We start from the raw sequence: 144,179 nt of genomic DNA, 5'->3' as shown, positions 1-144,179 counted from the left end.
TCCACCATGTCCAACATTTCTGTCTCTCTCCCACTGTCCACCATCTCTGTCTCCCCCTCCCTTGTGCCCCAGGTCCAATATCTCTTTCTCCTCCTCCCATACAGCATCTCTCCCTTCTTCCCATCCACTGTCATGCCCCACATTTCTCCCTCTCTTCTCCGTGCACCATCTCTCCCTCCCCTCCACCCCCATATACAAGATTTCTCCCTTTCTTGCCCCCCTCTACCCCTTTGTCTCTCTCTCTCTTCCTTCCCTCCACCCTCATGCACCAGCTCTCCCTCCTCTTCACCTGTGTCCAACATTTCTCCCTGTGTTCTCCCTCCCCCTCTATGCAACATTTCTCCTTCTCCATCCACCCCATATCTCTTGTCCCTATCCCCCTCTCCCTCCAGGCAGCATTTATCCCTCTCCTCCCACTATACAAGATTTCTCCCTCTGCTCCGCTGCCTACCCGGTACCTTGGCTGAGTGAGCACCAAATGTAGCTATGCGCATCTCTCCCCAGGCTCTGCTTCGCCGCATGATCGTCGCTCCCTGCACTCTTCCTCTCGCCCGCCACGCTGCACGCTGTGCCGCCATTCACACAGGCAGCCGCTCTCCCCCCCCCCACCCCCCCTCCCCCGCTGCTTCCATCCGGTCCTCTGATGCACTTCCTGTTAGGAGTGGATAGAGGCGGCGGGGGAGAGCACAGCCGCCTGCATGAATGGAAGCACCGCGCGACAGGCGAGAAGAAGAATGCAGAGCGATACAGCGAAGCGGAGCCTGGGGAGAAGCAGCGAGCGAAGGATGTGAATGGGCGCCTGGGCGGGCCTGGAGGGAAAGTGGGTGGGCCTGGGCCCATCCAGGCCCACCCGTGGCTACGCCCCTGAAATAGACACGTGTCAATTTTTATTTCACAAAAAGCAAGAAGGCAGAAGATCCTCAAAATCCAACGTGGAGACAAACAGAGCAGATCAATCAGTGGTATAGTTGAAACCTTTATTATAAAATAATCGCCCGACATAGACTGTGCTTCATCCACAAGGGCTGCATCAGGGGCTCTAAAATAGCAAGTAATAATAAAACAAATTAAAAACATGTATAAAACACAAATATACAGTGCAATCTGCTTAAGTGCAAGGGTCTGCGACCAAAGAAATGCATGCAGTTAACCGGAGCGTGCACTTAACCGTTGTGATCCAAAGAAGCTTGACATCTGATAAACATATAGTAGATGACGGCAGAAAAGGACCTGCTCGGTCCATCCAGTCTGCCCAACAAGATAACTCATATGTGCTACTTTTTGTGTATATCTTACCTTGATTTGTATCTGTCTTTTTCAGGGTACAGACCGTATAAGTCTGCCCAACACTATCCCCGCCTCCCACCACCAGCTCTGGAAACCATATAAGTCTGCCCAGCATTATCCCCGCCTCCCAACCACCAGTCCCGCCTCCCCACCATCGGCTCTGGCACAGACCATATAAGTCTGCCCAGCACTATCCCTGCCTCCCAACCACCAGCCCCGCCTCCCACCACCGGCTCTGCCACCCAATCTCGGCTAAGCTCCTGAGGATCCATTCCTTCTGAACAGGATTCCTTTATGTTTATCCCACGCATGTTTGAATTCCGTTACCATTTTCGTTTCCACCACCTCTCCGTGAAAAAATACTTCCTGACATTTTTCTTGATTCTGCCCCCCTTCAATATCATTTCATGTCCTCTCGTTCTACTGCCTTCGCATCTCCGAAAAAGGTTCGTTTGCGGATTAATACCTTTCAAATATTTGAACATCTGTATCGTATCACCCCTGTTTCTCCTTTCCTCCAGAGTGTACATGTTCAGGTCTGCAAGTCTCTCCTCATACTTCTTGAAACGCAAATCCCAAACAATTCTCGTAGCTTTTCTTTGCACCGCTTCAATTCTTTTTACATCCTTAGCAAGATGCGGCCTCCAAAACTGAACACAATACTCCAGGTGGGGCCTCACCAACGACTTATACAGGGGCATCAACACCCCCTTTCTTCTGCTGGTCACACCTCTCTCTATACAGCCTAACAACCTTCTAGCTACGGCCACCGCCTTATCACACTGTTTCGTCGCCTTCAAATCCTCAGATACTATCACCCCAAGATCCCTCTCCCCGTCCATATCTATCAGACTCTCACCGCCTAACACATACGTCTCCCGTGGATTTCTATTACCTAAGTGCATCACTTTGCATTTCTTCGCATTGAATTTTAATTGCCAAACCTTAGACCATTCTTCTAGCTTCCTCAGATCCTTTTTCATGTTTTCCACTCCCTCCCGGGTGTCCACTCTGTTACAGATCTTAGTATCATCTGCAAATAGACAAACTTTACCTTCTAACCCTTCGGCAATGTCACTCACAAATATATTGAACAGAATCGGCCCCAGCACCGATCCTTGAGGCACTCCACTACTCACCTTTCCCTCCTCCGAGCGAATTCCATTCACCACCACCCTCTGGCGTCTGTCCGTCAACCAGTTCCTAATCCAGTTCACCACTTCGATTCCTATCTTCAGCCCATCCAGTTTATTTAAGAGCCTCCTGTGGGGAACCGTGTCAAAAGCTTTGCTGAAATCTAAGTAGATTACGTCTATAGCTCGTCCCTGATTCAATTCTCCTGTCACCCAATCAAAGAATTCAATGAGATTCGTTTGGCACGATTTCCCTTTGGTAAAACCATGTTGTCTCAGATCTTGCAACTTATTGGCTTCCAGGAAATTCACTATCCTTTCCTTCAGCATCGCTTCCATTACTTTTCCAATAACCGAAGTGAGGCTTACCGGCCTGTAGTTTCCAGCTTCTTCCCTATCATCACTATTGAGAAGAGGGACCACATCCGCCGTTCTCCAATCCCTTGGAACCTCTCCCGTCTGCAAGGATATATTAAACAAATCTTTAAGAGGACCCGCCAGAACCTCTCTGAGCTCCCTCAATATCCTGGGGTGGATCCCATCTGGTCCCATGGCTTTGTCCACCTTTAGCTTTTCAAGTTGTTCATACACACTCTCTTCCGTGAACAGTGCTCTATCCATTTCATCCTCATTTGTACTTTTTCCAGTCCATTGTGGTCCTTCTCCAGGATTTTCTTCTGTGAAAACAGAACAAAAGTATCTGATTAGCAAATTTGCTTTTTCTTCATCATTATCCACATAGCGGTTTGCAGTATCTTTTAGTCTCACAATTCCCTTTTTAGTCATTCTCCTTTCACTAATATACCTGAAGTAATTTTTGCCACCCCTCCTTACATTTCTAGCCATTTGTTCTTCTGCTTGCGCTTTCGCCAGACTTCCCTCTCTCTTGGTTTCTTTAAGTTTCATCCGGTATTCCTCCCCTTGTTCCTTTTCTTGAGTTTTTCTGTATTTCTGGAACGCCAACTCTTTAGTCTTTATTTTCTCAGCCACTTGCTTGGAGAACCATATCGGTTTCTTTTTTCTCTTGCTTTTATTTACTTTTCTTACATAAAGGCTCGTGGCCTTATTTATAGCTTCTTTCAGCCTGGACCACTGTCCTTCCACTTCTTGTACTTCCTCCCAGCCCATCATCTCCTTCCTCAGGTATTCCCCCAATTTATTAAAGTCAGCACGTTTGAAATCCAGGACTTTGAGTTTTGAGTGGCCGCTCTCCAGTTTAGCTGTTATATCAAACCAAACTGTTTGATGGTCACTGCTGCCCAGGTGGGCACCCACTCGGATATTTGACACGCTAGCCGCATTTGTGAGCACCAGATCCAGCGTCGCTCCCTCCCGCGTGGTTTCCATCACCATTTCTCTGAGCAAAACACTTTGAAAAGCATCCACGATCTCGCTACTTCTTTCCAATTCCGCAGACGGAACCATCCAATCTACATCCGGCAGATTGAAATCTCCCAGCAACAGCACCTCTCTCTTGTTTCCCAACTTTTGAATATCTGCGATCAGGTCTTTATCTAATTTCTCCAATTGTGTCGGAGGTCTGTAGACAACACCCACGTGTATAGAGGTTCTATCCTCTCTTTTTAAGGTGATCCATATCGCTTCTTCCTTTCCCCAGGTCCCTGTCATTTCAGTCGCCTTGATATCATTTCTCACATATAGAGCTACTCCTCCACCTTTACGACCTTCTCTATCCTTCCTAAATAGATTATAGCCTGGTATGTTTGCATCCCATTCATGGGAACCATTAAGCCATGTCTCCATGATTGCAACAACGTCTAAGTCTGCCTCCAACATCAGGGCTTGAAGGTCATGAACTTTATTGCTTAGACTGCGAGCATTTGTGGCCATCGCTTTCCATGTACATTTCCTGGAAGTAATCAGTTGTAGTCCTCTGTACACTATTGGGTCTGTGAGTTCCATAAACTACATCTGCCAGACGGTAAAAACTGTCATAGCACTGACCTCCAGTGGCCTCCAGATAGGCTCGCACAGTGTTGAGACTCTCCAGCGCTGTTGCAAAAGTGACAGGAGGTTGTTGAATTTCGTCAGCATGTGCCTCACTGCTCATTTCATCATCTGTTTCATCATCAGCCGTTGCCTGCATGTAGGCGCATATCTGGACATCAGTGCTGTCTTCAGCTGTTTGTAGATCTTAATCAACAGCTATGTAGTGATGAAACTCCTCTTCAGTAACACCGGCTGGGATGTCAATAGCCTGTTCATCTGATGCGTTTGAAACAGCTGCATCTGTTTCGTCCCTCTCCACATCCTTAAAAAAGCTTGCCCGCTTGTAGCAGTTCACAATGGTTGCCTGTGTAACATGATTCCAGGCTTCTTTCTGCATATGTAGGGAATCCAACAGTGATAGATTACGAGCCAGTTCAACAGCACGTTTATCCTTGCCAGTCTGGTCATCCATAACGCTCATCAGACGACGTAGCACAAGAGCCCGATAATGTTTTTTTAAATTGGCTATTATGCCCTGATCCATAGGTTGGATCAGAGAGATAGTGTTTGGTGGCAGGAAGACCACCTTGACGTTAGACAGCCTGACATCATCCCTGTGTGCAGCACAATTATCACAAAGCAACAAAATATGACGCTTTTATGCCTGCATTCCAGTGGCTAACTTCTTTAGCCACTGCTTCTAAATTTTCCCAGTCAACCATGAATTTGCGTTAGCCTCGTATGACACAGGAAGTCACTTAACTTTCTTGAAGCAATGGGGCTGTGCTCTTTCCAATGACGAGGGGTTCCAACTTCTCACTCCCATCCATATTGCAGCAAAGGAGGATCATCAGTCGGTCCTTCAACGTTTTACCTCCAGTAGTTTTGGCATGTTTGAATGCAAGTGTTCCATCAGGAATCGCTCGCCAGTAGAGACCATTTTCATCAGCATTGAATATGTCACGAGGTGGAAACTCGTTCAAGATGGCAGGAAGAACTGAAACAACCCAATTTTCAGCACCAAAGTCATCAGCATCTTGTTTCTCACGATGCTGTTTCTTAAATTTTATGTTTCCTCTCCTTCCATCTTTCCAACCATCCAACAGTGGTTTTGAATTCAGTTAGTCCAAGACTTTCAGCTAGCTGGTTAGCTTTCTCCATAAGCAGTGGACCACTGACAGGAAACTGTCTGCTCCTGACTCGAGAAAACCACTGAAGAAGAGCATCTTCTACCTCCTCAGCTTTTCCCGCCCTTTTACGTTTCCTGTGTGGATTTGTATTGTTTTGCCAGTCTTTCAGAAGCTGATCTTTCTGCTTCAAGACACGTGAAATTTGACTAGGATTGACACCATATTCTTTAGCAATAGATGCTTGACTTTGTTTTCTAATTTTTTAAGAACTTCTATTCGTTCAGCCAGTGTTAAAGTCTTACAGTTCCGCCGCGACGACGACGACTCCAGTGTACACTCTAACAAAATTCTTTCGCTTATTCTGCCTGTGGCAGTTACAGGGGCAGTAAATTTGAAATCTCGGTTGTCATGCGCCAATCGGCTTCCATATTCCGTGTGCACACTTATGCGGAGTCTTTCCTGCAGTAGAGTGGTCTTGAACCATGCATTTAAGCAAATCTTGCACTTATCAGTGGTGCGCAAAACCGAAGTTTGTCCCCATAGAAATTGATGGCGCCAAAAATGGGACCGAAGTACGGCATGCAGTTAAACAGAGCATGCGCTTATCCGACGAGCACTTAAATGGCGTGCACTGTACATAGAAACATATGTTAATTAAATAAATAAATATGATGCTTGGAAGGGAAAAAGGGGAAAATGGGATACTTTTGAATCTGTGACAACATATATGGCAATATTTTTTGCACTTTTGATTCTGTGGCATTCTGATTATTAAGTGTGGTTATTAGCTATGGTTGTCATTATGACATCCCATTTTTCCCTTCCAAGCATCATATATATTTATTTATTTATCATAATATGTTTCTATGTATATTATTTGTGGTTTTATACATGTTTTTAATTTGTTTTATTATTACTTGTTATTTTAGAGCCCCTGACGCAGTTATTTTATAATAAAGGTTTCAACTATACCACTGATTGATCTGTTCTGTCTCCAAATGTTTATTTCACTGCATGTCCATTTTTGGCCAAAAACAGGCCTTTTTGTGCAGGCGTGCTGAAAAATGGACCTGTGCGCATCCAATACATTCGCCTACAACAGTGCAGGCCATTTTTTGGCGCACTGTCAATTGAAACAGCTTTAGGGGGTCATTTTATTAAAAAGGACCCCCTAAAGCTGTTTCAATTGGCAGTGCTTATCTGACAGCTTTTTATTTTATTTGAAAGCTTCTCATATGTAGATATAAATATCATGACGTAATTGAATATCACTAAAACTGCTTAAAAATGATTATAGCTGGTAGAATCAGCAATTTTAAACTCTGTATTTTGTACTCATTTTTCTACATTAAAATCTAAATAAATAAATACACTGTATACAATACAGATGGCCAGATTTCAGTGAGGCTATCCTGTTTCCTGATGGGTTCATCTTAACTGTTGTAATCTGCCTTGGGAAGCCTGGTGTTATAAAGATGATGCAATATATTCAATGTAAATAGAAACAAAATTAAACTCTCCTTTCATTGGGACACATGGATTCACATCTTCATCTATTTTTATAGAAGTTTACCTTTTAGATACACAAATGGATTATTCTGTTTTGAACATGTTTCAGAGGCAAGTGGTTTTATAAGTCAAAATAAAAATAAATATTTTGTTTCATGCAGATCTCTTTTGCTTAAACATAACTAAATGGGCTATAAGACCCTAATGAAGTCTTGTGATAACTTATACTGTGCCAAAACTGAAAACTCTTATCTCTATTTGGTCAATAATAAAAGGAGCTCATTGTGAACCCTATTCACCCTAAAAAGTTGTTTTGTGGCTATACATGAGGAATTGTGATATTGAATAAATAAGTGTATGTTTGTGTTCCTAGTCATGCATCCAAAGTTTATATAATCCTTTCAAGAAAGCCATATTGGTATGGTACGGTCACATTTTCAATATGACCATACTAGGGCCCAGCTAAGGAGCAGGTTATTTTGAGTTAGTCTTCATTGGATCAAACTTTCTTTCATTGTGCCATCATCATCCAGCTGGATAGGCAGTGTCTTAAAAGGTGGAGGATAAAGGATTTTTTTTTCTTTTACATTTAAATCACACATTATCCCAAGCATAGCCTGGTTCAGCGTGACAGAGGGAAGGCCTCAGAGCAGGACGTCACATCTGTGTGTTGTTGCTGCCAGGCAGCGCCAATATCAAAGTGAAAGCACTGCGGCAGGGCTAGGAGAGGGTGAGGAAGATACAGAAGTGCTGGAAGGATGGTGAATCTTACATGGCTGTACTTCTGGGTGGGCCTGTTGCAAAACTGGACGGGCTTGGGCCCACCCAGTTCCACCCGTAGCTGTGCCCCTGGTATGGAGGGGTTAGGGAAGAGAGTGATCTGCTCTGTTCCCTCCTGGTGGTCCAGCTTAAGTTGACTAGGTGATTGAGTGGGAGAGTGTTGAGGGGAAGAGCTGGGAATTATGGATGAGAGAGACAGAGTAAGAATTTCAAGGGGATAGTGAGGACCTGGTAATTGGTAGATATTAGTAGGGGTGAGTTGATCAGTTAGGAGAAGGAATGAGGGTGCGAAATGGATGTAAGAGAAAAGACATGACATGTGGGTAAAGGACGAGACATAATTTGAATAACCTGTTAGAATGGATAGCGAGAGAATGAGAAGCATTGAAAAGGGATGGAGGTAATAGGTATGAGAGAAAGGGTGGGTAGAATTAGGATAGAAGGGGCTAAAAAGATGGTGAAAGAGGCAATAGGAGATGGGCTAGATGTTATGAGACAGAAGAATGGCCTGGAGGCAAGAGAAGGAAGGAGAGATGGAGCTGAGACAATGGAGAGTAGGGGAGGGCTAAGAAGATGAATACAGAAGATAGAAATGCGGGGCTAGGGAGTGAGTGAAGGAGAGAGACAGAGGGGCAATGGGGTTCTGGAGAGAGGATGAGATGGAGATGGAAAGAGCTGGTAAGTAGATGAGGTGAAAAGGAGACTAAGGACTAGAAGGCGAGAAAAAGGGAGAATGAGGATAAAATCAAATGGGCAGATATAAAGACAGGAAACAAAAAAGTAAAAAAAATATAATAAAGGGACGGAGAAAGGGAGTCTGGTTTGATATTCTGTCTTTCTGTGGTTACAATCAAAGCTGTTTACGTATTATATATAGGTACTAATTTTGTACCTGAGACAATGGAGGGTTAAGTGACTTGCCCAGAGTCACAAGAACTAATCAAAAGATAGATTAGTGCCATGTAGATGTAGGAAAGGAAGGAAAGAGAAGAAATAGTTAAGCTCTGGAACTCTTTTCCAGAGAATATAGTAACAGTGGTTAGTGTATCTGGGTTTAGAAAAAGGTTTGGACAAGTTCCTGGAGGAAACGTTTGAGCACTGTGTGCAATTCTGGTGACCACACCTACAGAAGGATATAAAGAGGATAGAGTCGGTCCAGAGGGTGGCTATAAAACTGGAAGCAGTCTTGGTCATAAAACATATAGGGACAGGATCAGGAACCTCAACATGTATACGCTGGGAGAGAGGAGATTCGATAGAGACATTTAAATGTCTCAGGGGCATTAATAATGTACAGGAAGTGAGCCTTTTTCAAAAGAAGGAAAACCCTGGAATAAGGGGACATATGATGAAGTTAAGAGGAAATAGGCTTAGGAAGAATCTAAGAAAGTATTTGTTCACGGAAAGGGTGGTGGAAGCGTGGAATGGCATCCCGGTAGAGGTCGTGGAGACGAGGACTGTGTCAGAATTTAAGAAAGCGTGGGACAAGCACGTGGGATCCCTCAGGATAAGGAAGAGTTAGAGGTTACAGAGGATGGGCAGACTGGATGTGCCATTTGGCCTTTAACTGCTGTCATGTTTCTATGTTTGCTTCTGAGACAGCCATGGGGAAGCAACTGCTTGCCCTGTGAGTGGTAGCATGGAATGTTGCCACAATTTGGGTTTCTGCCAGGTACTCATGACCTGGTTTGGACACTGTTGGAAACAGGATCTGGGCTAGATGGACCACTGGTCTGACCCAATATGGCTATTCTTATGTTCTTATTTAAAGCAAACCTATAAAATAATTTAGAAGACTGATACATGGAACCAGCCCAATTCTTTATAATAATTCTCACCTCCAACGTTCTGACTTGCTGCCTGGGACCGTGGCTCATTCCAAGTTGGTCTGCTAGGCTCCGTAGATCAGGCTGACATCACCGTAGCCATTATGATGTCAACTTCAGAACCCGGAGGGGGGGGGGGAAACATGCCTCACAGCTGATCCATGTCCAGAGGAGGGTCGCTGGACATGGGTGGCTGGAGGGGGGGCAGGGGAGAGAGGAGGGTTGCTGGACATGGGTGGCTTCAGGGGCGTAGGGGGTCACTGGACATGGGTGGCTGGAGGGGGGCAGGGGAGAGAGGAGGGTCGCTGGACATGGGAGGCAGGAGGGGGGGCAGGGGAGAGAGGAGGTTCGCTGGACATGGGTGGCTGCAGTGGGAGCAGGGGGAAAGGAGGGTCGCTGGACATGGGTGGCTGCAGGGGGAGAGGAGAGTCGCTGGACATGGGTGGCTGCAGGGGAGCAGAGGAAAACCTTGCGCCCATTTCATTTGTGTCAGAAATGGGCCTTTTTTACTAGTTAGAAAAATAAAATGCCCAGATAACAAAGGTAAAAGTTTTAAGGATTGGGATGTGTCTGCTTTGGGAAATGAACTTTGACAGTCCAATAGATCTAAAGGTGGTGGTAATTATTTCTGATAATCACACAAAGAACCCAGCATCTAATAAACATGAATTACGGTGTTCTGAACCAGACCTCAACAGTGGCGGCAGGCCGAAACGTGAACCATGTCTATTAGATTGTAAGCTCTTTGAGAAGGGACTGTCTTCTTCTATGTTTGTGCAGCGCTGCGTACGCCTTGCAGCGCTATAGAAATGCTAAATAGTAGTAGTAGTAGTAATGTTGGTGAGGGTCCTGTAACAGTTTAGAACATATTGAATAAGCTAAGCTGCTTTATAATTTTCTACTAAGTAATGCAATATATTTTATTAATTCATTAAAGATACATAATTAAATTTTTAAACTTTTGAATAAAAATTATCAAAGGGTGACTAATGAAGATGTCAGTGAATCGCTGGGCTACTTTGGGAAATGTATATCTTTATTTTTGTATTTTGCAGAGTACAAGTGAAAATGCATTTCTGTGTCTTTTTTTTTTAACCAGTACTTTCACTGCTTATAGAGTCTGTCTTTTCTGGGGAGGGGGTGTCTCCATTTCAGGTTTTGTCTACGTGATTATTTCGGTTACCCCCATCTTGTATCAGGTGAGGGTCTGTTCATTCTCTGCACATGTGAGTGAGGTGAAGGATTCTGCAGGCACGTACTGTCTCTGTAACAGTACAGCTTGTATTGGTGCTGTTGTCTTTTCATAGGTAGGTTAGGGCTGTTATGGTTTGGTAAGTTTCCTCTATAAGTTTGGAGAGTCTCTTTGCAGGGTTTTGTGTTATTTCATGTGTCTGGCCCTGTTTGAAAGCAAGCCCTGGTCACCTAAAGTAGAGCCACCACATAGACAAAAAGCCATCTGATTTGAACTGTGCTTAGCAGTGGAAGGAGAGTGTGCTGGTCCTGAGATGATGATAATTTGAATACTTTTTGTGTGATGTCTTGTAAGGTAGAAAGCTCCATTGTTGGAAATATCAGGTTTGTGATAAGGAACAGTAGGTGCAGATTCTGTTCAATGCTATGGAAAATCCAGATTTCACTCCCACACAGAAGAATTTATTGAATGATGATATCAATTATGATGGTGATTTTACCCGGTAGCCCAACTAGCTGGAGGGAATGCCCTGGTATCTTATATTTTTAATTTAAGAGTGAACATGTGGGTGGGGATTGGGGGGTGATGTATAGAAGTGTTGCTCTGGCTTGCCCTGCTATTGCCACGCCAAATATTTCTGTCTAGAGATGCTACTGCTATACCTGTATTCAAGGCCCAACAGGTGTTGGCTTGTAGCAACAACCAAAACACCAATGTGGGCAGGAGCGCCTTCCAGCTCAGATGCTGGCAGCTTGTGAATACCCTGCTGGTCCTCCCTCTAGAAGGTTCTCCTGCACATATTGGTGTGTTGCTTGCTTCTGTGAGTTGATGGGGCCTGGAAACCTGGCATTTGGAGGAAAAGTAACCATAGTGGCATCAGCAGAAGGGAGGGAGGAAGGAGGTTTGAAGGAAAATGCTATATGGGTGGATGGAAGGGAGCGAGTGAAGAAAGTAAGGGAAATGTTGGACTGGGGGAGGGGAGAGAGTGGGTTCCGCTGGATGGGAGGCAGGGGAGAGAAGGGGCAATGCTGGACAGGGAGAGAAAAGAAGAGAAAAATAGATGCTGCACTTGCAGGGGTTGTGTGCCAATTCATAGGTTGCAAGGGGGGGGGGCACCAGAAACTCTAGCATCAGCCCTGTGATGGAATGTAAAATAAGGGAGAGAGAAATTAAATGAGAAAAAGGAATATAAAAGAGATGAGGGAGCAACATAGTAGAATTAAAAGGAAGAAGGCCATGTTTGGGGGGGGGGGGAGAGATAAGTAAAGAGCACATGGGAGCAAGCTGTATTTGTGAAAGTGTATGTACGAGGGGGAGGTAGAGGGAAGTGTGAAGTAAATATCACAGAGAAGGGGAAAGTTAAAAATACACAAACACACACAGATACCACACACACAAATAAGAAGAAAATATCTAGAAACAGTCTTAGATTGGAGAGAAGAGACCAGATGAAGGATGAGCCCAGAGGGCATGGGCAGGATCAAAGATGAGACTGGTGACTCAGGAAGGTTAGGGAGCAGCAGAGACTGGAAGACTGGAAGACTGTGGATTGGTGGGATGGGGGAAGCAAGGAAAGAACTGGGATATGGTAATTTGGGAAGACAGCAGGGACTTAAGATTGGGTGCAAAATTGGGGACATGGATATAGAGTTGGGGGCACAGAATAAGGAATTTGTACATAAGACGTGATAGTTGGCTAGGTATAAGTGAGGGTGTGAGAGAAGAGGGATTTGGAAGGGGAAGAGTTGACCTGCAATATGACTTGGGGGTTGCAAGGGTGTTGTGGAGAGAGATGAGAGAGGAGAAAGTCTTCTCTAAAGGAGGTGAGAGAGGGTGAAAGAGGAATAATAGGCTGGATGGAGGTCAGAGACAGAATTATGGGCTTCAAATCAGGGTGTGAATGATTGACGGAGAAGGAGTGAGGCTGGTGGGGAAATGAAAGGTAGAGGAAGGTAGTGAGAGCTGAGGAGCTTAGTACAGAGAGTGGAAATTAAGGATTAGTATAGAGAGTGGGTGAAATATAAAGGAGGTTGGGAACAGAGAGACAGGGGCAATTGGAGCTCTGTTGAACGGGTGGAAAACTGGTAGGTGAATGAAAATGAGACCAGATTGAAAAGCAGGAAAATGAGTAGTAAAATTGATATGAGTGACTAGACAGATAAGAGAAAATGGAGAAAAATATTCTATTATGTTCTATATTTTGTATACTGGTCTCATTCAAGGCCTTAGCTCACAGGGCAAAGCATTCCAGATTCTTGCACCTTGAAATGGGAACAAATGATCATAAACAGACTTTACTTATAAACTTTTTTATTGAGAATAAACAAGTGATAAACAACAATACACAGAATAGATGTGTACCCAGAAATACAATCATAAACTTGATTTCCCCTCCCCATCTGCAACCACCCCCCTAATACATGAACCATCAGAAATATAAGTAACAAATCTCCAAACCCCCCTCATCCCCCCTAACCTCCCTCATCCCCCCTAACCTTCCCTCCATTAGACCAATCTAATATGACATCCAAAACTACAGAGGACCTGTGGTCTGATGGCCCCCCTAAGCAACATTCAACATTCTAAGTGAAGGGTATCTATTTATTTATTACATTTGTACCCCGCGCTTTCCCACACACAGCAGATTCAATGCGGCTTACATAGTAAAAAAAAAAAGCATTACAAGGTCCTGTAAGAAGAATATTACAAACTGTAATAAACATAAGGTTTTTAGAATATATGAATTGGATATGGGAAGGATAGGATAGGCAAAAGGAAAGGAGATTGGGAGGGGTATGGCATAGAAAGATGGAGAAGAAAAGATTGTAGGATGAGTATGATGAGATTGGGAGATAAGGTCAAAGGTATAATCGGTGTCAGAGTCAGTGTCAGAGCAGCAGGAGTAGTGTAGGTGGGCTGATAGGATTAAGTTGGGTCGTTAGGGTAAGCTTGCTTATAAAATTTGCAAAAATCAAGAAGTATGACTGAATTTTGGCCATACATTGATTTAAAAACTAAACAAGCCAATTTAAACCTAATAAGTTTATTAACAGGTAACCAAAAAAGGTCTGACAGAAGTGGAGCAACACTGTCAAACTTGCATTTCCTAAAAACTAGTCTGGTAGTGCTTTGTGTAACAAATAAAACCTTTTCTGAAGTTTGGTCATAATATTGTAATATAATGAGTTGCAATAGTCTAGCTGTGGAAAGAGAATTGCCTGCGTTATAATTCTAAAGCTTTGTAAATGTACCCTCCCCCCCCTTTTTCAAAACCGTGCAGGCGGCGGACGGTGCGGTAATGCCAACACGATTGTGCAGCTTGAAGTTGGCTTAGCCTGAAAATATTTGTTAGTTAATGCATTGATTTGTCTCGCAAAGGACAAATTATAGTTTAAAATGATCCAAAGAACTTTAGAATGGTCTTCTATTTTTAAATTCTCACCAGAAGACAGTACAAGCTCATTTTGTCAGAATATTTTCAAAGTCTCCAAACCAAATTATTTTGGGTTTTTAATTTTAAGAAGTGTCCAATTATCTATAAGTGAAATATGATATTTTAAAGTATCTTCACAGTTTTGTAAAACTGGACTTAGCAAAAAAATGTCATCTGCATAAGGTAAAACTTTAACACCCAACTCTGAAACTAATTCTCCCAAATAGCTACGATAGATGTGAAATAAAAGCAGCAAGAGCACTGAGCCCTGTGACACCCCACAACCTGGGTTCCATCAAAATTACATCAAATTCTTTATTATTACATTTGTACCCCATGCTTTCCCACTCATGGCAGGCTCAATGCAGCAGGCAACGGAGGGTTAAGTGACTTGCCCAGAGTCACAAGGAGCTGCCTGTGCCAGGAATTGAACTCAGTTCCCCAGGACCAAAGTCCACCACCCTAACCACTAGGCCACTCCTCCACACTTTTACTTTGTAATTGTTTGAACCAAGTCATTGAACAAAGTTGTGCGGCAATGCCAACACAGCCCAGCTGACCTGTTATTCCTAATTCACGGAGTCTGAGCAACACCAAAAAGTGATTGCATCAAACACTGCAGAAATATCAACCTGGAGCAGAATGACCTGTTCCCCTCTACTCAAAATAGATTTAACTTTTGAAAAGGAAAACAATGATAGAGACATATAGAGAAGGAACGGAAGATGAGAGAAGAAATGAAAAGGAGAGCCTAGAAAAGAACCTACAAGACTGACAAGAAAAATGGAAAACAGTGACTTGAACCAATTCAGTTAGAGAAATAAACTGTGACAGACATGAACCTCACTCCTAAACCAGGGCATGTGGAGCATAATCTAAGTCTGTTAAATTTATTTCTAATGTTCACCATAAAACTCGCATTGTGCCAAAGAAAGCTTCCCTATGGAGGTCCTAAGATGTAATATGTGCAGACTGCCTGTCCAGGAGATGTTTTGGATGTTCAAGGGCCTGGTGCAATATTTGCAGTGTTGTTTTTCACACTTAGGGTTGTTGCCTTTGAATTGTGGAAGTTAGTGCTATTTTGTCATTCAATCACTTTTTTTTTCAGAGTTTTGTGTTGTTTTTCAAAGTGTTCCAGTGGAAGACGAGTGTGTTCCCAATGTGACACTACAGTTTTAATATATATTTTTGTATGCTGAACTATAAAGGTAAACATCCTACTTTCATTGTTGGGGAATGTGGAATGTGTTATAGAACTGAGAGTGATGGGTTTGTACTAAGATTCTTTCCCATCCTCCATAGTCTCCAGACTTCACTCCCATATGGATGAATTAATTGAATGATGCTATCAGATACATAAGAATAGCCATACTGGGTCAGATCAATGGTCCATCTAGCCCAGTGGCTGAAAACTGGTTAAATGAGTTACTAAAGCCTTTGAGACTTTTTATAGTATCTTGTTTAGACAGAAGGTGGGAGGAGAGCTGTAGTGTGCAGAAATGTCACTTTAGGTTGACTCCCTTGTGCCCTCCCAAATACTTTTGTCTAGTGAGAGACGGAAAGCTGTAGATTGAAGGAGCTTGAAGACTGGATGGTAAAGAAGCATGAAATTTGAGTGGATTGAGAGAAAAATAAGTAGAAGAAAGGTAAATATGAAAGATCAATGGTGAAGATTAATGTAGAGGAGGAAGTGTAGAAGACAGGAAGGAGAGAAGGTAGACCAAATCAACAAAGATGATAGAGGAAAGAAGAACTAGAGGCTGGGGTCTTAGATAGTGCTGGGGAGGAGCCGGCAGTCTTGGAAAATGTGGAAAGGAGGTTCTGGAAGCCAAATGTAGACACTTAGGTAGAAACCTGATCCTACTGGGTAGCATTTTCAGAAATGCTCCCTGTTCCAAGCACAGGACCCAAAAGGCAGGCACAACTCCAAAGTCTCAATGCGTGTTTGAGACAATGGTGCAGGGATGAGGGATTTAGATTTTTTTTGGGAACTGCGCAACATTCTGAGAAAGGGTGAAACTGTTCTGAAAGGATGGACTCCACCTTAACCGGTATGGAACCAGGCTGCTGGCCCTAACTTTTAAAAAGGAGATAGAGCAGCATTTAAACTAGAAGGGGGGGGGGGGTAGCCAACAGTCGCCCAGGAGCGCATGGTTTGGTGTGGAGTATCCTTGAAGGATACTATTGAAACAGGACATTCAGGGAATCCCAGTAGAGAGGTTTCAACAATGCTGAAAGAAATCTAGAGAGCAGGGTAAAAGATCCACATTGTCCCCCGTCAACTTCTAAGCAGTTGACGGGCAGTAGAGGGGCAAGGAAAAAACACAATTTGAAGTGCCTGTATACAATTGCCTAAAAATAAAGATGGGAGAGTTAGAGTATATAGCACTAGGGATTCCTTTTACCAAGCTGCAGCAAAAGGGGGCTGCGCTGGCGTTGGCATGTGTTTTTGATTCGCACAGAGGCCCCATTTTATCGCAGGTAGTAAAATGTAGGTCTTGTTTTTTTTTTTAATAAATAGCTGTGTGTCAAGTGAAACACTTGCCGCATGGCCATTTCAGGGGCAGCCCTTACCACCTTCTATTGAGGTTGCACTGTGTTAACATAGTATAAATTATATTGCAATGATAGAAAGGATCAAATTGCAGGGGAGGTAGAGGGAATTGACTCAAATAAAATTAACATTCTATGTATTCTTGTAGGACTGCCAGGACAGAATGAATAGACGGATGAAGAAATGTTTACAGAAATTAGGAAAGCTGGCAAATTGGGCAACAGTATAATAATGGATGATTTCAATTACCCCAAAATTGACTGGATAAATGTTAACTCAGGGAGCGTCATGGAGATAAAATTCCTAGATATAACAGATGACTTGTCATGCCCCCTACCTCAACGCAGGCGGCGTCCTCGAGCTGCGCGAGGTCCCATCAACATTCACACTTGACTGGCACTGCCCTGAGCCATATGTGTAGTTCTTCTCTGGGTTTGTTCAGAAAGCGGTGGTTGCAGGCTCCTTAATTGCTATGCTTCCATGCACCTGTATCTGCTCTCCCTCTCCTTGGCTTCCTTTGCTTCTCTCCTATTGGTATTCCGGTTCCTCCTTCCCCTGCTCTTGTCTTATGGCTGAGTTCCTTCTCCCTGCTGGTTCTTGCTGATGGCAGATGCCAGTACTATCAGCTGAGCTCTTCCTGGACTCCATGCTTCGGCTTCTACTTTGGTAGGTATTACTTGCTCAGTAGTTTGCGTCTTATCTACTTGTCTCTCGTTGCTGACTTTGCCTGTACCTGGATCACTCTCTTGCCTGCTGCCTGCCTACTGACTTTGCCTGTGCCTGGATTACTCCCTCGGGGCCAGCTCTACACCCTTTCTCGGGAGGAATATAATACCATGTGGGAATATATTCAAGAAAACCTCTGTAAGGGCTTCATCAGACCCTCTTCATCTCCGGCGAGGGCAGGGTTCTTTTTTGTTTCCAAGAAAGATGGCTCGTTGCTACCCTGCATTGGCTACCGAGGTCTGAATGAAATAACCATCAAAAATCGGTATCTTCTTCCTCTCATTCCAGAACTTTTTGATTGTCTGCAAGGGGCATCTATCTTCACCAAGTTAGATCTCCGAGGGGCATACAACCTAGTCCAAATTCACCATGGGGACGAATGGAAGACCACTTTTAATACCCATGAGTATTTAGTTATGCCGTTTGGCCTTTGCAACGCACCTGCGATGTTTAAGGAATTCATCAATTTTATTTTTCAAGATCTGTACTCCTTCGATGACATCCTGGTTTTCTCTACTTCTGTTAAGGACCATGTCCATCATGTGCGTATAGTCCTTCAGTGGCTCCAGAGCCACCGCCTATTCGCCAAGCTGGAGAAGTGCTCATTTCATCAACAGTCTATCCCATTCTTGGGATATATCGTCGCCTCGAATGGCCTCCAAACGGACCCTGCTAAACTCCGGGCGTTGCAACGATTTTTGGGCTTTGCTAACTACTATTGGCATCGATATTCCATCATCACTGCCCCTCTCACCATGCTGACCAGGAAGGGGGCAGACGTGAAGAACTGGACACCGGAAGCCCAAGACGCCTTTACCACCCTTAAATGAGCCTTTCTGTCCGTCCTCTGTACTTCAAAGTCCTGATGTCAAAAGACCGTTCGTTATGGAGGTTGATGCCTCTTCCCTCGGGGCAGGGGCTCTTCTCAAGCCTCAGAGTCTGACAAATGTCACCCCTGTTTTTTTCTTTTCTAAAAACCTTTTTCCAGCCGAACAAAATTATACCATCAGAGACCGGGAACTGTTGGCCCTTAAATTGGCCTTTCAAGAATGGCGCTACCTCCTGAAAAGGGCCCTGCACCCCATCACGGTAATCACAGATCACAAGAATCTCCTATACCTTCAGGAAGCCAAAAGGTTGAACCCATGGCAGGCACGCTGGTCATTATTCTTTGCCCATTTTAACATCCACCTAGTGTTCCGACCGGCCGAAACAAATATGTAAGCTGATACCCTCTCCAGGGCCTTCAACCCTTCTGAAGAACCCAAGGAGTGTTACCTTATGCTCAATCCTGCTTGCATTGCCTCCATGACCTTGGTCTTGCCCAAATCTACGAGAACTTCCGTGCCACCTCAATCCAGGAAGGTCCTCAAATGGGGACACTCCTCCACTTTTGCTGGTCACCCCGGTTTCCGTAAGATTTTTCATTTAATACCTCAGCATTATTGGTGGCCCCGCATGGCTCAAGATATCTTACATTTTGTTTCTACTTGTCCCATGGGGACTCCTGCAGCCTTTACCAGTTCCGCAACTCCCATGGCACGAAAGATCATTGGATTTTGTTACTGAGCTCCCTGAATCCCAATGGCACACAGTCATTTGGGTAGTGGTGGACCGATTTTCCTGAACGGCCCATTTTATCCCCATGAAGGCCCTTCCTTCTGCTGCCACCCTTGCCATGGCCTTTATCCAACACATTTTCTGCTTACATGGTCTCCCTCTGCGGATCATAAGGGATCGGGGCTCTCAATTCACTTCAAGGTTCTGGATAGCACTATGCATTACCTTTAAGATTACCACTCATTTCTTGTCTGCCTATCACCCACAGACCAATGACCTCGTGGAACGAGTCAATCAAACTCTCAAGGCCTTCCTATGGATGTAGACTAACAGTCGACAGGATGACTGGTCCGCATTGTTCCCCTGGGCAGAATTTGCCTATAACAACAGTTTTCATACTGCCTCTCAAACCTCGCCATTTTTTTTTATAGTGTATGGATGCCATCCTCATCTGCCGCTTCCAGTCCCTCAGACACAAGCCTCGCCTCTGCTCCACCGGACTCTCAATGACATTCAGGATATCTGGGCCAAGGTCCAGCAGCATCTCCAGCGAGCCTTGGCTAAGTACAAGCTCTTCGCGGATCGGAAAAGAAGAACTGCGCCAGTTTTTCAACCTGGACAGAAGGTGTGGCTCAGCACCAAATACTTGAGGCTTCGCCTACCCTCCTTCAAATTTGCTCCCCGATTTATAGGGCCATTTCCAGTACAATCTTGGGTGGGGGCAGTCACTTATCTCCAGTTACCAGCTAGTCTCAAGGTTCACAACGTCTTCCATGTAACGCTGCTTAAACCATTTTTAACTTCCAAATGGCATCCGGAACCCAAGAAAATCATCATCCCTGATTCTGAGCCTTATCCGGACAATTCCTGGGAGCCCGCTGCTAACGTCCACGCTCCTGACCTGATTCTAGATTTCCATGACCGCTACCCACTGATACCTGGACCTAGGCAAAGGGGGGTACCCTGTCATGTAGCCTACCTCAACGCAAGCGACACGCACACTTGACTGACACTGCCCTGAGTCATGTGTGTGTAGTTCTTTTCTGGGTTTGTTCAGAGAGCAGTGGTTGCAGGCTCCTTAATTGCTTTGCTTCCATGCACCTGTGTCTCTCTGCCGGGCTTCCAGGCTCCTTGATTGCTTTGCTTGCACCCACCTGTGTCTGCTCTCCCTCTGCCTGGCTTCCCTTGCTTCTCTCCTATTGGTCTTCCGGTTCCTCCTTCCCCTGCTCTTGTCCTATGGCTGTGCTCCTTCTCCATGCTGGTTCCTGCTGATGTCAGACGCCAGCTGATAAGCTGAGCTCTTCCTGGACTCCATGCTTCGACTTCTACTTTGGTAGGTGTTACTTGCTCAGTAGTTTGCTTCTTAACTACTTGCCCCTTGTTGCCCCTCTCTTGCCTGCTGCCTGCACCTGGATTACTCTCTTGCCTGCCTATTGACTTTACTTGTGCCTGGATTACTCTCTTGCCTGCTGCCTGCCTACTGACTTTGCCTGTACCTGGATTACTCTCTTGACCTGCTGCCTGCCTACTGATTTTACCTGTGCCTGGATTACTCTCTAGCCTGTTGCCTGCCTGGCTGATACATTCACCACCCCGCTTCCAGCTCCGTCTCGTAAGTCCTGCTGGCCGTCCGCACCTAGGGGCTCAAGCTCTGGGGAACGGAGGTCAGCGCAGGTGAAACCCTTGGGTGTACGGCCGTTAAGCAGAACCTGGTCTGAGCACCGGGCTCAGCAGCGCTCTACTTGGTACAAGAACTCACATGTCTGACACGACTGCTTCTTGGAGCAACTGGTCCACGAACCACCAAGAGGGGGAGTCATTTTAGATCTAGTGCTTGGTGGCATGCAGGGCATAGAATGAGCAGCAACAGTGTTGGGATCCCTGGGAAACAGTGATCATAACATGATCAAGTTTGAGCTACTATCTGGAATTAAGCCACAAAGGAAACCTACTCTATCTGCATTTAATTTTCAAAAGGGCAACTATAATAAAATGAAGCTCAATTGATCGACTGAAAAGGTTAGGAGACTAAATCAGGCATGGACGTTGTTCAAAAATACCACCTTGGAAGCCCAGACCACATATCTACAAAGGTGGAAAGAAGAGAAAACAACAGCCAGCATGGTTAAAAGGCAAAGTGCAAGAGACTATTACAGCCAAAATTTTGTCCTTCAAAGAATGGAAAAAAGACCCAAATTAAGAAAATAAAAACCAACATAAGCACTAGCATATCAGATGGAAAGCATTGATAAAGAAGGCTAAAAGAGAATATGAAGAAAAACTTGCCGCAGTCTAAAACTCACAATAACAACTTTTGCAGGTACATCAGAAGCAGAAATCCTGCGAGGGAATCCATGAAACTTAGATCGCAAAGGAGCAAAAGGGGTGCTCAGGGAGGACAAGGCCATAGACTCTTTGCTTCAGTCTTTACAGAAAAAGATGTAAGAGATCTGCCTGTACCGTAAATGATTTTCAAGAGTGATGATGCAGAGGAACTGAAAGAAATCTCTGTGCTGAGCTAAATGCCCCTATCGGACCGACCGTTCACTTGTCTATTAGATTGTAAGCTCTTTGAGCAGGGACTGTCTCTCTTTGTTAAATTGTACAGCGCTGCGTAACCTTAGTAGCGCTCTAGAAATGTTAAGTAGTAGTAGCCATCCGGCATACTTCCAAGGGTACTCAAAGAACTCAAACATGAAATTGCTGATCTGCTGTTAGTAATATGTAACCTGTCGTTAAAATCGTTCATAGTACCTGAAGATTGGAGGGTGGCCAATGTAATGCCGATTTTTAAAAAGGGTTCCAGGGGTGATCCCGGAAATTACAGACCGGTAAGCCACTATTTTACAGTGCTTGGTAAAATAGTGGAAACTCTTATTAAGAGTAAAATTATGGAACACATAAATAAACGTAGTTTAATGGGACACAGTCGGCATGGGTTCAGCCAAGGGAAGTCTTGCCTCACCAATTTGCTTCCTTTCTTTGAAGGCATGAATAAACATGTGGATAAAGGTGAGCTGATTGATGCAGTGTATCTAGATTTTCAGAAAGCTTTTGAAAATTTCCTCATGAGAGACTCCTAAGAAAATTAGAGTCATGGGATAGGAGGCAAGGTTCTGGTGTGGATTAGGCACTGGTTATTGGTCAGAAAACAGAGGTTAGACTTAAATGGTCATTATTCTCAATGGAGGAGGATGAACAGTGGAGTGCTGCAGGGATCAGTACTTGGATCGGTGCTATTTAACATATTTATAAATGATATGGAAATTGGAACGATGAGTGAAGTGATTAAATTTGCAGATGACACAAAAGGCTGTTAAAACACATATGGACTGTGAAAAATTGCAGGAAGACTTTGGAAATTGGAAGACTGGGCATCCACATGACAGATGAAATTTAATGTGGACAAGTGCAAAGTGATGCACATTGGGAAGAATAATCCGAATTATAGTTACCTGATGCTGGGGTCCACTTTGGGGATCAGTTCCCAAGAAAAAGATTTAGATGTCGTGGTAAATAATACGCCCAGGGTGCGGCAACCAAAGTAGCAAGCAGGATGATAGGAATTATTAGGAAAGGGATGGTAAATAATACTGAAAATTCTATAATGCCTCATGGTGCGACCTCACCTTAAGTATTGTGTTCAGTTCTAGTTACCATATCTCAAAAAAGATTTAGCAGAATTAGAAATGGTTCAAAGAAGAGCAACCAAAATGGCCATTGGGATGGAACACCTCTCATATGAGAAAAGGCTAAAGGGCTCTTCAGCTTGGAAAAGAGACAGTCTACAAAATCCTGAGTAGTGTAGAATGAGTAGAAGTGAATCGATTTTTTTACTCGTTCCAAAAGTACAAAGATTAGGGGACACAATGAAGTTAGTTGGAAATACTTTTAAAACAAATAGGAGGAAATATTTTTTTTACTCAAGGAATAGTTAAGCTCTGGAACTCTTTGCTAGAGGATGTAGTAACAGCAGTTAGCATATCTGGGTTTAAAAAAGGTGTGGACAAGTTCCTGGAGGAAAAGTCCATAGTCTGCTATTGAGACAGACATTTTATTTATTTGGATCTTGCTCACACCTTTTTCAGTATTAGCTCAAGGTGAGTTACATTCAGGTACACTGGATATTTCTATGTCCCAGGAGGACTGACAATCTAAGTTTGTACCTGAGGCAATGGAGGGTTAAGTGATTTGCCCAAGATTACAAGAAGCAGCAGTGGGATTTGAACTGGCCACCTCTAGATTTCAAGACTGGTGCTCTAACCACTAGGCCACTCCTCCACTGATATGGGGAAACTACTGCTTGCCCCAGGATTGATAGCATGGAATGTTACCACTTTTCTGCCAGGTACTTGTGACCTGGCTTGGCCACTGTTGGAAACAGGATACTGGGCTAGATGGACCTTATTCTGACCCACTAAGGCTATTCTTATGTTCTTATGATCAGAAAAATAAAATCACCAGACAACAAAGGTAGAAAAAATAAATAAGTAGCCTAATGGTTAGTGAGAACCAGGTTTGATTCCCACTTCAGCTCCTTGTGACTCTGAGCAAGTATCTTAACCCCCATTGAACATAAGAAAATTCAATTCTGTTTAAGAGTATATGGACACCTTTTTTAAATTTTGTATAAAATATTATTGATATACATTTCTAATTTTAATGGTGAGTTTAAATAGATTGACAGCTTCCTGTTTAGATATTTTCTCCTCTTGTGTGTGTGTCTTTAGTTGTATAGCTAAAGCTACATGTGTTGTCCTATTCCCCAACCCCTGAGAACACCTCCACTGTATGTGGATAAAGGTATGTTGGTGAAAACAGCTTGCGATTTTACTTGAATACAAGGTCGGTGTAGATCAAAGTCCTTTTTGTGGGCGAAATTGCTTTATTATTGTCCTCTAACTTAGATGTGGTAGAAGGGGTTAGTTTCTAACTCTAATGTTCTTTGTTTTCATATCATTATCATCTGATGTGTTCAGATACATGTAGCCCAAGAGCCTAGTTTATTCATACACGTATGGTAATGCTGAAATTCAAAGCAATTTGTGGTCATTGAGATGTGGACAGCAGATCCTCCTCTTTATCTATGGTGGTCTTTCTGCCTTCACTCAGATGCAGAACTCAAAACCACTGACCCATTAAAAATAGGTTATAAAAAATGTTCACTTATTTATATAGATCACAAACTCATTTACACAAAGAGCTGCTTTTCTTATACTATCATACACGTATCACATAGAAAATTATATTGGAAATATTGATTACATATTTATCTTTTCAATTTTACAGAAGGCTCCTGAAACACCTTTAGACCATTATAGTTTCATGTTGTGCAGATAAGGAAGCAGGAAGCAATGCCTATAATATTTATAGAATTAAGAGGCAGGTAGACCTTAGGTTGTCCAGAGTTCTCTAAAGTTCACCTATGTTAGCTTGAGAGGCTTTAGGCATCCCATGCTCACTAGATCACACCATATGTATGGAGGAGCTGGTCTGAAAATGTCCTCCTTTATCATAGGAATTTCAGCTTAGAACAATGGCTGAGTTTTGACATCATAAGCATTCATCTGCAACTGTGTTATCTCTTACTTTTGTACTCCCAACTCATTTAGCCTAGTTCAGTGGTCACCAATCTTCCTGTGTTCTATACAGTGCCCAGCCAAGTCTCAACCCTAAACACAAGGTCATGACCCACAGTTTGGGAAGCTCTGACTTTTCATTGCAATGACAGTCCTTTGCCGATGGAAGGGGTGAACTTGCCAGTAGGCAAAGCAGGTAAATACCTACGAATAACTGCCTCAGTGAGGATACCACCCTTCTCTCTGAGTGACTTATTTTACATCATCAGCAGGGTGCCATACTATCTTGAGTGGATGGAAGTGTCAACTAGCTGCCCACCTGCCAAAGGGCAGTTGGTGATCTAAATCTGCCACTAGCTAGGGGCCATATGCACCAATGTTCCTTCCATAACCCTGCATTCATGGAGCCCAAATCTGGGCACTAGGTGATGCCATTGCATGAAGACTGTCTCTCCCCCTCCCCCTCTTAGGGGTTGTGAACACTACCTCTGTAGCTTCCCTAACCCTCTGCCGGGCTGGGGAGCAAAAGACCTAATTTGAGAATCAAACCTAGGTCATCTGACAGCAGTGTTCGTCCTATGACTCAGCCTTCCTGTTATGACTGTTTAGAATCTTGCATGGGATGAGCTAATGGGATTTAGCTCAGTTGTCAATAATACTGTCACACTCCTACCAGTTATGCAACGTGTTTGAGGGACATTTTTAATAAAACAACAAAAAAGAAACAAAAAAGTGGAGAAAAAAAGACCTCAGGTCACTCGGCTGATCCTCGTTCTTAAAGGACAAGCCTTTTGTATAATGAGGAGGCCTTATCAGTCATGGATCTCAAAAAAAACTCCACTTAAGCTCAGTTGTCCCATCCTTCATGGCAAGCTGCTTATTGAGTGCTGATGCACAGTTCTCCCTTAATGATTGGTCTCTCTTGAGCATTGGTAAGGTCCATGCAGGTCTTCATTTACACAGTTCAACTGTATGCTTAAATTGAAGTATTTCAGGTTCTTGAGGCTTTTGTATTAAAGGGTTTCTCCCATTTCGTGTTTCTGAAAAATGCTTAGTACAAGTAATCCCTTTGTGTGCTGGCCCCTACAAGATACCCAAGCAACATGTCTGTAGCCCAAGCTTTTTTTCCTGTTTTCCAAGAAGCAAAAATTGATGACTGCCTGATACTGGTGCCAAAATAGCAGGGAAATAATCAAACACGGTAGTAGATGATGGCAGATAAAGACCTGTACGGTCCATCCAGTCTGCCCAACAAGATAAACTCATATACTACTTTATATATATACCTGATCTTGATTTATCCTTGCCATTTTCGGGGCATAGACCGTACTTGCCCCGCCTCCCAACCACCGGTGCTGCCACCCAATCTTTGCTAAGCTTCTGAGGATCCATTCCTTCTGAACAGGATTCCTTTATGTTTACCCCAAGCATTTTTGAATTCTGTTATTCCAAGTATCCACTACTCTTCTCTATGAAAAAATACTTCCTGACATTTTTCACGAGTCTGCCCCCCTTCAACCGCCTTCCCATCTCCTGAAAAGATTTGTTTGTGGATTAATACCTTTCAAATATTTGAACATCTGTATCATTTCACCCGTTTCTCCTTACTTCGACTGAGTTTTGAGTGGCTGCCCTCCACTTCAGCTGTTATATCAAACCAAACTGTTTGATGGTCGCTGCTGCCCAGGTGGGCACCCATTCGGACATTTGACACACTTTCCCCATCTGTACATATCAGACTCTCACCGCCTAACACATACGCCTCCCGTGGATTTCTACTTTGCATTGAATTTTAATTGCCAAACATTAGACCATTCTTCTAACTTCTGCAGATCCTTTTTCATGTTTTTCACTCCGTCCAGGATGTCCACTCTGTTACAAATCTTGGTATCATCCGCAAAAAGGCAAACTAACCCTTCGGCAATGTTGCTCACAAATATATTAAACAGAATTGGCCCCAGCACTGATCCCTGAGGCACTTTCCCTCATCCAAGTAGAGGAGTGTGGTAGCCGTGTTAGTCCACTCTTAAGGTTATCAATAGAAATCAAACAAAATAAAACATGGAAAAGAAAATAAGATGATACCTTTTTTATTGGACATAACTTAATGTATTAAGTTATGTCCAATAAAAAAGGTATCATCTTATTTTCTTTTCCATGTTTTATTTTGTTTGATTTCTATTGATAACCTCATCCAAGTGAATTCCATTAACCACTACCCTCTGGCGTCTGTCCGTCAACCAGTTCCTAATCCAGTTCACCATGTTGGGTCCTATCTTCAGCCTGTCGAGTTTATTCAAGAGCCTATTGTGAGGAACCGTGTCAAAAGCTTTGCTGAAATCTAAGTAGATTACATCTATCGTCAAAGAATTCAATGAGATTTGTTTGGCATGATTTACCTTTGGTAAAACCATGTTGTCTCGTATCTTGCAACTTATTGGATTCCAGTAAATTCACTATCCTTTCCTTCAGCATCACTTCCATTAACCAAAGTGAGGCTTACCAGCCTGTAGTTTCCAGCTTCTTCTCTATCACCACTTTTGTGAAGAGGGACCACATCCGCTGTTCTCCAATCCCACGGAACCTCCCCCGTCTCCAAGAATTTAATAAACAAGTCTTTAAGAGGGCCTGCCAGAACCTGTCTGAGCTCCCTCAATATTCTGGGATGGATCCCCTTCGGTCCCATGGCTTTGTCCACCTTTAGATTTTCAGGTTGTTCATGCTCTCTTCCGTGAATGGTGCTATATCCGCTCTGTTCTCATATGTACTTTTGCCAGTCAATCCTGGTCCAGAATTTTCTTCAGTGAAAACAGAACAGAAGTATTTGTTTAGCACATTTGCTTTTTCTTCATCATTATCCACATAGCGATTCGCATCATCTTTCAGTCTCACAATTCCATTTTTAGTCTTCCTCCTTTCACTAATATACCTAAAGAAATTTTTGTCGCCTCTTTACATTTCTAGCCATTTGTTCCTCTGCTTGCGCTTTTGCTTGGCTTCTTTCAGTTTCATACAGTATTCCTCTTCTTCTTGAGTTTTTCTGTATTTCATGAATGCCAACTCTTTAGCCTTTATTTTCTCAGCCACTTACTTGGAGAACCATATCGGTTTCCTTTTTCTCTTGTAGCCAAATTTATAGCTTCTTTCAGCCTGAACCACTTCTCCCAACCCATCAGCTCCTTCCTCAGCATGCTTGAAATCCAGGACTTTTGAGTTTTCAGTGGCTGCCCTCCAGCTTTTATATTAAACCAAACTGTTTGATGGTCGCTGCTGCCCAGGTGGGCACCCACTCGGACATTTGACACACTTTCCCCATTTGTGAGCACCAGATCCAGCGTCACTCCCTCTCTCCATCACCATTTGTCTGAGTAGAGCACTTTCAAAAGCATTCACGATCTCGCTACTTCTTTCCGATTCCACAGATGGAACTTTCCAATCCACATCTAGCAGATTGAAATCTCCCAGCAACAGCACCTCTCTTTTCTTTCCCAACTTATGGGACCAGATCTTTATCTAGTCCCTCCGATTGTGTTGGAGGTCTGTAGAAAACACCCATGTGGACAGAGGTTCCATCATCTCTTCTTAAGGTGATCCATATCGCTTCTTCCTTTCCCCAGGCCCCTGTCATTTTTGTTGCTGTGATATTGTTTCTCCCATACAGAGCTACTCCTCCACCTTTACGACCATCTCTATCCTTCCTAAATAGATTATAGACTGGTATGTTTGCATCCCATTCATGGGAATCATTGAGCCATGTCTCCATGATTGCAACAACGTGTAAGTCTGCCTCTAACATCAGGGCTTGTAGGTCATGAACTTTGCTGCTTAGACTGTGGGCATTTGTGGCATCGCTTTCCATCTACATTTCAGTGGCATTTTTGTCGTCTGTTTAGTTTTATGTTTTGTCTCACCTTCTGCTGTGTTGATAAGAAGTGATTTGCTAAGATTGTTATTTTCATTGCTTTCTTTTCTACTGTCACATCTTGTCTTTAGCTAGGGGTGATCACTTGAAGTGATCTGACTCCATATGCCATCCCCGCCATCTTCATTCATGGATTTGGCTTCCCCTGGTACATAATCCCAGACTGACTTTTTTTTATATATCGCACCCATGATTAACATGTAGTCCTGGCTTTCTTAATACCAAATGCAAGACTGGAAATCCCAGAATGCTTAGAAAACTTGCATTTAGCATTAGCAGTCAAGTGATGGATGGCTTGTAGTTAGGTGGCAGCACTGTGGAACCATCTAGTTACCATCCCTCTCCCTCCCCCCCCCCCCCCAATCCTTTTAGAACTGTGGTTCACAGCTGGTCAGCCTTCGGGCTTTCCCGCGCCGAGCCACATTGGTGGTGAAAAAGAATATTTTGAGCTTGTGGCTCCAACCAGAAGCACCTACCCGATCTCACTAGCATGTAGCTATGATCTAATTGAGTGCTCTGGCCACATCAGCAGGGCATGAGTTTTTGAGCGCCTGGTCTACCATTTGGGATTCCCTAACCCCAGTGGCCCGTAGTCATATTTTGAATGTTTGATGGAGTGATTAAGGAGTGAACTTTGTTGAGGGTGAGGGGATGGGGGTGGGGGGGTGGGGTTGAACAGTTGCAATTCTTATGTGCCATAAAACATTATGTGCTTGTGTTTGTTCATTTTAAAAGTCAATAAATATGATGGAAAAAAATATTCATTCGTGATAAGTACAAGGTGCAGCAGACAGACTCCCTGTGCAGAGTGCAAGTTTTATAAATATAAAATATAAATTAGCTTACAGGCTATATATTCACTTTGAATAGCCTGTAAGCTAATTTATGCTCACTAAGGCCTTTCCAAAGTGCAGTGTGCTAGAAATTCTTTTGCAGTGGGAGATATCAGCTACTGGAAAAACTGTCCTCAGAGATGAGGGATTTAGGATGGAGGTGAGATCAGACCTTTCTGGATGAGTCATAAAGTAAAAACTCTTCATCAGTTGAAGCTCTATCTAACTGTATACCCTCTTTAGGTTAGCACCTCAGCTACCGTATGTGTCCTTCCTATTTCGGATTATTGTAATGCTTCTGTATGTGAGATTGACCAGACACCTCCTATGGTGGTTGCAGGCAGCCCACTATAAGGCTGCTAGATTAATCTTCTCTGTACTGCATTGGGCTTTAGTACATCCAATACTGAATTTGTTGCATTGGTTATCTGTGCAAACCAGATCACAATTCAAGATCCTCTGCATGACATTTAGCCCCTAGATATCTGGCCCAAAAATGAGTGCCCTATGCTCCAAAATGCAATCTGCAGTGTAGTCAGAGGGGCTTATTAGAAATTCCATCATTGCAAATTACGTGGTGCACTTGATGGAGGTCTACAGCATTCTCAACGGCAGCACCCACAAAATACTTCCTGATTTATGCCTGCTGGACCATTATAGGTCTTTTTGTAAACTTCCAAAATGGTAGAATAATGGGGTAGGTGTACGGTTTTTATTTGATAGTACTAGGAGATTAGGTCAAGAATTATGGAAAATGTTTGTAGCCAGAAAATGTATACATATTGAGGTTCCTAAGCTTGTCCCTATATGTTTTACAAATCAATAATCCCAGGAAACCTTAAAACTTTTTTTTTAACTTTTTTTCTTGCTGTGCTATCACTATGTAATACTATTAATTTTGTGTTAAATACTATACGTTTTATGATAGACACCGCTTACTAATTTTGTAGCCGCTCTCTGGACCGACTCCATCCTGTTTATATCTTTCCGTAGGGGCGGTCTCCAGAATTGCACACAGTACTCTAAATGGGACCTCACCAGAGGGCACTATCACCTCTTTTTTTTCTCCTGCTGGTCATCCCTCTACTTATGCACCCAAGCATCCTTCTGAATCTGATCGTCACCTTTTCTACCTAGTGCATTGTTCAGCTTTCTCTAATGTTACCTGCTGATTATTGGTTTCAATTTATTTATTTATTTAGAACATTTGTATCCCACAAATTCCCACCAAGGCGGGCTCTATGTGGCTAACAACTTTTATGATTAAAAAAAAAAAATATATATATATATATATATAGTAAGTCAGGGTTAGAACAGAAAGAAAGAACATCTTGGGTGGGGAGCAAACAACAGGAGAGACAAACAAGGAACGGCAGGAAGTTAAGTGACAGAGGATAATGTTTTACCACATAGATAAGTCTTAAGGGATTTTTTGAACAGAATGTGGTCGGTAGTCTCCTTAAATGTAGATGGTAGAGCATTCCAGTAACGAGGACTCACAAAGCAGAAGGAGGAGGCGAAGAGTAATTTGTATTTCAGATTCCTGAGTTAGGATAGTGGAGATTGAGATAGGTACGAGAAGGTTTTTTGGAATTTCTATAAGGGAGGTCAATCAGGCTGAGCATATAAGCTGGAGCTTCCCCATATATAATCTTGTGGGTAAAAGCACAGATTTTGAATTCAATACGCTCTTTGATCGGTAGCAAATGGAGCTTCTCTCTAAGGGGTTTTGCTGATTCAAACCGAGATTTACCCAAAATTAATCTCACTGCTGTATTTTGCGCCGACTGAAACTTCTTGAGGGTGTGTTCTTTGCAGCCGGTGTAAATCCCATTGCAGTAGTCGAAATGGCTCAAGACTAGAGAGTGAATTAGAGTCCGGAAAAGGTCACATGGTAGGAACTGCTTAATGCATTTAAATGACCTCATGGAGAGGAACATTCTCTTCACAACAAATGTAACTTGAAGGTCGAGTGACAGGTGGAAATCCAGGATGACACCAAGCAGCTTCAAGCTATCTGCGATAGGGAGGGAGTAGTCGAGCCCGGGATAGATTTAGTATACTGTGAGGAGAGAATGAGGCATTGGGTTTTTTCCTTGTTAAGCTTGAACTTAAATGCGGTTGCCAATTGACCATGATAGCAAAACTGTTCTGTATTATGTCTGAGATTTCTGTTAAGGATGATCTGAAGGGAATGTAAATAGTTACATCATCAGCATAGATGTAAGGGTTGAGGCCATGGTTAAATAGGGCCGCAGCAAGCGGAGTCAACATAATGTTAAATAGGGTTGGTGATAGGAGGGAGCCTTGCGGAACGCCGCAGTAAGATCTCCATGGTGGCGAAATAGAGGAATGGACTTTAACCTGATAGGAGCGAAAGGAGAGAAATCCTAATTAATTTAGTGTTTAAACTTCAATTGTTTTCATTAATATGTAGGTGGTATATAAAAACTTATATGTATAAATACATTTCTAGCAAACTACTGTAGGATTCCTTCAGTAATGGTAAGGAAAGAGACCAGCACCAAATCCCCATCTGTCTGGTGGGTGCAAGAAAAGTTCATAGTTTGTTAATGAGATGGACATGGGGGAAGCCACTGTTTGCCTCAGGATTGGTAGCATGGAATGTTGCTACTAATTGGTTTTCTGCCTGGTACTTATGACCTAGATTGACCACTGTTGGAAGAAGGATACTGGGCTAGATGGGCCATTGGTCTGATCTAGTATGGCTATTCGTATGTCTTATGATGGTCTAACATCCTCTTGTTCTCTCTCTTTTCAAAACGTTGTTCACCTTTCTCAAATGTTACCTGTTGAATAAGAGTTGTTAGGGGACTAAGGAAAAGTTAAAGAGAAGGGGAGAAAGAAGATTGGCCCTTGTGGGACTCCACAACTGAGAGAGTGAAATGAAGAGGAGGAGGAGGAGGATGGCATTTGCATCTGAAGAAAGCGGTTTGTAAGAAAGGAAGTGAAACATTTGAGAACCGTGCCTGACACACCCAGAGAGAAGAAAGTAGATGGGAGTGATTGACCAAATCAAAAACTGCTGAAAGGTCACTAAGAAGATTAGTTAGAACTGTTTCCATGCTAAAATGGGACCGGAAATCCAGACTTTTTTTTTAAAGAAATGGCAATTAAAATTGAACACACCATGGAGTGATACAGAAGCATTATAATATGCTTGGTCTTATTTTGAATTCCTTTCCTAATCATTCCTAGCATCCGGTTTGCTTTTTTGGCCACCATCATACAGTGTATTTGTCTACAATGACACCTAGATCTTTTTCTTGAGTGCTGACTCCTAAGGTGCACCCCAGCATCAGAAATGGTTACAGATCACTATACAACTCTGGGAGACTGGGGCTCATTGCCTCATTGCCCTCTAAAGTTTCCTCATCTGCACATTCAGAAGTTGGCAGCTTTTTGTTTTTTCAGTACAAATATGGACTTCTAGTTAGTCTTGGTTCTCTTACAAAAGTAAGAACTTGTCTCATGTACAATGCAACAAAGCCAAGACTGGATTCTGCTGTCTTTGAAGACCTGGAAGACTTTATCCCTTCCAGATATCATTGTTAAGATAGAGATATACCCTATACTGATCTATACTATCCTCAGGAAAGGTCATGACTTCTCTGACAAAAGTTGCATTGTCAATACAAAGTTAACAGGTACAAATACTTCTCACGTTTTCAGTTGGGTCATATAGTATCTAGAAACAATACATCTTTTTTATTGAAAGCCCATTATTTGTCAGCTATAGAAGATCTCATGAACCTTAGAAGCAAAACTCTACAATTTATATTACAGGTTGTTTTAGCTTAACCATTACTATTAAACAATATACTTTGAGGCCTTATACTCTATTACAGCAGGAACCACCCACACAGATTATCTGCCAAGATCTGGCCACATGACTAACATCATGTCTCATTTATGTCGCTCACCTCCATCCAGACCTTCCCCATTTGAGGGAGTTTTTTATGAAAGTGATTTGAGCTGTGCTCACACCTGGAAGAGTCCATTTTGGTGTGTGGACTTCCTCTTTTGTTAAATACTGAAATTGTTACTGTCTGCGCACAAACACCTCAGTAATGGAGGGTCACATATATAGGCAGTGGATTGGAGTAGGTCACTGGGGCCATGGCCCAAACAATACTTTGCCCAAGAGCTTGGGCCAGAGATTCGTGGTTTGGCCTGTTCAGTCAAAAAAACTGTTCTGCTACCCCTAGTCACACATAAAAGGAGGGCTGCTACTTAATTACTTTAGAGAGAGCTGTTCATATCTGAGGACAGATGCCTGGAATAATCATTTGTAATCTCTGTACTCAAAGACCCTCTAGGTGGAACTTCTCGCATCTCTCAGGATGCTGAGAGTTTTGGTTTATTTCTCCAGAAGAGAAAGGGGATCAGGAAACCTGAGACTTATTAGACATTATTTTTTTTATTTTTATTACATTTGTACCCCGCACTTTCCCACTTATAGCATGTTCAATGCAGCTTACATATTATATACAGGTACTTATTTGTACCTAGGGAAATGGAGAGTTAAGTGACTTGCCCAGAGTCACAAGGAGCTGCCTGTGCCTACAGTGGGAATTGAACCCAGTTCCCCAGGACCAAAGTCCACCACTCTAACCACTAGGCCACACCTCCACTCATATTTCACCCTGCAGCATCCCTCTTACTTCACACATGAACATTATATGAAAGGGGAGAAGTAGTCTAATGGTTAGAGTAGCAGGTTAAGAATCAGGGAAGACAAGTTCAAATCCATCTTCTTCCACTGATGCTTCTTGTGACTTTGGGCACCCTATATTGCCTCAGGTACTGAGTTAGATTGTAAGCTCTGTAGGGAAGAAACTTATCTAATTGTACCTGAATTGTAATTTCATATTGTGCATGGGTTTAGGAAGGCAAGTAATTAAATCCAAAGGATTAGACCTGGACCATCCTTGTGATGGAAGTTGAGGTCTAAGCAATTTAATTGTTCTCTTCGGTTCTGTCCCATTTTCCCACTTCTCCTGGCTGTTGCTCTCACTTCCAACCATGCCCTTGCTTCTGGGATTCTCCATCCATGCATGAAGTACAGGCAGTCAATTGTAGGTGATCCTTTGCCATCACACTCAAGTACTCCTTTGTTTGCATGAAGAACAGACACAGGAAGGAAATCTTGTGCTTGTGATAAATGTCTCTTCTTCCCTCGGAAGAACTTTGCTAGCCAATGAGTGAAAAAGATCATCAGCCAATAGGCACCAACTATTGCCAGAAGAGCCCAGAGAAAAGGAAGTAGGAGGGAGAAGATACACATATCTTTACCAGACGGGATCTTGTGCTGAGAAGTTTTGAGTTCATAGGTCAGGAGCTGGAGATCTGCTTCATAAGGACGAAGTGGTGGAGTCCACAACCTCACGCCCATTGCACACTGTAGGGACATACTGAGAAGCAGAGCCTGTGAAGGAATAAATAAAGTCAGGATAGAAATACAAGGATGGCAAAGAGTCATCTAGTCCTGCCTCTCTTTTAATGAGGAACTTCATCCTAGGCTACTCAAGATGTTTTTGTCGTGTCAATATGCCAACTTCAGAAGGCAAAAAACAACTTGCAAATTAAAATTTATATTTAAAAAACCCAAAGTTGCATTAAAGAAAGCAGTAATGACTTTTAGCATAGCTCTTATGTGGAAGAAATGTTTTGGTTGTCCCTCCCAAACTTTAGCTTATGTCCATGTATTCAGAATGGATAGATGCAAAGGCAAGTCCAAGTATTCTTACCCAAAATGTCCATCAAAAAACTAACTTATTAAGGCTCACTTCTTGTCTCTAAATGCTTACATGAACCTCTACTAAACAAGAAGGTTATGACAACATACAGATATAGTACCAATTTATGATTTAATCCATCATTGTACTAGAAGGTCAACATAAACTATGGGAGGAAAAAGACTTCAGAAGCTCAGTTTTATTAGTTTTTTTTTAGTTCGAGGACCTCAGTCCACTCATTGAGCAGCTTCGTCATAAGTCATAAAAAAAACTCCCAATTTTTATTCTTAATCTCAAAAACTTTTTTCCCAATATTTCTAACTATTTTAAAAATCTTCTTTGTTAATTACAAAAATTCTTCTCAACATCATTAAATGTTTAAAGAAACAATAACTTAGCTAAGCCTCTTGGTGCCGGTTTAAACATGTAATCTTCACTGAACCTTGAAGAGGAACAAATACATTAGTATACATTTTCTTTCACTGATTTTTAAAGAAGGCTTGCTATGATTTAGCACAATTTAACTAAACAAATCTCATTACCTGGCAGCTTAACGTCTTCCACTTGCCAGCAAGTAAAACAACAAACAAGGTGGCACCCACTATTTGACAAAAACGCCATCATGCAAACAGTCTGTCATATTCAACTAAAAGACAGTTTTCTTTGATTGGATCGTTCGCGATACATTGACAAAGTAAATCTTTAAAGAAATACTTTCCATTCCATCCCAATGTTTAAGCCTTTAGGGACTAAAGATCATAATTTAGAAATCCATCTCTGTTCTCTTCGGATTAAAGTTTTACCCCGATCCCCTCCCCTTATGTCGGCCTCCGATACATCTTTGACAATAGATTTTAGATCTTCAAATTTATGGCTAAAATCAATGCAATGCTGAACAATTGGTGCTTCTTAAATCTGATATAACAAAAAGATGTTAATTTAAGCTTACTTTTAACTGTCTTGTAGTTTTACCCACCTAACCTTTGTGACATGGGCAAATCAAATATATATTACAATTGCACTGTTATAGTCTTGTTTTATAGTTTAGCTTATATATCCTTTTATCTACAGGACTTTGAAATTCTGATGCCTGTATCATAATAGAATAAGATTTGTATCTCTCACATTTAAAATGACCTGAGTATGCTGTTCAGAGCTACCTGCATCTTGTAATAATTCTTTAAGATTTTTACCTCTAGAAAATCTAAGGTCTGTCTAGCTTGTTGAACAATAATCTTATCCCGGCTGTTTAGTCATCCAACAAAGTCCTCTAGTTGTTTAAAGTCACCCTTCCATAAAAATATGTCAGCAAAAATCTTCAAAGTGCACCATATATAAACATGCCACAGATGGGGCGAATGTGCCCTCATAGCGACCCCCCCCCCCCCTTTTTTGTAAATAAAATGTATCTTTAAATAAGAAAATTTTTTCCTTAAGAGCTATTTCAGCAAAAGATTTTTAAAACTGGTAGGGACCAAATGGGGTCTAGGTCTTTGTTCCAATGATGAAAAAATTATATCTAAACTGCCATCCAAAATATTCAAAAAATGTGTGGTATCATGTATGTAAAAACTACCTTGGGCTACCAGAGGTTTGAGAAACCAATCTGTAAATTTGAATAATGGTTCCAAAATTAAATTGCACGAAGCCACAATTGGATGACCTGGAGGTTTACGGAGATTATTATGTATTTTATGTACAATGATCATTCTCCGAGGACAAGCAGGCTGCTTGTTCTCACTGATGGGTGACGTCCTCGGCAGCCCCTCCAATCGGAATCTTCCTAGCAAAGTCCTTTGCTAGCTCTCGCGCGCCCACGCGCACCGCGCATGCGCGGCCATCTTCCCGCCCGAAACCGGCTCGAGCCGGCCAGTCTTCTTTCGTCCGCACTCGGTACGGCTGTGTTTTTTGTCTTGTCGAGCCCCGGAGAGTCGACCTCGCGCGTCCGTTTTATATTGACGTGTTTTTCTTCGGAAAAGTTCTGTAAATTTGTCGGGAAGTGCTCCGAAAACCCCCTTGGGTCTCGTTTTCCCTTCCCGTATTTCCAGTTTTTGCCCCGGTAAGTTTTCTTTCATCGTCGGGGTAGGCCTTCTTTCGGCCTCGGTCGAGATTTTTTCTCCCTTAAAGTTTTGGTGCTCCAAATTCGTCATTTCGGATTTTGACTTCGCCGGCGTGATTTTTCCGCCCATGACATCGAAGCCTTCCAGCGGCTTCAAGAAGTGCACCCAGTGCGCCCGGGTAATCTCGCTCACTGATAGGCACTCTTCGTGTCTTCAGTGTCTGGGGGCCGAGCACCGTCCCCAGAACTGTAGTCTGTGTTCCCTGTTACAAAGGCGGACTCAAGTAGCGAGATTAGCCCAGTGGAATGTTTTGTTCTCGGGCTCTTCGTCGGCATCGGCACCGGGGTCATCGTGTGCATCGACGTCATCAGCGTCCAGACCTTCACCCTTGGCTGCCAGTGCATCGAGTGCATCGAGGCATCGGCCCTCTGCATCGGCGCCGAGACATCGGATAGCTGCATCGACGTCGGTGGTACCGGGACCTCGTCTCCTGATGTCGTCGGACGGTGGTGCATCGAGTGGAGTGCAGGTGAGGGCTGTCCATTCCCCTGCTGGTGGCGGTGAGCCCTCGGGTGGGTCTCCTCCTACCCTGAGGGCTCCTGCGGTACAGCCCCCCCGAGATCGACCCTCTTCGGTCTCGGCCCCGAGGAAGCGACGGATGGATTCTACGTCCTCCTCGTCGGTGCCGGGGAGCTCCGGTGACATGCTTCGGAAGAAGTCGAAGAAGCATCGACACCGGTCCCCTCCCCGTGTCGGCACCGAGAGCTCTGGGTCGCCGAGGGAGTCGGCACCCAGCAGGCATCGGCACCGAGAGGACCGCTCACCCTCTGTTCAGGAGGTGTCGATGCGCTCCACTCTGGACAGCCCGGAACAGCCTCCACGCCCGGAACAGGTTCTGACGTCGACGCCTGCATCGACCTCCATGCCTTTCTCTGCAGCCGCTCTGAGCGAGAGCCTCCGGGCCGTTCTCCCAGAGATTCTGGGGGAGCTGTTGCGCCCTACCCCTCCGGTACCGGCGGTGCTTGCGCCTCCGGTACCGTCGAGCGTGGCGCTGGCTGGCCCATCGCCCGGGGTGAGGTCCCCGACGTCGGTACCGCGTGCGGTGCCGACTGCGGCCACCTCCCAGGAGGGCTCCCCGACTACGTCGGCGGAGGGAGCTTCGCCGATGCAGGCGAGGGAGTCTACCTCTCGACGCCCCCATTGTGGACGTGGCTCCACAGAGTCGAGCCGGGCGCGGTTGCAGACGCAGGTCCGTGAACTTGTGTCTGACACCGAGGGTGAGGCCTCGTGGGAAGAAGAAGAAGACCCCAGATATTTCTCTGACGAGGAGTCTGAGGGTCTTCCTTCTGATCCCACTCCCTCTCCTGAAAGACAGCTTTCTCCTCCCGAGAGTCTGTCTTTTGCTTCCTTTGTCCGGGAGATGTCTACGGCCATCCCCTTCCCGGTGGTTGTGGAGGACGAGCCCAGGGCTGAAATGTTTGAGCTCCTGGACTATCCTTCTCCACCTAAGGAAGCGTCCACTGTTCCCTTGCACCATGTCCTGAAAAAGACATTGCTTGCGAACTGGACCAAGCCACTAAGTAATCCCCACATCCCCAAGAAGATCGAGTCCCAGTACCGGATCCATGGGGACCCAGAGCTGATGCGCACCCAGTTGCCTCACGACTCTGGAGTTGTGGATCTGGCCCTAAAGAAGGCTAAGAGTTCTAGGGAGCATGCTTCGGCGCCCCCGGGCAAAGACTCTAGAACCTTAGACTCCTTTGGGAGGAAGGCCTACCATTCTTCTATGCTCGTGGCCAAGATTCAGTCTTACCAGCTCTACACGAGCATACACATGCGGAATAATGTGCGGCAGTTGGCGGGCTTGGTTGATGCTCTTCCCCCCGAGCAAGCCAAGCCTTTTCAGGAGGTGGTCAGGCAGCTGAAGGCGTGCAGAAAATTCCTGGCCAGAGGAGTGTATGACACTTTTGATGTTGCGTCCAGGGCCGCTGCTCAAGGTGTGGTGATGCGCAGGCTCTCATGGCTGCGTGCCGCCGACCTGGAGAATAGACTCCAGCAGCGGATTGCGGACTCGCCTTGCCGTGCGGACAATATTTTGGAGAGAAAGTCGAACAGGTGGTAGAGTCTCTCCACCAGCGGGACACCGCATTCGACAAGTTCTCCCGCCGGCAGCCTTCAGCTTCTACCTCTACAGGTAGACGATTTTTCGGGGGAAGGAAGACTGCTCCCTATACTTCTGGTAAGCGTAGGTACAATCCTCCTTCCCGACAGCCTGCGGCCCAGGCTAAGCCCCAGCGCGCTCGCTCTCGTCAGCAGCGTGCGACTCAGCAAGGCCCCGCGGCTCCCCAGCAAAAGCAAGGGGCGAGCTTTTGACTGGCTCCAGCAGAGCATAGCCGACATCCAAGTGTCAGTGCCGGGCGACCTGCCAGTCGGAGGGAGGTTGAAAGCTTTTCACCAAAGGTGGCCTCTCATAACCTCCGATCAGTGGGTTCTGCAAATAGTCCAGCAAGGATACACCCTCAATTTGGCCTCCAAACCTCCAAATTGTCCACCGGGAGCTCAGTCTTACAGCTTCCAGCACAAGCAGGTACTTGCAGAGGAACTCTCCGCCCTTCTCAGCGCCAATGCGGTCGAGCCCGTGCCATCCGGGCAAGAAGGGCTGGGATTCTATTCCAGGTACTTCCTTGTGGAAAAGAAAACAGGGGGGATGCGTCCCATCCTAGACCTAAGGGCCCTGAACAAATATCTCGTAAAAGAAAAGTTCAGGATGCTTTCCCTGGGCACCCTTCTCCCCATGATTCAGCAAAACGATTGGCTATGCTCTCTGGACTTGAAGGATGCCTACACACACATCCCGATACTGCCAGCTCACAGACAGTATCTGCGATTTCAGTTGGGCACACGCCACTTCCAGTACTGTGTGCTACCCTTTGGGCTCGCCTCTGCGCCCAGAGTGTTCACAAAGTGCCTAGCTGTAGTAGCAGCGGCACTTCGCAGGCTGGGGGTGCATGTGTTCCCATATCTCGACGATTGGCTGGTGAAGAACACATCCGAGGCAGGAGCCCTGCAGTCCATGCAGATGACTATTCGCCTCCTGGAGCTACTGGGGTTTGTGATAAATTATCCAAAGTCCCATCTTCTCCCAGTGCAGAAACTCGAATTCATAGGAGCTCTGCTGGATTCTCGGACGGCTCGCGCCTATCTCCCAGAGGCGAGGGCCAACAACTTGTTGTCCCTCGTCTCGCGGATGCGAGCGTCCCAGCAGATCACAGCTCGGCAGATGTTGAGATTGCTGGGCCACATGGCCTCCACAGTTCATGTGACTCCCATGGCCCGTCTTCACATGAGATCTGCTCAATGGACCCTAGCCTCCCAGTGGTATCAGGCTGCTGGGGGTCTAGAAGACGTGATCCACCTGTCCACGAGTTTTCTCGAATCCCTCTATTGGTGGACAATCCGGTCCAATTTGACTCTGGGACGTCCTTTCCAAATTCCTCAGCCACAAAAAGTGCTGACAACGGATGCGTCTCTCCTGGGATGGGGAGCTCATGTCGATGGGCTTCACACCCAAGGAAGCTGGTCCCTCCAGGAACGCGGTCTACAGATCAATCTCCTGGAGTTGCGAGCGATCTGGAACGCTCTGAAGGCTTTCAGAGATCGGCTGTCCCATCAAATTATCCAAATTCAGACAGACAACCAGGTTGCCATGTACTATGTCAACAAGCAGGGGGGCACCGGATCCCGCCCCCTGTGTCAGGAAGCCGTCAGCATGTGGCTCTGGGCTCGCCGTCTCGGCATGGTGCTCCAAGCCACATATCTGGCAGGCGTAAACAACAGTCTGGCCGACAGACTGAGCAGGATTATGCAACCTCACGAGTGGTCGCTCAACTCCAGAGTGGTGCGCCAGATCTTCCAAGCGTGGGGCACCCCCTTGGTGGATCTCTTCGCATCTCGAGTGAACCACAAAGTCCCTCAGTTCTGTTCCAGGCTTCAGGCCCACGGCAGACTGGCATCGGATGCCTTCCTCCTGGATTGGGGGGAGGGCCTGCTGTATGCTTATCCTCCCATTCCTCTGGTGGGGAAGACTTTGTTGAAACTCAAGCAAGACCGAGGCACCATGATTCTGATTGCTCCTTTTTGGCCGCGTCAGATCTGGTTCCCTCTTCTTCTGGAGTTATCCTCCGAAGAACCGTGGAGATTGGAGTGTTTTCCGACCCTCATCACGCAGGACGAAGGGGCTCTTCTGCAACCCAGCCTCCGGTCCCTGGCTCTCACGGCCTGGATGTTGAGAGCGTAGACTTTGCCTCTTTGGGTCTGTCAGAGGGTGTCTCCCGCGTCTTGCTTGCTTCCAGGAAAGATTCCACTAAGAGGAGTTACTTCTTTCTGTGGAGGAGGTTTGCCGTCTGGTGTGACAGCAAGGCCCTAGCTCCTCGCTCTTGTCCTACACAGACCCTGCTTGAATACCTTCTGCACTTGTCTGAGTCTGGTCTCAAGACCAACTCTGTAAGAGTTCACCTTAGCGCAATCAGTGCATACCATTACCATGTGGAAGGTAAGCCGATCTCAGGACAGCCTTTAGTTGTTCGCTTCATGAGAGGTTTGCTTTTGTCAAAGCCCCCTGTCAAGCCTCCTACAGTGTCATGGGATCTCAATGTCATTCTCACCCAGCTGATGAAACCTCCTTTTGAGCCACTGAATTCCTGCCATCTGAAGTACTTGACCTGGAAGGTCATTTTCTTGGTGGCAGTTACTTCAGCTCGTAGAGTCAGTGAGCTTCAGGCCCTGGTAGCCCAGGCCCCTTACACCAAATTTCATCACAACAGAGTAGTCCTCCGCACTCACCCTAAGTTTCTGCCAAAGGTCGTGTCGGAGTTCCATCTGAACCAGTCAATTGTCTTGCCAACATTTTTTCCCCGTCCTCATTCCTGCCCTGCTGAACGTCAGCTGCACACATTGGACTGCAAAAGAGCATTGGCCTTCTATCTGGAGCGGACACAGCCCAACAGACAGTCCGCCCAATTGTTTGTTTCTTTTGACCCCAATAGGAGGGGAGTGGCTGTAGGGAAACGCACCATATCCAATTGGCTAGCAGATTGCATTTCCTTCACTTACGCCCAGGCGGGGCTGGCTCTTGAGGGTCATGTCACGGCTCATAATGTTAGAGCCATGGCTGCGTCGGTAGCCCACTTGAAGTCAGCCTCCATTGATGAAATTTGCAAAGCTGCGACGTGGTCATCTGTCCACACATTCACATCTCATTACTGCCTGCAGCAGGATACCCGACGCGACAGTCGGTTCGGGCAGTCAGTTCTTCAGAACCTGTTTGGGCTTTAGGATCCAACTCCACCCCCCGAGGGCCCTGTTTGTTCTGTTCCAGGCTGCACTCTCAGTTAGTTGGTAAATTTTTTAGGTCAATCTCAGTTATGTCCTCGCCGTTGCGAGGCCCAATTGACCATGGTTGTTGTTTTGAGTGAGCCTGGGGGCTAGGGATACCCCATCAGTGAGAACAAGCAGCCTGCTTGTCCTCGGAGAAAGCGAATGCTACATACCTGTAGAAGGTATTCTCCGAGGACAGCAGGCTGATTGTTCTCACAAACCCGCCCGCCTCCCCTTTGGAGTTGTGTCTTCCCTTGAAGTGTATTGTCTTGCTACATACTGGACTGGCCGGCTCGAGCCGGTTTCGGGCGGGAAGACGGCCGCGCATGCGCGGTGCGCGTGGGCGCGCGAGAGCTAGCAAAGGACTTTGCTAGGAAGATTCCGATTGGAGGGGCTGCCGAGGACGTCACCCATCAGTGAGAACAATCAGCCTGCTGTCCTCGGAGAATACCTTCTACAGGTATGTAGCATTCGCTATATTCAAAAAGTGAAAATCTGCCTTTGTGAGGAAACTCTCTTCAAAACTCTTTGTGGTAATATCTTTGATGACTCTCTTTAACCTAGGGATTTGATCTTCTTCTAGTGGTTGATATGTGGCATTATCATTGAGTTGACTAATTTCTTCTTCATAATACTTCCTATCCATAATCACCACCGCCCCACCTTTATCCGTATGTCTTGATGATTATGGAATCATCTTTACGTAAATTCTTTAAAGCAGATTGTTCTTCTCTAGTTAAATTGTATTTCTTCTTATAAGATACACTTTCTTTGGACACATCCAGTAGTACTAGTTGTCTAAACGCTGATATCAATGGGTCTAAAGGACCCAGAGGTGTCCGAGTGGATTTTTCCCTAAAGATAGAATGGTCTGCTTCAGTTTGTTATCATCAAACAAAAAATTATATTTCAATTTTAAATTAATTTAGAAAGATTTGTAAGGAATTTATCCCTGATATCAAAGAAACAATTGGGAAGAAAAGACGGTCCTTTTGATAACAATTGATAATGCACTGAATTTAAATTTCTGGAAGACAGATTAAATACTATTTCTTCTTGGTGCCCGCGATCTTGTGTTCAGATGAGAATCTTATGATTTCTGTAAAACTTTCCTCTGAGGACCTGCTCCTTTCCAAAAACTTCTGTCTGGATATATCTTCTTCTGATGATCTTGAAGATGAGGATGAGCCATTTGAATCCGTCTTTTTCCATGATGTGTGATTGTCATCTGAGATATACACCCAGCGATAGACTTGATTACTCTTGTGATCCTTTTCATCTCTTATAAATTTTTTTGGTTTTTGCTTCTTAAGATATTCCCTGAATTATTCCACATTCGTTGAAGTTTCTTGAAATTGATTATCGAAAGCCTCTGTTCCTAAACTAAATTTCAAATGTGCTAATTTTTCATCCATTTTCAACTTTTGTTTTTGTAATTCCTTCTTACTTTTCTCTATGATTAGCAACATTAAATCCCGAGAGCGGGGTTTTAAAATTATGTTCCATTTAGATTTAAATATCTGGGGTCCCACAAAGGCCTCGTGATATTCATTCATTACTGCTGTAGTCAATCAGTGTAGCTCCATTTAACTCAAGGTTCACTAAATACTTCATAGGTTGTAACAAAGTAGCACAATCAACTGGTGCGGATATAGGACCCTGTTTACAAAGGCACAGTGGCGTAGGAAGGGGGAGGTGGGGCGGTCCGCCCCGGGTGCACGCCGCTGGGGGGATGTCGGCTCCGCTGGTTCACTGCTCTCTCTGCCCCGGAACAGGTTGCTTCCTGTTTCGGGGCAGAGAGAGCAGGGAACCAGTGGAGCCGACGCAGCTCCCAGCGATGTGCACTCAGGGCGGAGCGGCCCTCCCGCCTGCCCCCTTTGGTAAGAATGCACTCCGGGAGGGGGTGTGCGTACGCCATGGGGGAGTGCGCCGTTCTGCACCCGGGGGGGGATGCGCAGCGGCAAACCGCCCCGGGTGTCGCTACGTCACTGCAAAGGCATGCTAGCTAACCGTATAGATGCCCATAATTACTATGGGTATCTACACAGTTAGCGTGTGCTAATATTTAGCATGTGTTAAAAATGCTAGTTTGCCTTTGTAAGCAAGGCATAGTATTTTCAGTAGCACCAAAGGCTGTATGATCTTTCAGTAAGTTGGACTGTTTAGATATAACTTTTTCATCATTGGAACAAAGAGCCCATTTGGTCTCTACCAGTTTTTTAAAATCTTTAGCTAAAATAGCTCATGGAAATTTTTTTCTTACAAAAAAAGGGAGTCGCTATGGGGGCAATATTCGCCCTATCTGTGGCATGTTTACATATGGTACACTTTGAAGATTTTTGGTTACCCATTGATATACCAATGGCATAGATATACAGAAAACATATTCTTTTTATAGAAGGGTGACTTAAAAACAACTACAGGGCTTTGTTAGATGGCTAAACACCCTGGATACAAATATTAAATTCACAATGCAGTTTTCACATTTACAGTTGAATTTTTGGATTGTGACTGTTCAGCAAGCTAGGGACAAGTTCATGATGACAGTGTTTACAAAAGAGACTGATAGGAATTCACTACTTCAATTTGAGAGTTGTCACCCCAGATCCCTTAGAGCTAGTCTTCCTTTTTCTCAATATTTTGATTTGCCTATGTCACAAACTTTATATGGGTAAAACTACAAGACAGTTAAAAGTAAGCTTAAATGAACATAGGTCTTTTTGTTGTATCAGAACAAAAAAGCACCAATTGTTCAGGATTGTATTGATTTTAGCCATAAATCTGAAGATCTACAACCTATTCTTCTACTAAGTTCTGAAGCTAACGTCGAAGCCCCTTAAAATTTACACTCCAGCCCATCCCTATCTATTTAGTCATGATCACGGCATAGACCGTAGAAGTCTGCCTAGCTCCCATTTTGTTTCCCCAATTACCGGCATCACCACCCAATCTCCGCTAAGATTCTGCGGAACCATTCCTACTAAGCAGGATTCTTTTGTGTTTATCCCACGCATGTTTGAATTCCATTATCATTTTCACCTTCACCACCTCCCGCAGGAGGGCATTCCACATATCCACCACCCTCACCTCCCACAAGAGGGCATTCCACATATCCACCACCCTCTCCGTGAAAAAATACTTCCTGACATTAGTCCTGCCCCCCTTCAACCTCAGTTCTACCGCCTTCCCATCTCCAAAAAAGGTTCATTTGCGGATTAATACCTTTCAAATATTTGAATGTCTGTATCACATCACCCCTGTTTCTCCTTTCCTGTAAGGTATACAGCAAGTCTCTGCTCGTAAGGTTTGCAACACAAATCCCATACCATTTTTGTAGCTTTTCTTGGCTCCACTTCCAGTCTTTTTACATCTTTAGCAAGATACAGCCTCCAAATCTGAACACAATACTCCAAGTGGGTCCTCACCAACGACTTGTAGAGGGGTATCTACACCTCCTTTGTTCTGCTGGTTATGCCCCTCTCTATGCAGCCTAACATCCTTCTGGCCACGGCTGTCGCCTTGTCACATTGTTTCTTCACCTTTAGATCCAAAGACATCCACCAAGGTCCCTCTCCTGAGTCGAGCTTACTAATCTCTCCCCTCCTATTCCTCTTTTGGGTTTCTGCACCCCAAGTGCATCACTCTTACACTTCTTGGAATTAAATTTTAACTGCCAGACCCTCGGCCATTCTTCTAAGGTCTGAAGATCCCTTCTCATCGTTTCTTCTTCCTCCAGAGTATCCACTTTATTGGCTATTTTTGTGTCCACAAAAAGGCACACCTTTCCGTCCAACCCTTCAGCAATATGTCCCACAAATATATTAAACAGAATAGGCCCCAGCTCACCTTTCTTTCATCCGAGCGGATTCTATTTACAACCACCCTCTGCCACCTGTCAGTCAACCAGTTTCTTATCCAGTTCACCACTTTCGGTCCTAAGTTCAACCCTTTCAGCTTATTCATGAGTCTTCTGTGGGAGACTCGTGAATAAGCTGAAGTCTTTGCTTTGCTGAAGTCCAAGTAGAATACATCTAGCGCACAACTAGTTCTTTGGTCACCCAGTCAAATAATTCAATAAGATTCGTTTGGCAGGATTTTCCTTTGGTAAAGTGAAAGTTAACTATCCTTTCTTTCAGCAGCGACTCCATTATTTTTCCTATCACCGACGTGAGACAAGTTCCATCTTCTTCCTTTCCCCTGGTTCCCCGCATTTCAGCCGCTCTGATATTGTCACTTACATACAGAACCACTCCTCCAGAACCTCTAATAGCCTGGTACAGTCGCATCCCATTCACGTGTCCATAATTGTGTATCTAGATTTTCAGAAGGTGTTTGATAAGGTCCCTCATGAAAGACTACAGAGGAAATTAGAGGGATATGGGATCAGAGGTAGTGTCTTACTGTGGATTAAAAACTGGTTGAAAGATAGGAAATGGAGAGTAGGATTAAAAGGTCAATATTCGCAATGGAGAGGGGTAGTTAGCGGGGTCCCTCAGGGATTGGTGCTGGGACCTCTGCTTTTTAACATATTCATACATGACCTAGAGATGGGGTAACTAGTAAGGTAATCAAATTTGCTGATGACACAAAGTTATTCAAAGTAGTCGAATCGCGGGAAGATTGTGAAAAACTACAAGAGGACCTTAAGAGACTGGGAGACTGGGCGTCTAAATGGCAGTTTAGGTGGTTTACTATTTACATGACCTTTCCCTCTGGGGGTGACTTTCTGAAATCCCTTGTTTCCTTTTGTCACCCCCACCCTCTAGTTTAAATGTCTAGAAACATATTGTCTGAATTTCTCCCCAAGGATCATTTTTTCCATCACAGAAAGATGTAGCCCATCATTACAGTACAGCCTTTTTTTTCCACGTATTACCCCTCCCCATGTAGGAATTACTTCAGAAAAAGCCACAGTCCAAACCAAAGATTTCAGTCCCTCCCCAAGCTTCTGGAACGCTCTCTGTGCTGTAAACTTGCTATTGTTGGCCAGGTCATTTGTCCCCAGGTGAATTACAACATCAGCATTTGAAGCTTCGCTCTCTTCTCGGATCACTTTCACTATTTGGTCTGTACATCTTGTAGCTGAAGGGGGCCAGCAAAGATCGGCGACGGCGGGTTGGCAGCAGGAGGGGGGTGGAGAGAGTCATCGGTATGGGGGTCCAGGCCAAAATCTACGGGGGCCCAGGCCCCTGTGGCCCCACGCAGATACGACCCTGGCACGTCAGACCTTACCACTAAATGGGTGGCGGTAAGGTCTTGGGCCAAAAATGGGCGCGCACTGGTTTTCCTTTTGCTGCACGTCCATTTTCTGGCACATTAAAAAAAACCCAGCACTGTCCACTTTTGGGCATCTATTTGCATGATGGCATTTTTGTCACATAGCGGGTAGCCACTTTGTTCTTTTAAATGCCGGCAAGTTAAGAAGTTAAGTGGCCAGGTAATAGGATTTGTTTAATTAGGTGTAGAACTAAATTGTGCTAAATCATAGCAAACCTTCTTTAAAACTCTGTGAAAAAAATGTATACTGATGTATTTGTATCTCTTCAAGGTTCAGTGAAGATTAAATGTTTGAACTGGCACTGAGAGGCTTAGAAAAGTTATTGTTTCTTTAAATGTTTAATGTGAGAATAAGAATAAAAATTGGGAGTTTTTTTTATGGCTTAGGACAAAGCTGCTCAGTGAGTGTGGACTGTGGTCTTTTAACTCATAAGAACAGAAGAGTAGCCATACTGGTTCAGACCAATGGTCCATCTAGCCCAGTATCCTGTTTCCAATAGTGGCCAAGCCAGGTCACAAGTATCTGGCAGAAACCCAAACTGTGGCAACACTCCATGCTACAAATCCCAGGGCAAGCAGGTGCATCTCATGTCTGTCTCAATAGCAGGAATTTGTCCAAACCTTTTTAAAACCCAGATACGCTAACCGCTGTTACCACATCTTCCAGCAAAGAGTTCCCCAGCTTAACTATTCGTTGAGTGAAAAAAATATTTCCTCCTATTTGTTTTAAAAGTATTTCCATTTAACTTCCTCAAGTCTTTGTACTTTTAGAATGAGTAAAAAAAAATCAATTTACTTCTATTCCTTCTACACCACTCAGGATTTTGTAGACCTCAATTCCTATCTCTCCTCATCCGTCTCTTTTCCAAGGTGAAGAGCCCTAACCTCCTCAGCCTTTCCTCATACAAGAAGAATTTCATCCCCTTTATCATTTTGGTCACTCAAAGAAACTGAGATAAAAACCAAGCTTCTGAAGTCTTCCTCCCATGATGATGGATTAAATTATAAATTAGTACTATATCATTATCTTGTCAAAACTTTCTTGTTTAGTAGAGGTTCATTAAAAAAAAAAAACCATAGTAACATAGTAGATGACGGCAGAAAATGACCTGCATGGTCCATCTAGTCTGCCCAACAAGATAAACTCATATGTGCTACTTCTTGTGTATACCTTACCTTGATTTGTATCTGCCATTTTCAGGACACAGACCGTAGCCCAGCACTAGCCCCACCTCCCAAACACCAGCCCAGCCTCCCAATCTCAGCTAAGCTTCTGAGGATCCATTCCTTCAAACAAACCTTTCCATCCTACCAATTCAATAATCACACTGACAACTTGTGTAATTTCCCTGACAGCCAGAAGAAATTCCAGAGCATTAATACATAGTAACATAGTAGATGACGGCAGAAAAAGACCTGCACAGTCCATCCAGTCTGCCCAACAAGATAAACTCATATGTGCTACTTTTTGTGTATACCCTACCTTGATTTGTACCTGTCCTCTTCAGGGCACAGACCGTACAAGTCTGCCCAGCACTATCCCCGCCTCCCAACCACCAGCCCCGCCTCCCACCACCAGCTCTGGCACAGACCGTATAAGTCTGCCCAGCATTTTCCCAGCCTCCATCTGATACATTAGTAACTCCTGAAGCCTATGCATTCTGTGATTGGCCATAAAATAAAGTGATTACTATGGAACCTTTCAAATTTTGCCAGGTCTTCACACACAAAGGATACCCACCAGACACTCTCAACACTGGTGTCGGTGAGGCACAAAGTCAAAAGCAGAGCCACAAAACCACCTGAACAACATCCTAAAGGGTCTTATTGCTTCAGTGTTATTAAAGACATCCAGATAAGGTGCTGAGGCTCCTCTGTGACTGCCCTACCTTCGACTATGAATGCTTGAGAGGTGCCAGTACTCATTTTGGGCGGGGTCGCCACATATGGCTCCACCCACATTAGCCACACCCCTTATACCAACCATGGCGCATATAAACAGATATCATTGAAAATATTATACTAGTAAAGAAGAAAAAATAACGTTATTTTTTTTCATTATAAATAATTTCTGTAAGCTGTTACAGCTCCAGTATACCCAGTGGAAAATAGACAGCAGATGTAAATTCTCAAATTGGACATATTCCAAACACTAAAATGAAAATAAAATAATTTTTTCTACCTTTGTTGTCTGGTGACTTTGTTTTTCTATCCATATTGGTCCCAGTCTCTGATTCTGCTGCTCTCTATCTGTTCTCTTAACTCCGTTTCCAGGGCATCCTTTCATTTCTTTGCTTTCCTCCTTTCTTCTTCATTTCTTGCTCTACATCCATAAGTAAAAGCTGGATCCTCCTCCGTGGAATTGACTGGAAGAGGTATAATGTGGATCCAGCTTTTGCCTATTTTCTCCATCCATGTGCAGTTTTTCTCCCCTCTTCCTTTTCCCTCATCTCCATCCATGTGCATCTTCTTCTTTTCTCTCTCCTCCCTTCCATCCATGTCCAGCATTTCTCCTCTCTCTTCTCCCCCCTGTATCCATATAAAGCAATAATTCTCTCCCCGCCAACTCCTCCATCCATCCATGTCCAGCAATTCTCCTCTATCTCTGCTCTCCTCTCCATCCATGCCCTCCCCTCCCCTCCCATGTCCAGTGATTCTCCTCTATCCCGTCCTCCCCTGCCATCCATGTCCAGCAATTCTCCTATGCCCCCTGCCCTCGCCTCCCATCCATGTCCAACGATTATCCTCTCCCCTGCCCTCCCCTCCATGTCCAGCAATTCTTTCTTCCCTGCCCTCCCCTCCCATCCATGTCCAGCATGTCTCCTCTGCCCTCCCCTCCATGTCCAGCAATGCTCTCTTCCCTGCCCTACCCTCCATGTCCAGCGATTCTCCTCTCTACCCTGCCCTCACATCCCCATTTCAGCGATTCGTTCAAACCCCAGCCCCCCCCCCCACCTCAGCTCCCCGACTTTCTGTTTGTGCACCCGTGCTCCCTGCTTTGAAATTATTAGTTTACCTGAAATCACGGCAAACTGGCAGTAAAAGCAGCAGGAGAAAGGCATTGGCAGACAGGCTCGCATCCTCGTGGCTTCCCTTCCCTCTCAGCACATCCTGCCCTCGTGGAATTACATCAGAGGAAGGCGGGACGCACTAAGAGGGACGGGAAGCGACGAGGAGGCGAGCCTGCCTGCCTGCTACTTTTGCTGCCGGTTTGCCGAGACTTCGGGTAAATTAAAGATTTCAAACCAGGGAGCACGGGTGCACAAATGGAAGGAAGCGGGCAGGTGAGCTGGACCTTATGAAAAAGGTGCCGGTACGCACTGCGTTTCTTTATAGATGATATTCAGACAGATCACCTGTTAATTAAGTGGCTAAACTTAGTACCAGTGTAATCCATATCAACAATTATCTTCAAATACTCAATGCTGTGGCCTGGAAATGGCCCAGCTTTGAACACTATAATTTTATGGTTCTTAAATTGAATTTATTGTAGTTAATGATTCATCGTACTTATTAGTTAAATTGATTTGTGTATCATCTGAATAACTCTTGTTTTCTTTGCAAATGGCATAGAACTATTTATGGTATCTGTGGGATTTTAGTAAATCTGGGGCTAATTTAGTCGGCGACAGTCAGCATTAAAAAAAAAAAAGCACTGACTGCCGCTGGCTGAATATTGTGTGAATTAAATTTAGTTTGTAGCTGGTATATTTTTTTCTGCAAGTACTGTGAACAGCTATGTGATGATCCTGCGGTCCAGGCCACTGTTTCCCATGCCATTGCCATAGAAGGATTCACAGTGGAGTGTAGGAGTGGCCTAATGATTAGTGCAGCATGCTGAGAACCAGGGAAACTGGGTTCAATTTTCACTGTTTTTATTTATTTACTAGTAAAAAAGGCCCGTTTCTGACACAAATGAAACGGGCGCTAGCAAGGTTTTCCTCGGAGTGTGTATGTTTGGGAGAGTGTATGTGAGAGTGACTGTTTGAGAGTCAGAGTGAAAGTGTGAGTGTGTGAGAGAGAGAGTGTGTTTGTGAGAGAGTGTGTGTGTGAGAATGAGAGTGTGTGCAAGTGTGTATGTGAGACACAGTGTGATAGAGAGTGTGTGTGTGTGCCCATCCATGCTCCTCTGTCCCCTGCCCCCTCCATTCATCCCTATCCAGCATTTTCCCTCTCTGCCTGAGGCCTGCCCTGCAATCCATATGCATCCATGGCCATCTGTGCCCTCCATTCATCCCTATCCAGCAATTCCCCTCTCCCTGAGTCCTGCCCTTCCAATCCATGCCCATCCATGCTCATCTGTCACCTGGCCCCTCCATTTTTCCCTATCCAGCATTTCCCCTCTCTGCCTGAGGCCTGCCCTGCAATCCATATGCATCCATGGCCATCTGTGCCCTCCATTCATCCCTATCCAGCAATTCCCCTCTCCCTGAGTCCTGCCCTTCCAATACATGCCCATCCATGCTCATCTGTCACCTGGCCCCTCCATTTTTCCGTATCCAGCATTTCCCCTCTCTGCCTGAAGCCTGTCCTGCAATCCATATCCATCCATGGCCATCTGTCTCCTCCATTCATCCCTATCCAGCAATTCCCCTCTCCCTGAGTCCTGCCCTTCCAATCCATGCTCCTCTGTCACCTGGCCCCTCCATTCATCCCTATCCAGCAATTCCCCTCTCTGCCTGAGGCCTGCCCTGCAATCCATATGCATCCATGGCCATCTGTGCCCTCCATTCATCCCTATCCAGCAATTCCCCTCTCCCTGAGTCCTGCCCTTCCAATCCATGCCCATCCATGCTCATCTGTCACCTGGCCCCTCCATTTTTCCCTATCCAGCATTTCCCCTCTCTGCCTGAGGCCTGCCCTGCAATCCATATCCATCCATGGCCATCTGTCCCCTCCATTCATTCTTATCCAGCAATTCCCGTCTCCCTGAGTCCTGCCCTTCGAATCCATGCCCATCCATGCTCATCTGTCACCTGGCCCCTCCATTTTTCCCTATCCAGCAATTGCCCTCTCTCCCTGAGGCCTGCCGTGCAATCCATTTCCATCCATGCCATCTGTCCCCTCTATTCATCCCTATCCAGCAATTTCCCTCTCTCCCTGAGTCCTGCCCTCCCAATCCATGCCCATCCATGCTCCTCTGTCCCCTGCCCCCTCCATTCATCACTTTCCAGCAATTGCCCTCTCTTCCTGAGCCCTGCCATCCCAATCCATGCCCATCCATGCTCCTCTGTCCCCCTGCCGCCTCCATTCATCCTTTTGCAGCAAGTCCCCTGTCTCCCTTTCATGACCCCCCTTGCATCCATGCTCCTCTCTCTCCCATGTCCCAGCCTGGGCCGCCCTCTTCTCCCCCTCCCCCCTTCGCATCCATGCTGTCGTTTCTCCCCTGCCCTCCCGCTCCCATTGTTGTTCTTTAGTGGCCACCCTCTTCTCTCCCCCCAACATGGTTTTTTTTTTTTTTTTTTATTGTTTTTAAATTTACCTCCGTGCCGGTTTCGGCAGCGAAGCATCAGGGAAGGAGGCGGCGCTCCCGACGTCTAGGTTTCCCTTCGCTGTGCTCCGCCTTCTTTTGACGTCATCCTTGACGTCAGAAGAAGGCGGAACACAGCGAAGGGAAGGCTAGACGTCGAGAGCGCCGCCTCCTTCCCTGACGCTTCGCTGCCGAGCGTTGCGATTGGTTGAGTGTCATTGCTCCGCCCTCGACGTCATCACGTTTGATGCGTGGGCGGGGCAGACACAATGCGATCTCACCCCCTTCACTTTAGAATGTTGGCTAACAGAGGCTTCATTAGAACGTTGGAGGTGCGTTTTATATAGAGAGATAGCATTTATATCCCACAATATTCCCACCCATGGGCAGGCTCAAATTGGCGTACAACAGTCTATAAAAACATTCAACAATTCAGCAAACAAACAATCAATATTGTAAGAGAGAAAGGGAAATAGCAAGGTGGGAAAAGGGGAAAGAGTATGTCGCTATGACAGTTGTAATTCAGAAGGAAGAGACACCAGGTGGGTTTGGAGCGTATGCTCTGCCAAAAAGGAAGGTCTTGAGGCACTTCTTGAAGGTCGGGTGATCAGGAGTAAGTTTGACCAATTGAAGCAGCCCATTCCACAATTGAGTGCTGAGATAGGAAAAGGTGGATGCATAGGTGGTCTTATACTTGAGGCCACAAAAAAATGAGTAATGGAGATTTAAGTACGAACGAGCTGATTTGTGAGAGTTCCTAGGCGGCAGGTTAATTAGGGACTCCTTGTGACTCTGGGCAAGCCACTTAACCCTCTATTGCCCCAGGTACAAATAAGTACCTGTATATACTATGTAAAGAGCTTTGAATGTAGTTGCAGAAACCAAAGAAAGGTAGTATATCAATCCCTTAACAAGATTCCAGGCACATCTCAAAGTAGCAACATTCCATGTAGAACCTCAAAGACATAGCATGATTCTGGAATCCCAAAGAGTAGAAGAGTAGCCTAGTGGTCAGTGGATCAGAGTTTGATCCTGGGGAACTGGGTTCGATTCCCACTGCAGCTCTTTGTGGTTCCGTACAAGTCACTTAACCCTCCATTGCCCCAGGTACATATACTAAACAAACTACAGAAAGGTGGAGTATCAAGCCCCTTTCCCTTTCCCTATTTGAGGTTCTACATGGAATGTTGCTAGTGCAGGAGTAGCCTAGTGGTTCCCACTGCAGCTCCTTGTGACTCTGGACAAGTCACTTAACCCTCCATTGCCCCAGCTACAAGATAAGTACAAGATAATGCTATATGTGAACTGCTTTGACTGTAACCACAGAAAGGCAGTATAAAAAAATCCCATCCCTTTCCCACAGTCCCAATCACTGCAAACACTACCTGTTCGCCAAGCCAAGGACCCATAATTCCAGGGTTCAAGAGAGTTGCGGCTTGTGACTTGACAAAAAGACTGTCTCTGTTGGAAGGGGTAGGGGTGTAAGAATAGAAGAGAAGAAAACCCAAGCAGGGAGAGAAATGTTATCTATTATTGTTCGAAACTGGGACTAACATTGTTTAAACTTGTTTCTGGACAACGTGGGCATATTTGCCCCTTTTGGCTCTTGACTGAAGACTGTCACAGAGTTGGGAGGAGAATATAAGAGTAGGAAAAAAAACCCCAGAGAACCCAAGCAGGCCAGGATGAAACTGCTGGATCAAAAAACAGACTCTTTCCCCTAAGAAAGGACAGTTACTACTCCAGAGCTCCTAGTTCTCGTGAAGTCATAACAGAGTTAAGTTTTAGCTTCTTTGCTCTTTTTCTTTCACTCACCCTGAGAGCAAGCAGAGCCTGCTGCGGTAACACTGAAACGGCTTGTTGCAACCCGGTGGCTGGCGACATTCTTCTGTGGCTGGAAAAGGATGATATGCAGTTTTGGAGTGAAAAGGCAGCCAAGAACCACTGAGCCACTCAGACTTATCGAGATGCACATGGTGGTTGTCTGGACCTGTGGGACGAGAAGGAGCTTAGATAAAATTTTCAAAGTTAGGGGGAAAAAAAGCAACAAAGCCCTCAAGTGACTCTTTTCTGAAGGAAACAAACTGGTCCCTGTAATGCTGGTTCACATGGAAGAACTTTAGATGCTTTAATGCTTAGGAATGAAAGGTCAAAAGCCAAGTCTGACCAAATGTTTCTTCCAGAGACTAGCTAATTTTCAGCTCTAAACTGATGTTAACGTAATGTTGTTATCCATTACTTTGGGTTAATTAACACAGATAATTTGTATCTATCTAATGTCTTATACATTGGCCTTCATCAACTATGTTCCCTCATTAATACTCATTTTGTCCCACAAAAAAATTTAAGGGCCTCCAGAAGGCTAAGAACCAACTTTATCATATCACTAAGAAGCAGTGTGTGAGATTCATCTACCACATAGCCTCCTATGGTTGAAGTGAATATGAACTATAGGTGCCAACTCAGGCCCTGAGAAAATCGTCAATGCTTGACCTCAGGTCTTCCATTCCCCCTTGATTTTGGCTAATCTCCTCCATCATCATCACTCCTGGACCTGGGCATCTTTCTTCCTTACCTCTCCATAGCAGAACCTGTGCTTCCTCTCCCTCCATGGCTAGATCTCAGGTGCACTTTATTTCAGTTTTCTTCCTACTGCTGTTCTAGTAGCTCATTAAGAGTGACACCAAAAAGCGTGAACACAAGGTCTGTGATTACAGTGCATGGGTGCTTATAGGCCTCAAGGTGGCTCTGCCTCCTATCCGTGCACAGGTTTGCTTTGCAAGCAGGAAGTTTTTGTGTGAGGAGGAGGGGAGAACGCCACCCTAAGACCTGTAGTACACACGCTTCCTGGGCTCACATACCCCAAGCTCACTAATACGTTGGCTCTCCTCTTTCTACTACTACAACTAATAATAATTTCTATAGCGCTATTAGACGTATACAGCGTTGTACACTTGAACATGAAGAGACAGTCCCTGCTCTACAGAGCTTACAATCTAATCAGGACAGACAAACAGGACAAATAAGGGACAAGGACAAAGAGTAACAAGATTCTGTGCAGAATCCCAAAGAGTAGCAAGATTCCGGAATCCCAGAGTAGCAACATTCCAGAATCCCAAAGAGTACTATTACCACTACTACTACTTATCATTTTCTATAGCGCTACTAGACGTGCGCTGCACTGTACACTGAACATGTAAGAGACAGTCCCTGCTCAAAACAGCTTACGAGCTAATCAAGACAGACAAACAGGACAAATAAGGAATAAAGGAATTACTAAGGTGGGAATGATAAAACATACATGGGTACTGAACAAGTGAATAGGGGTTAGGAGTTAAAAGCAGCCTCAAAAAGGTGGATTTTTTAGCCTAGATTTGAGGATGGCCAGAGATGGAGCTTGACATACTGGCTCAGGAAGTCTATTCCAGGCGTATGGTGCGGTAAGATAAAAGGAACAGAATCTGGAGTTAGAAGTGGAGGAGAAGGGTGCAGATAAGAGAGATTTGCCCAGTGAATCGAGTTCCTGGGAGGAGTGTAGGAAGAGATAAGAGTGGAGAGGTACTGAGGAGCTGCAGAGTGAATAAACGTGTAAGTCAATAAGAGGAGTTTGAACTGTATGCGGAAACGGATAGGGAGCCAATGAAGTGATTTTGAGGAGAAGGCTAATATGAGCATAGCACCACTGGCTGAACATAAATTGTGCAGCAGAAGTTTGAACAGATTAAAGGGGAGAGAGATGGCTTAGTGGGAAACTTGTGAGAAGTAAGTTGCAATAGTTTAAGCGAGAGGTGATATGAGTGTGGATAAGGGTTCTGGATAGTGTGCTCAGAAAGAAAAGAACAAATTTTGGTGATATAGAGAAAGAAATGCCAGGTTTTAGCAGTCTGTTGAATATGTACAGAGAAGGAGCAAGAGGAATCAAAGATGACCCCAAGGTTACAAGCTGAGATAGGAAGATGAGAGAGTTATCCACAGAGATAGAGAATGGGGGAAAATGAGAGGTTGGTTTAGGGAGAAAATAAGAAGCTCAGTCTTGGTCATGTTTAGTTTCAGATGGCTGATAGAGCAGTGCCCAAAGGGACAGAAGGAGCTGTACCAAGTCTGGAGTCTAGGGGCACTTGAAAGGAGTGTCCACTACTGGGGAAGCAATAGTGGGCAGATTACTTCATAGGTGCCAGTTCTGTGTTGCTTGAGCACCACCCAATATTGAGCAAATACCTTCACATTGAGCATCCTCAATCATTCTGAAAAGTTGGCTCCTAAGTATTGCTGGTCCTTCTCAATGTCAAGGCCCTGCTGACTACTGGCCTTCTTTTAATGAAATAGGAAAATTAGGTTCTTACCTTGTAATTTTCTTCCTTTAGTCATAGCAGATGAATCCATTACAAGTGGGTTGTGTCCATCAACCAGCAGGGGGAGATAGAGAGCACTGAAAAACCATAGTGCCTCATGGCCAGCTAGCTCCATCTGCCTCTTCAGTATTTGAAGCTTCCAAAGCAGTGTTACACCGCAAAGCAGAATAACATGAACTTTCCTCACAGCGGATGAACACCCCAAAACTGGAGCTATAATTCAAAGGAGGGAATAAACTCATCCTCCTGGAGGGAATGAACTCATCCTCCTGTAACTGAACAGAAATCCTGAAGACTGTTTTCCAACTTCTCCCAATGAGAGAACATATCTACAGGAAAAACTGAACATAAAAGTAACATGAATCACATAATGAACCACTGAGGGAGGGCTCATGGATTCATCTGCTATGACTAAAGGAAAGAAAATTACCAAGGTAAGAACCTAATTTTCCCTTCCTTGTCATCAAGCAGATGAATCCATTACAAGTGGGATGTATCAAAGCAATCCCTAGATAGGGTGAGAACAAGCCACACCACGCGCCAGCACTTGCGCTCCAAAATGCGCGTCTTTCCTGGCAGCCATATCCAGCCTGTAATGTCGGGCAAACAAGAGCTTAGAAGCCCAAGTAGCTGCACTGCATATCTCTTGAAGAGAGAGTGCTCCAGTTTCAGCCCAAGAAGAGGAAATCGCTCTTGTGGAATGTGCCTTATAGGCTTCAGGCGGAGGCCGGCCAGACAGCAGATATGCTGAAAAGATAGTATCTTTGAGCCAACGGGCTATAGTGGCCTTAGACGCTGGAGACCCTCTACACAGACCTGACAAAAGAACAAACAGATGGTCAGAGGTCCTGAAAGCATTTGGCATGCGCAGATATTGCAACAGAGCCCTTCGCACATCCAGAAGGTGCAACTGCCCATAGGCTTCTGGAAACTCTTCTTTAGAAAAGGAGGGCAGGAAAATAGGCTGGTTTAGGTGAAACGCTGAAACCACCTTGGGCATGAAGGAAGGCACCGTACGTACCATTACTCCGGACTCTGAGAATTGTAGAAATGGGTCTCGACAGGACAGCGCCTGGAGCTCAGATACCCATCTCACCGATGTCACGGCCACCAAAAAGACCTTCTTTAAGGTCACATCCTTCTTCGAAGCTCGCCTAAGCGGCTCGAAGGGCGAACACTGAAGGGCCTTTAAAACTAACCCCAGGTTCCAGGCCGGACACGGAGCCCGCACGGGAGGACGGAGCCGAAGCACCCGTCTAAGAAACCGTGTCACATCCGGGCAAGCAGCCAGAGAGACGCCAGCGACCTTCCCTCGAAAATATGCTAAGGCTGCCACTTGAACACGCAGGGAATTATAGACCAAGCCTTTTTGTAAACTATCCTGCAAAAAGTCAAGTATCAGCAATGTATCAAGCAAGACAGAAGCCCGCATGGGTGTGATCACTTTAGAAGCGCACCAAGCCTCAAATTGGCGCCAAATCCTGGCATAAGCCACGGAAGTGGAACGCTTGCGGGCCTGTAGGAGAGTGGAAATGACTTTACTGGAATATCCCTTGTCTCTCAATTGCGCCCTCTCAATAGCCATGCCGTAAGACCAAAGCGGCAGGCGTCCTCCATGGTCACCGGGCCCCGTGACAACAGGTTCAGTACCAGAGGAAACAACAGAGGATCCTCTACCAGCATCCGCTGGGCCAATCTGGGGCAATGAGAACCACCTCTCCTTGATGTAGCCCGAATCCGCAGGAGAACTTGCCCTATCAAGGGCCACGGAGGGAACACATACAGGAGGCCCTGAGGCCAGGGTTGAGCCAAGGCATCCAACCCTGCCGAGCAAGGATCTCTCCGTCTGCTGTAGAAGCAAGTGACTTTGGCATTTGTGCTGGATGCCATAAGATCCATTACGGGCTTTCCCCATTTGGCACATATCTGCAGGAATACTTCGTCTCCAAGTTCCCACTCCGCTGGGTCGATTTGATTCCTGCTCAGAAAATCGGCTTGCACATTGCTCTGACCTGCCATATGAGCTGCTGACAGAAACTGCAGATGAAGCTCGGCCCAGTGGCAAATCTGCGCGGCCTGCGCTGCTAGTGCTATGCACTGAGTGCCTCCTTGGCAATTTATGAAGGCCACTGCTGTCGTGTTGTCCGACAGAACTCTGACAGCCAATCCTTCCAGGGTCAATTGAAAGGCCAGAAGCGCCTGGAAAATTGCTTTCAACTCCAAGCGACTGATGGACCACTCCGACTCCTCGGGTGTCCAAAGACCCTGGGCATGCCTTCCCCAGCAATGTGCACCCCAGCCCTTCAGGCTGGCATCTGTTACCACCAGGCACCAATCGGGGAGCGCTAGCAGCATTCCTCGCCGCAGCATGCTGTCTGAGAGCCACTACTCCATACTGAGCCGGGCCGCAGGGAGACCACCTTTGAAGCAGGGAACACTGCAGAGGTCTCAGGTGTGCTCTCGCCCAAGGCACCACTTCCAAAGTGGCTGTCATCGACCCCAACAGCTGGACTATGTCCCAAGCTCGCAGACGAGGCATCCTCAGGAGCAGACGGACCTGGTTCTGAAGCTCGCACCGCCTTTGCTCAGGTAGGAAAACCATCCCCAAGGCTGTGTCGAACCGGACCCCCAAATATTCTAGAGATTGAGAGGGGGTCAGGTGACTTTTGGCTATATTGACGACCCAGCCCAGAGATTGCAGTACGTAGACCACTCTGGCTGTAACATGATGACTCTCTTCTGCAGAGTCTGCTCTGATGAGCCAGTCGTCTAGGTACGGGTGAACCCGGATACCCTCTCGCCTGAGAAAGGCAGCTACTACCACCGTTACCTTGGAAAAGGTTTGGGGAGCTGTGGCAATGCCAAAAGGCAAGGCCCGAAACTGGAATTGCTTTCTCATCACCGCAAAACGCAGAAACCTCTGGTGCGGGGGCCAAATTGGAATGTGCAAGTAAGCTTCTTTCAGGTCCAGAGATGTGAGAAACTCGCCTGGCTGTACCACCGCTATGACGGAGCGCAGGGTTTCCATGTGAAAATGCCACACTTTCAGAGACTTGTTGACTTCTTTTAAGTCTAGGATAGGCCGAAAAGACCCTCCTTTTCGCAGCACCACGAAGTAAATGGAGTAACGGCCAGAGCCGCATTCGGCGGGAGGCACGGGGGTAACCGCCTCAATGTTAATCAAGCCTTGCAAGGTCTCCTCTATCGCCGCCCGTTTGGCGGCAGAACTGCATCGGGACTCCACAAACACGTCTCTTATCAGGGCATGGACTTCTATTCTGTAGCCTTCTCTGATCAGGTCCAAGACCCACTGATCTGAGGTAATCTTGGCCCACTCCTCAAGAAAGAGGGAAAGTCGTCCTCCTATCACAGGAATTGAGGAGGAGGCCGGCACACCATCATTGAGAGGGTCGCCCTTGAACTCCAGGTCTTGAGCCTGCGGCTGCGGAACGTTGTCCGAGTGAAAGGAGTTCCTCTGCTGAAGACGGGCACGCAAAGTGAACCCAGCAGATGGCCCCGGATGGTACCTTCTAGCTCCACGGAAGCGAGGTCTGTAAGAGGAAGGAACCGCCTGACCCTTGGAAGAAGGCCGCGGCCTATCCTCGGGTAAGCGCTGGGGTTTGGCATCCCCAGGCCTTTCACAATTTTCTCCAACTCCTCACCAAACAGGAGAAGGCCTTGAAGGGCAACTTCACCAACCTTTGCTTAGAGGCCATGTCAGCCGCCCAATGCTGTAGCCACAGAAGACGGTGAGCCGCCACCGCTACAGCCATCTGTTTAGCCGAAGCTCTGACCAGATCATAAAGGGGCGTCAGCCAAAGATGACAAGGCTGACTCCATCCGCAGTGCCACCTCCGTAAGGGGCTCCACTCATCTCCGGGCTGTTCCACTGCCTGTTGTAACCAAGCGAGGCAAGGCTCGGGCAGCATAGCAGCTGCATGCAGATGCCCGTAAAGATAGGCCTGAAATTTCAAAGGACCGTTTCATAGCTGCCTCCAGGCGCCGGTCTTGCATGTCCTTCAGGGCAACTCCTCCTTCCACAGGGAGGGTAGTTCTCTTTGTCACAGCCGTGACTAGGCATCCACTTTAGTCACGCTAGGCGCACCAAATGCTCCTCACTTAGAGAGTATAATTGCCCCATAGCCCTGGCAACCTTCAAAGGCCCCTCGGGGTCAGCCCATTGAGCCGTGATAAGCTCTTGGATGGAGTCATGCAAAGGAAAGGCTCGAGCAGGCTTCTTAGTACTTGCCATCCTTGGATTACAGGAGGGTCTCAGTACTCCAGGGTCTTCTATAGAGAGGACCTGCAAGGCATCAGTAATAAGCGCTGGCAGCTCATCGCGGTGGAAAATCCTCACCGCGGAAGGATCATCTGGATCCAGTGGCAATCCTGCACCTTCTTCTGGCTCTCCAGACCACGAAGGCCTGCCAGACCCCTCAGAGTCCTCACATCCTGACCATGGGGGGGGGGGGGGGGAGTGGGGGAAGGGGTGCGCCACACTCTGAAGGGGAATCCACCCTTCTGCACTTGTCTTGCGGCCATCTGTCAGGGGAAAACGTGCCTGACAGTAATCCAAGACCAGACTCCACTGGAGGGGATACAGAAAGCAGGGCTGCGGAGGACCCCTGCGGAAGAGCTCTTTTTAACATGTATGCATTATGCAGCAATAAAACAAATTCAGGGGAGAATGGCTCACCATGGCCTCCCAGTTCCAGTCTGGGGAAAACAGCTCTTTTATTATTAGCCTCCACACGAGGCGCCCTCAGGCTCAAACCCCTCCACTGCAGCGGGGGTCGCGCCATCCAAATGGCACCCGCTGCCAGCTCCATGGAGCGGGAAGGAACATCGCTCGCCATGCTCGGGCCGGCTCTAACGTCTGAAAAGCACGCCTTACAGAGCCCCGCTACAAATTTGCGTTTGCCACAACAGAACAGCACTTAACTTTCTCAGCAGCATAGCCGAAAACGGCGGAAAATTCAAAATGGCGGATTCACTCCAAAATCGTCCCGAACGCGGGCCCTCCCCGGAGGAGCTACAAAAGGCTCTTACCTCACCAGACCGAGTCTCCGAGCTCCAGTCACACTGCCAATCAGAAGAAAACCTCTTTTCTGGGATTGCCGCGCCAAGCACGACGCAACTTTTTTTTTTTTTTAACGCTGTGAGGAAAGTTTGAGACAAGAGCGAAAGAGGCAAATTTCCAACTCCGGAGGATCAGTAGAGTGGGAAAGGCAAGGGAAAGGTGCGAACCTATGTGCCTGCATCCACAGCGTGGGCAAAGACAGGGACAGGGCTTGTCTATTGTCTACTTCACCATCGGGGGCGGGTAAGGCAGGGAAAGGGCTAACCTATTTGCCTTTAAGTGGGCACCATCAGCCACAACACCCCTGCTACAACTGGCAAAGCCCAGGAGCCACCCCAGGCAGATTTTCTGAAGGAGCTTGATCAAGCTGCAACCACCCTGCTGGGAGATAGAGAATACTGAAGAGGCAGATGGAGCTAGCTGGCCATGATGGCACTATGGTTTTTCAGTGCTCTCTAACTCCCCCTGCTGGTTGATGGGTGTGAAAGATCCGTGCCCTCCCTCCGGGGTCCGCGGGATCTTGCCTCTGCCTTGGACAATCCGGCTACAAACCAGGATTCATGTCCCAACCTCCTAGCCCACTGTAGTCCACAAGGCAGGGCTTGCAGAAATCAACTCAAAAGAAACTCAGCAAGTCTCTTTATTTTCCTTCTGGGATTCACAGTCCAGCAGTTTCAACACAAAAATAAAGCAGGCATCCAAAACACAATCCCCTTTGTTTCTCCTCTCAAGGCACTAGCACAACAGGGGTAAACCCAACTCCACTCCACTGTTTCCAGAATTCAGTTTGTTCCACCTAAGCAGTCTACAGCCCCGTGCTCTCCTTCTCCCCTCCCCTTTGAAAAGGGGAAGAATGTCCGTGAAGGGCAATAAAAAAAAACACAAGAAAAAGAAAGAAACTGCTCCCGGTTTCCTCCTGGTGCTTTGGCAAACAGTCCCAATAAACAGTTCCTAATAAAACACTTCTTCAGGCTTGAGCAACCATTTTCCCACAACCAGCTTCCTCCCACTGTGAACAGTTCACACAGGGGGAGTCATTAATCCCTCTTCAAACAGCACCTTTAACCACAGTTCATAACAGCCTGAACTCGCTTTGGAGAGAACAAAAATGTCCCACCCTTTCTTGGGTCACTCTCAATACACTGACCCTCCTCCCTCATGACCCTTTTCCTTTCCCCTTGCAACCCAGCTGCCATACCACGAGTTCACCTGCTTTTTCAGCTTTTTCCCTAAGGAATGAGCCCAGGCTGTGAGGTCCATCGGCTCCTCTGGATTCTCCCCTCTCTCCCTCTCCTCAGCCTCTTGCCATTCCATGGGTTCCTCGTCCCACCCACTTTTCAGCTGTTCCTCATTCCCCTGATTACCCTCCAGGGGCCCCCCTCCTTGCCTTGTCAGAGTTCTCCCCTGTGACCTGCTGGGGAAGATAATCTCTATACCAGGGCTTGCGCCGGGGCTGCTGGGTAGTGTAATCTTTTTCTCTCCTCCATTTTTCAGGGGGCACTAACCTTCTCTCTCTCTCTCTGGGGAAGTAGTAAAGGCAAGGCTCTGTTCTGTCTCCTTTTGCTCTTGAGCCTCACTCCTTCCCCTTCCATCTGCTCCACCCCTTCACATAGGACACAACCCACTTGTAATGGATTCATCTGCTTGATGACAAGGAAAGGCCAGTTGGCTATGTTTCTGCCACTAACTATTTTCTCTAATAAAGTATTATCAAATTCCATTTATATCAACTGTGCTTATGGGAGGGCTTTCCCACAGTTTATAGAAGCATCCCTAGCAAGATTAACAGTTGGTGGTGGAAAGGCATGGCAGTGTGGGTGCTGCTGGTCTGCTCTCAGGAAGAAGTGGGGAGGAAATGTCAAAGGAGAAGGGAAAATTAGGTTCTTACCTTGGTAATTTTCTTTCCTTTAGTCACAGCAGATGAATCCATTAACTGATGGGTTGTATCCGCCTACCAGCAGGTGGAGATAGAGAACACTGAAAGCACATGGTGTTCCTGGATGCCCAGCCCCCTCTGCCTTCAGTATATGAAATTTCCAAAGCAGAGTGAATAAGAAAGGCAAAATAACAAACTTTCCTCACAGAGAACAAACGCCCCTGAACCAGACCAATATCCAAAGGAGGGACGTTATCAACCTCCTGCAATAAAAACAGCATGTAGTAACTCTGATAGCTTGTCTTCAAGTACTCCTGATGAGACACAATGTCTGTATGCAATATCTGTACCAGTGGCATAGCCAGTATGGGGCCACGGAGGCCTGGGCCCCTGTAGATTTGCCCCTGGACCCCCCTGCCGATGACCCTCTCGACCCTCCCTCCTGCCGCCAAACCTCTGTCGCCTACCTTTGCTGGCAGGGGACCCCAACCCCAGCAGCCGAGCCAAGGTCCTCTTCTTCCCAATCCCGCGCAAGGCTTCGTTGCAGTCTGATGGCCGTCAGACTCACAGAAACAGAACGAACTGGAAATGTTGGCTCAGGACCGCAAACCGGAGAAACCGCTGATGCAGCGGCCAGATGGGAATATGCAAATACGCTTCCTTGAGGTTCCAGAGACGTGAGAAACTCTCCTGGCTGTACCGTCACAATGACGGAGCACAGGGTTTACATGCGGAAGTGTCGCACTCCTAAGGCCTCGTTGACTCTGCTGATAGATCTGAACAACCCGCCTTTTCGAGGCGCACCAAAAATAGATGGAGTAGTGACCGCAGCCGCGTTCGGCGGGAGGAGCCGGAACCACAGCTCCGAGCTTCAGCAACACCTGCAAGGTCTCCTTTACCGCCGCCCGCTTGACGGCAGTGCCGCATTGGGACTCCAAAAACACGTCTCCCACCGGGGCAGCGAATTCTAGTCAGTAACTTTCTCTGATCAGGTCCTGGACCCACCGATCCAAAGTAATCTTGGTCCACTCCTCGAGAAAGAGGGCAAGACAACCCCTACTGCGGCAACCAACGAGTGGACCGGCGCCCCATCATTATGGAGAACGCCCCTGAACTCCTGGGCGTTGCCCGGATGCCGCAGCGCATTTGTCCAAACGAAAGGAGTTCCTCTACTGGAAACGGGTACATTGACCAAACCCCGCAGAGCTCCCCGGGCGAAACCTGCGAGCTTCGCGAAAATGTGGCCTGGAAGAGGAGGGAAAAGAAGGACTTTTGGAAGAAGGCCTCAGCCTATCCTCAGGCAACCGTTGGGACTTAGAGTCTCCTAGGTCCTTAACAATCTTCTCCAAATCCTCCCCAAATAAAAGGGTAACCTCACCAGCCTTTGTTTGGAGGCCATGTCAGCCGCCCAATGCCGGAGCCAAAGAAGCCGGCGGGCAGCAACCGCCACCGACATCTGCTTAGCCGAAGCTCCGACCAGATCATAAAGAGCATCAGCCAAAAAAGACAGTGCAGACTCCATACGCGGGCTGACCTCAGTGAGGGAATCCACTCCATCGACGGGCTGCTCAACCGCCTGCTGCAACCAGGAAAGGCAGGCCTGGGCTGCATAGGAACTGCAAATAGCCATCTGTAAGGAAAGGCCCAAGATTTCAAAGGACCGCTTCAGTGCGGATTCCACCGCCGGTCCATATCTTTCAAAGCAACTCCTCCCTCCACCGGGAGAGTAGTCTTTTTAGTCACAGCCGTGACTAACGTATTCACTTTAGGCATCCCAAAGAGGGCCAACAGACTTTCACTGAGAGGGTAAAGGTGACACATAGACCTGGCCACCTTCAAGGAACCATCAGGGTCAGACCATTGAGCTGAAATAAGCTCTTGGATGGACGCATTCTCGGGAAAAGCCTGAGAAGGCTTCTTAGTACTAGCCATCCTAGGATTAATAGAAGAAGCAGCACCCTCGTCAAGATCTTCAATACAAAGGGCCTGTAAGGCATCAGAAATGAGAGCTGGCAGCTCGTCGTGGTGGAAAATCCGAACCGCTTTAGGGTCATCCAACTCCTGTGGCACACAGCCACCCTCGTCTGGATCATCAGTCCGTGATGACCTGCCAGACCCCTCAGACTCCCCGAAACTAGACCACTGGGGAGAACAGGGTGAACAGTCCCTCAGCCAGGGTATTCACTCGTCTACGCTTAGCGTCAGCCAAAAGCTCAGGGGAAGAAATAGTCTCCAGCAGACGCTGGGCTATCAAGAACTGGGGGCAACCCAGTCCGAAAGGAATTGTCAGGAGCCTCAGGCAGTTCTCTTTTTAACATAAAAGCCTTATGCATCAGCAGCACAAATTCAGGGGAGAAAAACTCACCCTGTACCTCCGTCTCCACATTGGGGGAAGTGGAGGCAATAGCTCCTCTAGAAACCTCGAAACAAGGTTCCCCTGCACTCAGACCCCTCCGCAACCGCGAGGGTCGAGTCACATGGCACCTAAGATGGCACCCGCTGCCAACTCAGTCGGGCAGGAAGACTCACCGCCCGCCATACTCGTGCCAGCATTAGCATCTAGGCAGCATGAGCTACAAAGCCCCGTTGCTGATCTGCGTTTCCCACAATGGGAGCAGCGCTTAACCCCTTCAGCAGCCATCAGATACAGAAAACAAAATGGCGCCTTCGCGCCAAATCTTACCCCGCACAGAGCGCTGTCAGCGGGAACCTCCCCGGAGGAGCTGGGCACCATTCTCACCTCAGGAGACAGAGTCAAACGAGCTTTGGTCAAGCTGCACCGAACCAGGAGCTCTGGAGAAAGCCCTCTCTCTTTTTTTTTTTTACTGTGAGGAAAGTTAGAGGCAGGCAGCCACACAGGAACTCCGAGAGGAGGGGGAATGGGGTAAGGCAGGGACAGGGAAAAACCAAGTATGCCTTTAAAGTGGGCACCACAAGCCACAACACCCCTGCTCTACTGGCAAAGCACAGGAGTGACACCTGCTGGGAGATAGAGATATACTGAAGGCAGAGGGGGGCTGGGCATCCAGGAACACCATGTGCTTTCAGTGTTCTCTATCTCCACTTGCTGGTAGGCAGATACAACCCATCAGTTAATGGATTCATCTGCTGTTGATGACAAGGAAGGGTGGCATGTCCAGTGATTCAGAAGTACATCTGGGGAGCAGTGAAGAGATTACAACCAAACGCTTTGCCAGACCCAAGGAGAGGCAACATTAGGGGCTGTACATCTTAGAGGTACAGGGTGAATTCACTGGAAGCAACTTCTAATTCCATCCCTGTTATTAAAGGTGTCTTGGAGGCAAGAGAGGCAAAGGGAGCCCAATTATTTGTATTCATTATTTTGTGTACATGCTGGACTGCCCCTTTAGAACAACCATTTTCTTGTTATTTGAACAATATTTTGTGTATTTCACTTCACTAAACTTTATTGAAAAATTGAGATGTATGGACTTTTCTTGAATGTCTCCTGATTACTTGAGGGCCTACAAACACTGATTCCTACAAACACTGATTTCCCCCCCCCCCCAACTGAAGAACCCTAGGGGTAGCTCCAAAGGTGTGCCCCTCTGCCAAAGGAAAGACCAGACAAAGAAATTAAATAAAACAAATATTCCTGTAGAAACCCTAAGGTTCTGCTTCCTCAAGGAACTGCAGGGACCTCCAGTGGGTCTACCATATGTTGGCTTTTACAAACCTTCACAGCTTCTGGAACACTGGGCTGGCCCTTCTTTCAGAACTTGACAGTGGTAGGAGGAGACACTGCATCCATACCCTTTCTGCAGGCTCCCCCTCAGAAGAACCCCCCTCCAAAGACCCTCCTAAGTGATACCAACCCTGTAGTCCCCCTGGTACTACCAGAAGATGCCCTTTCCAGTCTAGCATCTTCACCTCTCTCCATTCCTCTCTCCCTCCCACTCCAGAATTTCAATATCCTTTCCCTGACCGGTCCAGCATCTCCACTTCTCTCTCCCCACTGCCAACTAGCATCACTACCTATCTCTCCTTTCCATTCTAGTCCAGCATATCCACCTGTGTCTCCTCTCCTAGTCCAAGATCTACCTCTCTTCCCCGTTCCCTGTACAGTCCATGTCCATCTACCTCTCAGTCTAGCCTCTCCATCTCTGTCTTCTTTATGCTGACTAACTCCTTCCCTCCCATTTTCAGTCCAGTAGCTCCACCTCTCCCTTTCTCTTTCCTGTCAAGTATCTTGATTTCTCTCTCTTCACTGCCTCCACTGTCAACTAGTACTTTCAAAGCTCCCTCTAACCAGGATGAGGCAGCAAGAAGAACAGCAAAAAGAGAAACTTTAAGGTGCCCCAGGTGAGACTTCTAGCACCTGAACACAGTGGGGCTTCTGTCAGCCCCCCTCAAGATAACAGGAAGTGGCAGAGCCTCACTGCACTTAGGTGCTGAAAGCCTCCATGGGGTACCTTAATGTTTTGCTTTAAGGCTATTCTACTTGCTGCTGTGGCCTGGCTAGATAAAGGAGCACCACAGAGAGGGAGCTTTCTGGGGAGATGTGAAAGCATGGGGGTGGGGGAGAGACAGTGCATATTTTCTAGCAAGAAAGGTGCCAGTACAAATGCCAGGCCACTCTTCAGGGGTGGAGTGATTACTGAGGGACCCACGCCACAATAGCCAGACCCCCTGCAACCAGTCACAGAATCTATGACAAGGCAGAATTGTTGTGTAGAGCCTGAGCTCTTTCATTAAAACTTGGGGACCATGGGTCAATTTTAGCAGACAATGGAAAAGATGCTGGTACTCAGTACCCCCAAGTACCGCCTCAAAAAAAGCCCTGGGGAGAGACCACAATAAAGGGATAAAAGGGTGAATTGGGGACATCCAGTCAAAATCAAGGACATTTGGCCACCATGTTGTACACCTTGGGGAGTATACACAGAAGAAAGTGAGATGCTGGCTAAGCAGGCAAAGTAATGGACAGGGCACAATTTTGGCTTCCCCACCTGTTCATTATGTCCCTGGAGCAGAGTCTTTGGCTAACCCAGGCACTGCACCTGGAGGAAGAAGGATTGAGAGCAGTAACAGAGCCTATAAAAGCTTCTGCACTGGTCGCAGGTGAAAGCAGGAATAGAGTACAACCACCACCACATCCTTGCAAGGAGAAAAGGAGTGATGTACTAAAACAACAAGCCTGATGAACAGAAGAGGACAGAGAAGAGTCCCTGAAGATGTACACGGATAAATAACTCCACTAGCTGAGTCTCATCGGGGGAGGGACACCTTACTTATGCCTGTATATTGTCCCATTTTTTCCCCTGAAGAATCCAAGTTAAAGTAAACCTTTTTGGTTCAGAACTAAAACTGTGGCCTAGACTGTCTTATTGAGACAAAGGAGAATGCCAAGTTGTGGATTACTATGCCAATAATATCCTAGTTCAAGCTAGTCCTGGCCCTGAGCTCCCTGCAAACTATGGGTTGTGGGTTGTGTCGGCATTAGCAGACAGCAGCCGCTGGAACAGCTTAGTAAACGGGGTATATAATTTTCTGAAAGTAACCCACATGATGCTCACTCATGCTAAACAAGGGTTACATTGCACATCTAAAGGGTTTCAAAGACTTATTGGGATTTATGCCTATGAAAACAGAATAACTGAATCCACCCGGACGCTGCCCTGAGCGCCACCTGCTGTACAATAACCTCATACCACATACTTTTAAGCATAATTTAATTGTTTTAACAGGCCATTTATGCATGTAAATCAGCATTTTACGTGAAAGTGGTTTATAAAATTATCCTCTTTATATTTAAATAAACAAGCCTCAACTGCCCGGGGAGAGTCGTAGACCCCTCAAATACCCCTTCAAGGGCTATCACTGGCTTCTTATGCTGAAAAACTGCAGTAACAAATAACTTTACTCAAAGGAGGAAAAGCCACTGCAGAAAAAAGCAGCCACTCAGAGCACAAAACAAATAAAGAGAAGTTGTCCTCTCAATTTAATAATTTTTTTCTAATATTCATATATGGACAGCGCTGGATCTACCAGCTACAAACAGTAACGCCTACAAGACTGAATGGACCAATTGAATGGAATGCGTTTTTCTAGATTGATAATTGAAAATTCCTCCTCCTGAAGCAGCTCGGTGAAACAAGGGGGCCCTTGGGGTAATGGATCTGGGCTTGTCTGGAGCACATGATAAGAATTTGCAAGTGAAAGACACTGTTTCTTCCGTTTAACATAGTGGAATAATTTCACAGTTATGATAAGTGGAATTTTCTGTGGCATGTCTAGCTCTATCCAGTGGAATTTTTTTTTTTTTTTTTGTAGGCTGGAGTGGGCTTTGGGAGGACTTCTATGGTCTATGTCCAAGAAACACCAAAGAAAAACCATGATCAACTATAATATCACATTCATTGTTGATTTAAACCTTGAATTGATAACGAATGTGACTGTTGGGCAGACTGGATGAACCAGTCAGGTCTTTATCTGCCATCACTTACTATGTTACAAGTATGTTACCTATTTGTCACCAAGTACTCGGGAATTCATTGCTAGAGATATGGTATAAGCAATTAGCTTAGCAGGGTTTTAAAAAAGGTTTAGATAATTTTCTAGAATTAAAGTCCATTAGCTATTATTAAGATGGACTTAGGAAAATCCATTGCTTTTTTTTTCTAGGCTATGCAGTATAAAATCTTTTACTCTTTTGGTATATTGTCAGGTTTGGATTAGCCATTGCTGGAAACAGGATACTGAGCTTTACAGACCTTTGGTATGACAATATTATGTTCTTATATTCTTAGGCTATCTATGCTCTTCATGGAAGCAGTTGCAGGTCCTTATGTGCACAGTAAAGCACAAGTTCTGAACCAGTTCTCAAGACACATGAAGATATCCACAATGATTATGCATTCACTATCTCCACTGTACGCAAATCCATCTCATGGTGGTTATCCTGAAAAACCTAACCACCTACATGTGTCTTGAGGACTGGGTTGTGAACTACTGCAATAAATAGAAGAAACAGGTGTGAATCCTCGCCAATACAAAAGAATAAGAACCTTCTATTACCGTTTATTACTATACCATTACTTATTGCTAGTTTACAAAAAAAAAAATATTTAAAACATATAAAAACACTCATAATAACATCTAGGAAATCCAATAATTGATTGTAGAGAAGTGTGATAGGAAAGCACAGCAAATCAAACATACAATAATTAGTAACAAAACTAATAATCCTAAATAACAACAAGCTTAACATATATTTAATTCAAGCTATAAGACTGACATCTCTTTCCTATTTTTTTTTCCTTTATTCTGAATTGTTATTAAATGTATTTGAAAAAGGTATGTTTTTAGCGCTTTTTGGAAACAAATATATGTATCTTCAAGTCTTAGTAGTTTTGGAAAACTATTCCACAGTGAAGGCGATAAAAAAAAGAAAGCTGACTTTCGTGTGGATTCCCATCTAGCCCTTGTTAATGGAGGAATAACTAATCTGTTATCTGCGAGACTGCTGCCAGAAACCTCAGCAATCATTTTGACATGCTCCCGCAGCACAGAAGAGCAAAGTGGAGACAGAGGAGTGGCAGAGGGCAGGAAAGAATGGGATTCTTTCCTGTCCCCACAGGGCCACTAAACCACAGGGCGGCCTTCAAGGATCAAGGTTGTACTAATGGACCAGTTTGCTTTAAATTGTTACCTTACTGCTGAGAGAGCGGGGGGGGGGGGGGGGGGGGGGGGGGGGGTTGCTAGAGGTGTCCTGAGTTGCCATGGAAATATTTATACCATAGAGACTCCTGCACATGAGCAGAACATACCATAGAGATTTGCACTGCACACACTAAGATTTTAAAAGTGCTAAAAATAAGTTTTAAAAGTATTTGTATTAAATCTAATTGCAGAATTTAGGTGTTAGGAGATGGGATTGATATGCTATGTACTCAAATTTGTTTCAATCATATGCAAATTAGTCCGTTTTTGGGAGGCTCTCATTTGCATATTTATGGGTAAACAATTGTTGGAAATGTTACAGCCTTAAGTTAGGGCATGGCTCTGATCAAAAATGTGACATTTGATCCAAAAACGAAGGGTTTATCTAGTGTTTTTTACTAGGAATTCCAATTAGAGTGTCTATGTTAATCTGCATTCAAATAGAGCTCTCTGATTGGCTGAGCAGCAGTGTTGCCAGGTGGGCGCGTTTTACCGCCCAATTGGGCGGTTTTCCGCGACCGCCGCGGGAAATTTTTGCCCGCGGCGGGTTGCGGTTTTTTGGGCTTCTTTTTTGTATTTTGGCCGGTTTTTAGGCGGTTTTTGGCCGTGGGGGGGGGGGTAGTGACGTTTTGGGGGGGTTAGTGACGTTCTGGGCGGGCCGATGACGGGGAGGCGGGGCCGATGACGGCGGGGCGGGGTTGATGACGCGGGGTGGGGGTGTCAGGGGCGGGGTTTGTTTGGGCGGGTTTTGGGCTGGATTTAGGCTGGTTTGGGTGGGAAAAAATTTTCCACCTGGCAACCCTGCTGAGCAGCTCTTGTTAGAATTCTGAGAGCAGAGAGAGCAACTGAAGATTTGACTGAGCCAGGACCTGCATTCTGTGAGCTCTGTGTGTAAGAATTGAAAGAAAAATTGATAAATTTGACTGATATATTAAAAGATGACTGACTGGTTGAAGTAAACAGGAAATTGAGGAGAATTTGTACTAGATTTGAAAGTTTTAGTTCTCTCTCCTGAGGAAAGGATTGTGAGTTTCCAAGTTGATTTGGTCCTAATAGTAAGGATCAGAAATCATTAAACATTTAAGGAAAAAGATTTATTTCTGAAAGAGATTGGTTGAGATTTACAAGTTTGAGGTTTCTCTGCTGAGAGGGGAGTGGATCTATGAATGTGTGTGTGGGATGAGATCCAGCAGTGGGCTTCAAGATCTCAGCAGCTTGGAAGAAACAAAAAGGGTTGCTCTTTAGATAGTCAGGGTAAAGTATAATAAAGCTACTTAGGAAATTAGAACTGAGGAAATTCAATTTATTTTATTTTTTCATAGTTTAGCACTCAGTCCAGGTTCCAGTTTCAGGCAGGCTGATCTAAACACACACTGCAGGGAGGCAGTATTTCTCCTTTTATTTTATTTTAGATTAAGTTTAGGAAGAAGACAACTTTTAAAGGAGAGATCTCTTGAAGACTGAGTCTGCAACTGGAAGTTGAGTCTGCAATGGAAGTTTCCTTCAGCTAAGTACAGAGAGAGACATTCACACTCCTGTTTACCACACAAGGGAACTGAGATTTTATGAAATACACCTAAGAAACATTCCTATTTTGAGTTGGAAATCTTTGAAGTGTTATACTGACTTGTAACTTGGTTAGAAGACTAAATGTTTGGTTAGTAAAGAAATTAGAGTGTATACTGGATCCAGTAGGGAATCAGCAGTTTTACTGGTCTAATCCTGTACAATCTAACTGAAGAGTATTTCTTTCTGTTTACCAGTACAGTTAAATGATTTCATTCCACTTTAATAAATAATTTTTTGTTACATATATAAGGGAGTAGTATCTGGATTTATTGTAAATCAAATTGATTCCATTCACAGGAATTTATATTCACCTTTATGCAGTCATCCGGTATTATTTTTTTAGGATGATGTTTTATTCTATGTTCACTCTGTCTCTGGTGACCTGAGCACAGTTAGTTCCCTCGGCTGGCACGACTACATATTAGAGGTATGTTGATACTATGTGAAGTCTTACCACAGACGGGTGACACTAAGATCATGGAAATAGGAACAACAAACAGAGTTTGAAATGTCTATATGCGAATGCCAGGAGCTTAAGAAATAAGATGGGAGAGTTGGAATATATTGCACTAAATGAAAAATTGGATATAATAGGAATTACTGAGACCTGGTGGAAGGAGGATAACCAGTGGGACACTGTCATACCGGGGTACAAAGTATGTTGTAGTGATAGGATGGACTTGACTGGTGGAGGGTAGCATTGTATATTAACGAGAGCCTTGACTCAGATAGATTACAAATTCAGCAGGACACAAATCACACCTTTGGATCATTGTGGGTTGAAATTCCATGCATAAAAGGGAAAAGGACGGTGATAGGAGTGTACTATGGTCCGCCTCGCCAAGATGAGCAGGTAGGCGCAGAAATGATAAAAGAAATCACAGACACGAACAGAATGGGCAATGTGATAATAATGGGTGACTTCAATTATCCAAATATAGACTGGGTAAATGTAACATCGGGACAACTAGAGAGGTACAATTCCTTGACGAAATCAAGGACAGCTTTATGGAGCAGCTGGTGCAGGAGCCGACGAGAGAAGGAAAAATTCTAGACTTGGTCCTTAGTGGAGCGCATGATCTGGTGAGGGACGTTATGGAACTGGGGCCGCTTGATAGCAGTGATCATAATATGATCAGTTTTGATAACAACCTTGAAGTATTTATACATAGGAAGTCAAATACGTTAGTGTTTAACTTTAAAAAAAGAGACTATGATAAAAAGAGAAGAACGGTTAAAAAAAAAAAAAACTTAAAGGGGCAACTGAGAGGGTAAAAACTGTACAACAGGCATGGACGGTGTTCAAAAATACCATCCTGGAGGCCCAGGCCAAACATATTCCGCGTATTAAAAAAGGAGGACGGAAGACCAAATGACAGCTGGCGTGGTTAAATAGTGAGGTGAAGGAAGCTATTAGAGCTAAAAGAAAATCCTTCAGAAAATGGAAGAAGGAACCAACTGAAAATAATAAGAAACAGCATAAGGAATGTCAAGTCAAATGCAAAGCGCTGATAAGGAAAGCTAAGAGGGACTTTGAAAAAAAGATTGCGTTAGAGGCAAAAACACATAGTAAAAATTTTTTTTAGGTATATTAAAAGCAGGAAGCCGGCAAAAGAATCGGTTGGGCCGCTGGATGACCGAGGGGTAAAAGGGGCGATCAAGAAAGATAAAGATGTAGCGGAGAGATTGAATAAATTCTTTGCTTCGGTCTTCACTGAGGAAGATTTGGGTGGGATACCAGTGTCGGAAATGGTATTTCAAGTGGACGAGTCGGAGAAACTTACTGACTTCATGGTAAACCTGGAGGACATAATGGGGCAGTTCAGCAAACTGAAGAGTAGCAAATCTCCTGGACCAGATGGTATTCATCCTAGAGTACTGATAGAACTGAAAAATGAGCTTGTGGAGCTACTGCTAGTGATATGCAATTTATCCTTAAAATCGAGCGTGATACCAGAACATTGGAGGGTGGCCAATGTAACGCCGATTTTTTAAAAGGTTCCAGGGGAGATCCGGGAAAATGGTAGAGGCTACTATCAAAAACAAAATTACAGAGCACATCCAAGGACATGGATCACTGAGACCAAGTCAGCACGGCTTTTGTGTGGGGAAATCTTGCCTGACCAATTTACTTCAATTCTTTGAAGGAGTAAACAAACATGTGGACAAAGGGGAGCCAGTTGATATTGTGTATCTGGATTTTCAAAAGGCGTTTGACAAGGTACCTCATGAAAGGCTACAGAGGAAATTGGAGGGTCATGGGATAGGAGGAAATGTCCTATTGTGGATTAAAAACTGGTTGAAGGATAGGAAACAGAGAGTGGGGTTAAATGGGCAGTATTCACAATGGAGAAGGGTAGTTAGTGGGGTTCCTCAGGGGTCTGTGCTAGGACCGCTGCTCTTTAATATATTTATAAATGATTTAGAGATGGGAGTAACTAGCGAGGTAATTAAATTTGCTGATGACACAAAGTTATTCAAAGTCGTTAACTCGCGACAGGATTGTGAAAAATTACAAGAGGACCTTACGAGACTGGGCGGCTAAATGGCAGATGGCGTTTAATGTGAGCAAGTGCAAGGTGATGCATGTGGGAAAAAAGAACCCGAATTATAGCTACGTCATGCAAGGTTCCACGTTAGGAGTTACGGACCCAGGGATCTGGGTGTCGTCGTCGATAATACACTGAAATCTTCTCAGTGTGCTGCTGCGGCTAGGAAAGCGAATAGAATGTTGGGTATTACTAGGAAAGGTATGGAAAACAGGTGTGAGGATGTTATAATGCCATTGTATCACTCCATGGTGCGACCGCACCTTGAGTATTGTGTCCAATTCTGGTCGTCGCATCTCAAGAAAGATATAGTAGAATTGGAAAAGGTGCAGCGAAGGGACTAAAATGATAGCGGGGATGGGACGACTTCCCTATGAAGAAAGACTAAGGAAACTAGGGCTTTTCAGCTTGGAGAAGAGACGGCTGAGGGGAGACATGATAGAGGTATATAAATAATGAGTGGAATGAAACATGGATGTGAAGCGTCTGTTTACGCTTTCCAAAAATACTAAGACTAGGGGGCAAATGATGAAACTACTAGTGTAGTAAATTTAAAACAAATCGAAGAAAAGTTTTCTTCACCCAACGCATAATTAAACTCTGGAATTCGTTGCCGGAGAACGTGGTGAAGGCGGTTAGCTTGACAGAGTTTAAAAAGGGGTTAGACGGTTTCCTAAAGGACAAGTCCATAAACCACTACTAAATAGACTTGGGAAAAATCCACAATTCCAGGAATAACATGTATAGAATGTACATTTGGGAAAGCTCGCCAGGTGCCCTTGGCCTGGATTGGCCGCTGTTGTGGACAGGATGCTGGGCTTGATGGACCCTTGGTCTTTTCCCAGTATGGCATTACTTATGAAGATTTGGGTGGGCTACCGGTGCCAGAAATGGTATTCGAAGCTGACAAGTCAGAGAAACTTAATGAATTCTCTGTAAACCTGGAGGATGTAATAGGGCAGTTCTACAAACTGAAGAGTAGCAAATCTCCTGGTACCGGATGGTATTCATCCCAGAGTACTGATAGAACTGCAAAATGCACTTGCCAGAGCTATTGTAATATGTAATTTATCCTTAAAAAATTCCAGCATGGCACTGGAAGATTGCAGGGTGGCCATGTAACATCAATTTTTTTTAAAAAGGTTCCAGAGGAGACCGGTGAGTCTGATGTGGCGGTGCCGGGCGAAATGGTAGAGACTATTATAAAGACAAAATTACAGAGCATATTCAAAAGCATGGATTAATGAGACAAAGTCAACATGGATTTAGTGAAGGGAAAATCTTGCCTCACCATCTACTACATTTCTTTGAAGGGGTGAACAAACATGTGGCTAAAGGGAGCCGGTTGATATTGTTGCCACCCGCATGGCTGTGTCACCTTCAACACGGTATACTTATTCCTTTTGTTGTATCGTGTAAGCCAAGTTTCAAACTGTGTTTAGCTCACAAAAGGCAAAGTGGACATAAAGAAAAATCATCCTGAGAAAGGTGTTACCGGATGAATACATTAAAGATAAGTATTGAATTTCTGTAAATAGAATCAGTTCGATTTACATAATTCAAAAACGCAAAACTCTGGTAGAATAAATATATTATTTATTCTAGTGCAAATTTATGATTATTTTGCACTTAGTAATTCATTATAAATAGTAAAGTGGTTTTAAAGCTGTTAAATGTTATCAATGTCCAACTTCCTACTGGATCCAGTTATCACACACTAAATATATATTTTTCTTTTATAAGAATCAACAGAATTACTAACAATCACAAGTAAGTATTGCCCAACAGTTAATACATCTTACATAAGTCTTCCTAATAAAGTTTTTCTGAACAATTTCAATTTCTTTTTTTTCTTTTCCCTCTTCCTCTTCTTATCTACTATAGGAATTGCTTTTAAGATAAGTATCAACTAATAATATTTCAGACCAATTATTTATAGTCAATGTAAATAATTTTAACTACTTTAATCTTTTTCTTTCCTCCGGTTCCCTCCAGTTCCTTGAAATAACTATGCATATGCAATGTAAATGCAAAATGTCTCTCTCTTCAGTTCAGAGTCCAGTGTAAACTTATCTCCTGCCAGTACTTAGCTGGATTTCCTGCTTTCTTGACCTCGGGATCAATTAATCTGTCTCGGGTTGTCTTGACTTGATCTTCTTCCTAAACTTATACTTTAAAGAAAATAAAAGGAGAGATTCTCGCCTCCCTGCAAGTGTGTACCTTAAAATGAGTCTGCCTGTTACTGGAACTAGACCTGGCAAAATAAATTAAAATAAATTCTCCCTAAGTTAGTTTTTCCTAACTTGACCTTATAAACATTTATTTCTTTTCCCTGACTATGAAGAGAGCAGTTGCTGAATTCTTGTAGTTCACCACTGGTTCATGTCATTCACACACAATCATACTGAATTCACTCAGCTCTAAGAGGTTTATTTCAATTAAATCTTTACTTTTACCCCTCCAACAGTGCGTAGCAAGGGCGGCTGCCACCAGGTGCAGTTCGCCATTGCACCCCCCCCCCCCCAGGTGCAGCCGACCCCCCCCCCCCCCCCCCCGAGTGCAATTCTTACCTCTTGGGAGATGGGAGCAGCCGTGAGGCTGTCGGTTCCGCTGGTTCCCTGCTCCCTCTGCCCCAGAACCCGGAAGTAACCTGTTCTGGGGCAGAGGAATGTGTCACGCTGGTGAGGAAATGTGAGCCCTTGTGGCCACTGCCGAGGAGCGGTAGCGGCAGGCAAATCACCCAAACAGGAGGCAAGGCAGACCACAGACAGACGAGCACAGGCCGGAGTGGAGCAGCTGGACTGGAACAGAAGCACTAAGCAGAAGCAGGAGAATAGACCATGAATCAAGCAGAGTCTTACCGGCAGGCAGCAAAGCAGAAGGGAAACCAGGAACCCAACAGAGTCAATAGGCTGGGGGCAATCAGTAGAATAAACCAGGAAACAAGCAGAGTCTTGGGCAGGCAGCAGGCAGTGGAATAAACCAGGAAACAAGCAGAGTCTTGGGCAGGCAGCAGACAGTGGAATAAACCAGGAAACCAGCAGGGTCAAAGCAGGCAAAGCAAGCTTTCAGGGCAGGAATCGCAACAAACCAACAAGGACAAGAACACAACTGAAGACCGCTGTTGCCAAGGCCAAGCCTGAAAGTTCCCAGGTGGTTAATAAAGGCAACCCACAAGGGAGTTCACCAGGTAAGGGTGCTGCTTAGTTCCAAAAATCCCAAGCCAGTCTGGAAGGCTGGAAAACCCGGACTGGAACAACATGACTTCTGGAACATGGGAAACAGCAAACAGACAATCCATCGCAGCCACCAGGTCTAAACACCAGGTGGCGAGATGCATGAGAGCCTGAAACATGGGCACATTCGTGACAGGGAGCAGGGAACCAGTGGAGCCGACACCTTCCCAGCAGCGTGCACCCGGGGTGGACTGCCCCCACTGCCCCGCCCTTGCTACGCCACTGCCTCCACACATCAGATAATTTATTAATCTGTTTAGTACAGACTTCAGACCTCAAACTATTGGTTTTTAATAACTTCTTTCTAAAATCTTTTACTGATTCAGAAGATATCCTTTAGAGATTATATCTTATCAATTTCTATTATCATCACTTTCCAGCACTTTTCAAATAAAATGTCTTTAAATAGAGTTCTATCTTTCACCCTAAATAATATCAATAGGTCCCAACTAAAACCTATGAAGCACAACAGCTTTCCCCTTTCAGGAAAGAAATCGGAACTGCTTAAGAAACTGTACAAACCTCTTATACCTCTAGTACTCTCAATCGGGATATTCTCAATCAGTCTTTTATTATTACACTCAATGTTTGTCAACTATTTCTTCCTCACAGACCTCACACACAGAGACACACTAAGAAACAGGTCTTCTCTCCTCAGGATCTTCCACTGCTCTCCTCTCACTAAGCAGATCTTTAACAAGAGCAATACAGCCAATCAGAAAGCTCTATTCGAGATCAGATTTCCATGCAGAGATTCTATTAGGTATTTTAGGATAAAAACAATATATAAAACCTTCGTTTTGGATTCATACTTCACAGTATAGGTCAGATCAATGCCCTAATGTTTATAGAAACTTCCATGAAAATTGATCCTCAGATGCCCAAACTGGAACATTCCAAAACTGCACTAATTTGCATGCCAACTAAGCTTCAGTAACCCTATAGCAAGCAAGTATAAGTGTCTGGCACCTACCTTCCACCATTAAAACACGTGGAAACAATTTTAAAATGCAATTTCAATACTTTAAAACTTGCAAGTGTCAGTGCAGGTCTCCATTTACAATACTGCGCATGTGTCCCGAATTCGTGCCATTTCACAGTTACTATGGCAACTAAGGACGCCTCCAGAGCTCCCCCCTGTGCTTCCCAGGAGTCCCCAGGGTAAATGTAATTATAAATTCACCACATGCATGAGCTTCAACGCATGCACGATTACATACAGCCTCCGATTTCAGCCGCCACTTTTATTTTTATATCTGACCCTTCTAATAAATTCTCCAACAATATTTTTAATAAATCATTGGTGACTGAGTGGTTTCCCATGCTCCGTTTTTACAAACGGGGCCATCGGGCAACAAATGGAGCATCACACATACGCGATTGACGTCATCGGGAATGTCACCGCACATCCACACGTTGCGGACCCGATTCCAGTGTTTTCTCAGCCTCCTACTTCCCCAGGGAACACGCTCTTCCCAACAAGTCTGATCTACCTCTCCCCCATCCTGAGGCAGTCCAGAACATCGCGGACAACAGCAAAAACTCAATCCCGTGTCGGAACACTCCCCTGGAACCAAAAAACATCCCGGAGCCTCCCCACAGCTCCTGGGGCCTGGTAAATAAATAAAAAGGGGAAAATTAGGTTCTTACCTTGGTAATTTTCTTTCCTTTAGTCACAGCAGATGAATCCATTAACTGATGGTTGTATCCGCCTACCAGCAGGAAGAGATAGAGAACGCTGAAAAACCATAGTGCCTCTTGACGGCTAGCCCCAACTGCCTTCAGTATTTGAGATTTCCAAAGCAGAGTGAACCTTAAAGGTATAACAACATAAACTTTCCTCACAGCGAACAAACATCCCAGAACAGGAGGAATAACCATACAAAGAAGGGATGAACTCAACCTCCTGTAGTAGAACATCATATAGAAACTTTGAGAACTGGTATCCAACTTCTCCCAATGAGATCTATATCTGCATGAAAGATCTGAACAAAAAACAAGTCAGACAGGGAGGGATCATGGATTCATCTGCTGTGACTAAAGGAAAGAAAATTACCAAGGTAAGAACCTAATTTTCCGGGGATGATCTAAGATGGCGGCCGTGTAGGAGGCATTGAAAGAAGCTCTGCTGATATCCACTCTTGACTCCTGATTTTTTCTATAATTACTTATTCAACCATGCCTAAACGGAGAGGAAAACAGTGAGTAGGGCCTGCTACTCCTCTTTTACCTGGAGCAGGAACAATAGATCGCTTCTTTTCGCCAGGTATGCAGACGGGACTGGGATCGCTGCCGGAGGGATTGGGGAGAGGTCTCCCGTTCCCCCAGCTTGACCAGGAGACATCGTTCAGTCCCGAGATGAGGCAAGTTTACTCAGTTTGATAAGAAATTCAGTTCTGATTCAAAAAAGATATCTGAAATGGATAAGAGATTGATATCTCTGGGCAAAGAAACGGAAGTAAATTCCTCCGCAATAAAAAATTCTCAACAAATTCAAGTTAACTTAATTAAAGAAAATCTGTATCTTCAAAACAGAATTGAAATATTAGAAAATTACCAACGTTCCAATGCCCTCAGATTGATAAATTTTCCTAAGCAGATTGCCATTTCACCATTGATAACCTTCAAACAATATTTAACTGAAGCTTTAAGATTCCAGAAAAATCACATCCACCAATTTCAAAGATTTTCTACGTAGAACCATTTCGTAAGAAAGATTTATCGCAAAGAGATGAAATGAATGTTCAAACTTTGGATTTGACTAAAATTATTGAAGGAGACAACGAGGGCCTGACAACTGCGACACTCAAAGTGATTTTCATACTTCAACCAGATAGAGACTGGATACTTAAACAATTTTTCTTGAACAAAAGACCAGATTTCCTAAATTGTAAAATTAGAATGTATCCCGACGTCTCAAGATCCACCCAAAAGAAAAGACAAGAATTCCTCAAACTGAGACCATTTATTTTAGCTGAACTTCCCGGGCAAGTGTGTAATAAAATTGAATTCAATCAAATATGTATTTTTTGAGGTGAAACAACTGAATTCCTTTTTTGGAAGCTAAGCTAAGAGACCCACAGTCTCCATTATTAGGGACTCTAACAACTTCAACCCCATAAATAATATATATATATTACCTGCCCTGCCTATACTAACCGCCAAGTTAAATTTGGAAGTTGATTTCTAAATTTGATTTATATGATTTTCCTTGAAATTGTGATAATCCCCCGATATTGTGGACTATAGACAAGTATTGATTTCCTATCCTATATTTTTGATATTTTTACCTCTTTTTCCTTTATTGATATTGTTATGGAAAAATTTGGAAACTAAATTGTCTTTTTCTGTATTTCAAGATGTAATGCTTGATATTTAAAAGAAAATTTATAAATAAAAAATTTAAAAAAAAAAGAACCTAATTTTCCCTTCCTTGTCATCAGCAGCAGATGAATCCATGAACTAATGGGATGTACAAACCCAATCCCTACTTAGGGTGGGAACAGGCCACACTGCGAGCAAGCACTTGTGCTCCAAAAATAGCGTCCTGCTTTGTTGCCACATCCAGCCTATAATGCCGGACAAATGAGAGCTGAGAAGCCCAAGTAGCCACACTACAGATCTCTTGAAGAGAGAGTGCACCCGTTTCAGCCCACAAGGAGGAAATCGCTCTCATGGAATGCGCCTTAAACGCTTCAGGCGGAGACTGGCCTGAAAGCAGATACGCAGCAAAAATGACTTCCTTGAGCCAACAGGCTATAGTGGCCTTAGACACCGGGCCTCCACGCCGAGAACCTGACAACAAGACAAAAAGGCGATCAGAAGTCCTGAAGTCATTTGGCATCTGTAGATACTGCAACAGCGCCCTGCGGACATCCAGAAGATGTAACTGCCCAAAGGAGTCCGGGAACTCTTCCCTAGAAAAGGAAGGAAGAAAAATGGGCTGGTTCAGGTGAAACGCTGAAACCACCTTAGGCAGGAAAGAAGGCATTGTACGTACCGTTAGTCCGGACTCCGAGAATTGCAGAAAAGGGTCCCGACAGGACAGCACCTGAAGCTCAGACACCCGTCTAGCCAATGTAATGGCCACCAAAAAGACTGTCTTGAGAGTCACATCCTTTGAATCTTGCTTAAGCGGCTCGAAGGGCGAACACTGAAGAGCCTTCAACACCAGCCCCAGGTTCCAGGCCGGACAGGGCAACCGGACAGGAGGACGGAGAATAAGCACCCTTCTGAGAAATTGGGCAATGTCCGGATGAGCAGCAAGGGACAAGCCAGTGACTTTCCCTTGATAGCATGATAATGCTGCCACTTGCACTCGCAGGAAATTGTAAGCCAGGCCTTTTTGTAAGCCCTCCTGCAAAAAGTCCAGCACTGTCGAGACTGTAGCCCCGCGTGGGTGTGATCGCCCTTTGAAACACCCCATGCCTCAAAAATTTGTGCCAGATCTGAGCATAAGCTTGCGAGGTGGACCGCTTGCGGGCCTGCAAAAGAGTGGAGATGACCTTGTTAGAGTAGCCCTTGTCTCTCAATTGCACCCTCTCAATAGCCAGGCTGTAAGACCAAATCGGCAGGGATCCTCCATAGACACTGGACCCCTGAACCAACAGGTTCGGCACCAGGGGCAAATGCACCAGAGCGTCCACCAACATCCGGCAGAGATCCGCATACCACGGACGCCTTGGCCAATCTGGAGCGATGAGAATCACCAGACCTTGGTGCTGTCGACTCCGCAGTAGGACTCGCCCTATCAAGGGCCAAAGAGGGAACACATACAGGAGCTCCGAGGGCCAGGGTTGAGCCAGAGCATCCAACCCCGCCGAGTGAGGATCTCTCCTTCTGTTGAAAAAGCGAGGTACTTTGGCGTTTGCACTTGACGCCATTAGATCCATTCCGGGAGTCCCTCATTTGGCACAAATCTGAAGAAAAACTTCTGCCAGTTCCCATTCTGCTGGGTCGATTTGATGCCTGCTGAGAAAATCGGCTTGCACGTTGCTCTGACCTGCCATGTGAGCTGCCGACAGAAGCTGCAGATGTAGCTCGGCCCAGTGGCAAATCTGAGCGGCCTCCGCAGCCAGGGCCCTCCACTGACGCTTCCCTGACAATTTATGTATGCCACCGCTGTCATGTTGTCTGACAGAACCCGGACAGCAAGGCCCTTCAGAGTCTTTTGAAAGGCCATAAGAGCCTGGATTATCGCTCTCAGTTCCAAGCGATTGATGGACCACCCTGCTTCCACGGGTGTCCACAGACCCTGAGCATAGCTTCCTGGCAATGCGCTCCCCAGCCTAGAAGGCTGGCATCTGTTATCACCAGGCACCAAGAAGGAAGCGCAAGAGGCATTCCTTGGCGCAGCATCCTGTCGGAGAGCCACCATTCCATACTGAGCTGGGCTGCAGGGAGCAATGTTAGTCTGCGTTGATATTCCTGGGACATCGGAGACCATTGTTGAAGCAGGGCAATCTGCAGTGGCCTCATATGCGCTCTCGCCCAAGGCACCACCTCCAAGGTGGCTGTCATCGACCCCAGCAGCTGGACAAAGTCCCAAACTCGCGGGCGAGGCATCCGTAGGAGCAGACTGACCTGATTCTGAAGCTTACCACTGCCTTTGGTTGGGGAGAAAGACAAACCCCGATGTCGTGTCGAACCGGACCCCCAAATACTCGAGAGACAGAGGGGGACAGGTGACTTTTGGGTATATTGACCACCCAGCCTAGCGCCTGCAGGACTGCCAGCACTCTGGCTGTGGCAAGACGACTCTTGGTTGCTGAATCCACTCTGATGAGCCAGTCATCGAGATAAGGGTGAACTCTGATACCCTCTCATCTGATGCAGGCAGCTACGACCACCATTACCTTGAAGAAGGTACGGGGAGCTGTGGCTAGGCCGAAAGGCAAGGCCAGAAACTGGAAATGTTTTCCCAACACCGCAAAGGGGAGGAACCGCTGGTGTGGAGGCCAGATAGGCATGTGCAAATATGCTTCTTTTAGGTCCAGAGACATGAGAAATTCTCTTGGCTGAACCGCTGCAATGACGAAGCGCAGGGTTTCCATGCGAAAATGTCGTACTCTGAGGGCCTCGTTGACTCTTCGTAAGTCGAGGATCGGTCTGAAAGACCCGCCCTTTTCAAGGCACGACAAAATAAATGGAATAGCGGTCATAGCCACGCTTGGTGGGAGGCACCGGGATCACCGCTCCGAGGTGCAGCAAGACTTGTAAGGTCTCCTCTACCGCCGCCCGTTTTATGGCAGTGCCGCATCGGGACTCCACAAACACGTTTCTCACCGGGGCACCGAATTCCAGTCGGTAACCTTTTCTGATCAGGTCCAGGACCCACTGATCCGAGGTAATCTTGGTCCACTCCTCTGGAAAGAGGGAGAGACGTCCTCCTATTGCAGGCATGGAGGAGTGGACTGGCGTCCCATCATTGTGGACACCCCTGAATTCCTGGCCTTGACCCGGCCCCTGTGAAACGTTTGTCCAAGTGAAAGGAGTTGCTCTGCTGAAAACGGGTATGTTGAGAATTTACCCGTCTATGTTTAGCGTGTTTCCAACACTCGGGGGAGGAAATAACATCTGAAGCCATCCCCGGGGCCTCAGCACCCGAAGGAAAGCCAGGAGACAACACAGTGTCAGACACCTGCAGCAGAGCTCTTTTCAGAATGAATGCCTTATGCATTCAAAGCACAAACTCAGGGGAGAAAAACTCACCCCGGCCCTCCACCTCCAAATTAGGAGAAACGGATGTAGGAGCTCCTCTGGCAGATTCTAAACGAGGTGTCCCCCTGCACTCAGACTCCTTCGCAACCGTGACGGTCGAGACATGTGGCGCTTCCAAAATGGTGCCCGCTGCCAGCTCCATCGAGCGGGAAGAAACATCGCTCGCCATGCTCATACTAGCGTGAGCATCTAAGGAGCACGTTTTACACAGCTCCGCTGCTGATCTGCGTTTACCACAACGGGAGAAGCGCTTAACTCCCTCAGCAGCCATCACCCAACTGGATGGAAAATGGCAATAAAATGGCGGCTTCGCGCCAAAACTTACCCTGTTCGGGAACGGCGTCCACGGGACCTCCCCGGAGGAGCTGGGCACCACTCTCACCTCAGAAGACCAAGTCAACGAGCTCTGGTCAAGCTGCACAGAGCCAAAATCTCTGGAAAAAGCCTCAGAACAGCCACGCAGTAAAAGTGCGCTCTTTTTTTTTTTAACGCTGTGAGGAAAGTTGTAGGCAGGCAGCAACAGTGGGAGGCAGGGGGAATGGGTAAGGCAGGGAAAGGGCGAACCTATATGCCTTTAAAGTGGGCACCACCAGCCACAACACCCCTGCTCAACTGGCAAAGCACAGGAGACACCCCAGGCAGTCTGAAATCCATGAGCTGATCAAGCTACGTCCACACCTGCTGGGAGAGAGAAATACTGAAGGCAGTTGGGGCTAGCCGTCCAAGAGGCACTATGGTTTTTCAGTGTTCTCTATCTCCACCTGCTGGTAGACAGATACAACCCATCAGTTAATGGATTCATCTGCTGCTGATGACAAAGAACATTTTTTATACTGGTTACATTGTGTATCTGGATTTTCAGAAGGCGTTTGACAAAGTACTTCATGAAAGACTCCAAAGGAAATTGGAGAGTCATGGGATAAGAGGTAGTGTTCTATTGTGGATTAAAAACTGGTTAAAAGATAGAAAACAGAGCAGGGTTAAATGGTCAGTATTCTCAATGGAAAAGGGTAGTTAGTGGGGTTCCCCAGGGGTCTGTGCTGGGACCGCTGCTTTTTAACATATTTATAAATGACCTAGAGTTGGGAGTAACTAGTGAGGTAATTAAATTTGCTGATGACACAAAGTTATTCAAAGTAGTTAAATCGTGAGGGATTGTGAAAAATTACAAGAGTACCTTACAAGACTGGGCGTCTAAATGGCTGATGACGTTTAATGTGAGCAAGTGCAAAGTGATGCATGTGGGAAAGAGGAACCCGAATTATAGCTACGTCATGCAAGGTTCCATGTTAGGAGTCACAGACCAAGAAAGGGATCTAGGTGTCATCATTGACTTCTGCTCAGCGTGCTGCTGCTGCTAAGAAAGCAAATAGGATGTTAAGTATTATTAGGAAAGGAATGGAAAACAAAAATCAGGATGTTATAATGCCTTTGTATTGCTCCATGGTGCGACTGCACCTCAAATATTGTGTTCAATTCTGGTCGCCGCATGTCAAAAAAGATATAGTGGAATTAGAAAAGGTGCAAAGAAGGGCGACAAAAATGATAAAGGGGATGGGTCGACTTCCCTATGAGGAAAGGTTAAAGCGGCTAGGGCTCTTCAGCTTGGAGAAAAGATGGCTGAGAGGAGATATGATAGAGGTCTATAAAATAATGAGTGGAGTTGAACAGGTAGATGTGAAGCATCTGTTTACGCTTTCCAAAAATACTAGGACTAGGGGGCATGCGATGAAGCTACAATGTAGTAAATTTAAAATGAATTGGAGAAAAGTTTTCTTCAGTCAACGTGTAATTAAACTCTGGACTTGCCAGAGAATGTGGTAAAGGCGGTTAGCTTAGCGGAGTTTAAAAAAGGTTTGGACGGCTTCCTAAAGGAAAAGTCCATAGACCATTATTAAATGGACTTGGGGAAAATCCACTATTTCTGGGATAAGCAGTATAGAACGCTTTGTACTTCTTTGGGATCTTGCCAGGTATTTGTGGTCCATCAAGCCCAGCATCCTGTTGGAAACCGGATGCTGGGCTTGATGGACCTTTGGTCTTTCCCAGTATGGCAATACTTATGTACTTATGGCAGGAGAAGGGGATATCAACTTCAGGCTGCTAAGGGGAAGTTATGGGGGCGCCCACACAGCTAAGTGGGCAAAGTTAGGACAGCCTTTTGTGTGGTCCTATGTGCCTACTTAGCTATGCAGGAATCAGCAAATTTATTTCGCTCCTCCTCAACTCACCCTGAGTTCAGATGGCCAGTTAGTACCAATGTTCAACAGCACTGCCTGGTTAAGTGACCTTGAATATCAGGAGCCCACTTATTTGCCTAAATGCCAGAGATATGTGTATAACTTATGAAGGACAATTGTAAGGGAAAGGGGATAGATTTTGATATACTGCCTTTCTGTGGTTACAATCAAAGCAGTTTTGTACCTGGAGCACTGGAGAGTTAAGTGACTTCCCAGAGACAAAAGGAGCTGCTCCACTAACTGGGTGCCTGTGATCGCATGTGCCTTGCGAGTGTAAATACTGAGAAAATTGGGGCTTAGCGCAGAAGTGCCATAGGGGTGGTGTATGGCATATGCAGATAAATTGGAGACACATGTGCAACCCCTAAGGCACCCTTTTATGTACAGAAGATACAGAATCCTAGAAGTTATGCCCAGTGCACTCAGGAGGGCCTGTTTATACCTGCCATTCATCTGGCATAATGGGTTGTGCCTAAAAGCTGGTATTTTGGCTCACGAAATACTGCTATAGCATTGCTAGGACGCCTAACTGGAGGTGTCGAGTTATACAACTGTCCTATTATTTTATATAATGACATATGTAAGTATGAGTAGGACCTATGCTCCGCTTATGTGTCTGCCTACCTGTAAAATCGCACTATGGAAGATGCAGAATAGTGCTCATGCAGATGTTTGGCACTGACACATGTGTGTCCATATTTGCCATTATTCTAATGATTTATGTGCATAACTGGTCTGTAAATGTAGGCTCCCACTTTATCAAATTTCCCCCTCAGTGTCTGCTAAACTATCCAACCTTATAGATGAGGATGGGCTTAAGTTACTTGGTCAGAAAAAGGATGACATACTTGGAGATGCTAAAAGGAATACTGCAAAGCAAGTTAACCATGATAGGATATGATTAATCTCAGTATATATTTCTTAAATGACCAAAATCCTGCTCACAAAGAACTGGAATGAGTTTTCCTTTACCCCCATCACTTTAAGCCTTGTATCTATCTTCCTTAAAAGTCCACAGGCTGCTCTGTAACTTGGCCAAACAATTGCTCAAGAAATGATTTTCAAAATGCAAGGTGATCTGCAAATGAGAAACCAGTTCTAATATGTGAGTTGCAAGGTGAGAAAACACCAGTCACGAGGTGCACGATCACAATTTGCAGATGACTAATAATGGTTCATTTGCTGCTAATTCTGTGCTTGGTAATCATTAACTGCAGATGGGCTGCTCCATCTTCCAACATACTACCAGAGATTTAGAGACACCCCCGATATTCAACACTATTTAACCAGCCAGAACAGCTGCTGACTGGCTATCCAACAATATTCAGCAAGAGATGACCAGCTATCCCCCACTGAATCCCCCCCCCCCCCCACCCCGGTTAGCGGCGCCGATTACATCGCCTGATACAACTGGCTATCCGGCCATTTTTAAAACCTGGTTTAGTGGCCATATTTGGCCACGTGAAATGGTGGGATATCTTTGGCTGGTTTGAAGATAACCGGCTAAGTATGAATATAGACTTAACCGGTTATCTTTAAATTGGCCAAACATAAACCGGACATTCAATGCCGGTCACTGGAAACACCGACCGTGGGAGCTCTCCCAATTCACGTCAAGGATGACTTATCTACTCTACAATCGTTTGGTCAGAACTTGTGCAGTAAATAGTGACCATGGAAAACTGATCCAAGCAATAATTTTCTGGAGGTTATGGGGCAGAAATCAAGTGGGAAAGTGAGCGTATACTAAAACCAGTTCCATTAGTATAGGGTCACGTAGGGCCAGATTCAGTAAAAGATGCTCAAATGTAGACGTTGGGAAAATCCGCACTAAGAGCAAATTCTAAAAAGGGTGCTCCGGGCTTAGTGCCCTTTATAAAATAGCACATAACGTGTATTCCCGTGCCCGACTTTGGGTGTGAGGACTTATGCCAGATGAAACTTGCGTAAATCCCGATGCCCAAGTTGGGTATATAACACAGATTTGACTACCAGTTGTTGTCAACAGGTTGTTAAATGACCACAAATTATCAGAGGAGTTTCTGCTGCTTGGCTTATAGCACCCAAACTCTTCCTGAATGCATAATTTGCTTACACGGTAGTCACTGGACGTTACGGAGAATATTGGCAGAAAAGCCAGCCATATGATGCACGTGGTGTACATGGTGAAACCGATGAACTTGGCTTCATTGAAATTCTCAGGGCACTTCCTGGTCTTGAAAGCATAGACTGTACATAGCACGATCAGTAGAACATTGTAGGTGAGTGATATCAACATGTTTGAGTCCTTGTTGTTACATTTGAGAGTAACCACAAAGCGCTTCTCAGGTGGAGTCTCTTTGCCTGTGCCAGGCTTCTCTACCAACAGCCAAATAATTACTATGACCAGCTGGCAGGAGATGAGAGCAAAGCAGATGACCACCTGTGAGGTGGGGCTAATGAAGCGTGGCCGTTGTACCCCTTCTTTCACCCCACTGAAGATCCGAGCAATCCTGTTAGTTTTGGTCAGGAGTGCTGAGTAGCAAACAGCAAATGAAGTTCCCAGTCCAAGACGGCGGAGCGTGCATACCTCAGTAGAGGGTTTTGCGATAAAGATGAAGGTCATACCATAGCACATCAAAACACCAGTGAGTAGAATATAGGAGAGTTCCCGGCCAGAAGCCTTCACAATTGGAGTGTTGTTATTCTTAATAAAGACCCCAAAGACAAAAAGTGTAGAGATGAAGCCCAGGCAAGATATGGTGACCGGACCAATGGCCCAGACATCTTTCCAACGGATGTATTCCTGCGGTAGCTCATAACAACCATTGAGGCTCTCATTGGGCCAGTATCCAAGGCCACAGTCCATGCAGGTAAATTCATCATGGAGGTACTCAAAAGGTTGGCATGGTATACAGATCCAACAGCATACATCTCTTGGTTGCACGCTCTTCATTTCATTCCTCTTGCAGGGATCACTGCACTGGGAGACAGGCACAGAGCTCTTTGCCCATGGAATGAGGGACGTATTCAGGGTAAGCCCTTCTGCCCAGTACCCCACCTTCTCGTACTTATATCGGCTGTTCACCTTCTGAAAGTTGAAGATATTGTAGCGTCCAATTCCATCACCATAACTATCAAAGCGTACCACGCTCTTGGTATCTGCTGGCCTGAAGGGAGCTGTGGGGACAAATACAGAAAGAATGAAAATATGGAAACTTTATTGACTGCTTGGCTGTAGGACAATTTTCAAAACCCATGTAGCTGCATAATACTGAGTAATTTTAGAGGTGGCTTGAACGTGTAGAATAGCATTTTACACACTCAATTAAGTGCTTATCAAATTGCCCTGGGTACATATGCATAAAAGTAGGCATTCAGAAAACACAGAACTTACTTGCTGTTTAAGATCGTAGGTACATGCACTGTTCACTCTAAGCCAAGCAGAAGTCTTCCACTTACAGCCCTGCCACTGGGAGGTGCTGTTTCACTATCACATTTTCAATAGTGAGAGACAGGCAGGCTCTGCAGGACTCCAGGGAACCAGCCTGTCCCTAGTGATTGAAGACACAAAATTGAAACACCACCCCCCACTGGCAGCACTGCAGTTGGAGGCCTCCGGCCAGCTTAGACGGAACAGTAACTAGGTGTGAGCACTAACGCAAGCACAACGGCTGGTGTAAATGTTTACTGTGTAAATGCTTACGTGTGCAGGTCCACCCCCCCCCCCCCTTATACTTGTGCAATATGGATGTTGCATGCTCAATTCTCTCGTCTTCTATCAAGGGCAGTTATATGAATAACTGCAAATTAGTGCCAATTCACAAAGAGGTTCACCTAAGTCAGTGTAAAGCAGGTAACTTACAATTATGCAGATTACTACTACTACTACTACTATTTAGCATTTCTATAGCGCTACAAGATCTCTGGAAAAAGAAAAATACAGTTTTCATGGCACCATAGGCATCTGAACGGGGAGAGCCAAAGGTACCATGGCACCCCCACCCCTAAATTTGCTTTCCCTCCCTCTTGCCTCATGAGGCATTTGTATACCTCATTCCCCCGGGATGGCAACTCTACCATCTGCAGAAGAGGCATCACCATGTAGGCAGACAGCAGGCCAATGGGTGCAGTTTGGAGGGGGCAGGAGCCGGCTGTTCTTGAGCATGCACAGATGTTCAAGATCCTGCACCAGCCAGCTACATAATGCCTCTGCTCCCTCGGATGGTAGAATCGCTGCCGCAAGGCAATGCAATAGAAAGGAGAGAGATGCTGAAGAGGATGGGGAGGGAGAAAGATACAGGAGACCATGATGAGGCAGAGAGGAAGGGAAGGAGAGAAATGCTGAAGACCATGATGGGGAAGGGAGAGAGAGAGATGCTGGAGATCATGTTGAGAGGGATAAGAGAAGGGAGTAGGAAATGAGAGACATGCTGGAAACCATGGTGAAGGGAAGGGAAGGGTGTAGGCAATGAGAGACATGCTAGACATCATGGCGTTAACACCCTTCGGTTAACAGGAACAAGATGAGGGGGGGGGAACACTATGGGATGGTAGGAAAAGCTAGGGGCAGAGATGGGGATAGGATAGAGATTGGGCACCACCAAACAAACAAGGCATTTCACTGCCTTTGCATGGCACATAAGAATAGACATACTGGGTCAGACCAATGGTCCATCTAGCCCAGTATCCTGCTTCCAACATTGACCAATCCATGTCACAAGTACCTGTAGGTGGGCACAGGGACAAAGTTTAGTCAGGTCATGAGCCAAGTCTGAACTTACACGTGTTGCTGGTGAAAGTCCTTCTTATGTGCATAAGTGTGCATTAACCACTATTACTACTAATCATTTCTATAGTGCTACTAAATGTACACAGCACTGTACATATTATATGCAGGTACTTTCTCTGTCCCTAGAGGGCTTACAATCAAAGTTTTGGTACCTGGGGCAAAGGAGGGTTATGTGACTTGCCCAAGATCACAAGGAGCTGCAGTGGGAATTGAACCCAGTTCCCCAGGATCAAAGTCCACTGCACTAACCACTAGGCTACTCCTCATTAACATTTACACCAGCCCTTAAGCCCATGTGAGTGCTAGTTGCCCAAATATATGTGCATTCTTTCACACCTGCATGTACTGGACTTTATAAAAGAGGTGTAGAAAAGGCATGTGAAAATGTATGCTACCCTGTGGGCTCAGGCCCCCTCCAAAACTGCAAGAAAGAGGAATTTGGCAGCGTGTATCCAGCCACCAATGCCCAAGCTTCTCACACATGCTCAACTTTTGCGCGAACTGAGCATGTGCGAGGAGTCCTGGCACTGGCAACTGGAGGAACACCACTGAATTTCTTCTGTCTTGCAGCAACATGAGGAGAAGGGGGCGGCTCCAGCATTGAATCTCTTCTGCCAGTGGGGCTTCAGTATCCCTGCCAGCAAAGTTATTATTTTTAATGCAGGTGGGGGGGGAGGCCCCCACAAAAATGGACAGTGGCTTTGCCTCTAGGTGTGAGTTTATAAAAATAACCTCCTTATGCCAAACGCATGTAAAGGTGATGGTGCTGGGCAGACTTATATGGTCTGTGCCAGAGCCGGTGGTGGGAGGCGGGACTGGTGGTTGGGAGGTGGGGATGGTGCTGGGCAGACTTATACGGTCTGTGCCAGAACCGGTGGTGGGAGGCGGGGCTGGTGGTTGGGAGGCAGGGATAGTGCTGGGCAGACTTATACGATCTGTGCCCTGAAAAGGACAGGTACAAATCAAGGTAAGGTATACACAAAAAGTAGCACATATGAGTTTATCTTGTTGGGCAGACTGGATGGACCGTGCAGGTCTTTTTCTGCCGTCATCTACTATGTTACTATGTAAGAAAAAAAGATCTTTGGAGGAGACAAACAAATGAACCCAAAAAAAAGGCAGCTTCTATTCTTCAGCCCATGACCCCCAAATGGAGGAAGGGGAACTTTTGATTGAGTATCATCAAATACGACATTCAATGATACTCAATGCAAAGTGTGGAGACGTAGGTTTCAGTCGTGGTCAAAATTTGTATCCATTTCTCCTATCTGATTGTCTTAATTAGATTGTAAACTCTGGCCAGTGCTATCTACAGCTGGTTTTGCTATACAGGTCATAACGACAATAATATCTGACTCACCATCAAAATTGACATTGAGAATGAAATCCCTGTAGAATTTTTTCCCATTCACAGGCTTCATTGAGTCACAGAGCTTGGTGGTGTTAGGACAAAGCGAATGGTGCATGTTGTGGATTGCATGTGCCATGGCATAGACTGCATTCACCACAAACATGATCTTGGACTCCTGCTCAAATTTGACGGCCTTCAGTGAATTCTGACCACAATCCTGCGTGTGGAAACTACACTGGAACTTGTACTCCCAAAACTCCCGGAACCAGGGATTTCGACTATTGTTGTATGGGTTCAGATTTCTGAAATAGACAGTAAATTGTTGTATGGGATAAGCAGCCAATTCAATGGTGATGGCTCCCTCTGCCACCTGCTCACTGCCAGACACCACACTTTCCAAGGCTCCCCAGCCATCACTGGCCACCCACAGGAAGGAGGCATTGATGCGTTGAGCTGCTGCCAATAGCTCACGGGCATCTTCAATCTTGGTGAAGAGCACCACCACCTTGGCATTAGGCTTCTGCATCAGGGCTCTAATGACCCCTTCAAAAGTCTTCTTGTTCATGGAACGTCCCACTTTCTCAGATGTGGCAATGCAGATGTTACGGGCACGGGCTTCATGTTCAAAAGCTTCAATGCCTGTTTCACCATAGTCACCTTCTGAGGCCACTGTTGAGACGTAGGTCCAGTTAAAGAATCGCAGAATCTCTGCCATGGCTTTGGCCTGGTAGAAATCAGGTGGCACCGTGCGGGAAAAATAATCATAGCGGGACTTGTCACTGAGTTTGGCACTGGTGGAAGCATAGCTGATCTGTGGGATCTGGAACAGGCGTAGAAGGTTGGCCACCTGAGTATGAGAAGAAAGAGAATACAGGATGATGAGAAGCAAATAGAGAATTCAAGAGTTACTTGTTGGATTAAAGAAGGGCTGGAGAGGGGCATTTGAGGGAAATGCAACTCCTGTTAATGGAAAGTAATCTGCCTGTTAAAGAGGATTTTAAATGGGAAAAACAAAGAGCCTTGATCCTATCCAGGCTACCTTAAACAGTCAAAACAAATAACCAGTCATGGCGAGGAGGGATCATATTTACTTCTTAGGCTACTGTGGACATATGAGTGAATTGGGCAACTCCTTCTCCATCTCAGTGTGACAGTGTTCCATGGCTCACCCCCTTAAAGTATCCTGAATGCTAACAGGCCAAGAGTCCTTTGAACCTTGGGGGCCGTGCTGGGCAAGATGGCCACCCAGACAAAGAAGGAAACACCCCTTTTGTGATGGTGCCTTTAGGTACGTACCTATTCTGCCTACTTGGAAATCTGGGCCTGGTGCGTTGGTGATAGTGACATATCTGCATGTATGTGAAGCAAAACAGAATCTGTCATGAAGGAAGTGTAGGTGCATCTCTGATTGCCTGTCCCATGTGTCACAGACTTCCCAGTACAAGCCCTGGAGCATAATGATTGCTTGGTGCAATGCAGGAAAGGAGGCATACAAAGTACACAGAACCTCCTCCTTCCTTCCTGTCAACCACCACGGCCAGCTGTAGGCTAAACTGAAATTGATTTCCCCCCCACCCCCGAGGTCTATGGCTGTTGTAAGCAGGCAGCACCATCTGCACCATGCAGAATATGCAACTTATAGTATTCTATAAGGAACGTGTGTACATAGGAGACACACCCATGTCCTGCCCATTCTCCACCCCCATGTACACCCCCCAAAATCCAAACTGTAAAGGGAAACTGGTCATTCTGACAGCGTCAGGATAATAACCAGTTATGTTTCTAAGATCATAAAAATAACTGGTTATGTGCCAGCTTGAAAAACATTGATATTCTTTATATTTACTTTTCTAAACTAGACGTTTATGCTGTCTGACCTCAGTGCATAAATCTCCATTTGTCTGGATTGCAGAAGAGCCTCTATATCAGCAGATTCTGTTCTAAAATGCTAGTGAAACTGGAGACTTCCAAGCTGGACGTCTCGATTCTGACCTCTATGTCCTTTCTAAACTGGGGCTGATTGTACGAGGTGGCCCAGTGACACAAGAATGCCCAGATCATTTCCTGCAGGGACCATTTCCTGCAGGGACCATCAAGACATTTACCACTGCAGCTGAAGCCTGTACAGAGAGCACTTTACCTATAGCACTACAAATCTAATGCTGCTATAACACTACACATTTAGGACCAGAGTCTATATATGGTGCCTGAAAATTCCAGTTGGAATACATTGCCGACTAAGAATATTCTATTATGTACCTTTATCTTTCAAATGCTAAGTGGCACAGCTCCACACTATATGGTACCATTAGTAAACTTACCTCAAAGAAACTGTCCACTCTGCAGACTTCATGTACCTAGGAACCAAATGGTGGAACTCCTTCCCACCCAAAATAAGAAATATACAGGAATATACTAGATTCCGCAAAATCCTCAAATCGGTCCTATTCAAACAAACCCTCACAAAGAACAACCATATCTCAAGTAATTATTACCTAAATTAGTTATTACTCTATTTACCGTTAACTTTCTCTTTGCTTAATGTACAATTTCTCATTCATAATAGATTTTCTAAATGTTAAACATACACAGTTATCCCAGTATGTTTATGATATTGTATTGTAAAGTTGGATTCTTACAACATTATTCTTTGTTATGTATCCTATACTGTTTATTGTAAGCCACATTGAACTCAAACTTGTTTGGGATAATGTGGAATATAAATGTCTCAAATAAAAGAAAAAGAAAATAAATAATACACTTAGTTGATATCCCAAAACTATGCACCTCCGTTTACACCAATGAAAACAGGGAGTAAATCCTTACATGCACTGGGCCATATTCTATAACTTCACACGTAAACTTTGGAACACCCACGAAACGCCCATTTCCCCACCCATAACCATGTCTCTTTTTGCCTGCGTACATTAGAAGTTTGGCGCACTGCGTTACATAATACGCTTAGTGGGTTGCCATTGTTAGGTGTTATTATCAATGCTGTTATCAACGCGGATCTCTGGGCATGCTATATTTAATTTGTGGGTTAGAACTGCTGCAGGAACCCTGCTAGATATTTTTCCATGCAGGTACTAGACTGGCAGCTTCCATAGTGAGGAGAAGGGTATGCATGTGTTTGCCTAAATGGAGCCAGTTTCTGCATCAGACACACCCTTTTAGAACCTTCTGGATTCCCATTTACTGTGGCGGCAACTCTTAAATGTTTTTCATGCTTTTTAGACATATTGGGGTGTGTGTGGGATGTGTGTGTGAGTGGGAGGTGGGAGAGATACACCGATTTTACTATACATTAACACTTACAGCCCCGGTAATCAAAAATATATTATAGGCTTGGCATGTTTTTGCTAAAATGTCTATATTCCAACATCCATGACTTACCTAAAATGGCGCTATGAATGAAATAAGATGATAAGAAAAAGTAAAAAGAAAAGGAAACATCTCATCATTGTCCTCCCTCGGGGTGGGTGTACTTTCCCTAAATTTTGGCTCTTTTGTTGGTTCTACCATTATGTAATTAAACTTATCGCCCATCACCCTTAAAAAGGAGGGCCGGAATTTTACCCAATTTTGCTCTTGTTGTGTTGTCAACCTTTTTGTATCATGCGTATGCCACAACTTGGCTACCATTTATTTTAGAGCATTTACCTCCCTCCATGTCTTTATTAGAGTTCATTTTGCAGCATTAAAAGCAATGTCTAATCACCTTCCTCTATTCTTTTTTAACTCCATGAAAAATCCCATTGAGCAAAAAGATACCAGGGTCTCAGGGAATATGAAAACCCACTGTTAATCTGATTTTGTACTGTACAGACTTCTGTTAAGCCTTGACCTTAGGACAGAGCCGCCTACCCCATAATACTAGAAAGTTGAGTGCCCGAAGTTCCGGATAGTGAACTAATTTGCACAATCAATATATTGTGCAAGCATCACTTAATGATTTAATTAACTGTTTGGCCTAAAAATTAGTACTATCCCATGGATTCTATATAGTGCAACTTGAGTTGCACACGCAAATCTGAGCATATTCTGGATTTCTGTGAGCGCCGATAATTGCCACTAATTTCCTTTAATTAGTGTTTACACGCATAAATTGCTAGGTGTATTTATAAACTGGTGCCTGTAAATTCTACCACGTGGATCCCAAAAGTGAGCATGGTCACGAGAGGAGCACAAGCATGTCACGGGCATTCCTAACATTTACACATAGTGTTATAGAATATGTCCGCTCCACTCCTAAATTAGGTATGGAAATTACACCAAGTTTTATTTGGCGTAAATGGCCGCATCTAGATTTAGTCGCCACTAAGCATATTTTATAAACCATACAAAAAAAATGATCCTAAGCGCATTCTATAAACCGCCTAACTTTAGGCATGGTTTACAGAATATGTCTAGGCATATTATTTTTTAGCACTAATTTTTTAGGTGTGCGTTTTAGGTCTAGTCTTATGTAACTGCTCTTAATCAGTATTCTATGATCTACTGCCTTTCTGTGGTACAACCAAAGCAATTTACATATTATATACAGGTACCTTCTCTGCCCCTAGAGGGCTCATAATCTAAATTCTTTGTGCCTGGGGCAACGGAGAGTACCCAGGGCCACAAGGAACTGCAGTGAGAACTGAAACCAGTTCTCCTAGTTATCATCCCACTGCGATAACCATTAGGCTACTCCACTGCTCAATTTCCATAGCATGTAACTTCAAAGAGGGGGGCCAGGAGGGGCATGGATGTGTCAGGGACACACAGGTTATAGAAAACTAGCATTTATGTGCCTAGCTAAATACACTTAGACATGAGGATTTACGCCAGCCACTGGCTCGTGACTAATGTTATGCGCATCATCCCAGTGCATAACTTTAGGCAATCTATAGAGAATTACCCCTCCCTCCCCCAAATTTGTGCCATGGTCTCTTGACCTCCCCTAGGACAGCCAAGGGGGGGGACAAGATTCCCCAGGTCTGGCCTCCAAGGAATGGCCAGCACAAGTGATCAAAAGAGACTGCTCTGCCAGCTACAGGTCCTTCTTTCTGTCGCATCCTACTATGTGGAATCAGGAAGTTACTTCACAGGAGGCGGGATGCAGCAGGAAGAAGGACATGTGGATGGCAGGGGGAAACCGGGGGGGGGGGGAGCAGCAGCAGCGGTGGGGCCTTGAAAATTTGAAAATTGTTTGCCCCGAGACCAGCTTTGTCTCTTGGCTGCCATGGCCTCCCCAACAGAGAGGATACAGTGTCATGCCAAACAGTTGCGCTCTACATTAAAGCCTTGCAGATTGTGTCTTTCCCCTCCTCCCCCCTTCAGGACCCCAAACTAAGCTATTTTATGTAGTTCCAAGAATCCACCATTTCAACAGGTATTCCTGGGCATCCACAATTGTTTGATCTTAAATGGGGCAGAACTGATTGATTGAAAGAGGTCAAGACATATAGTCCAGGAAACATTATAACAACCAGTTGGAACTCAACACAGCATACATAAGGGAGAAAGGGGCAGACCCGTGTGGTTCCAAAGCAGGTGGTTTATTGAAGAACGACAGCCAAAATGACTGCTTTGGAACCACATGGGTCATAAGTACATAAGTATTGTCATACTAGGCCAGACCAGGGCTTTTTTTGAGGGGGTACTTGGGGGTACTGAGTACCGGCACCTTTTCTATTGTCTACTAAAATTGACCCATGGTCCCCAAGTTTTAATGAAAGAGCTCAGGCTCTACACACCAATGCTGCCTTGTCATAGATTCGGTGACTGGTTGCAGGGAGCCTGGCTGTTGTGGGGTGGGTCACTCAGTGATCACCCCATCCCTGAAGAGTGGCCTGGCATTTCAGTACTGGCACCTTTTTTGCTAGAAAAACCACACTGGGCCAGACCAAAGGTCCATCAAGCCCAGCATCCTGTTTCCAACAGTGGCCAATCCAGGTCACAAATACCTGGCAAGATCCCCAAAAAGTGCAAAAAATTTTATGCAGCTTATCCCAGAAATATTTTCCCCAAGTCAAATTTAATAATGGTCCATAGACTTTTCCTTTAGGAAGCCGTCCAAGCCTTTTTAAAACTCTTGCTAAGCTAACCGCCTTTATCACATTTTCTGGCAACAAATTCCAGAGTTGAATTACACATTGAGTGAAGAAAAACTTTCTCAGATTCATTTTAAATTTACTATTTTATAGTTGCATTGCATGCCCCCTAGTCCTAGTATTTTTGGAAAGCATAAACAGACGCTTCACGTTTACCCATTCCACTGCTGCCCCCTTCTTCCTTTGTATGCTGTGCTGTGGACTGTTGTTAGGGGGACACTTCTGCTCTTTTTTGTTTTGTAGTCAGCTGATACATGCAGGATAGCTTGGCCTCGAATTATCTCTTTCAGCTAAAAGATGTTCATAGTATGAGAAGAGGGGCTGACTGCTGGGGAGCAAGAGATTCCTTTCAATAATGGGAATGTCATGCTTAATGCATGAGACTTGATATGTCTGTGCTAGATGAAACCCAGCATTTTGTTTAAGTCTATATCTCTGCACATGAAAGCACATCCCTGGCAACATAGTACTTAGTAGTAAAGACTCCCAGGGCTGACTCAACCATCAGGCAGGATTAGGCTATTGCTATCAAAGAGCAGCTTGAATCAAAGCCAAACAATAGGTCATGACAACCACACAAACTCAACTGACAGGAGAAACTTTTACCAGCAGGGAAGGTGGTCAGTTTTTAAATATCCCTTTTACCCAGATTATTCTGGGAGGGATGGTGTTGGGATGATTTGATTGTTGGGGGCCATAGTGCCTAAAACTTAATTAGAAGGAACACAAGGCTGAAGGTTTGCCTAGGATGTATGATTTGATTTAATTACTTAATAGACCGCTTAATACAGTTAAGTTTTAAAGCCGTTTACAATAAAACATGAACAAGTACAATGAACATTCTAACAAGTAAAACCAAACAATATAATTGCTTTAAACAAAAACAAAGTAAGATAATCAGCAATCTTCACAGTCAGAAACTGACTTAATATGTCTATGATCTGGCAAAGACAAACATTCTCGAAAATCCTTGTTTTGAGAATCTTACAAAACCCAAGGTAGCTTGTTAAACTGTGGCTTCTGCAGGTAAATGGTTCCAGAAGACAGGACCAATGTAAAAAAAAATTCTGTTTCTTGTGGAGTTAAAATCACAACTTGGAGCGATGGAAGCTGTAATAGACAATGCTGTTGCTTTATAATGGTTAAAGTCCAATTATAATGGTAACATAGCCTTTCTGGTCAAGAGAAATACAGTTCAGTAACAGGAGCATAAAATACAAAAGCTCAACTTAATAAAACAACTGGGTTTTTAAAAACTTTCAACCCATTTCTCCTTAAATCTACCACTCTAATTTACTTTATTCATGTCTGGATTTAGGCACAGGCCTACTGAGTCTGTGTCTACTGTAGCAAATTCTGGGGACAGAAAAGTTTTTGCCCACTCATATCCTGGACCTTCAACTGGTTTCTTCTCCGAGCTTGAGTCACTCCATGGCCTCACCCCCTACATGGAAGTTGGAATTTTGAAGGGCAATGTTCTCAAGAGCCTTCTAAAGGCAGTGCTACCAGAACTGGAACCCAAAGTCTAGAAGTAGAAGGGGGGGGGGGGGAATCAGATTGAAAGTCCATGCAAGATGGATTGGGAATCAGATCAAAGTTCCAAGGAGGTGAGGAATCAAATCAGAGGCTTATAGAAGTGGTGCATCAGAAGCCGAAAGCCATCACCAACTTCACAACCACCAGATAAAGAGCTGTGTGTTCACTTTGTACATATGTATGCCTGAACTCTATTTCCACTTCCAGGAAGCAGCATGAAGGAGAGTAGATGAATCTATTATAGAAATGTGTTTGTGGAAGTGAAGAAAGAGGTACATCAGCTCTGACAGCACTAGGAATAAGATGACACTCTCTGTGCCAGATGGAGTGAATAACAACAAGAAGTGTAAAGGCCTTGTGATTTGATTTCCATAGTCATAGTCATACTGTGACTCACAGGCTTCAACATTTCAAAATGACTGGGGATGTCAAGAAGAATACAAATTACCTATCCTTGGATAAGCTCTAGCTGCTTCAGGGTCCGTGTAGGAAAACAGTTGGCGTCTCTGTAACAAATATGAGTCATATCAAAAACCATCAAATTCTTATCAGCTGTGATAAACATCAGACTTTCTTTTTACTTAGAATGTGGCATATCCTGCCTGGTTAACTAGCAGCAATGAACACATATAGAAAACGGCGCTTTTATACGTTCTTTGATCTATGACGTCAGACGCCCACACAAAACTTGTTTAAACAATTTTAATGGTACCTTCTTGCACAAAACCAAACAGGTACTCCCTAAATTATATGGAATTCTGAAATGAATTGAACAGGCCAAACATGGCATTTTCTGATCTGAACCCTTGCCCTGGGCCTGGCTGGAATGGTAGTGATATGTCTGGCCTGCTCTTGGTACCGCTGCATACTGGCTTGTGCTTGGCCATGTTGCAATATGTAGGCATGCGTACAGCTTAAAGTGAAAGCTACATACCTGTAGAAGGTATTCTCCGAGGACAGCAGGCTGATTGTTCTCACTGATGGGGTGACATCCATGGCAGCCCCTCTGATTGGAGATCTTCCCTAGCAACAGCGTTTGCTAGCCCTCGCATGTGCATGCGCGACCATCTTCCCGCCCGAACGAGAGTGTGCTCGCCAGTCCAGTAAAAAGTAATACAAGGGAAGACACAACTCCAAAGGGGAGGTGGGCGGGTTGGTGAGAACAATCAGCCTGCTGTCCTTCTACAGGTATGTAGCTTTCGCTTTCTCCGAGGACAAGCAGGCTGCTTGTTCTCACTGATGGGGTATCCCTAGCCCCCAGGCTCACTCAAAACAACAAACATTGGTCAATTGGGCCTCGCAACAGCGAGGACATAACTGAGATTGACCTAACTTATCCAACTAACTGAGAGTGCAGCCTGGAACAGAATAAAAATGGGCCTAGGGGGGTGGAGTTGGATTCTAAACCCCGAACAGATTCTGTAGCACCGACTGCCCGAACCGACTGTTGCGTCGGGTATCCTGCTGTAAGCAGTAATACGATGTGAATGTGTGGACAGATGACCACGTCGCAGCCTTGCAAATTTCTTCAATAGTGGCTGACTTCAAGTGGGCCACTGACGCTGCCATGGCTCTAACACTATGAGCCGTGACATGACCCTCAAGAGTCAGCCCATCCTGTGCGTAAGTGAAGGAAATGCAATCTGCTAGCCAATTGGATATGGTGCGTTTCCCGACAGCCACTCCTGTTGGGATCGAAAGAAACAATTGGGCAGACTGTCTGTGGGGCTTTGTCCATTCCAGGTAGAAGGCCAATGCTCGCTTGCAGTCAATGTGTGCAGCTGACGTTCAGGGCGGGTATGAGGACGAGGAAAGAATGTTGGCAAGACAATTGACTGGTTCAGATGGAACTCTGACTCCACCTTCGGCAGGAACTTAGGGTGAGTGCGAAGGACTACTCTGTTATGATGAAATTTAGTATAAGGAGCATGAGCTACCAAGGCTTGAAGCTCACTGACTCTGCGAGCTGAAGTGACTGCCTCCAAGAAAATGACCTTCCAGGTCAAGTACTTCAGATGGCAGGAATCCAGTGGCTCAAAAGGAGGCTTCATCAGCTGGGTGAGAATGACATTGAGATTCCATGACACTGTAGGAGGTTTGATGGGGGGCTTTGACAAAAGCAAACCTCTCATGAAGCAAACAACTAAAGGCTGTCCCGAGATCGGCTTACCTTCCACACGGTAATGGTATGCACTAATCACACTAAGATGAACCTTTACAGAGTTGGTTTTAAGACCAGACTCCGACAAGTGCAGAAGGTATTCAAGCAGGGTCTGTGTAGGACACGAACGAGGATCTAGGGCCTTGCTGTCACATCAGACGGCAAACCTCCGCCATAGAAAAAAGTAACTCTTCTTAGTGGAATCTTTCCTGGAAGCAAGCAAGACTCGGGAGACACCCTCGGAGAGACCCAAGGAGGCAAAATCTACGCCCTCAACATCCAGGCCATGAGAGCCAGGGACCGGAGGTTGGGATGCAGAAGCGCCCCCTTATTCTGAGTAATGAGGGTCGGAAAACACTCCAATCTCCACGGTTCTTCGGAAGACAATTCCAGAAGAAGAGGGAACCATATCTGAAGCGGCCAAAAGGGAGCGATCAGAATCATGGTGCCTAGATCTTGCTTGAGTTTCAACAAAGTCTTCCCCCCCAAAGGTATGGGAGGATAAGCATATAGGAGGCCTTCCCCCCAATCCAGGAGAAAGGCATCCGACGCTAGTCTGCCGTGGGTCTGAAGCCTGGAACAGAACTGAGGGACCTTGTGTTTGCCTCGAGTAGCAAAGAGATCCACCAAGGGGGTACCCCACATTTGGAAGATCTCGCGTACCACTCTGGAATTGAGCGACCACTCGTGAGGTTGCATGCCTGCCAGATACGTGGCCTGAAGAAACATGCCGTATCGGCGAGCTCAAAGCCACATTCTGACGGCCTCCTGACACAGGGGGCGAGATCCGATGCCCCCCTGCTTGTTGATGTAATACATGGCAACCTGATTGTCTGTCTGAATTTGAATAATTTGCTGGGACAGCTGATCCCTGAAAGCCTTTAGAGCGTTCCAGACCGCTCGCAACTCCAGGAGATTGATCTGCAGACCTTGTTCCTGAAGGGACCAACTCCCTTGGGTGTGAAGCCCATCAACATGAGCTCCCCACCCCAGGACAGACGCACCAGTGGTCAGCACTTTTTGTGGCTGAGCAATTTGGAAGGGACATCCCAGAGTCAGATTGGACCGAATTGTCCACCAATGCAGGGATTGAAGAAAACTCGTGGACAGCAGGACTACGTCCTCTAGATCCCCCGCAGCTTGGTACCACTGGGAAGCTAGGGTCCATTGAGCTGATCTCATGTGAAGGCGAGCCATGGGAGTCACATGCACTGTGAAGGCCATGTGGCCGAGCAATCTCAACATCTGCTGAGCTGTGATCTGCTGACAAGCCCGCACCCAGGAAACGAGAGACAGAAGAATGTCGGCCCTCGCTTCCAGGAGGTAGGCACGAGCCATCTGAGAGTTCAGCAGAGCTCCTATGAATTCTAGCTTCTGGACTGGAAGAAGATGGGACTTTGGATAATTTATCACAAACCCTAGTAGGTCCACGAGTCGAATAGTCATCTGCATGGACTGTAGCGCTCCTGCCTCGGAGATACTCTTCACCAGCCAATCGTCGAGATAAGGGAACACGTGCACTCCCAGTCTGCGTAGAGACACCGCTACGACAGCCAGGCATTTTGTAAACACCCTGGTCGCAGAGGCGAGACCAAAGGGTAGCACACAGTACTGAAAATGCCGTGTTCCCAGACGGAATCGAAGATACTGTCTGTGAGCTGGCAGTATCGGGATGTGAGTGTAAGCGTCCTTTAAGTCCAGAGAGCATAGCCAATCGTTTTTCTGAATCATGGGAAGAAGGGTGCCCAGGGAAAGCATCCTGAACTTTTCTCGAACCAGATATTTGTTCAGGGCCCTTAGGTCTAGGATGGGATGCATCCCCCCTGTTTTCTTTTCCACAAGGAAGTACCTGGAATAGAATCCCAACCCTTCCTGCCCCGGTGGCACAGGCTCGACCGCATTGGCGCTGAGAAGGGCGGAGAGTTCCTCTGCAAGTACCTGCTTGTGATAGGAGCTGAAGGACTGAGCTCCCGGTGGACAATTTGGAGGTTTTGAGGTCAAATTGAGGGAGTATCCTAGCCGGACTACTTGAAGAACCCACTGGTCGGAGGTTATGAGAGGCCACCTTTGATGAAAAAATTTTAACTTCCCCCCCGACCGGTAGATCGGCCGGCACGGACACTTGGATTTCAGCTATGCTCTGCTGGAGCCAGTCAAAAGCCCGTCCCTTGCTTTTGCTGGGGAGCTACAGGGGCCTGTTGAGGCACACACTGTTGACGGGAATGAGTGCGCTGGGTTTTGGCCTGGGCAGCAGGCTGGCGGGAAGGAGGACTGTACCTACGCTTAGAAGAATAGGGAACAGTCCTCCTTCCCACATAAAAATGTCTACCAGTAGAGGTAGATGCTGAAGGTGTCCGGTGGGAGAATTTGTCGAAAGCGGTGTCCCGCTGGTGGAGTTGCTCTACCACCTGTTCGACCTTTTCTCCAAAAATGTTATCTCCCCGGCAAGGAGCATCCGCAATCCGCTGCTAGACTCTATTCTCCAGGTCGGAGGCGCACAGCCATGAGAGTCTGCGCATCACCACACCTTGAGCGGCGGCCCTGGATGCGACATCAAAAGTATCGTAAACACCCCTGGCCAGGAATTTACGACATGCCTTCAGCTGCCTGACCACCTGCTGAAAAGGCTTGGCTTGCTCAGAAGGGAGCTTGTCCACCAAGTCCGCCAACTGCTGCACATTGTTCCGCTTATGAATGCTCGTGTAGAGCTGGTATGATTGGATTTTGGAAATGAGCATTGAAGAATGGTAGGCCTTCCTCCCAAAAGAATCCAAGGTTCTAGAGTCTTTGCCCGGGGTCGCCGAATCATACTCTCTAGAACTCTTGACCTTCTTAAGGGCCAGATCCACCACACCAGAGACGTGAGGCAACTGAGTCCGCATCAACTCTGGGTCCCCATGGAACAGATACTGAGATTCTATCTTCTTGGGAATGTGGGGATTAGTTAGCGGCTTCACCCAGTTCGCCAGCAATGTCTGTTTGAGGACATGATGCATGGGTACTGTGGACGATTCCTTAGGTGGCGAAGGATAGTCCAAAAGCTCAAACATTACAGCCCTTGGCTCATCCTCCGTAACCACAGGGAAGGGAATGGCCGTAGACATTTCCCGGACAAAAGCTGTGAAAGATAGACTCTCGGGAGGAGAAAGCTGCCTTTCAGGAGAGGGAGTAGGATCAGAAGGAAGACCGCTAGACTCCTCGTCAGAGAAATACCTGGTGTCTTCTTCTGCTTCCCACGAGGCCTCACCATTGGTATCAGACACCAGTTCAGGAACTTCTATCCGAAGCCGGGCCCGTCTCGACTCCGTGGAAATATTACCACGGTGGGTACGCCGAGAGGAAGACTCCCTTACCGGCGGCGATGAAGCTACCTCCATCGATGTCGTCGGGGAGTCAGCCTGGGAGGCCGCCGATGGAGGTACCGCAGGTGAAAATTTTTCCCAGCACTGCCACCAGCTCACACACACTAATAGTTTTCTTTCATTTTTATTTATCCTCTTTAATATTAGTTCATTCTATTAACTCTCCGCATAACATTTTCCCTTCAGTAGCTTAAAGTACTGCCATTACTTTGGCATCGCTTCATGTATTTGCAACATATCGGCACTCAATATATACTTTTTCAAAGTGATTTTTGATTTTTTTTGCTTTTATATTCGCAATAAGTCTCTTAAGTAAAATATTTTTAATTTTCAGGTTCCACACATTATTCCTCATACTCGTATTGACAGTTTTGACACTTTCAGCAACACAGTATCTTTTGGCGCCTTTTATTTTTTTATTTTATTTTATTTATAACCATTTAAATTTTTACAAGCGATAAAACAACTTGCCAGAAATACAGAGAAGGTAATATATAGGAATTATTTCAATCAGGTAATTCTATTCTTTTCCTTAGACCACTAAATAGGGAGAGTGAAACAAGACAAGGAGATCAATTAAACAGTAAACAGGAGAAAAGAAAATGTGGTATTAACCTGTTTATCCCCAGATATTACTCATCTAATTCATTATTCCACATTGATCATCTGGTTGGCTTCTTCAAGCCCAATACAATGTATAGTCAATTCATTTCATTGAAAACATATTTACTATCCAATATTAGTTAGAAATAATACATCTGATTACATTCTTTCTCTTTTAAAAACCAGAAGTTATTTAACAATACATATACTTAAGTCTCTAATTCAGATCCCACTGATTAAAATAATCCCAGTTTTCACAGGCTTCACTCCTTTTAAAGTAATAATTGAGGAAACATTTCTGAGGAAAACTTTAGGAGTCATACCCGGAACTCTGGGAAAAACAATAATCTCGATATTAATCGTCTATAATAATATTCATTTTATTATTCAAAGTTTCTAGTCTATTATCATTTTCAAGATCAAAAACCACTTCTTGCTCGTGTAGAACTTCATTTGTTATATCAATTTTTCATTCTCAAAGGGTTCAGTTAAATTGTCCATGTAACTCTCTAATAAGATTATATCTGAAACAAAATTATTTACTGCCACCGTTAGGTCCCAAAGCGCCTTCCAGATGATATTCAATGTAACCTCCCTGGGAGCCAAAATCTCCAAGCTGATTTCTCTTAGGTGTTTAGGAGTGGTTTCGCCGATTCGGGTTCTCCTGTAAACGTCCTCCGTTTCAGCATATGCCTCTAACTCACTCCTCCACTCCTTTGGACATGGTGGTTGAATAATTCGGGAGCGATGGAGTTGTTTTTTCCAGGTCCAAGAGCATCAACGCTCCTTCGCCGGCGCTAATCAAAGGACTCGCCAACCCTTTCATCTGTGGGCAGTTCGTCGCACAGCGGTCCTGCACTTGCTGCTCAGGCGACAAAACGCTGGCCATCAGCGGCTGACTGCCGGTTGTCCCCTTCCTCTCAGTTAAGGTAACTGCAATTGCAGAGAGGAAATTTACGTAGAGAAGAAAACTTCAGAGGGCAGCTAGGCCGTTGGGCATATGAACTACAGGTCGCCATCTTACCACTCTCCCAGTTCGGGACACTCTTTGTCTGGTTTCTCCTCAGAGGCCTGTCTGATATGGGTAACCCTTCAGCATAGCCCTCTGAGTCATTGAAACACAGAAGCTCCTCCACCACTACAAGGTGGTGTCCCTTCGGAGGGGTTTTGGCGCCTTTAAAAAAAAAAAAAAAAAAAAGCATCCGTCCAACCTATCACAGCACAGTGCTCAAATGCCAATGACATTGCATAAGTAATCACAAAGGCAACTTTCTTCACACACACATTTTATATTTTTTAGAAACACATAAACTGCAACCAATTTTTAATCAGTTTTATCATTATCTATTACTAGCTTGTTTCACATCATCCCATAAACATCATTTTAATCCAGTGGCGTATCCAAAGGTGGGCTCAGGCCCACCCAGTAGTAGCACACGTATGATGTGGCTGGCAGGGATGCCCAAGCCCCACCAGCCGAAAACTCCCAACAACTGTTCCTCCTGCATACCTTGTGTGAGGAGGCAGGGAACTACAAGGTCCAGAATGCACTGCAGCAGCAAGGGAATCAGAGTCAAGGGGAGGACTCTAGGCAGGAGAGTGAGAAGCCAGCAGTTGATTGGGAAATTGAACCAGGTGTGAGAGGGTTGCAGGCAGCTTTATTAAGAGAGTGGTGGAAAGCTGTAGGAAGTAGATGGAAACACTGGGGAAGCTCTCTCTGGAAAAGGTGACAGCTGGAGAAGGAAAGTAGATGCTTGTGTTTGACTGTTTGAGTTTGAGGAACTGTCTTAAGTTTGAGAAGGGTTTTAAGTAGCAGGCTCGGAGTAAAGTGCCTTTTTGTTATGTTTGACATGAAGAAATGTTTATGTTAAAGAAGAAGAAATGTTGATGTTAAAGAGGAAATAAGCCATGAGGAGTATGTTAAATGGCCATTAATAAAACCCTGAATTACAAGAAGCCTGGTGTTGATGAGCATTTTGTGAAGGGAGAAGAGGAGGCAGAAAGCTCCCCAGTGTTTGAGACAGAATCCTGTGAGTTACTAAGAAGACTAGAGTCCAGCAGTGACCGTGTGTGTGGAGGAAGCTAAGCAGGGTCAGCCCTGGCCGGAGTCTGGAAGGGTGACCAGCTCACAAAGTGGTGGCAGAGGTGGGATCCGTCAAAGTCCCACCGGTAGATGCGAGTACCTCACTGGTGTCCGGTAAGCAGGCACGGAGTTGGTGGAGGATTGTGAGAGAGGTGGAGAAGTCACGGGCTCTAGACAGGATATCTACTCTGAGGAGCGGCACTTGGGTCCTGTGTGTTGTGTTTTTGCAGGTGGAGGCATATGACTAAAGGCATGGATCTGAAGGAGCTGATGGCGTTTATGGCACACCAGTTCCAGAAACAACAAGAGATGGCCCATAAGTTTCTGGAGAAATCCCTGGCGGAGTCACGAGCCCAGCAGCAACCTTTGCTAGACCTGTTACAAGACAGGATGCAGGCCGGAGGAGCACGAGGGTATGGAGAGCCTCGCCATGTGAACTGGCTGCCCTGGGGAAAATTGGCTCCAGGGGATGACATCGAGGACTATCTGGGAACTTTTGAGCGGGTGGCCTTGGCAGCAGAGTGGCCTCAGGCAGTGGGCCATTCAGTTGGCTCCAGTGTTGGCTGGAGAGGCATTGGCGACGTTTCGGGGTTTGACTCCAGCTGAGGTAACTGACTATGGCTGCCTTAAAAGAGCCATCCTGGACAGGTATGGCGTCTGAGCAGGTGTACCGTCGCCGCTTGCGGAGTTGGAGGTGGACGGAGGGCCAGACCCCGAGAGCTCTGGCGCAGAAACTAATGGACCTTGCCACAAAGTGTTTAGACCCAGATAAGAGGTCAGTAAGGCAGATCTTACAAGAGCTGGTATTAGAGCAATTTCTAGAGGCTCTGCCTGCAACAGTAAGAACTGACTTGGTTAAGAGAGGTTGTGAAACGTTAGAAGCAGCTATTAAATGTATGGAATGTTACCTTGAGTCACAATGTTTAGGAAGACAAGGGGGGGGGGGGTGCCTCCCAGTACAAGAACATGTTTGAGAAGGCTTCTCAGGAAAAGGGGACCAGGGGAACAGAGGCCAGGCAGAGTGTGAATGAGGAGAGAATGTGTTATAGATGTGGGAAAAAGGGACACTTAAAGAAGGATTGTTTTGTAAGGTTGGGATTCACCTCCTACTCCCAGGGGCCAGGTGTGAAGCCATGGCAGCGAACAGTGGAGGTACTGGGTGTCAGGGTTAATGCTCTGTTAGATTCAGGAGCGGACCAGCCTATACTTTCTCGGTCCCTGTGGGAGAGAATAAAGAAAAGGGAGAGATAATAATAGTGGCCAGAAGGTTAGTATTCAGTGTATTCACGGGGCTTCCACCACATATCCCCTACAGAAGGTTCAGATAAAAGGGCTGTTAGGTACACACTGGGTGTGAGTGGCAGTATTACCCAGACTGCCAAACGAGTTAATTCTGGGCAGAGATTGGCCCGCATTTCCCCGCTGTGTAAGAGGGAAAGCGGGGCTGGTAGATGTTCAGGGAAAGGGGCTGCTAAGAGAAAGAAACCCGGGAGAACCCCAGGCAAAGAAGGGGGTACCTCCAGCCGATGTTGGGTCTCGGATTGCTAGCCCGTTGGAGAAAGGAATAAAAATTAAACGGACTAGCAATTGTTTGGCCAGGGGGGTATGTGAGGAGGCAGGGAACTACAAGGTCCAGAATGCACTGCAGCAGCAAGGGAATCAGAGTCAGGGGGAGGACTCTAGACAGGAGAGTGAGAAGCCAGCAGTTGATTTGGAAATTGAACCAGGTGTGAGAGGGTTGCAGGCAGCTTTATTAAGAGAGTAGTAGAAAGCTGTAGGAAGTAGATGAAAACACTGGGGAAGCTCTCTCTGGAAAAGGTAACAGCTGGAGAAGGAAAGTAGATGCTTGTGTTTGACTGTTTGAGTTTGAGGAACTGTCTTAAGTTTGAGAAGGGTTTAATTAGCAGGCTCTGAGTAAAGTGCCTTTTTGTTATGTTTGACATGAAGAAATGGCTTATTTCCTCTTTAACATCGAGGAGTATGTTAAATGGCCATTAATAAAACCCTCAATTACAAGAAGCCTGGTGTTGATGAGCGTTTTGTGAAGGGAGAAGAGGAGGCAGAAATCTCCCCAGTGGAGACAGAGAGTGAGAGAGAGAGAGTGTGTGGCAACTGATACATACTGTTGGCACTGGCCCCACAGCCTTCCATCTGATGTAAAAAGGAAGTTGCATCAGAGGGAAGGCTGTGGGGCCAACATGAGCATTGTGTATTAGTTGCTGCTCGCTGCCAATGAAAATCTGCTATTTAAAAGGTATGCGGGGGAGGGAGATGTTTGAGAAACCATATGGCATGCAGGCGAGAGAGGGAGAGACCAAATCTCTTGTGGGACAGGGTGGAGTTCTTCTGCCACCCATCCTGGGTCCAGGTCCACCCAAAATTGGGTGTCTGGCTATGCCCCTGTTTTAATCAGCCCCATATCTTCACTTTCCACTCACGTTCAAATACCCTCCGTCTACATCACATTCTGACATTTAATACAAACCAATTTTAAGCATCATTATTTAATTTTAGGCATTATCATTTGACCTTAACGCAATGATACACGAATGTATGCAATTTATTTATATTTCATTCAGATAACAGAAAGATTTCACAGCTAGATCCTTGCATATAATCTTTCCTGTTGTTGAGCACATTACAACATCCAAGGTACCACAGGAATTCCATTATTTTATGCTTCCAACTTTAAATCCATTTACTTATTATCCACAAACACATTAGCAGTCTATCAGTTTGTTTCATTATGTATTTTTTCTTTTTTTTATATATATTTTTATATTTTTTATTTTTTAAATTATTCATTTTTATAATCATTTTTTAATTGACAAATCACACCATGAAGTCATACCATTTCATGTATGACCAACTTTATGGATTTTTTATCACTCATAATGTGTGTAGTTATAATCTTGTATATCATATCATATGTTTGTATATGCTTTTTGATGGAAATGTTTTATCATATAATCAATTTCACAGTTCTATATATGTAATATTCCTCAAACATTCATAACATTTTCAACTAATAATTTACATTTTATTACATCACATGTCACACTATGTGTTTTTCTACTATTTTACAATGTATATGTTTCATTTTATTCATTCATTTTTAGACAATAGACAATATTTGTTCATGTCTGTTCTTTATGTAGATTCATCAAGAACCCTGAGGCAGGCCTTCGGGCCGAAACACGTTCGTGTTGGGTCGTTTTTTTAGCATCTTCAATAAAGAATTCTTTGTTATCCTCCTTGGTTTACCTCACTGTTTTCTTTTTGTTGCATCTTTTAAAATGAAACATTCGGTATCATATCCTCCAGCAGGAGAAGTTAAAATCATATAAAAAAGAGATATCTCTGATTCTTATAACTTTAAACTTAAAAAAAATCTTTAAAGTACCAGTATAGAACATTAATAATGAGTGGAGTGGAACAGGTAGATGTGGAATCTCTTGTTTACTCTTTCCAAAAATACTAGGACTAGGGGACACACAATGAAGCAACAAAGTAGTACATTTAAAATGAATCAGAAAAAATATTTCTTCGCTCAATGTGTAATTAAACTCTGGAATTTGTTGCCAGTCAATATAGTAAAAGCAGTTAGCTTAGCAGGGTATAAAAAAGGTTTGGATGGCTTCCTAAAGGAAAAGTCCACAGACCATTATTAAAATGGATGTGAGGAAAATCCACTGCTTAATTTCTAGAATATGCAGCATAAAATGTATTGTACTGTTTTGGGATCTTGTCAGGTACTTGTGACCTGGATTGGCCACTGTCGAAAACAGGATGCTGGGCTTGATGGACCTTCAGTCTGTCCCAGTATGGCAGCGCTTATATAATATAAAAAAGTTTAAAAATCATCTCAAAATATTATATTCATTCGGAACCACATGATTTGCTGAATATCCTAAAACCATGGTGTGGCAGATGACGGCAGCATATAGATCATCATCTTAAAATGTAGTAAATATTCATACAGCATCTTCTAAAATGGAAAAGTCAATACCTTATATTCCAGCAAGGGATATTTAGAACATATAAAAAGCTATTTAAAATTCACTTAAAACCACAATGTTTGTTATGTGATATCTTAAAAGTATGAAATCTTAAAACACATTGATTGGATGAAAACTTTGGAAGCTATTTAGTTTGAAATCATTTGAAACCACACTATTTAATATCTTAAAAACATAGGTTTGGTGGTAGATGACAACATGAATCATAAAACATCATCTAGAAGCTTGATCTTCTAAAATGAACACCATTATAAAAATACAGACTAATCAATATCTTGGTTTAGTCCATGGAGAGTTAAGATACTGAATTTAAAAATCAAGTTTTGTTCTGTTTGTAATAGTAGCTTGTCCATATCTCTCCTTCTTCATGATGGATGTGGCATGGCCAACAAGAAAAACTTTTAAATCTTCAAAAGAATATCTATAGAATGTTGCACCAAATGTTTATCCATTAATTCTCCTGTTACATTGTCACTTCATTTTCTCATAATACAGTTATCAATAGAAATCAAACAAAATCAAACATGGAAAAGAAAATAAGATGATACCTTTTTTATTGGACATAACTTAATACATTTCTTGATTAGCTTTCGAAGGTTGCCCTTCTTCGTCAGATCGGAAATAAGCAAATGTGCTAGCTGACAGTGTATATAAGTGAAAACATTCAAGCATTACTATGATAGTCTGACAGGGTGGGAGGATGGGGGTGGGTCAGAGGTATGCATGGGGACATCAAAGCATATCATTGATATTCTAACAGGATGGGTGTGGTTAGGTGAGGGGAGGGTGATCAACAGAGACATACAGTTTTATGGTTTATAATGGGCTAGGAACCCCAGGTCCTTGTTAAGTCCTTTCTGTTGGGTGTTAAAATATTCAATCATTCTGACTTCAAAGGTCTTACGTTCTTGTATGGTTTTAAAGTTACCTTTCAGTATTCTCACTGTGAAATCACTGATACAGTGTCCTGGTTCTGTGAAGTGCTGTCCCACCGGGGTGGGGGCCCTACTGCCTGTATTGTTCATGTGATGTCTATGTAAATTGAATCTTGTCTTAAGCATCTGGCCTGTTTCTCCAATATAGCATCCTTCGTTACATTTTTTACACTGAATGATATATACCACATTGGAAGATGAGCAAGTGAAAGATCCCTTTATGTTGAATATCTTTCCTTTGTGGATGACTTTGGGGTCCTGTGAAATATTTTGGCATAGTTTGCAACTGGATAAATTACAGGGAAGTGTGCCCTTCTGTTCCTTTTCAGTCTGTGATGGAAGTTTACTTCTGATTAGCTTGTGTTTTAAATTGGGTGGCTGTCGGAAGGCCAGTACTGGTGGGGATGGGAATATCTCTTTCAGTAATTCATCCTCCTGGAGTATAGGTTGTAGATCTCTTATGATTTTCCTCAGTTTTTCCAGCTCTGGATTGTATGTCACTACAAGCGGGATTCTGTCTGTGGATTTTTTTCTTTTTGTACTGTAGCAGATTCTCCCTGGGTGTTTTGAGGGAGGAGGCAATATTCTTGGAGATTATTTTGGGGTTGTAGCCCTTCTGTTTGAAGGATTCAGTCAGGCTTTTAAGGTGTCTGTCTCTGTCCCCTGGGTCAGAGCAGATACGGTGGTATCTTGTGGCTTGGCTATAAATGATGGATCTTTTTGTATGTGAAGGATGGAAGCTGGAGTTATGGAGGTAGCTGCATCTGTCTGTGGGTTTCTTGTATATGGATGTTTGTATACAGCCATCACTGATTGAGACTGTGGTGTCCAAAAAATTGACTTTTTCTGGGGAGTAGTCAATTTTGAATCTGATTGTAGGATGGTATGTATTGAATGCAGAATAAAATTGTTTCAGAGTTTCTTCACCCTCCGTCCAAATCATAAAAATATCATCGATGTACCGGTAGTATTTTAGAGGTTTGGTCTGGTGTGTATTCAGAAATGTCTCTTCCAGCTCAGCCATAAAAGGTTGGCATATTGGGGTGCTGTCCTGGTGCCCATCGCAGTGCCCATTATTTGCAGATAGATATCATTGTTAAAGTGGAAGTAGTTGTGAGTTAAGATGAATTTGATTAATTTTGTAATAGTTTCTGGTGAGTATTGATGGTCCAGTGTGGATTTTTTTAGGAGTCTTCCACATGCAGCTATGCCATCCGCATGTGGAATGTTGCTGTATAGTGATTCTACATCCATCGTGACCAGAAGGGTGTTAGGTGGTAGTTGCTTGATATTTTTCAATTTATTCAGAAAGTCTGTGGTGTCTTGTATGAAGCTGTTAGTTTTGTGTACGAGAGGTTTCAGAATTCCCTCTATGAATCCAGATATTTCTTCCGTGAGTGTGCCAATACCTGATATGATTGGTCTGCCAGGGTTTCCCAGTTTGTGGATCTTGGGTAGCATGTAAAATGTGCCCACAGAAGGTTGATTTGGTATGAGTTTCTTCAGGTGAGGTTGCGCTTGTGTAGGAAATGTTTTGATAAATGTCAGCTAGCACATTTGCTTATTTCCGATCTGACGAAGAAGGGCAACCTTCGAAAGCTAATCAAGAAATGTATTAAGTTATGTCCAATAAAAAAGGTATCATCTTATTTTCTTTTCCATGTTTGATTTTGTTTGATTTCTATTGATAACCTTAAGAGTGGACTAACACAGCTACCACACTCCTCTACTCATAATACAGTAAATAGCTGGGAAAAATAGCTGCATAGGTAACTCCAGAACTTTTGCAGTTCATGAAACATCTCAATTCAAATCTTTGACAAGAAATGAGGTGAATGAAAGTCTTGATTGTAGGGTTCACATGACAAACAGAACAACTGCTGCATCTGTAGTAGCCACGTGGTCAATTATTGGAGTGTTCGATAGTTCTTGGTAGCACGGATGGAACTAATATATCGAGGTATCTACCTCTTTTATGTGCAAGTAATCAATCTTTGTTGGCAAAATGTTCTATATGTTTTGTATATTATGTGCCAATGGTTTCTCTTCATCTTGATGATGTCTCTTGAAAAATGTGTGAAAAGCTATGCTCATATAATTTTATCATTTGGTAGTTTAGATATAGGTGCTTAAACTGTCCTAAAAGAAAATTATTTTTTGTTCTTGCCTGCCAGAGAGGTAGCACTGCTACTGGCCTAAATTAGGTGCTAATTAAGGTGTGACGAAATAGAATATTTGCATATGTTATTAAGAACAACTTTATTATTGGGCTAGCTTCAAAGGGTTTGTTTGAAACAGTCTCCTTAGAATCCAAACTATATAGAGAGGAAAGGTCCCACTTTATTTCTGAGACGTTCTGAGAGGAGAGGACATTTCTGTGGGTAAGTGACATTATTTTATACTGTGCTTGGTAACAAAGATTGGGTTTAAAAGAGGAATTGTAGGATATTGATAAACACAGAATTAATAAAAAAGAAGAAGCAAACTTTATTAGCTAGTCTCCATACCCTTTTCCTATTTAAAACTTAAATTTTCTGCCACAGCATTGATAGTCTCTAAAAGGTACAGTAGAAACTAGTTCAGTCCTCATTCTCACCCACCCTCACAAATTTGCACCCACCCCAGCTCAACTTTTCATTTAAAGTAATTTATTCTAATTAGGACAACAAGAAGGGAGTTATCTTTAGAGTATTAATTGTTTAATTAGTTTCTGAGAAGCAAACACTAAATAAATTACACCAATCTTAAGGCTCTTCATATTCATCTGATATCCCTAGTACCTTAGCGGAGATTGGATGGCAGAGGCAGGGCTGGTGGTTGGGAGGCGGGGTTAGTGCAGACTTATATGATCTGTGCCCTGAAAAAGACAGATACAAATCAAGGTAAGGTATACAAAAAAAGTAGCACATATGAGTTATCTTGTTGGGCAGACTGGATGGACCGTGCAGGTCTTTTTCTGCCGTCATCTACTATGTTAATTATATAACTCTATAATACTAAGATGCAGACAGTAGTCCAGCAGTGAGAGGGGTGCTATCCAGTCTTTTACATTGAGTGTCACATGAATGATTATCTCCCAGTTGGTGAGAGGTCATAAGTGTGTGCTTGATGCAAAGAGACTAGAGTAGCAGACTTGGAGGAGCTGAGGGAGACAGAGAGGTACATAGAGGAGGCCTACAGGGACATTGTAGAGAAGTCCCACCTCCAATATGGCAGCCCCTGTACTACCTTGGAGGAGGGAGGTCTTCTAACTAGAAGTAATCATGGAGCCAGGACCAGCACACCAGGAGATGCAACATCCTTTAGCACCGAGGATCTGTCTCCAGGAGCTACTGCCCAGGAGGGAAGGGTTAGGACTGCTGTTGTAGTTGGTGATTGAATTATTAGGCATGTAGATAGCTGGGTGGCTGGTGGACTTGAGTATCGCCTGGTCACTTGCCTGCCTGGTGCGAAGGTGGCAAACCTCACGCGTCACCTAGATAGGATTTTAGATAGTGCTGGGGAGGAGCCAGCTGTCTCGGTACATGTGGGTACCAATGACATAGTAAAATGTGGGAGAGAGGTTCTGGAAGCTAAATTTAGGCTTTTATGTAGAAAGCAGTGGCGTAGCCAGAAGTCAATTTTTGGGTGGGCCAACAGGTTGGATGGGTGGGCACTAGACAGTGGTTTGCTGGTAAATGTTTAACAACAGGCTCTCTCCCCAGTCCACCTCTGCGCCCCCCCCCCTCAAAATTGCAGAGCTGGCTATAGTCGGGGAGAGAGCCTGGGGGGGGGAGGCAATGCATTACTCTCTCCAGGAAAAAAAAAATTAAATGATCCCAGGTTCCAATCTAATTCATGTTTAATGTGGGATAATATGCCATAAGTAAGTAAATAAATAAATATAAACTTTTAATGTTGAGCACCTGATTCTCAAAGTGGACATATTCCAAACACTATAATGAAAATAAAATGATTTTTTTCTACCTTTGTTGTCTGGTGACTTTGTTTTTCTGATCACGCTGGTCCAGTATCTGATTCTGCTGCTATCTGTCCTCTTAACTCCGTTTCCAGGCCTTCCTTTCCATTTATTTCTTTACTTTCTGCCTTTCTTCTTCATTTCTTGCCCTACATCTGTAAGTAAAAGCTGGGTCCTCCGCAGACTTGACTGTCCAGTGGATCCAGCTTCTGCCTATTTTCTCCATCCATGAGCTGTTTTTCTCCTCTCTTCCTTTTCCCTCATATATCCTTCCTCTCTCTTCCCTCCCCTCCATCCATGTCAGCATTTCTTCTCTCTCCCTTTCCCTCCATCCATGTGCATCTCCTTCCTCTGTCTTCCCTCCCCTCCATCCATGTCCAGAATTTCTTCTTTCTCCCCTCCAACCATGTGCATCTCCTTCCTGTCTTCCCTTCCTTCCCCTTCATCCATGTCCAACAATTCTCTCCCTGCCCTCCCCTCCATCCACCCATGTCCAGCAACCATCCTCTCTCCACTGCCCTTCCTTCCATCCATGTCCAGCAACTCTCTTCTACCCTCCCCTCCATCCACCTATGTCCAACAACTCTCCTCTCCCCTGCCCTCCCCTCTATCCACCCATGTCCAGCAACTCCCCTGCCCTCCATTCATCTATCCATCCATATCCAGCAATTCTCCTCTCTCCCCTGCCCCTCCATCCATCCATCCATGTCCAGCAATTTCTCCTCTCTCCCTGGTCCTTGTCCTCCCATCCATGTCCATCGATGCTCCTCTCTCCCCTTTGACCATCTCCCTCTCATTCCCTCTCCAGCACTCCCATTCCCCCCTCTGTCTCTCCCTTACCCAGTCTCCTAAATTCCTCCCCCATCTTTCACCCACTTCATTAGTCCCCCATTCTCCATACTCTGTACTTACCACCCCTCCCAGTCCCATCTATCTCCTGCTCCTTCCTTCTGCTCACCACCCCCTCCCAGTCCCATCCTTCCCTCTGCTCACCAACCCTCCCAGTCCCATCCATCTTCTGCTCCTTCCCTCAGCTCACTACCCCTCCCAGTCCCATCCTTCCCTCTGCTCACCACCCTCTGCTGAATAAAGAAGACAACGTGGATGCAGGCAGCACAGCAGCTCACTGGTTTGCTTGCTGTGCTTTAAGTGAATGGCGACGGCTGCGCAGGGGAGTAGTAACAGAGATTATAAATCAATGGCTTCCTTCTGTAGTCGCAGCGGCGAACTGGCGGGCGTCGGCAATAAAAGCATAAAGCAGCAAAGCTCTTCGATTCCACCCTTCGCTTTCCGTTTCCTGCCCTCTCAGCGTCCCGCCCGAAAGGAAATGACATCAAAGGAAGGTGGGACGCTGAGAGGGCAGGAAACGGAAAGCGAAGGACGGAATCGAAGAGCTTCGCTGCTTTATGCTTTTATTGCCGCCGCCCGCCAGTTTGCCGCTGCTGCCAGTCTGGAGAGATCAGCTGGGTAGGCGGGCCTGAGCTGAAATTGGGTGGCATCAGCATTTAAAAAGAAGATAGAGCAGCTTTTAAACTAGAACCTGGGGGAAGACTGATTGTCATTCAAAAACGCATGGTTCAGAACAAAGTATCTTTCAAAGATATCACCAAAACAGTGAAGATAAGGTATCCCGATAGCGAGGTTGCAAAAGAGACCATAGTAGATCAGGTGACCTTAAGTAAAAATCAGACAAAAGATTGCAAATTAACACTGTGTACTAATAAACAAGATGTAAATAGGAACAAACATAGTTGAAATGTTTATATGCGAATGCCAGAAGCCTAAGAAATAAGATGGGAGAGTTAGAATATATTGTACTAAATGAAAAATTAGATATAACAGACCTGGTGGAAGAAGGATAGCCAGTTGGACACTGTCATACCAGGGCACAAATTATATCGTAGTGATAGGGTGGATCGAACTGATGGTAGGGTAGCTTTGTATGATAAGGAGGGCTTTGAATCAAATAAATTGAAAATTCTGCAGGAAACAAAACACATCTTAGAATCCCTATGGATTGAAATTCCATGTGTAAAGGAAAAAATGACAGGAGTGTACATTCGCAAAGATAGCTAATCAACTGAAGGACTCCTGGCTAATTTTCAGGGACCCCCGCATTGATATCCAGAGCCACTGGGAGGAGGTCCCCTTGCAGATTAGCAGAAGAGTACAAACTACAGTGCAGTTCAAAGTTTAGTTTTAAAAAGACTTAATCTTGGTGAAACAGGCAAGTTTAAACCTTTGCTGCTGCAACAAGTAAGGTAAGCAGTAGTCACCCTTTGCAACTGTCATAAATCAGACTCCAAAACAAGAGAGAAGGCTTACATGAATGCAATGATGTAAAAGAGATATGGATAAGGCAGGATATGGAGCAAGATGAGAGAAGCAAGGCAGCACAATGTAATCCCATGTGATAACCAGCAAGAAAGCAGCACAAAAGCAGGGGGAGATATACTTCATGTCCCTTAGGTGGGTTTGTGCAGGAAACCCCAGGCACCAGCCCAGCCGCAGCCAACAGAGTTCAAATTGGCTTCCTGCTAGCCCTGACAATAATCCTGTATAAGCACCAGGCATTAGAGGTGAATTTGCATTCTCTCCGCAAGATTACAGATGGTAAAGAATCTGCCAGATTCTGGTGGAGTGATGTTAATTATTTGAGCTAATTTAGCAAGCCAGTCCATCCTGAATGATATGACTACAAGATACAGTAGATCTGGAAGAATAGTCTCTGCTATGCACCAAGATAGCAGGAATACGGCAGTGGACCCTGTGACATTTGACCTAGAAGAAACCAACTGGGATCCTCCAGAAGAAGCAGTGGAAAAGGAAGAGAATAGCTCGCGATACATAGAATCTAATCCTAAGTGGATTCAATGTTGGTGGCTGTGTATGTGTGTAAAGCTGTACTTTCGGCATCTCTTGAGCCTACTCTTATTTTATAACCTGGTTGTAGAGCAAGGTTCCTCCCTCATTTTGGATTATTTAATTTAGTTAGATGTTATACTGTTTTTATGAATGTAATTCTGTAAACCGTTCTGGGCACTGTCAGGAGGACTGCTAAATAATGAAATAAATAAATATAGGTTGAAAGGAGGAGATATTGTGATGGTAGAGACAGAAATTAAAATTGAAAGAGTGCATAGGTCTGCTGACTTATTAAACAATCTACCCCCTGATATCAAGGTCTGCATTTATGAGTTTGCAATCAAAGAGAAAATGGGAATAAGGCCTAGAGACTTGGCTGACTTGATTGAAGAAGGTCATGGGATCAAGATATTTGCTAACATTGCACCAGTTACTCTCAGTAGGCAGAGTGAACTGAAGGAGATCAGAGCAAACTGAAAAGTGAAAATATCTAGTATAGGTGGCTCTTCCTATTTGGCCTGGAATTTAGTCAGTGGTAACAGCTTTAGAGTCAGATCATCCTGCAAGCAGGCCTAAGAGTTGCAGACACTGGAGAGTTGGCTCTGGAACAACCTCACTTAGACTTTTTCTGTTTACAAAGACCAGCCAAATGAGGAGAAAGACTGAAAAGGAACCAAAGTGTGAAAGAAATGACCACTTGGAAAGAGCCAAAAGCATGCTGAAAAGAATGGATGTCTACACAGAACTAGTGTCCTGTGTGAATCAATGATTTATGTGGCATGAAAGAATGAGGAGGACGTTCAACCCAGCTTGGACTGGGACTAGACATGGAGGAGCAGTTTGCCAGTCGCACACCCCTCCCTTTACTGGGTCTGCAGATAGGGAAATACAGAAAAGGTGCTAAGAGGGATGGGTGAACGAAGCACGGTGAATTGTTAATGTGGATGGTGGGGGCAAGGGGGACCTGGATTAAAAATAGAACCTATTTATGTGGCATGGTAGTGGATTTGTCTGTTGTGCAATTTGGACATGTGGATCTGAGTAAAGTTGACTGGGGAGATGTTAGTATGAAGAGTAGCTGAATCTTCATGTTGATATAGCTGATAATATAAAAATTATTTTCCTGAATGGAAAAGGGCTAAATTTTCCATAAAAAAAAGACAGCTGTTATGGACAGAAGCAAGATAAGATAGTGCTGATATATCACATCTGCAGTGGAAAGTGGAGCATCTATGTCTGTATACCCATATTTTATTTATTTATTAGGATTTATTTACCACCTTTTTGAAGGAATTCACTCAAGGCGGTGTACAGTAAGAACAGATCAAACATGAGCAGTGGGCAATTCGAGCAGTAAAAATATTCGAACAATACAAAGTATGGCATGGTATACTACTTGCAATGACAACACAATATGTACTAGAACATTATAATTGGTAGTGAGGGGTAAGGCAAAGTTGTAACATACAGATGAGTAAGAAAGTAGGAAGAATTAGAAAGTAAGGTGATTGATTTGAAGAAAGTTGCACGTGAGGTCAGAGAGATGGTTAAATATTATCTCAGGGTAGGAGTGGATAAACATGTCCCGCTGCAGTTTGTGCAGCCCGAGTCAATCCTTGTGTGTGTGAGTGAGACTAACAAGTTAGTTACTTCTTCCATTAAAGGCTTGGTTGAAGAGGCAAGCTTTCACCTGCTTCCTGAAGTAGTAGTCTTATGTTAAGCGGAGCCTTTCAGGCAATGCATTCCAGAGTGTGGGGGCTACTCCGGAGAATGCTCGCTTGCAGGTATCACATCGTGTAATGTCTTTTGGAGAGGGTGTAGTTAGTGAAAGTCCTTTGGAGGACCTTAGTGTCCTTGGCGGTGTGTGGAGGATCATCCTATTCTTCAGATACTTGGGGCAATTTCATTTCAGGGCCTTGAAGATCAGACAGAGTTTTAAATTTAGCCCTGTATTGTACTGGTAGCCAATGAAGTTTTTGCAAAAATGGTGTGATGTGGTCACGTCACTTGCAACCTTCTATGAGTTTTGCTGCTGCATTCTGAATCAACTGGAGCTCATGCAGGCCCTTTGTAGTCAGACCATTGTATAGTGCATTGCAGTAATCCAGTCTTGATGTTACCATGGCATGCACAACTGGGATAAGATTTACCTTCTTGATGTAAGGAGAGAGGCAGCGTAGCTGTCGCAAATATTAGAAGCAGCTCTTGAAGGTTGCTTGGATTTAGGGAATCAGAGTAAGTGTTGAATCTAACTGTATTCCACGGTTCCTGACTTGTGATTTGAGGGGGAGTTCATACTTCCCAAAAGGGATTTTGATGTCAGGTATGTATCCACTTGTGTTAGGGACCCAGAGAAGCTCGGTTTTACTTGGGTTCAGGCAAAGTTTGTTGTGTTTAGCCCATTCTTGAATTGATGTTAGACAAGTGATCAGTTTATTCAAGGCTGTAGGTAAGTCAGGTTCAATGGATATGAGTAGCTGCACATCATCCGCATAGATTTAGAAATGAGTGTCCATTGACCGAATCAGCTCAGCTAGTGGCTTGAGGTAGATATTGAACAGAATAGGTGACAGTATCGATCCTTGTGGTACCCCGCAGGTCAGTGTCCATGGTGGTGATGAGTTGCTGCCAATCATTATGGATTGTTACCTGTTTGATAGATAGGATCTGAACCAGACAAGTACCGTTCCATTGATACCTGTTTTCTGTCAGTCGTGCTAGCAAGATATGATCCACAGTGTCAAAAGCTGCTGAGAAATCTAGCAGTACTAACATTGAGGCAAATCCTTTGTCTCGGTTTCTGTGAAGATCATCTAGCAGGGATACGAGGACCGTTTCTGTTCCATAACCAGGTCTGAATCCAGATTGACATGGATCTAGCCAGTTCTAGCCATTCATTAAGTTGAACACAGACTGCTTGTTCTATGAGTTTCCCTAGAAATGGGATGTTGGATACTGGCCTGTAACTTTCAAGTTTGTCCTGGTCAAGGTTGTTTTTCTTCAGCAGAGGGTGAACTACTGCCCTTTTTAATGCTGTTGGTAGTTGCCCATTAGAAAGAGAGGTGTTCACAATTTTTGTGGCACCTTCTATAAGGCCCATACTTGCCTGCTGCACTATCTTTGATAGGCAGGGATCGAGGGAGCAGGTAGTTGGTCGAAGGTCTCTTAGGATTTTGTCAAGGTTCTCCTCTGTCATTAGGTTAAAAGTGTTCCATCTGTCTCTGTTAGGAGGGGGCGAGTTTGTGCACCCCTGGTTGACTGGTTGGGCACTGGGTGGGATTGCCTGTAAATCTTGGTGGAGACTTTTAATTTTGTTGGCAAAGTATGCAGCAAAATCATTGCAATTCAGTTTAGACTGGGCAGGCTGGTTTTGTTGTGGGGGTTGCAGTAGGCTGTTTACTATACTGAACAGCTGCTTGGTTGAATTGGCAGCCTGTGCAATGCATTGAGAGAAATACTGTTTTTTGGTTGCTGTTAAGGCTTGGTGGTACTTTGCCATGTGCTTCCTGCAGTTTAGCCTGTCTTCATCCAGGTGAGATTTGTTCCATCTCCTTTCCAGTTTTCGTCCTTCGCGTTTAAGGATCCGAAGTTCTGGAGAAAACCAAGGTGAGCGTTTGTGAGTGGGGCATAAGACTTTTTTTAGTGGTGCTGTTTTCTCTAAGGTCTTGGCTAGGTGTGTATTCCAGATGTCAACTTGTTCTGCCACTTTTGTCTTTTCATCTATATGCGGATAGTCCAAGGCCTCTAGGAAATTCTCAGCAGTCAACTTTTTTTGTCTCTGTTCTCCTTCCAAACTCTGGGAGGTGCTATTTGTTTCAGGTGGTCACTTAGGGAGAATTTAATTAGAAAATGGTCTGACCATGATAGGGGTGTTATTTTAATACTGTTATCCCAGAATTCTGGGATATCCATCCCTTTGTAGAATACCAGGTCTAGTATGTGACCCTTTTTGTGGGTTGGAGAATTGATCACCTGTGTAAATCCTAGTGCTGTCATCGTGTCCAGAAAGGCAGCTGTGGTGGTATCTGTGGTTTTCATGTGTAGATTGAAGTCTCCCATGATCACCAGCCTAGGGTAATTCAGGGTCACTTGAGTAATCAGGTCTAGGAGTTCTTGCACAGATAATGTGTTGTTACGAGGTGCTCTGTAAATCATGAGTAGCCAGATTGGCTTCTTCTCTTCAAGTTGGATTAAAAGAGATTCTGATCCATGTAGCTGGGGGATGGATATTCTGCGCAGTTTGATTGTGTCCCAAATCAATACTGCTACCCAGTGCTTTTTTTGTAGAAAAAAAAGTGCCGGTACTCAATATGGGCGGGGTCACCACATATGGCTCCACCCCTATGATAGCCACACCCACATTAGCCACACCCCTTATGCCAGCCATGGCGCAGATAAACAAACATCATTGAAAACATTATACTAGTATAGGAGAAAAAAATAACGTGATTTTTTTTCATTATAAATAATTTCTGTAAGCTGTTACAGCTCCAGTATACCCAGTGCAAAATAAGACAGGAGATGTAAATTCTCAAATTAGATTCAAACACTAAAATGAAAATAAAATGATTTTTTCTACCTTTTTTGTCTGGAGACTTTGTTTTTCTATTCATATTGGTCCCAGTCTCTGATTCTGCCACTCTCTATCTGTTCCCTTAATTCCGTTTCCAGGGCTTCCTTTCCATTTATTTCTTTGCTTTCCTTCTTTCTTCTTCATTTCTTGCCATACATCCATAAGTAAAAGCTGGGTCTTCCGCCATAGAATTGACTGAAGGAGGTATAACATGGATCCAGCTTTTGCCTATTTTCTCCATCCATGTGCAGTTTTTCTCCTCTCTTCCCTTTCCCTCATCTCCATCCATGTGCATCTTCTTCTTTTTTTCTTTCCTCCCCTCCATCCATGTCCAGTACTTCTCCTCTCTCCTCCCCTCCATCCACGTCCAGCATTTCTCCTTTCTCCCTATAAAGCAATAATTCTCTCTCCCTTCGCCATCCAAGTCCAGCATTTCTCCTCTCTCCCTGCCAACCCCTCCATCTATCCATGTCCAGCAATTCTCCTCTATCTCCTGCTCTCCTCGCCATCCATTTCCAGCATTTCTCCTCTGCCCTCCCATCCATGTGCATCTCCTTCCTCTCTTCCCTCCCCTCCATCCATGTCCAGCATGTCTCCTCTCTCCCCTGCCCTCCCCTCCCATCCATGTCCAGTGATTCTCTCTTCCCTGCCCTCCCATCCATGTCCAGCAATTCTCTCTTCCCTGCACTCCCCTCCCATCCATGTCCAGCGATTCTCCTCTCTTTCCTGCCCACCCCTCCCATCCATGTCCAGCGATTCTCTCTTCCCTGCCCTCCCCTCTCCATGTCCAGCGATTCTCCTCTCTTCCCTGCCCCCTCCCATCCATGTCCAGCGATTCTCCTGTCTCCCCTGCCCTCCCCTCTCCCATGTCCAGTGATTCTCCTCTCTCCCCTGCCCTCCCCTCTCCAGCGATTCTCCTCTCTCTCCTGCCCTCCCCTCTCCCATGTCCCACTTCCATTCCACTCTCTACTGAAGTTGCAGCGGCGAACTGGCGGGCAGCGGTAGTAAAAGCAGCAAGCAGGCAGGCTCTACTCCATCCTTCACTTCCCTGCCCTCTCACCATCCCACCTGCCCTCGCAGAAAGGAAATGACAGAGGAAGGCGGGACGCAGAGAGGTTAGGGAAGCGAAGGAGGGAGTCGAGCCTGCCTGCTTCCTGCTTTTACTACCGCCACCCACCAGTTCAATGCTGCGACTTTGGTAAATACTTGCAGGGGGCAGAACGGAATGTCGGAGAGCTGCCGGACCTCAGAAAAAGGTGCCGGTACGCCGTACCGGTGCGTACCGGCACAAAAAAAGTACTGCTGCTACCCCTCCACCCTGTCTTCCTGGTCTTGGTTGATGTTGGATGTTGAAACCTGTTGGGCATAGTTCAGCCAGTGGTAAACCCCCACTTTCATCTAGCCAGGTTTCACTTATTCCTAGGATGTCAAGATGCTGTTCATTTATGGCATCATGGATCACCGAGGATTTCTTTGCAGCTGATCTGGCATTCACCAATCCTATAGTTCCCAAGGGTGGTCTGGGGGAGCTGTGGGTAGCTTTGGTGTGACAATGAGGTGATCTTTTATGTACTGTTATCTAGGTGTTTGACCTCTTGCACTTTTGCCTTCTCCCACACACCACTGGGATGCTTTCATGACACATTTTTGTGTCAGAAGCTAATTAGGCAAAATTTCACTGGGTGGCGCTGCAATCCACTCTTTGGAGTACACCCTGTAGATCAGCAGTCTTCCTAGTTGGCAATACAGGGTTAAGGCTTTAATAGCTGAAAGAACATACCTTTTAAAGTTGTAAATTCAGACCAGACCTGTGAGATCAAAGTCTTCCATCAAACAGAGAAACAAATGGCTGCCCTTAGCAGTTCTATGTGAAATTCTTGGAGACAGTGCATAGGTTTCCTTTCATTTTAAGGAATCTAAAAGATTCAGAGTTATAGCAGTAGATTATGTAGTTAAAATAAAATTTTTTAAACTCATGGATTGCAGGTATGAACTTTAGAGTTTCTGGTTCTGATATCCTTGGATGGTCTATTTGATGCAGGTTGCTGTAGGCTTTTTCTTTATTGTTCCAGAGGAAGGATAGATGTAAATAAGGATCCAGATCCAATCTCAGAGTATGAGGAGAGTTATTTAGGGGAGATAAAATTTCCTTTCTCCAGCCAAAAATAAATGGAAGAAGTTCCAAGTAAAATTGAGGACTGGTACCTCAACACAGGCTGAGCAGAAGTCAGTAAAAGTTTGGGTTGTAAATATGCAGAAGTTAAGCAGAAAATGTAGTTATTTAGTCTAAGTTGCAGAGCCTGATGTGAACCCAGCCAGCATTCCGGCATGACAAAAGTAGGCATCCCTATGTGTTGCTTGCTTCAAATACAGATAATACAAAGAAAGCAGGAGTTGAATCTTGCTCTCCAGTTCACTAAACATTGTTTTTCTTGATGTTAAGCGTGACTCTGAGGGACCGGTTTGTATTTCTGAAAATTGATGTGATGCACACACTGTGGCATTAGTCAATGAATAGATGGTTGTTGACTCAGATCTGTTTGGGGAGGTTAAAGATGGTTAGGGGAAGTAAAAATCCTTAGGGTGGGGACGATGACACCTGTGTCAGCAGCAAATGGATAGTGGGTCACTTTTGAACACAGCAGGGAAGGACCCTTCCACTGTGTCTCACTGGTGCAGCTACACCAGCTGCCTCCCTCCCCCTCCCCCCAGTACCTCTGTTACCAATATTAATATTCACACTCCAGAGAATTATGTCACAAAAAAATAAAAAAAACTGAACCAAAATAATAAAACATATTAAACAGAATAACATTTGCAGTAGTATGGGCAAGTACAGTAACACTCTACTCCCAGTACTAGTTCCCCATCCCAGTATCTTCCTGTGAACAGTGGTGTTCAGGAGCAATGTAACAGAAATCCTGATGTTTGCCTATTAATGTTTTTGGGTAGGTTGCCAAATGACAACCAGGCTTCCAATCAGTTGGCTTTTAGTTTATTAATGTGCCACCAAACATGTTTGTTTTAGCTGTAACTAATGGTTACAGCAGCATGTGAGAACCAGGGAAGCCAGGGTTCAAATCCTACTGCCACTTGGACAAGACATGTAACTCTTCATTGCCTTGGGTACAAGCTTAGACTCCTCCAGGGTCAGGAAAAAAAACCTACTATACCTGTAGGTAACTCACATTGACCTAATACTGATAAAGGTGTGAGCTAAAGCCAATTCCAAAACCCATTACCAGGCATATTGTGAATCAATAGAAAACCCTACAAAGCTTACTCAAGATCTGTAAGACAATTCTACCATATCATATAGCATTAGCATCCAGGGAGTCACACAGTGAAGGTCTACCTAGGAAAATACAGCATTGTAAATATTGCACTGGGCAGTAGAATATCAATACACCTATTGGAAAAACTAAATAAGCCAAATTAGGACAGATCATTCAATGCTTTTTTCACACAGAGACCCTCGCCAAGTACAGAGCAAGTCACCCCAAATTGAAAATACAAATAAGTAGACAAAAATTAAAACTGAAACCCCAGGAAGCAAGACTCTGCATACAGTGCAACACCAGACAAAGAGAAACAGTAATGCATGTCCCCCTATACTGTGCAACACATAAAGACAACAGATGTAACTTTCAAAGACTGACACATTCCAATCACTACATTAACAGCATTAAATATCAGCTTTATCTCCCCAGCAGTGGCGTAGCTAGGTGGGGCGCCAGGGGAGCGGCTGCTCCCCCAAATGGAGTTCTGCCAGCGCCTATTTTCTTTTCGTCCTCTTGCACTGAAAATGTGCACTGGCGCCGGCGGAAGTCCGCTCTCGCTCCAAGGGCATTTATGTACAGGAAGAGAGCCTTTTTCAAATGAAGGAGAGCTCTGGAATGAGGGGGCATATGCAAAGTTAAGAGGAAATAGGCTTAGGAGTAACCTAAGGAAGTACTATTTTACAGAAAGAGTGGTGGAGGCGTGGAATGGCCTCCCGGTGGAGGTGGTGGAGTCTTGGACTGTTCCAGAATTTAAAAAGGCATGGGATAAGCATGTGGGATCGCTTAGAAACAGGTTGAATTGGGGGTTACACAGGATGGGCAGACTGGATGGGTCATTTAGCCTTTATCTGCCGTCATGTTTCTATATTTCTATGTCAACCTGCCTCATCCTGGCTCCGTTTCTGCTCCCCTGTGCTAGAATATTAGCAGTATACTCCAGTATACCATGGAAGCAGATAATGAAGGAGACATAACTTTAGTTGCTGGGAAGATGGTTTTTGCAAAGTAGGATAACCTTACTGACCTTACTTATTATAAACAAATATGTTATGAAGAACTTTGCTTCTGTGAAGACAGAATTTGCTAGAATGGGCTGGAATATGAGAGAAATGCTGAGGTGAGGAGTGGCCTAGTGGTTAGGGTGGTGGACTTTGGTCCTGAGGAACTGAGTTCGATTCCCGGCACAGGCAGCTCCTTGTGACTCTGGGCAAGTCACTTAACCCTCCATTGCCTGCCATGAGTGGGAAAAACTGCAGGGTACAAATGTAACAAAAAAAAATACAAATTTTGTACTTCTAATACTAGCCTATGAGAGAAATGCTGACTTTGTACTTCCAATACTAGTCTATGAGAGAAAAGAGTATAAAAGGAGAATTATGGAGAGAGGCAACCAGAGAGCTAATTCCATAGTTCACATTTGTGTTCTGGCTGCTGTCTCATATGAGAATTAATTATATTGTGTATTCTAATTGTATTCCTGATTGGTAAGTGTAATAAACAAATTACTGATTATTCTCATATTATTATTATAGCCTTCTGTGTCTTTCTGTCTCTCCACCTGGTGGACCATATCCTCTGGAGTGCTGGACATTCCAGCTTGCAGGTAAATAGTACCTTTATACCTGGAAGAGGGCAGAAAGATAAACAAACTTTATCTCCCTGTTCTGTCCTTTGACAGCCTTGCCTGGTTGGGATAGATTCCTATAATGTGTTTAATGTAGTCACTGTAATGTTAAATAAGCAAGGCATTATGTGAAATGAAGTTCACAGGTAGAAAACTGTTATTAGTGGTGTGCTGTTGCCTAGGCCTTTTTGCTCAGCCTAACTTGGCTCTGTCCTCATTGGTCCTTTTGGCCTCTTGTTCTGTGGGCTTGAGGGAGCCCCCCCCCACCCCCTCCTGTCCAGTTGCTCTCTCTGACTGACTTGATGGCTGTCTCCATCTTATTATCTGTCAGCATTTGTCCTCATAGACTCACTGGAGAGAACTTGGTTTTTATCTCATAAATATCTTGCCAATGAGATATTGCATTTTCAATCTCCCATCTGTGAGCTGCTCTGCCTGTGAACTGCTTTTCTACTTAAGTAGTAGAACTGCCCTCTTCCTCAGGTCTCTGATTCCATCTACTGAGGCAGCTTTCAGAACACGAAGGCTCTGTGCTATGAAGCACCTCTTCTGATTTCTGAGTAAACTGTTTGTTATTCATTAAAGGATATTTCAAAAATATAAAGAGACTTCAGGGTGTATTGATGTGCTGAGGTTATATATCAAGATACTAAGATTTTACAGTGACAGATCTTGGGAGGCAGTGCTAGAATATTATCAATATACTCCCCAGCATTTAATATCAGCTTTATCTCCCATGTGCTATAACATTATCAATATACTACCCAGCATTTAATATCAACTTTATCTCCCCAGTGCTAGAATATCATCAATATACTCCCAAGCATTTAATATCAGCTTTATCTCCCCAGTGCTATAATATTGTCAGGTTCTCAGGTTCAGAGCCCGCGGGGCTGGGCTCTGGAGCAAACGTGAGCCCTTGGGCTGCTGACGAGGAGCGACAGCAGCAGGCAAAACCCACCAACCAACGCTGGGCAAGCACACCGACACCGGTAGGGACTGCAGGCATCGCCCAGTGAGCCAGAACACATGGACTGGAACACTGGACTGGAATTCCCCGGACTGGATGACACAGGACTGGAACCCCCCGGACTGGAACACTGGACTGGAGGACACAGGACTGGAACACCGGACTGGAGCACACCGGACTGGTCCACACAGCTTCACCTGCACTTAGCTACTAAGCCCCCCAGGAGTTGAGCTCCTGGGTTCGAATAGCCAGCAGGACTTACTGGATCCGGATGACATAGGGACCAGGACTGGAAACAGAAGTGCTCCTAAACCTAAACTGATCTACGTGCTCCCAAGCCCTAAACCAGCAGGAGTCTTCCTAACAGTAAACTGACAAAAGGACTTCCTAAGCCCTAAACTAACAGAGCAGGGAACTAAACACAAAGCTAACACAGGTGCTACTAAGCACCAAGCTACAAGCAGAGCTCTACACTAATAAGCTAAACACAAAACTAACAAGCTACCTAAGCACTGCTCTAGAAAGCTAGATACAACTAACAAGGTGCTTCCTAAGCACTACTCTGGCAAGCAACCAGAAGAGCTCCTAGCACTAAAAGGGAAGACAGGGGAGCCACAAGGAAAAAGCAGGGAAGCTAACACAGAAGCCAAAAGTGATTCTAAATCACCAAACACCAACAGCAAAGACTGCAATGCTCCCAATAGCACAAACCCAGAAGTACTTCTAACAGCAAACTCTGCAGTGTTCCTAACAACACCAAACCCTGAAGTACTTCTATCAGCAACAGAGCTTCCAAAGCCCTACACACAGCAATGCTTCCAAAACCAAGAGGGAAAAGCAGGGGAACCATAAGGGAAAAGCAGGAAAGCTAAACACACAGTCACCAGTGCACACTGCACTAACACTAACCTGGCCCTTAGCAAAAGCAAGCAGGGAAACTAGACACAAAGTCAGAAGTGCACACTGCACCACCGTACCTAAAGCAAACACCACTGTTGCAAAGGCTCTGAAGGAAACAACACCACTTCCTTATCAAGGCCCTCCCTGATGATGTCACACTCCCTAGACCTAGGCAAAAGCACACTGCCCAGAGAGGCCCAACCCACACCAATGCAACACCGTGAAGCACTTGAAGCCAGTACACCCAAAGAGAGATAGAGTTAACTCAGCCCACCCACACAGCTGTAGTAAAGTAAAACAATTAACCCCATGCTGCTGGAAGCTGCCAGCACAGAGAGGCAGAGCCGGCTCAGAAAAGACAGACAAAAGAAACAGAAGCCAGCTAAGAAGCTGACCCCCAGGAAAGAGGTAAGTTTGAGAGGGGTTCTGACCCAAATCATAACAAATATCATCAATATACTCCCCAGCATTTAATATCAGCTTTATCTCCCATGTGCTATAACATTATCAATATACTCCCCAGCATTTAATATCAACTTTATCTCCCCAGTGCTAGAATATTAGCAGTATACTCACCGTCATTAAATATCAGCTTTATCTCCCATGTGCTATATTATCATCAATATACTCCTAAGCATTTAATATCAGCTTTATCTCCCCAGTGCTTTAATATTATCAATATACTCCCCAGCATTTAATATCAGCTTTATCTCCCATGTGCTATATTATCCTCAATATACTCCCAAGCATTTAATATCAGCTTTATCTCCCATGTGCTATAACATTATCAATATACTCCCCAGCATTTAATATCAACTTTATCTCCCCAGTGCTAGAATATTAGCAGTATACTCATAGTCATTAAATATCAGCTTTATCTCCCATGTGCTATAATATCATCAATATACTCCCAAGCATTAAATATCAGCTTTATCTCCCCAGTGCTATAACATTATCAATATACTCCCAAGCATTTAATATCACCTTTATCTCCCCAGTGCTAGAATATTATCATTATACTCCCCAGCATTAACTATCAGCTTTATCTCCATGTGCTATTATCAATATACTCCCCAGCATTTAATATCAGCTTTATCTCCTGTGTGCTATAATATTATCAATATACCCCCCCCCCCCAGCATTTAATATCAACTTTATCTCCCCATTAAATATCAGCTTTATCTCCTGAGTGCTATAATATTAAAACTATACTACCCTGCATTTAATATCAGCGTTCTCCCCAGTGCTAGAATATTAGCAGCATACCCCCCAGAATTAAATATGAGCATTATCTCCCATGTGCTATAATATTAACAGTATACTCCCTAGCATTAACTATCAGCTTTATCTCCCGAATGCTAGAATATTAGCAGTATACATCCTCTACATTAAGGGCCCGGTTTACTAAGCAGCGCTAAGGGCATGCTAGCGTTGTTTTAGCGCATGCTAAATGTTAAAGACCCCCACAGGAATATATGGGTTTCTCTAGTGTTTAGCATGCGCTAAAAATGCTAGCACATCTTAGTAAATAAGGCCCTAAGTATCAACATTATCTCAACTGCTAGAATATTAGCAATATACTCCCAAGCATTAAATATTAGCTTTATCTCCCGAGTAGTAAAATATTAGTAGTATGCTCCCCTGCATTAAGCCCTGGCTCTGGGTTCCCACTCTCAAGAGTTTTAGTATGCTGCTTTTCCCAGTTTCTCTGGCCAGACCTGGATTTTACATCATCTCACTCCAAGGCTTGTACCATTTAATTTATACCATGTAACTTCCTTATTCAATGCATTTTCATTTACCCCATTATACCCTCCCTGCTTTATTCTTAGTAAAATATTCCAGACCTGAATGGAGACATCGCTGTATGACCCTCCAATGACTCCTGTGATAGCCATAGGCACCTCATCATGGATAGCGTAGGACCCATCAGGACAGATGTGCTCTGAGCCATCTACCCTTGTCAGTGAGGCACGAACAAAGTCCAGAGACTGCTCCAGGGCATAGGTGTCCTTGGAGCAGGTGTCCAGGATGTGTGCCCCCAGTTTGATTCCAGGCAGGATATGTTGGTTCTTATTGATCTCATCCAATGCAAAGAGCATAGCCTCCAGCCGCTGGATCCCCCGGTGCTCATTGATCCTTCCACAGTCTTCAGTGGTGCTGCCTTTCTCATGGACAGGGAATAGCCCCCCAATAACTAGGTCCCCTTCAACACTGATCTCCTTCTTTGGCACTATGTTGTAGCCGGGGTGCTGGTTAGCCAGACATGCCATCACATGAAGTAGTAATCCCCACAGGAAAGAAGGTAACGCCATGGCACCAGCAGAAGGGACTATGGGCTGTTGAAGACAAGCAACATGTGACATTCAACCATCTACAGCTGAATTCTGAGATCAAAATAACTGGAGGATCACTTGCCTGGACCCTCTATAACATTCAACCATCTACAGCTGAATCCTGAGATCAAAATAACTGGAGGGTCGCTTGTCTGGACTCTCTATGGTCATTTACTGATATTTCAGTGGGTCCATCATAAGTGCTGAAGGTCAAAGGTCAGTGATATATCACGTAGACACTGTGGCTCAAGAGTTCATTCCAATGCTGTTCACACATGAAAAATCTAGAAACAGAGAAATATGTGATAAGATGAATTAAAATGTCCAACCATCTCTAGTACTTCCCTATTAGGAACTAATATCAACCCTTATGAGGTTGCCAACTAGCCCCGCATCACATGGATCAGGCCAATCCTATCCAGGTTAGGTTTCACCCTCTACCATACCTGCAGTTGCGGTCCTGCTGCTCTTATGGAAATCAGAACTTTGCATGCACTAAGATACAACCAGGACAGAATGTACCTTTTTGTTATAGTATGAAACCAAATGGTAACCTCAATCCCAGGACAAAGCAAAGTGGCTACAGAACAATGAATATAAGAACTGCCATATCAAAGGACCATCAAGTCCAGCATCCTGTTTCCAATACATTTGCCACCACTGCAGTGGATGGTTCTTTGGGAAATCGGTGTCCTATCAATGTTATTGATGCAGAGTACATTGTTTTGGTAGATCAGTTCTCTGTCAGTATTATCACTGTAGTGTGTGCTCTGGTAAATCATCACCCTATTAGTGTTACCGGTGCAGAATGAGCCCCTTTGGTAAAGAGCTGATGTAAAAAACGTTCATATTTAACAGGTCCAGCTAGTGGATTAGGCAACACCATTCTACAATTTTGAGGACAGTGCTCAGGCACAGGCAGCTCCTTATGACTGGGCAAGTCACTTAACCCTCCATTGCCCCAGGTACAAATAAGTACCTGTATATAATATGTAAGCCGCATTGAGCTTGCCATGAATGGGAAAGCGCGGGGTACAAATGTAACAAAAAAAAAAAGCATACCAGTTTGTGTGCATAAAGTCTGCATTAGCCTAACTGAAACCTATGGACCAGTCTCTGACTGCATCATTACCTTCTTATCATGGATTCTTAGTGCACTGAATAATGGACCATTACAAGGACACCTTGTGGTTCTAGAAACACTGAATTGGCCCTTGTTCATTGTTCTTTGTGTGATCACGAGGCCTGCGACTTTACATAAGATATATGTTGTTCTGTTGCTCTGATCCCGTTTGTGTATATTGTGTTCCCCTAGGGCTCCAAGATATGGAAGGAAGACTGTCAAGAGCAATGAGGTGAGGAGAAAATGAGAGTTGCTGGGTGTGCGGGCAAAGAAAGAGGTGATTGCTGATGCTGAAGGGAAGAGAGAGGGGAGTTACTGGGGTTGTAGGAGTAGAGGGGGAAGGGAGATGCTGTGTCAGAGTAGGTAGTTTTATACCAGCGGAAGGTAGGTGCACAAGCTAAAGGTTTATATAGCTGCCTAATACCCTTGCTCTGGCCCTGTTGGTTATGGGAAAAAAAATTGACCTGGTCACTCTGCTCATATAACTGCATGAAAGTATAATAATAGAATATTCCAGAGTTTCATAGAAAGATGTGGTCAGTTTGGATCTCCTCCCATGCTGTTCTCACATACCTCACAACTGCCCCCATTCCTATTGCTGCTCTTCACTGTCCTCTCACGTCACTTGCAAAATCTGGTAACTCTGTTTCTGGAAAATGACATGCCACTCATTACAAGTCCTGGGATCTCATCCACGTCATATATTCCCTCATTATGAAGGAGTGGCAGAGTAGCTTAACGTCTGGAGCAGCAGGGAAACCAGAGTTCAAAGGCAGCTTTTATCTTTGGGCAAATCATTTCACCTTCCATTGCCTCAATTCCAGTTTAGATTGTAAACCCTTTGGAGCTAGGGAATTACCTACTGTTACCTGTGCTGTAACTTTCCTTCAGTTACTATGAACTAAATCCAAATAAATAAAATATCATTATCATGATGTATAAAAAAACAGTGAAATCACCTTGCTTCTTCTCCTCTGCCCCCTCCACAGATAGACCCTGGCAGCAGAGGTTCAAATATCAGGACAGGAAACATCTAAAGGCTCATAGATCAGTGCACAATTTTCATCACAGTGACCCATTTTGTCTCGCCCAACCCACAGAGTGGATGCCTCAAGGTCATCATTAGGTCATCCACCCTGTGTTCTTATAGTAAGAATGGATAAATCCACTGTTTTTTGTTTCCATTGATATTTTTCATACTGTAAATTTTAAAAACTTCTTGGAAATTGAAATGGCACTGACTGGTGCTTATTTTAGAAGCTCTAGACTTGTTTTTTGTGTCTGAAAACTGGAATTTAGACATCCAAATTGCACAGACGCCCAAATTCCAATTTTACAAAGGTAGGATATAGACATCTAACATGGCAGTACATCTATATGGCAAGGGGGCGTGGTCTGGATATGTTTTGTGGAGGACTAGGGAGGGCCTAAAATATGGACATCCAACTCAAATTACAGGAGGGTTAGGGACGTCCAAGTTAAACAGATGGACTTTTGTATTTATGACCTGGTACCATTGTGTCCAGGTTACAGACAGGTGCTATGGCTGAGCAATTCTCCACTGAATGGAGATAAAGGAAGTCACAGTAGGTAATTTTAGTGCTCCCAACCCCCCCTCCCCCCCCCCCCCCCCCCCCCCCCCAGAAATTACAAAAAGCTGCAGTAAGACTTGAGCTGGCAACCTCTGGATCTCAGCTGTGGCACTCAGCTAATTTCTTTAACCATTAAGCTACTCCTCCACATGCAATGTTTGTGGCCATTTTATACTGTGGATGCTCCTCTGCTGCCATAGAGACGCCTATGTCCCTCATTTTGCCTCGTTCATAATTTAGACATTTCAGTTTGTGAACTGGACATTCATGCGGAATGTTTCCAGTATATGGACATCCATCTCACATGTAATTTAGAACAAGCTGTATGCTGTCTAAAAAAACATGTGAGATGGACATCCATTTGTTACATTCTGAATTGGGATGTCCTCTCTACGTGTAATATTGATTCTCAGGTCAGGTATTCCGCATACTAGGTAAACTGGTACTGAGGCAGCATTCACAACTCGGGAGGGAGTCACGGTCAACATTACAGGCGACAACTGAAGGGCAATTCTATAACTGGCACCCTATCTACATGGGCCAGGATTTTATTAAAAATGACAATAGATATACAGTGCAGTATAGATGGACCCAACATAGGCACTTAGGCCTTTGTCAGGAGTCCTACAATATATTGCAGAAGTTATACTGTCAAATAGGACACCATATAAATGAAAACATCAAGGGCTGAGAAACGTCAGCGGTCAAACCTGACTGTTTATCAGTATCAAACTATAGTGTGAAAAAAATCCAATGTTGTAGACACCAGTTAGATGTGAATGAATCCAACTACGGATCCAGCTAGAGCTAAAGTTAATATTTATTTATTGAGATATATTGATCACCTTTATAAAGAAATTCACTCAAGGCAGTGTACAACAGATATAGCTTGACATAAATAACTCACATTGTATTAATGGTGTAACAATAGTAAAATGACCAAATGTTAGCATAACATACTATCAATGGCCTATACTTGGAGTTAGGCAAATTAAATCCTAGTGATAGAAATGACATGATACAATATAAAAAATATACATACAGCTTTATTTGCGGTTTTGCCATTATCCTCCCTGAAGAAATTATAGCTACTGCAATCAACAGCAGTCAAACCTTTATATAATGCCAGTAAATTTGATCACGTCACTGCCCTTCTGATACAAGAACACTGGCTGTCAATTTCTCACCAAATTACCTACAAACTCCTGTTCATATATAAAGCTTCCCTCCCAGCTGCCCCAAATAGATTTCTAGGTTGCTGATCCCATATGTCTCTCCATGCTCTCTACAGTCTCTCCACCTTCTCCTATATGTCTTGAAAGTACCTATGCCTCTGCTTTTTCCTATATTGGTGCCAAGCTTTGGAATTCCTTACCACTTTGTATCAAAACCGAAACCTCATAGCCCACTTTTAAGAAGCTTATCAAATCCCGGCTCTTTAACCAAGCTTCTCTTTCATGACCTCTACCTTCTCCCTTTACTAAGTACAAAAGTAATGCCACACTGGGAAAAGACCAAGGGTCCATCGAGCCCAGCATCCTGTCCACGACAGCGGCTAATCCAGGCCAAGGGCACCTGGCGAGCTTTCCCAAACGTACAAACATTCTATACATGTTATTCCTGGAATTGTGGCTTTTTCCCAAGTCCATTTAGTAGTGGTTTATGATCCCCGATTCCTCCTTTACTCATTTTACCTTCTGTACCTTTTTCTTTTTGTTTCTTCTGCTCACGTGTTTTTATCGTAAACCGTTGTGATGCCAATGGCGATATGTGGTATTAAATAATAATAATAATAAAACAGCACAGTAGAACATTTTGGGTGGGATACCGGTGCCGGAAATGGTATTCAAAGCTGACAAGTCGGAGAAACTAAATGAATTATTTGTAAACCTGGAGGATGTAATGAGGCAGTTCTACAAACTGAAGAATAGTAAATCTCCTGGATCAGATGGTATTCATCCCAGACTACTGATAGAACTAAAAAAAATGAGCTTGCGGAGCTATTGTTAGTAATATGTAATTTATCCTTAAAATCGAGCATGGTACCGGAAGACTAGAGGGTGGCCAATGTAACACCGATTTTTAAAAAAGGTTCCAGAGGAGATTGACGTCGGTGCTGGGCAAAATGGTAGAGACTATTATAAAGAACAAAACTACAGAGCATATTCAAAAGCATGGATTAATGAGACAAAGTCAACATGGATTTAGTGAAAGGAAATCTTGCCTCACCAATCTACTACATTTCTTTGAACGGGTGAACAAACGTGCATAAAGGGGAGCCGGTTGATATTGTGTATCTAGATTTTCAGAAGGCGTCTGACAAAGTACCTCATGAAAGACTCCAGAGGAAATTGGACAGTCATGGGATAGGAGGTAGTGTTCTACTGTGGATTACTGGTTAAAACAGAAAGTAGGGTTAAATGGTCAGTATTCTCAATGGAGAAGGGTAGGTAAGTGGGGCCCTCCATGGGTCTGTGCTGGGACCACTGCTTTTTAACATACTTTTTAATTATCTAGAGATAGGAGTAACTAGTGAGGTAATTAAATTTGCTGATGACACAAAGTTATTCAAAGTAGTTAAATTGCGGGAGGATTGTGAAAAATTACAAGAGGTCCTACGAGACTGGGCGTCTAAATGGCAGATGACGTTTAATGTGAGCAAGTGCAAAGTGATGCATGTGGGAAAGAGGAACCCAAATTATAGCCACATCATGCAAGGTTCCACGTTAGGAGTCACAGACCAAGAAAGGGATCTAGGTGTCGTCATTGATGATAAGTTGAAACCTGCTCAGTGTGCTGCTGCGGCTAAGAAAGCAAATAGAATGTTAGGTATTATTAGGAAAGGAATGGAAAACAAAAATTAGAATGTTATAATGCCTTTGTATCGCTCCATGGTGTGACCGCACCTCGAATATTGTGTTCATTTCTGGTCGCCACATCTCAGAAAAGAAATAGTGGAATTAAAAAAGGTGCAGAGAAGGGACAAAAATGATAAAGGGGATGGGACGACTTCACTATGAGGAAAAGCTAAAGCGGCTAGGGCTCTTCAGCATGGAGAAAGACGGCCGAGAGGAGATATGATAGAGGTTTATAAAATAATGAGTGGAGTTGAACGGGTAGATGTGAAGCGTCTGTTTACGCTTTCCAAAAATACTAGAACTAGGGGGCATGCGATGAAGCTACAATGTAGTAAATTTAAAATGAAGCGGAGAAAAGTTTTCTTCACTCAACGAATAATTAAACTCTGGAATTCGTTGCCAGAGAATGTGGTAAAGGCGGTTTGCTTAGCGGAGTTTAAAAAAGGTTTGGATGGCTTCCTAAAGGAAAAGGACTTGGGCAAAATCCACTATTTCTGGGATAAACAGAATAAAATGTTTTGCACTTTTTGGGATCTTGCCAGATATTTGTGACCTGGATTGGCCACTGTTGGAAACAGGATGCTGGGCTTGATGGACCTTTCGTCCGTACATTCATATAACAGGAATATGATAAATGTCAGCAAAATACAAATGATACACCATAATAAGCAGCATGGAAAATAATATGGATACAATACTCACAATGTCAGCACAGTACAATTGAAATACTTTACTAGGCACAAATAACACAACGGCTGCAGTATACAAATGACACCCGGATAGGCATATATCAATATTCAGTGCAGTTTAAGCAGGCACGCTGTTCACTGATTTTCAGCGGCACTCAATTTTCATATAAAAGGATTACAAATTAAGGCTCGGTAGAGAGGAAGGGTGGTTGGTCACTCAGTTTTGAGAAAAAGGTTGGTGTTTGGTGGTCCAGGGATGGCCTAATTTTGTTTATTTTTAAAGGGATATGGAGGAAATGCAGGTTGAACCCTGCATTTTTAAAACAGATTGGAGGTGATGGCTTATTTTAATAATCAACTGACATCTTTAAGTTGCTTTCTGGGAGCATCAGGCCAAGCATGTCTTCCTGTCACGGTGTACTGATATTGTATTGAGAGAAGAACAGAGATTAACATCTGCTAAGCAATTAGTATTTGAATTAGCGTGTGGTAAATGTTAGCTCATGGTTGCAGTACCTGCTACTACGCTGCGTGCTAACTCATGTGCTCACTGCATGCTATGTTATGGGGCTGGGTATGGGCGTGGCTTGCACTTAGCACATGGTGACTTACTGTTCACGCTGCTTCCTAAGCAGGAAGTAATACGTCACTCCATGCTAACCGTTAATGTCCCTGATACCCAGCACCAATGTTCAGCTGAATGTTCATGGTCAGGTCGTTGCGGCTAACCAGTTATAATCATGTCAGCTGCAAATATTCAGCGCATCACTGGCTAAGATTAGCGGGCCGCCAAAATAGCAGGCCAGAGCTAAATGACGACTTAGTCAGCTAAGTTTACAGTGGCCAAAAATAAACTGAATATTCAATGCTGGTCACCGGAAATGGCCCCGGCATTGAGCATCCGATGCGAGACTTAGCTGGGCCCCCTCCAGCAGTCTGAATATTGGCCCCAATGTGCTTCCCGCATGGTGAAGACTTTGTGTGCTGTAAACTGTAGAGGAACACGCTGGTACCTTCCCAACAGTCACTGCACAGGCTTTGCAATTATCACACAGTAATTTCGGCACTTACCACCTCATTCTATATAGATTACATGTAGTTAGGCACTCGATTGAATGCCCTATTACAGAATAGCACTAGTTACACACAACTCAATTAGCGCTAAATTGGCACTCAGTAATTGGCTTTAATAAGCATTAATTGGCACTAATTTGCAGTTATTTGCTTAAGTGACTTACGACCCTATTCTGTAAACTTAGGAGTCGATATTGAAAGTGATTTAACTGGCCAGAAACAGCTCCTAGCCGGTTAAATTGCTGGTCATTTTCAGTGGCATTTAATTGGTTAGTGTTGCTGAAAATAACTAACTAGTGCCTAGAGCAAAACTGACTATTTTGGTGGCGATCAGGTTCTAGAGTCAGCACTTGGCCAGTCACTTAGCTGGCCAAGGTCCCAACAGAAATGGGACTGCATAAAAGTCAGTCCAATCTTTATGTGATGTCCTAGAGCCTGTTAAGTGCATTTACCCGGCTATGGTGCAACTGGCTCTGGAAACCCAGAAATTCAATGCCAGAGCATTCAATTTCCAGGCATAATGCCAGCAACAATCAGCAAAACGCCGAGTGCTGCTAGCTCAATACTGACCCCTTAGAGGCTAACGTCTAGGGGTCGATGTGCTTAATGGGCAGGTCACACAATCACATGCAAAAACATAGAATTTTAAGTTGTGTGCATAAAGTGTCAACATTTAGGTACACGCATTTACAGGTAATAGACCTGAATACTAAAGAGGTAGTGTATACAAATCTATCTCATGCATATTCACTGTGGATA

At 44.7% G+C, this 144,179-nt stretch overlaps 1 protein-coding gene across 2 annotated transcripts; it reads right to left on the bottom strand.

Annotated features, from left to right (window-relative positions):
• Window positions 1-34,367: 34,367 nt before the first annotated feature.
• LOC115472007 (metabotropic glutamate receptor 2-like) lies at window positions 34,368-135,865 on the bottom strand. 2 transcript variants are annotated; one of them, XM_030206034.1, is made up of 7 exons: window positions 135,596-135,865; window positions 94,793-95,630; window positions 90,768-91,820; window positions 63,225-63,243; window position 62,864; window positions 55,172-55,346; window positions 34,368-34,863 (listed from the first exon to the last, which is right to left on the bottom strand). In XM_030206034.1, the coding sequence occupies exons 1-7, from the start codon at window positions 135,848-135,850 to the stop codon at window positions 34,790-34,792; spliced, it is 2,415 nt and encodes an 804-aa protein (XP_030061894.1). In that variant the 5' UTR covers window positions 135,851-135,865; the 3' UTR covers window positions 34,368-34,789. The 2 variants fall into 2 exon arrangements, with proteins under 2 accessions (XP_030061894.1, XP_030061895.1); XM_030206035.1 differs by lacking the exons at window position 62,864; window positions 63,225-63,243; window positions 135,596-135,865 and having other exon boundaries at window positions 90,757-91,820; window positions 94,793-95,641.
• Window positions 135,866-144,179: the final 8,314 nt, after the last annotated feature.

This window comes from Microcaecilia unicolor, chromosome 6 (genome assembly GCF_901765095.1).
Source record: "Microcaecilia unicolor chromosome 6, aMicUni1.1, whole genome shotgun sequence".
Lineage (NCBI taxonomy): Eukaryota > Metazoa > Chordata > Amphibia > Gymnophiona > Siphonopidae > Microcaecilia > Microcaecilia unicolor.
This window is presented reverse-complemented; position numbering and strand designations above follow the sequence as displayed.

What these genes read in the sequence shown, in the direction of transcription:
- LOC115472007 (XM_030206034.1), bottom strand. Translation starts at nt 135,850, where the DNA reads ATGCTCTTTGCATTGGATGAGATCAATAAGAACCAACATATCCTGCCT. An exon ending in TCTCAATGTCAATTTTGATG is followed by an intron (nt 91,821 to 94,792) that starts GTGAGTCAGATA and finishes TTGTCCCCACAG; the next exon opens with CTCCCTTCAGGCCAGCAGAT. An exon ending in AGGCTCTGCTTGCTCTCAGG is followed by an intron (nt 34,864 to 55,171) that starts GTGAGTGAAAGA and finishes ATTCCTTCACAG; the next exon opens with GCTCTGCTTCTCAGTATGTC.